This window comes from Triturus cristatus, chromosome 3_1 (assembly GCF_964204655.1).
Source record: "Triturus cristatus chromosome 3_1, aTriCri1.1, whole genome shotgun sequence".
Lineage (NCBI taxonomy): Eukaryota > Metazoa > Chordata > Amphibia > Caudata > Salamandridae > Triturus > Triturus cristatus.
This window is the reverse complement of record NC_140583.1, coordinates 250862401-251006579: the sequence shown is the minus strand read 5'-3', so window position 1 is coordinate 251006579 and position 144179 is coordinate 250862401. Positions and strand designations below refer to the sequence as shown.

Genomic DNA, 144179 nt, shown 5'->3' with positions numbered 1-144179 from the left:
TATCGACACGCGAACGTTACAAAAAGTGATGTTTCCATGGTGGTAGGGTTTTGTAAATATGTGCCTAAAATCCTTAGTATTTCAAGTATTTGTTTTGTGTGCACACGTGTTTATTTTTTTCGAATTACTGTTTTAACGTTTGAAATTTAAATCATACAAATTGCTTGGGGGTCCCCAAGTTCCAGTGTTGACTCAGTGGAGTCAAAAGTTTGGGAACCACTGGTCTAGCGGTTGTTGCAGCACATCTATTCTACATCAGAATAACAACCGTTCAATAAATGCTTATTGAAAATGCCAAGCCTGTTTTATTTGGTGTATCTCTCTGAGACAAACTAAGTAAGCACGAGTGACTGAGTGACTGAGCGAAAGGTAGTATATTGTTTTCACGGTCCTGCAGGATCAGGGTTGTCATATTCGATGGTTGCCAAGAACTATTCCCTCCTTGGTAAGAGGAGAGTATAGTGGCACTGTGAGCTAGTTGGTACAAAAAGGCCAACATACCCAATGGGGGTGATCAGAGTTCGACTGACATCAATCCTACAGTGTATGTTGTCTAAACCCGCAGATCCTGTATACTTTTTATAGGAACTACATGGCATAGTGTTTTGTGAATAGGGATTTCTGAGAATAGCACGACTGAACTACTCAGATTCTACTGTTAAATAAGTACCCAACCAACGTTGGGCGCCATAATATAGCCCATCCCAAATGTAATGCTCTAGATCTCACAACATTGACACCAATATATAAAATGACTTATTAGCACGTCATTAAATAACAACACATATCCAAAGAAAAAAATGATATAGGGTCAGATGTACGACCAAGGAATTTGCGACTCGCAAATTGCGTCGCAATAGTGACTCGCAATTTGCGACTCACAAATTGGTATGTACAACAGTGTCTGCGACACTGATTGCGATTCCCAATGGGGTCTCAAATTGCATGCCTCATGCATATTCATGAGTCATTCGCAATTTGCGACCCCATTGGGAACGGCAGGCCCTCCCAGGTTTTTTATTGCAGCCCGTTTTCCTTAAAGGAAAAAAGGAAGCATTAAAAAAAAAAAAGAAAAATGTAACGTTTTCGTTTCATTTATTAAGGGCAGGCAGTTGTCCCTGGAACCACTGCCTGCCCTTAAAAAATATTTTTAGAGCCAGTCACAAAGGAGAAGGGGTCCCCTTCTGTGAAGGGGGTAAACTGCTACTGTTTTGCGACTGCAATTGCGGTTGCACAACAATCATACATGGCATTTGGGGTCGCTATTAGGAAGGGAATGCCCCTTCCTAATAGCGAGTCTCAAATCATATTTAGCGATAGGTTTTTGCATGCGCAAACGGGGTGCAAACCCGTTTCCGCATGCAAAAACGGGTCGTACACCTGGCCCATAGTATCCAGAGAGATGTCATCCATAGTGTGATTGTTAAGGTGAAATGTAATGTAACCGGTGATATTATCGATGTCATTTCACATCAGGAGTGTGATTATTACCATTTCATTTTGGGTGTGAATTATGGTTTGCATGGTATGCACGCAGGTTTGGTTTACAATAACTCTGCTATTTCAGTAGGATTTTTTTTTAAATATTATGTTACCAATTTTGCAAGTATCAATCCCTACAGAGCCTTTGCCCAGAATTCGCTACATATGCTCTATTGATCATCCAGACATACCCCAAAATCTGTGTTTGACACTCTGCCTTGTTCATTCTGTAAGGCTGCGAGAGGTGACCTTTTAAAGTATGCCAATGGCATGGCGATTCTGCTACTTTTAAAAATCTCTCTCTGCCTATCAACACATTTTCCAAGAGCTGATGGACTTCCATATCTACGCATAGACAGCCAAATACATTCTAATGCAATGCCCTTGCTCCGAAACCCACCTTCGCAGTAATAGGCCGGTGCCCCAATACTGAAATATGGGGCCCCTACCTTGCAGCATGGCAAATGGATTCTTTGCCCCTTGCTTCTCAAACACACTCACCAGCTTGCGGTTCGTGGCCTTACCATATATCCTCCATTGTTTACTACCCATAAAATACGGCTACTGAGACAATAATCTCTCACTTTACAGCCTTGAACACAAATACTGTATTCAGATAAGCAGTGAACACAAGGGCAAGTACAAATACAGACTGCGTTAAAGGGAGCATCCAGTGCAGAGAAAAAACAGTTCTTGTTACCAAGGCCTGCATCTCTAACAAACAAAACAGTAAACCTTCCAGAATGTTCCTTTTTTTGATGACGTTTGAGATTTTCTGTGACGTCATTCACGGATGGTCCCTTTAAATAGGTTATAACGTAACGTGCTTTTGCATGGAAACTGCAGACACTAATGAGAGACTGGGCATAAAGTGTGAGATAGGCCTTGATTTCTGTACATGTTGGCTTACCTGGCCTGTAGATAATGCTACGGTTCTGGGTGGTGTTACACATGTGGGCAGGGGCCTGTTAAACTTACCTACTTTTCAACGACTACGGCATCCCTAGAATCACCTAGGCCTCTAATGTAGAAAAGGGCAACAGGTGACTGTCCTTAGTGCTGTGCTGTCCTCAGCGTCCCTTCAGGGTCAGTGTTAGAGGCTGCATTCTAGGATTTCCATGCCCACCGCCACCAGAGACTCCACAAAGATTCAGGGACTTTCCCACCACTGGGCATGCTGCTCCAGACACTATCTACTCAAGAGGCTGGGATGCAGCAAGGTCTTGCATTGCTAACATAGGGCTGCAGCTTAAAATGGGCAGAAAGCTGCATAGCTATGGAGGCCTTCAGTGGCGGCTCCTCCGCTAAGGGGGAGGAGCGTCGCCCCACTGCTTTTCAGCAGTGGAAGGAAAAATAAAATGCTAATAACTGAAAGTTATCATTTTATTTTTTCCTATCACAGGCACTGCATCTTTGCCAGGCAGGGTGGAGCTGCTCTGCCGACCGAGCAGGGGATGAGAGTAGTGGTTTGCACTCCCTAAAGTGCGCAGGAATGTTTGGTTGGCCCTCTGGGGCCGGACAAACAGTCATGTGCACTTTGCATGTTCTCCACCCAGACTGCATTACAGCCTGGGTGAAGAACATGCCCAGACTCCCTATCCCCATTTGAGCGCCGTGGTTTGGCGCTCAGACCAATCACAACGCTGCAATGCAGCGTTGTGATTGGCTGAGGGGAGCTTCAGCCTGGGTGCTTCCAGTGCTTTGTTCCGGTCAGCAGAGTAGAGACGTGCCGAGGGAGGACACGGTGAGGAGATAAGTTGAATTTTTAAATTTACAACTCGTCCCTGTCCGCCTATCCTCCCTGCCCTGCCCGCCTCCGCGTCCTACCACCACCAATCAGTGCCAGACGCCACTGGAGGCATTGGTACAAAGTAGGACGAATCCTGAACTAAACTATAGAGCTGTACAGGGAAAGTGTTGAAAAACTGTTGACATATACGTCAAGTATGTTTAGATCTAGTTCCAGCACTTCCTAGTGTCCTCAGAGTTCAATTCTTTAATATGGTTGCTTGTTGTAAAACTGCATGACTCTGTTTACCAAAGGTCTGGTCCAGAATCGGCAGATAAGCTCAGACAACAGCTGACTTGTTAAGCATCTATTAGAAACGTGAATGCCCTGCAGCCCATAAGCCATGCAGGCCCTCCCGTGGATCACTTACCCGCAGACTGGAAGCACAGCCTGTGATACAAAGCTTCCATAAAGTAAATTAGTGGTTACAAAAGGCCCTTCCAAACCTCTTAAGCTCTAACACGCCCCAAAAATGAAATGAAAATGTAAGATGACAATAAGTCTATTGACCCTAAACATGGGCAAACAGATAAGTTATACACAGGATATAAAAACATAAGATCCTTAAAAACTGTTTAAATTATTTAAAAAGTTAATGGTAGGCCTATACCTTTGTATTTAAAAATGCAGGGTCTTGTCAATGTTTTATTCTTAAAACAAAACTCTTGCGTTTACAATTTCAAATTCAATATTCTTTATTCTCGGTCATTTAGACCATCAAAGATATAAATACATGACATTTTTTTTAAAATTTAGAGTTTACAATGTTTTAAACAAATTTTGTTACACAGTAACTTTCAAACATTGCATGATTCAAACATTAAAAGTCATAAAAAAGATAAACCAATGTCTTATAACTTTATACAATGCCCCCCTCTTTTAAAATGCGAGATCGAACATGCCACATAGCCATTAAATACTTTACTACAGCAAAAACAATCGGAGGTGACAAATCAGTTTTGAGGATTCTAAACGCGGGCAGATATTTCCTGAAGCCCATATTTTTGAGAATAGGTAGGAGCCAATACCTCCTCGCTCTTTGGTAGGCTTTACAGAAAAGGACCACATGTAGGTCACTCGCATGAGAATGTGTGCAGGCTGGACACTGCTCTACTATTGGGGGCTGGGACCAAGAGCTAGTGAAGGCCCTCAAAGGTAGAGAGCCATATCTCCACTGTAGATATAATTTTCTTGCCAGCACAGGACCCATGCCATCTAATACACTTTCCATTTGATAGGAGTCTTTCAGTTGTATGAATGTGTGAGTCAATGATCCCACCCGTGTATTACCTATATCAGTAGTCAACTTCAACTGATAATAGAATTGAGAAAGTGCCTTACGAGAGGTCCTCCTACTTGAATTAGCAGGATCGGTCCATAGTTCCGGGAGACCTAAGCTTTCGCATATGCTCCTTATGTATTTTAGCCAGGGGATGTTACTGGTATTTGGTAAAGCCAAGAACTCTCGGAGCTCACTTCTATAATCACCAAGATCCTGGCTGCTCCATATTCGTCGCCAAAAGGCTAGGGGCTTTAAACCTAACTCCTCAGCAATTGGCCTTAGACCTAGATCCAATCTGAGGGGAAGCAGTGGGGTACTCGAGGGGAGGGCCACTAGCTGCCTAAGGAATCTATTTTCTGTGGTTGTTAAAGTTTTTACAGAAACATGGCCCCAAAGTTCCGCCCCATATACAACTGAGCCCCGTGCTTGGGATTTGTAGATCTGTATCATAGGGCCCAGTGGGCGATAAATAGATTTGCCAGCCATTCTTAGAATACCCCCCGCCTTCTGTGATAGTTTCAAATTTGCCTTGATCGTATGTGTCCCCCATGTCATTTTCTCATTCAGGGTTACCCCTAAATATTCGAATGTGGTAACCCTCTCCAGTCGCACCGTACCTAACAAAGGGTTGGGACGTGTGGAGGGGGTTGGGTTCAAGATCATAAATTTAGTCTTGGAGGAATTGATTTCAAGACCTCTCTCAATACAAAACTCCAGGAACCCGTCCACTATCCGTTGAATTCCCTTGGGGGATTTGGAGAGCAGCAGGGTGTCATCTGCAAACATTATGGCAGGCACCCTGCTGCCATTCAATTTAGGAGCGTCAATGTCTTCTAGCCTGGACAGGTGGGCAATTACCCCGTTGACAAAGAGGCAGAACAGGGTGGGTGCAAGCACACATCCCTGCCTCACCCCCCTGTCAACGGGGAATCTTTCAGTTAAGCCCCCCATCCGGCCGCACCTGACCTGCGCAAAATTATCCTGATGCAATTTAATCAGAATAGCCAGGATGTCTGGCGGGACTCCCAAGTCGCCCAGGACACTCCAAAGTTTAGATCTAGGCACCAGGTCGAAGGCAGCCCGCAAATCCACGAATACCGTGTACAGGCTGCCCCCCTCCACAAGTGCCGTCCTCCAATAAATAAGATTAAGGCGAAAAATTTGGTCCATAGTGGATACCCCCCTTCTGAACCCGGCCTGGTAGGGGCTCATAGTGGCGGTCTCCTCTATCCAGTTCTGTAAACGGTCTAGAATGAGCCTTCCAAAGAGTTTTTGCGACACATCTATCAGGCTGATGGGCCTGTAGTTGGATGGGAGCAGGGGCGAGCCTTTCTTGAAAGTCGGAACCACCTCTGCACCCAGCCAAGTACAGGGCACCTCCATACCCTTTAGAATCGCGTTGAATAGCACCAGGAAATAAGGGGCCCATATATCTGGCTCCTGTTTAAAAAGATCACCAGGGAGACCATCCAAGCCGGGTGCCTTTCCGGTTGACAAACCTGTTATGGCAGCCCGGACCTCCCTTATGGTGAATAGATCCCCTTCCATGCAATTATAGACTGGCGGGGTGACAATACAGCCCCCACGGCCTGGAGCCTCTGTGTACAGAGACTGAAAGTGCTCCTGCCAGGTCTTGGAAGAAATATTTGGCTCTATTGCCGAGACAAGTTCCCCAGAACCTGAACTGACAATTCGCCAAAACTTCCTTGAGTCCATGGAGGCTAGGGAACTAACAAGTTCTTCCCATTTATTCTGGTCCCAGTCAAACTTAGCATTAGCAATCAGCTTCTTATATTCGCGTCTCCTGATTTGGATCTCCGACCTGCTTTTGCGGTTCTTAATACTCAACAAGAGATCCCTCCTTGCACTGCGGCACACCGCATTATACCAAGTGCACTGGTTCCTTCCACCCCCCCTCCTTGGACCATTATTAAATAGATCTACAGATAGAGTCGTTACGATTTCTTCATGATGCAGCCAAATTTGTTTGTTATTAGCCCCTGTGCTGGGTTTATCACTTAAAAACGCCATATTCTCCAAAGTGGGAATAAGGTTGTTATAAAACCGGGGGAGCATGGCTGTACTTGCTGCTATTTTTTCCCACTTAATTCTTCTCCTATTACTTTCAAGAACTAGGTCAGGGTTTGTCTTAGACAATTCTGCTTCCCCGCAGACCCAACCAGGGAGGAGAAAGCCCAATTCCAGGGCATTATGGTCGCTATCTTCTTTGTCGATGACCCTAAAATCAGCGACATACGACCAGGAACATAGTTGCACTAGAATATAGTCTAGTCTTGATTCCCTGCCTTTCTGATTAAATGTGGGTTTGCTCGGGATATCAGATTTGACTCGCCCGTTACAAGCCCTAACCCCATATCTCAAAGTTAGGGCAGTAATCTGCACTGCCAATGGGCTCCAAGCTTTTGGCGGGATGGATACTATCGATGGTACTCGCCATCTTGCCTCTTCCTCTAGGCAGGCCCCATCTAAAAGACCTGGTAGGGGTTCATAATGTGAATTCAAGTCCCCACCCACTACAAAAGGGAACCCTTTGGGGAGTTCGGCCAGAAGATCCGCTAGTTTGTCGATGGTAGGGGACTCCTGTGAGATGGTGACCGGCCTCGAGTAGACATTTACCACCGCCAATCTACAACAATGGGACCATTCCAGTAGTACCACAAGTATGTCTTCTGATGCCACTGAGAAACGCGTGGCCTTGCATCCCAAATGCGCTGCGACCCAGGTTTCAAGTCCACCCGATGGACGCCCCCTTCCCCCCCATTTCGCAGGGATGGAGAATACTGCAAAGCCCTGCCTCGCATGTTCCTCTCTCTCCCAGGTTTCCTGAAACATGCATAAGTCCTTAGAGTCAATATATTCAATCCAATCCTGGCAATCGGACTTATTTCCCAAACCCGCCACATTCCATGACAACATTTTTAGTGAGAGGGGCCTATCACTCAGAATGGTGGTGTGGGTGCAAACGTTCCCATTATCACTGGTCATGGTCTCTATATGTGTTAGGGGGATGTTTATTTCTTCCCCCACATTATGACATACTTTACCAATGGAATTGCTCGAAGCCCCATGATGTTCTAGGGGATTGGGCGGCTTTATTTCTTGGCTGGTTTCATCCACAGTCTCCCATGCTACAGAGTTAGCCTTCCCGCTTATGTATATAGGCAGTCAATCTACCATGTCTAATTGGCTGTATCTGTTCTGAGTTGGAAGATAAAATTGCTGAGGGGGTCTCCGGAGATGGTAATTTTGCTCGCCTATGCCCCAATTGCCACCTCTCCCATGGCAAATTTCCCATCCCTCGTCAGCCATATTGGAAGTATAGTGGGCTAACTCCTGTCTTCGAGAGTTGGGTAATACTCTCCATCCTCTTGACAACCCCCCACCCGGTCTCTCCAAATATGAGTGATGTATATTAATTTCAGGGTTCCCTAGGTATTGGCTTCTGGGGTGGTAAGTGACTCCCCTTTTTTTAGAATCTCCCCACCCGACCGGTCTTTGTATCTGAGCCCCCCAGGTCTCATCCTCTCTATCATATACTAGAGGAGGGTAAAAAAAGGAGAGGGGTAGAGATTGAATAGTGGTCCCCTCTTCCTCAATGGTCCATCCACATATATGCAGGACGGTCCTGTGGTCTTTAAAATTGACTATGACGCAGTCACCGTTTATAGATTTAGTTAGACTACCCAACCACGGGACCCTTCGTACCATGAGAACTGGGCTCAGTATGCCTTCCGGGAGCGGTCTGTATGTACATAGCCAATTTATCACCTTATTCTTAAGGGAGGCAGTGGATTCTTTAGAGGTAGCGTTCAATTCTGGTACCCCTACCAAGACACCAGTATATGGGGCTGCCTCTGGGGGGAGGTGTATTGGTCCAGGATTTAGCCTCTTACTCGCACCCTCCATCGTTGGTTTCACATTATTCAATGTATTGATAGGGACAGAATCGCTTTCCCCAGTTTGAACTGCCCTAATTGGAGGGGAAGGTGGATGATTAAGCTGATCTACATACTTTTTTGGAGCATCTGTCATCGAATGAGTGTTAGTACTTGTAGGCAAGATGGATGTTGCCTGCTGCACTATATGTGTGGCACTTTTAGCCCGATTTATAAGTTGGGAGGGTCCCCTTTTTGTTGCCCTATCGGGAACCTTTATTCCATCGTTATTAGCTATTTTCAAACTGTCGACTAGTTGGACTGTCGATTTTTCTATGACCACTAGCCTAGCTTCCATATTCATTAGCCTTTCTTCCAGTGGGCTTAAAAGGTTTCTTATGAGGACACCTATATCCGCAAGGGTAACATCCTCCTCAGTGTGTTCAAGTAAATTTAATTCAGGTTGGTTGCTTGTCTCCCTTAATGAATTAGAACACATAACCTCAGCTCTGTCTATTTGCGGTTTTTCCCTAGTATTTGAGCAGGAACTTTTTAATATCGGGTTCATGGAGGGTTCTGAAGTATTTGGCTTTTGCACACCCTTGGGCTTATGCCCTCTGCTCTTTTTCGGGATAGCTCCTTCTCTAATCCCCTTTTGCTTGTTCGCTTTGGGACCTGTGAAGTTGACATTATCAGGGTCTGACGTGGGATTTATAATAGATATGGGGTGGGGTTGAGCGGGCGGAAGAGTTAGCATGCTAAAATCTACAGAATCACTGGGATCCTTCCTACTTAACTGAGAAATACAATTTGATATATTCAACGACCCAGAGAGATCATTCATACCATCCACCCCTGTGTCCAGCACAATGAGTTCTGGGCTTACCACAGGAGATTTTGCCTGAGCCAAAGGGCCCATAGACGATCTCCGCACCCAGTCCAGCTCTTGGGATATTCGCCTCTCAAGGAGCGTAATGTCCTCGATTAACAGTGACCCGGCTTTTACGAAATAATTATCCAATGTTCCCTTTGATGTGGTCGCAACAGCCGTGGCACTTTTACTCCTTGTTTCTCTTGCCGACATCTCTGCAGGGAAGGACCGGTAGTAGCCCTCTAAGTCCGGCAGAATTCCAGAAGGGGTCGAGGGGGGGGTGGCCCAGGCCCGGCCTCTCCCGTCCTCTAACGGCCTCAAACGGCCCGCCCTTTGCCCGGGCTTAGCCCCGGGCTGCGCCCCGCACGCGTCCCGCTAACGCGTGAGTGATCAAGGGATTATATGGTAAAAAGGGGGGAGGAGTTGAAGGAGGGGCCGGGAAGAGTGACCAGGTGCGCTGGTTGATTCTGTCAGCTACGCACCCTGGACCTCGCAGTCCCAGCAAACAGACAGCCTCCCGATGTTAGCGTCCTCAATAGTATGTCCCAGGGCTTCAAAATGCAGGAAGAGTTGGCGAAAGCAAATCGGCAATGTGCACGCCTGCGAGCGGCTCCCGCGAAGCGGGGGCCGCGAGGCGTTTTATAGGCGGAGAAGCTGGAGGAGGGGCCGGGAAGAGTGACCAGGTGCGCTGGTTGATTCTGTCAGCTACGCACCCTGGACCTCGCAGTCCCAGCAAACAGACAGCCTCCCGATGTTAGCGTCCTCAATAGTATGTCCCAGGGCTTCAAAATGCAGGAAGAGTTGGCGAAAGCAAATCGGCAATGTGCACGCCTGCGAGCGGCGCCCGCGAAGCGGGGGCCGCCATGGGTTTTATAGGCGGAGAAGCTGGAGGAGGGGCCGGGAAGAGTGACCAGGTGCGCTGGTTGATTCTGTCAGCTACGCACCCTGGACCTCGCAGTCCCAGCAAACAGACAGCCTCCCGATGTTAGCGTCCTCAATAGTATGTCCCAGGGCTTCAAAATGCAGGAAGAGTTGGCGAAAGCAAATCGGCAATGTCCACGCCTGCGAGCGGCACCCGCGAAGCGGGGGGCGCCATGCGTTTTATAGGCGGAGAAGCTGGAGGAGGGGCCGGGAAGAGTGACCAGGTGCGCTGGTTGATTCTATCAGCTACGCACACTGGACCTCGCAGTCCCAGCAAACAGACAGCCTCCCGATGTTAGCGTCCTCAATAGTATGTCCCAGGGCTTCAAAATGCAGGAAGAGTTGGCGAAAGCAAATCGGCAATGTCCACGCCTGCGAGCGGCTCCCGCGAAGCGGGGGCCGCGAGGCGTTTTATAGGCGGAGAAGCTGGAGGAGGGGCCGGGAAGAGTGACCAGGTGCGCTGGTTGATTCTGTCAGCTACGCACCCTGGACCTCGCAGTCCCAGCAAACAGACAGCCTCCCGATGTTAGCGTCCTCAATAGTATGTCCCAGGGCTTCAAAATGCAGGAAGAGTTGGCGAAAGCAAATCGGCAATGTCCACGAGGACAATTTATATTGTCAGTACATGTTGGTTCAACTCCAGTCTTAAATCTACACCATATTGCCTACGTTTCCTCAAGATAGTTTACAACCTATTTAAAGAGGTGAAAAACATGTTTTTTTGACTCTGGACCCTGGTCGATTTAGCAAGGTGTTTGGTGAAAAACATATTTTCCAAGATAAGCATGGCATTGGCAGTGTTTGGCAACTCTGTCGATAACCAGGATGCTTCGATAGTCATGAACTGCTTAGCATTCTAGGATACAAACACATTCTGACCCAGACATTCACAATGTGCTTTCCTCTTAGGTTAATTGTCATGAAGGCATGCCTTGGCAAATTCCTAGAACTGTACATGGGCAAATGATTTGGGTTCCCAGTGGGATCTGTGATCTGCTACGTCACAGAAGACTGTACATAGATAGCCTAAAGGAGAAATCCTTTAAAAATCTGTCACTGTGTGTGTTCTGAAAGCTGAAGCACTGTGCTATGCAGAAGAAGACCCACTAACAACAGGATCTTGGACAAGAGAAATCTAAGTGCTCTCTCCCAACATGTCCAATAGCATAGGGCTTTCTCCACAAAACATGATGCTGATTCAAGCACTCGTAGTAGGTAGGAATGATGGGGGGCCTCTGGCCTATCTTTCAAATACACAGACCCAACTTAGAGTAGTGAAATGCTGTATGGGGAAAGTGTTTGCAACACATTATACTCATAAATAGTGCAACTGCAATTAGAAAAATAATTCACCCCTCGAAAACATGTATCTGATGGATCAGGTGCATTGTATCCCAAAATAGAGAAGTTATGAGCAGAAGTAGCCTCCCCAGATTGAGGTTGTGGGTTCGCAGGGACCACATAATATTAGACATTTCAAAATGTACATTTGCTGGGATCTGAGATGGTGTTAAACCGCAATTTTATGAGGCAATGTGTCCTTGTGTTAAGGCACCTCCTAATGGATTAAAATATAGAAAATACAGTCAGTTAAGTAAATGGGCCCAATAACTAAGTTCTAGATCAATGGAATAGTTAAGGAGTTTTATTACAAAATTTTAAAATAAGGCGATACAGAGTCAACACAATTAAGGCTCATAATGACTAGAGCAATACAGAGAAATGCTAAATCAGAAATTATTCTAAGTCCCAAGTGGGCAGCAACTCAGGAGAGTAATGGACTGCATCCATGGTAGGACAGGAAAGTCTCAAGCTCACCACCAGAACTGAGGATGTTTATAAATTATTTTCCCTATGAAATTAACATAGCTGCATAAATCATGTGACGTCATATTGCTTTAGCATCTAAGCATTATTCCACTACATGAATAATTATTCTGCTCAATGTATGCTAGCTTCATCCAGAGATGCTAGAACTAACTAGATACTCACCATGAGCATGTTACTTGAATGACTAGGGCACAATGATCTAGCAGTAGGACCTTGAAGAAATGGTTGCAGGTTCGCGACTGAGCTGGGAAATGTTCATCGCAGGCAATATGAACAAAGACATTGGAAATAAACAATAATAGTTTACTTGACTACAGGCTACAGAAACAACAGGCAGTAAGATGCTCTGGCGAGAAGTCGAGAGAGACAAGGATGATTTCAACTTTTGACAAAATGGCGTTTAGGCCCAAATTGAGGCATAGTTAACAAGACCGCTCTTTTCAAGTAATTTCCCCACCCTTCTCTTACTCACAGAGACCCTTCGAACACAGGGTCCCGCTGTGCTCTTTGTTTGAGTCCCACTTTATTTAATACTAATGTCAAGCTATTGGCAGAGGTTGTGAAGCCCTTTGGTGTCTCCCTATTCTCATATTGGGATGATACACAACTCATTGTTACTCTCTGCTGATGCAACCGATGACATAGCCAACTTCCACGAATACATGCTTTCAGTGGCCAGTGGGATGGAAACTAGCTGCTTAAAGCTAAAAGCCAATAAAACTGAGATCCTTCTGCTTGGGAAGCATACCCAGACCTGTGGAGACCACTAGTGGCCCGAAGGCCTCGGGCCTTCCCCTAAACCCAAATCATCCATAAAAAATGTGGCCTTCTGGATGAATGATTCCCTTTTTTGGGAGACACAAGTAAGAACACGTGCGGACACTGGCTTAGGCCTTTTTTAGACGACTCAAACCTATAATTTGTTTCTTCCAAACTCAAATTCGCAGCTGATTGTTCAATCCCTAATCCTGTCGCACCTGCACTATTGCAACACTCTGTTTCTAGGATCCAAGAAATCAGTTTCAAAGAGGCTACAGTCGGTGCAAAACTCCACTGGCAGATCACTGTTCTCCTTCTCTAAATTTTGTTCCGTCTCTGGGCACCCTCAAAAACCTTATCTGCTGCCCATTGACAAACACATACAGTTCAAAACTCTAAGCACAGCACACACGATCATGAATGCATTAGGAGCCTCTATTCTTTCTGTACTGATGTAACCTTACTTACCTACAAGAGTCCTTCGCTTGGCTGGTTTAAATCTCATGGTTACTCCACGGTTCAAGAGCGAGAGATTTAGATGTTACTCCTTCTGGGCCTTGGCTACAATCCTTTAGAATAGCCTGCCCTCTCATCTAAGGAACACACAGGATCATCGTAGCTTCAGGAAACAGCTAATTTACAATCTAGTTCTCCTTTAAGGTTCCTATGATGCATCTTATCCTCTCTGTGTAATTCTGTCATGAGATAACCTAAACTAATGGTGCAGCGCTGGGAAGCCCCATTGTTGGGGCAGCCAGGCACTTTATAAATCCTGTTAACGTAGCATATAAAACCATTCACCAACCTTCCTAAAGCTCTTCCCTATCTCACTAACCCAAGAACCTGTTGCTTCCTATAAGCCATGCTTGGACTTCACAAGCGATGTTGTTATGTTACTGTTAGATGTGGCATATTGTGGCGTGTTTCCCCTGAGTTTTTGCTTTCTGACTGCCCGGTTTTGACTCTGTTTTTGCTGGCGTAGTGTTTCTGAGCACTGCTGATCAGTAGTAAAGTGCAAGTGCTCCTGTGGTAAATTGTGTTATGGATTGGTGTTTCCATGATTGGATATTTTATTTGCTTGTTAGTCTCTGGTAAAGTGCACTGAGTGTGCCAGGGCCTGTGAATCAAATGCTACTAGTGGGCCTGCAACCCTGATTGTGCCACCCATGTGAGTAGCCCTGAAAAGGTAACTCAGATCCGCCATTGTGGAGTCTGCGGGCAGTTTGTAACTGCCATGTCAACTTGGCCAGTGCACACACTTGCCAGTCCCTCACCTTCCCTTTTCTTACTTGTCATCCACCCCTAAGGTAGGCCCAAGGTACCCCTGTTGGCCGGGTGCAATGTATGTGAAAGGTAGGACATGTCCTGGTGTGTGTGGCATGTCCTGATAGTGAATTATGGCAAATTTCGTTTTTCGCTATTGCAAGGCTACCTGGTCCCCCTAGGACAGAATGGGGAGTTTGTTTATAACATCTTATAAACATAACTGGCCCGGGGAATTCAGTAGGAAAATAAAGTTTTGTATGCCTGAACTCAGAATCTAAAGATGCATCATTTAGTGAAGGTGATTTTTACATTCTGTGTTTGAAAATATCACTTTTAGAAAGTAGGTATTTTCTTGCTCAGTCATCCCGTGTGCCTCTGCTGTTATGTGGATTGCCTGCCTGGGTTTTGGATGACAGAAGGCTGGGGAGCAGGAGTGGCTCCAGATAGTCTAGATGGGCCAGGAAAGGGCTGAATAGACCTGGGCTGCAATTGGGGAAGGGGGAGGAGATTTCCTTGCACCTCAAAGGGCCTGGTCTGCCTCTGACCATGCCGTCTCCACCTACTGCCAGGAAGTCACACCAGAGAAGGCAGAACTGGTTCTAGCTGGGCACAGACACTGCCTAAGAGATCGAAGGATTTGGGGATATAAATATTGGGACCCAGACCCCTGAATTTTAGAACTATTTTGACCAAGAAGACTGCCGAGAAGAAGTGCCCGAGAAGCTGTGAGGAGGAACTACCACTTTGCTGTGCTGGCCACAGTGGCTCCTTCTGTCTTGGTCAGTGAAAGGACTGGACTGAACTTTCTGCAATCTACTTTGTGAGTTTCTCCAAGGGTTTGAGGTAGAACTTTCCCCCTGTTCAAGAAGTCCCAGGAACAGCAAAGACTTTAAGCTCTTCTGCCCTCAGCACTGGGAACTGTGTGTTTTGTGCTGCAACAGAAGAAAAGTCTACGATGCCGCTGCCGACTCCATGTCCTGAAGGCACCGCAGAGGGCACCGCCACAACACTGCACCGTGACCCTGGTCTCACCGATGACGCCTGCTGACGCCGCCACCGAGCCGCTGCTCGCACCGCGACCTGTGAGCCCCGCACTCCGCTCCGCCTCGCTTCACGACAACACCTTGGTTTGCCCGACGCTGCCGCTCCATGCCAAAATCAACGCCGCTGCTTGCACCGTGGTTCCAGGGCACCGCTCATAAAGTCACACGACGCACCACTCTCATCCCACACCACAGCCTTGGCCTACCGACTCCGACGCCATATACTCCAGTTCGTCAGCTGACGATAGCGCTTCAGCAACGACGACCCCGCTGCTTGCACTGGACCTCCCGGCACCGCGACGAGCACCGCATTCACTTTGAACCGCGACCCTGGTCTCACCGACGACGCCATCTGACGCCGCCACCAAGCCGCTGCTCACACCGTGACCTGAGGGCACTGGACACCGCAGCGCTGCACTTCGCACCGCAGCACCCGACGCCTGCTGACACCAGCACTCCTGACTTCAACAGAGAGGAGTTCGAACTGCAATGCGTGTGACTTCAAGGGCTCTGACGACTCCTGCACCGACCTCCGGAACCGACGCCTGCAAATGCTGTGCTTTCGGAAGCTCAACGAGAGGTCGCTGACGCCCTGCATTTCTAAAAGGTACTGTTTACGGGTCCTCCCGACACCGTAGCTGGCCTGCGACACCGCGGTCAGCCAGAACTGTTTGGATTTGTTTGCTCACAACGCCGTGATAGCCCCGGACGGAGCTATTGACATCAAGGAACTGTTTTTCAAGCATATTTTGATTACTGAAGATTCTTAAGTACTGTATTGTGGATTTCTATCGTTTTTTGGTCTTGTCTTAAGTATATAAAAATATTGGATATTTTTCTAAACTGGTGTGTTGTCCTTTTGTAGTGCTTACACTGTATTACTGTTGTTTAGGTGCAAATGCTTTACACACTACTCTAAGATAAGCCTGACTGCTCGTGCCAAGCTACAAAGGGGGTGAGCAGGGGTTATTTTAGGAGTGTAACTCCCTTATCCTGACTACAGTGGTGGTTTCTGCCTGGCTTTGGCACATGCCCTAGCCAACCAAAAATACCCATTTTTAACAGTTACTCACATTTGCATTAATAACCATATTGTTATCAGGTATGAAGGTGTAGCACTCTTTGAGCTTCAGTGCCTTGCAAACACTGCCTTCCTTCATGAGAAGGATATCTAGTGCATAATCACCCCATGCATAGAAGTTAACTCAAAATTAATCTGGGTTATGGTGCAAGTGGTATTAGAAGCAAGCTGGTCCACAATTGTAGACCGTTATCTAATCTTCACATCATTCATAGCCCCTAATACTGTCTGTCCAAAACCTTGTTTCATTTTCATAAAACCAACAGCACCCTGATTTGATAAACTCTAGGAAAGACTAAAATAAGATAACATGAACCTACCCAATTATAGGGCAGGTTGAAATAAAGAGGTTTAGCCACCACATAATAAATCCCTCTCAGATTTTTATCTGGTTCTTCACCAATCAGAAAATCTCCACTTATACTATAACTTCCTTCAATTTCACTCTCACCCACATATTCAATTGACCTAACAACTGTATGTTCATGACACACCATACACAATTCACTCTTTCGTTCATGCTCCATTTTCAGTCTTGGGTGCAAATTTGCTTTTCAGCCTTAATTTGCTCTCTTATCTTCTTGTCAGCTTTCCAATCTCTCACAATTTAACTCTTCCCCCCATTGTATACTCTAACAAACTTACGCTCTACAATATTTAAACTGCACTTATACTCCCGATTAGTTTGATACATTTTCTGCTTAATTTGTGCATCTGTATTGAGAAAAGTACCATACTTTAAACCATTTTGCCATACTCAGAAATCAGCAGATCTTCTAGAAGGACGTTGAAACTTGACAAATAAGTAAACACAAATTCATGTTTATTAAGAATACTAATTAACATATTGCAAGAAAGACCATCAGACATCAGAATTTGTAAGTAGGTAGTGCCTTCACCTGCAGAAGAGGGGAGAAAATAAAACTCAAAACAATCCTTGGCCCCCTTAATTACCACATGTTCACTCAACATTGTATTATAGATATTATGAAATCCACTAACTAAGTTTTCCCTATGGATAAGATGGGTCGGGTGGTGGGAACATGGGACATCCCTTTCCAAGGACTTGTGTGCTTAGGGGTTGCTCTTTTCATGCACTCCCCTGGATGGAATCCGCAAATAATCTGCACACTGTCCACTGTGAGCAGTAAGGTAGAGCAAAGCAGGAGAGGGGTGGGGATGGGGAAAAGCGATCAGCATATCAAAACAAATCATTGTATGTTTGTTTACACCAAATGCCAATAAAACTATATACAAACAAACCTAAGCTTTCCCCTATGTGTCAGTGTATTAGGTTTAGCATCATAATGTTCTGTAGTTTATTCAACCTCTGTGGAGTCATATATCACTGGAGAAAGGAGGCACAATATCAAGAAAACTAAGGATATTAGTGTCATTATCAACATGATTAGACCAGTAATTTTGCAGCATTTGCTAAATGCCATTTTCTATTGAGATCTATCTTCTTTGAAAATAATAATCAAAAATCAAAATCAAAATGTTATTTTTTCCAGTCATCTAGTTCAGTTTTTTCATTTCATATTCTATCACAAAAAATGTCTTCTTTGGATTTTTATCAGAATTATTTCCTACTTTAAACTAATCAATAACAGCTTTTTATGAACTTTCAAGGTGGCCCTTCTTCTAGTTCACTCTCAAAGATGAGTTGGCAATAGTTTATTGGACTGTAGGTCTCGGGATCTGGCTCTTCTTCTTTCTCAGCTACAGATGCTAGATACACCCATTCCAGAGAAGCGCAGCTTCTGTATGGGATTCTTTTTCTTGCTGGTCTCCTAGCTGCTGGCAATTCATTTTCACTATTCTCTAATTCGATTTCAACCACCACAGGTTCTTCATTGATTGGCTTAAGTCTTTCATTATGCCAGTGCTGCCTTTACAGGTTCTCTATAGGGTCTTTGTGGTTTTGACTCTTGCATCTTAACTTGAGACTACTGCTGAAACTTCTCCAATCACTGATGGTCCTGAACTTTGGTTAGCATCAGCGACTCAATGCACTGTCAACTGTTTCCTTCCTCTGTCGATTCTTGTGACTCAAATCTTCAACTGGAGCTTTCCCTAGTCGGATCAGAGACTACTTCTTCTTGCTGCCACAATTAACGTTGACTTTTGTTGACTCTGATCCTTGGCTTGAAACTGGCCCCTACTACTGGTACCTTTTTCTAGGATCCTCAGTCTCTAACTTCATTGCCTTCACCAATGTTGTCAGTTTTATTTTTAAATCTTCCACCCCCCTCTGGATTTACGCTGCATACTTGAGCTTGACCCTGCGAATCAGTGGTTGTTGTTATCACTTCATCATCCATCACCTTCATTCTTCTTGTGTGAGCAACGTAGATCCACTGTGGAACTCCAGCACATATCACAGCAGTGTTAGGCACAAGTATAACTTAAAACAGGCCACGGCAGCACTCCTACATGCAGTTTTTGTGAACAAGTTTTTTGATGACTGCCCATTCACCAGGATGCATTGGATTTCTTTGCTCCGTCCGAGACAAGAGGCAGGCACCATATTCCTGGGCACACGCTGACATGACACTCTACAGAACGCCGAAGCTCACATATGCTGAGACCTCTTCAGGATGTAGTCAGTCGCACACCCTCTATCCTTTATGCATATGTTACAAACTATGATGGATCATGTAATGTCTGATGTGACACTCTGTTTATGCACAAAAACCAAAATAAATACGTTTTATAAGAAAGAATTTCATTGTTTTTGCTCGGTGCTGTTGCAAAATTCACCTGAAGAAAAACAGATTTCACCATATCAGCCTGACCTTTGCAGTAATCTAGAACGATGTCATCATTTATTGAAACAAGTGTAGCTAAAGGAGCATAAGCCAGTCTCATTGCTCTGCCCATTAACACCTCATTAGGACAATAGGAAGGGCAACAGGCCACTTCACTGTGGTAGATGCACATACTTTGGCCAGCTTATTTTTGATGGTCCCATTCATCTTCTCAACTATTCCAGAAGATTGGGGACAATAGCAACAATGGAACCTTTGGTCAATTTGAAGAGCTGTACAATTCATTGCAAAATCTTGCTTTTGAAATAAAAGCCACTATCTATCTCAATTGTGGTTGGCAGGCTAAATCACAGAATCAATTTCTTTAACAAGAGTTTGACTGGGGTCAAGCTGTCTGATCTCCTAGTGGAATAGGCCTCAACACATTTAGAAAATAAGCAGACGATTACAAGAATTCATTTAAGGCCATTGTAGACTGCCATTTCAATAAAATCTGCTCTAAGTCTCGTAAATCGGTCCTCTGATTTGCCAATATGGTTCATAAGGACACTAGTCCTCTTGTCTTGATTCTTTCTCTGACAAATTAAACAACTGTGGGTCAAATCTTCTGCAACACTTCTGAATTTAGAGTTTGACCAGTATTTGTTATATGTACGGATCATAGCATCTTTCCCTGCGCGTGACTGGTTATGAAAATACCTAGCCATGCAATTCAACACTGTGTCAGGCAGCACAATTGTATACTTAGTAATGTCCTGATAGATCTTTATGTAACCTAATATTTCCCTTTTTTTTCTGGCCATCTGGGACTTCTTCCTGGAAGTCCCTCAATTCACTTAAAGATGTCTGAATTGGATTCAATAGGAAACAACTCACATCTTCTGCATTTACCAGAGAATTTTCTTTTGATTCATTTTGTTCTCCTCCTTGAATCCCAGTTTCAGTCTCAAGTGAACAGTATCTGGCCAGCTGGCCTGCATATTTATTTACAAGCATGGCCATATCTTTTCTGGCCTTATGGGCAGCACACTCGACTACAGCAATCTATTTTGCCTGTTGTATTGCGTGCAATGAATCAAGTATGTAGGAACTATTCTTGATTGGAGTTCCAGGAGATGTAATAAAGCCCCTTTGTGACCATAGTTGTCCAAAGCAATGTACCAGTTGTGATGAAGTTACATTCAACAGGTATGATGCTTCAAGAATTACATGAATGAAACATACTGCATAGATAGCCTTCAGTGCTCCAGAGTGCTCTCTTAAATAGGAACTATCAACAAACAAAATCAGATCAGCCATTTCAATGGGAATTTCTTTAATGTCTGGTCTTTGGTATGTAACTCAGTTACACTGATGCAGTTGTGTTCCGGCTCCTGCTTTTGTCTTCATTATTGTTTGGAACTGGAAGCATTGTTGCAGGATTAAAGCAATTATATCCTCTAATTGAAATAATCTCAGCTGCCAGTTTGACTTGTTCATATCTGGTCAGACGACTATTTGTCATGTGTAGAGTGTGAGTATCGATCAGCAAAATCACAACAGAATGTAGAACAAACATATTCAATGTATGTCCCATCACAGTAACCTCATGTTGCTCATTGTTAGCGCAAACAGCTACATCTACATTCTAACAAGCAGAAAGACTTACAAGCTACTGAATCCAACAAAGTTGATAGACTCCTTCATGTCTCTGTGTAAGTACAAAAAGAGCAAGCCCGCCTCTCTCATGTTAATAAAGAAAGAACTTTAAGCTATAGTCCGGCATTCCAAGAGTAGGCGCAACACACAAATTTCCCCTCAATGTCTGGAAAGCCTCTAAACATTCCTCCTCAAATGGTACTGTATCTTTGATATCACTATGGGCCAGCTTTACCAAAGGCTTTGCAATCAAGGAAAAGTTTGGGATCCACTGACGACAGTATCCAACAATTCATCGAAACATCCTCACCTCCTTTAGGTGGATGACTCATTTACAGAATTACAAAAATGCATTCTTTCAAGACTTTCCTTGCTTCGTTTTCAACATGATGGCCAAGATAAATCACTTCAATTTTACGATACAGGATTTGGGGAAGAGGGAATCTTGCGACCATTGGCAGCCAAATGATTCAACAGTGCAATTGTGTCAAGTTTACAATCTTCCTTTGTCTTCAATGCTACTAATAGGCCATCTATATACTATGTCAAGACTGAGTTACAGGGTAACTGCAAATTTTCCAAATCTTTCTTTAGCATCTCATTGAAAATTCAAAGACTTTTAATATACCCATGTGGGATTTGACACCAAATGAGAACTGTATTTTGGAATTGGAATGTGAATAAATATTGGTGATCTTCATGCAGGGGACCAGAGAAGAACACTTGTCAGTGCCTTAATAGCATTCTCCATCTGTGGGAATCTGGAAACAAATTATTCCTGGATTCAGTACCACTGGACAATATGGGATCACTCTTTTATTTATTTTTTGTAAATCCTACACAATTCTCTATTTACCACTTGGTTTTTTAATTCCCATTATGAGAGAGTTACAAGGACTACCAAGCCCTTCCAGAATAATTCCCTGTTCAATCATTTTTTCAGTGACTACCTCCATTCCTCCTTCTGACTTTCTAGAAAATGCGTACGGTTTAATTATAGGCAAAACTGCATTTGGTTTCACATTTATCCTGACAGGACTTGCACCTTTAATTAACCCTTTACCAGATAAATCCCATGCCTCTTCTTTGACAGTATCTTACATCCAGAGACAAACCCGCTCTAGTTAGAGCTCGGAACAGTTGAACTTTTGATTCATGTCATTTAATTCTAAAGACTGAATATTCCTCTTGGGATTCAATTCTGACACCATACAATGTACAATAAATCACATACTTCACCTTCCTGGGAGGTGTTGGTTTGAAACCTCTACAGAACAAACTGTGGAGGAGGTAACGCCCGTATCTATCAAGAAAGAAATGGAGTGGCCTTTGTCTTCACCATCAATGTATGGTCACTCGGGTCTACCTTCAGGACTGCTCAAAGTAACAATCCTCTTCCCCCCTCAGGTACCACCATTGAGAATTATTCTCTGGATAAAACTGAGGAAAATCATTACTAAGAATGAATGGATTTTGTTGGTATCCTGGATTGCATTTTCATATTTTGCTGCAATACTGGGGCTATAGGCATCATTGTGAAAAATTGTCCTTGAGTTTGCATATTCTGCACAGGAGCTGGTTGGGCAGGGGCTAATGCTTGTGTCTGTGCCTGATTACTAGTTCCGTGCATTGGGGGAACAAAATAATTATGGATTCGATCTGGAGTTTGACAGCATTCCCATTTCCAGTGCCCGATTTTATCACAGAAATAACATTAGCATACCAATATTTGCATTAATTCCAGAATTGTACACAAATCCTTTTCAACAACCTTGTATCTGCAACATCTTATTTCCCATCTTCACACCTTGCATTGAAGATATCACCTTCATTCCTACATTGTCAGGCAGCACAAAGCCCATATAGAAACCCATTGACTGATTCTTGTAATTTCTCTGAAACTGCGTTGTTTGTGCAACCATCAGATTGTCCTTGATCTTTTTCTGCTTTGCATCAAATCAATCACTACTGCACTTGGCCTGCTTTAGGATTTCATTTATACCCTTTGTCCTCCAGCACCTCACATTTTGTGGAATATGTGAACTGAGTTCAGGATGCAAGCTCGTAACAAGAGCACTCACACACCACTTGCACCATCTTTCTGGCGATCTATTGATCACTGCATTTCTTAAAAATCTGCATGAGCCTGTCATAATAGGCGTAACTGACTCTTTGTAGGCCCAAGTGTAGACCTCAGAATCTTTGACCATACATTTTCTTGGTGGCATTTTCTTTTTTAAATGTTCTATCACTTCTCTGTATTTGTCAGCAACCACTAAGGAATGAGCATTATTAGGCACAACCCTAACTTATTCCTCAATTGGCCAAGAAACAGCAACCTTACACTCAGACGACAGGGCACTGGGAATAACAGTCTCAAACGGTGCACTTAATCAGTCCAAAGCATTTTGAAATCGTTGTCAACCTATGAACCTCTATCAACCACTTCTCTGGTTACTCTCGCAATTTTGCAACATTTATTGTAAAGGTGTAAAGATTAACTCTCATTTAATACACATGCACGTAGTTCCCTTCATGTACTTCTCTCAAGCACATTCTGAAACTGCCCGTATTTCTGAATCATTAGTTGACCACGTTGCTTTCTTTCCTGCCTCTGATACTCTTTTTATTAGTACCATTCTTCCACCTTTCTCTGTATTTCTTTATATCCCTCCAGTCCAGTGTCTTGTAAACTAGATCCTTAATATGAGCTCTTAAAGTTAATAACCTTAATTCTTTCATTTCATCATTAGTCATTTCCATTTTGTAATTTCTCCTCACATTTTTTATTTTACTGATGTCAACCTTACATTTATCAGCATATTCACTGAGTTTATTATATGCCTCATTTGCACATCTTGCTGTTTCTTTAACCATGTATCTCATTTCATCCACATTATATGACAATAATCTGTTCATGTCAATCATTCCTTGTAAAATATACACAAATTCAGTTATTAAAAGCCCAACATTAATATATTTTTTTTAGGGAATTCTTCAATGACAGCCGTAGTATCTGGCCTGTCAATTTGAATAAGGAGAAACAATTGTAGTATCTCTACTAGTGTGATCGTGCTTACAAATGTTGATGCACTCACAATTATAAACACAATTGATCCTGGTGCTTTTCACAGGAAGGGGCCTCAAATCCTCCATGCCCTTGTTGAACCATACAGACCTGGCAGAGCCTTAAGGTCTGCAACTTCTACTTTTGTAACAGCACCCAGAATCCGTATATTCCAGATGGGCTGGCCACTCCTTTAAATTTCTGGCACCCACACTCTGGAACTCCCTGCCACTCATACTGCGCAAGTCAGGTTCCGAAATTACTTTCAGGAAAGTTCTTAAGACATGAATTTTCTCTAACTTTCCCCCATTCAGCTCATAGCTGGGCTGACTATGTTGACCTGCTAGTTTTCATCAGCACTGGGAAGCCTCCTGATAGCCATGTGCTAAACCAATCAACTAGATTAGATTATACAAAATGACTATGTCACATAGCACACCCGTGCCATCTCCCGCTGCACCCGTATCAGGTACTATAGGACCGTACTACTGTCTCTGCATTCCATCCGTATATGGAGGAGGCCTGGATTTCAAAAGACCATTTAAAAAGTTATCCTCCTCATCTGAATCTTGTTCTTGGCTTTGTTTGCCTCTGTCTCCCTCATCTGTTTTCTTTTTATCTGTCGCTTCTTTGACTATAGCAGGGAAAGAAAACTCTCAAGCCCCCGTCATATCCTCCCTCCAACCTCTCTCTCGTCGAACCCACTTGCCTTCCAACCATTGTTTAAATTAACCTTTCACCTGCCTCTTCATTTTCTTTTTCCCCTTTTCCGCAGCCATCTGATCTGATTGGTTTAATGCTTCAAATTGTGTATGTCTGGCTAGCGGCTTTCTAAAATTCATGATGTGTCTCAAGAAATCTAGCTTTTTAATATTAAAGGTACCCTCAAAGGGAAACTGCAAGTCCTTTTCAGAAAAGGTATATGCATGCCATTCAAAAATCCAGGTACACGTATAAAACCCAATGTCCATCATCAACTCATAATTAAATAACAGGGCTTCCAATGGATTGCTAAATTACTTCCAAACAGACGCTCATCCACTTATACTCACATCAACTCACACGGGGGAGTCTAGTGGCAGACCCAAGGCCAAAACATAAAAAATAGAAAATATATCTATTTTTTATTGTTGAAAACATATCAAAGCCAATTACTCACTAAAAGCAAGATAAAAAGAATTGCACATAAAAATTACGTGAATTTCAAGTTCATATATAGATTAGACAAACTTTATAGACAATTCATCAAGATAACAGATAATAAAAACAAGGAAAATACACAAAATAAAGACAGCACAATTTGTCATGGAGAGTACACAAAAAAAGACAGTACAATTTATCATAAAAAACCACGCATCCGTGTTAAAGACACTTAAAGACTGGAACCCGATATCCTGTGCCTGATTTAATATCAAGCGTCTTGGGTACACAATCTGTGTAGTGGCTGGAACTACAGATATTAAATCAGGCACAGGACAAAGGGAAAGTCCACTAACACTTAAGACTGGACTAAAAAGAGAATTTTTTAGGCAAAAGGAAGTGCTCCTTAACGTGCGACCATCCTCTGCTACCAAAATTTGTGGGTACAGAGGGTCCCACAATTTTTGACACCCCAGAATTTACCTCAATCATAATGCCTGCAATTTGTTCGATCGGAGATAATGTTAACCTCAGTTGTATTAGACAATGTGTCCCTGCATTAAGGCACCTCCCAATGTATCATAATATCAAAACTACAGTCAATTAATTAAATTGGCTCTCTCTATAACCGAGCTGTAAATCAATTAAATAGTAAAAGGGTTTTATTACAAAATTTAAAAATAAAGCAATACCAAGTCAATGCAATAAAGGGTCTCAATAAATAGGGCTATACTGAGAAATTCTAAATCAAAAATTAGTCTAAGTCTCAAGTGGGCAGCATCCCCAATAGAACAGGAAAGTCTCTGGCTCGCCCCCAAAATCAAGGGATTTTATACATTATTTGCACATATAAAATTAAAAGAACTTCCGAATCACAGTGGTGTGGGCAAATGTATAATTTAATCAGACTTATAAAACATATTGCCTTAGTACCTAAGCAGTATTCTACTACATGAATAATTATTCCGTCCCCTATAAACTAATGTCATCCGAATATGCTAGAACAAACTAGATACATAAATATTAGCACATTATTTGAATGAATAGGGCACAGTGATCTAGCGCAAGTACTTTGAAGAAATAGTTGCAGTTTTGTGACTGAGTCAAGGAAAGTTAATCAAAGGCAGCATGAACAATGGCAGTGGAAATAAACAAATAATAATTTGCTTGACTACGTTCTGCAGAAACGGTAGACAGTGAGAAGTGGAGAAGGAAGACAAGAGTGACATGGATGGCTTCCATTTTGGTCAAAATGGCATTTAGGTACAAATTGAGGCCTAGTTAATAAGGACTAGAAAAACACACTTTTACACATCATAGAGAATTTCTTTCAAACACAACAGTACTATATCAGAGTGTGCATATATAATCAAGTGTGAAAATACATTTTGTGTTGTGATTTGTAAACAACCAGGCTCCCCTGACCAATCACAACAGCGTTGTGATTAGTCTGAGCATCCTGGTTCGATGCTCAGCCAGGGAATGGGGGCCTGGGTACAGGGGAAGTGCGCATGACTGTTTTGAGCGGCTCGAGAGGGCCGACCAAACAGTCTTTGCTCACTTAGGAGTGGGCAAACCACTCTTCCACCACCCCCCCCGCAAAGCAGCAGGAAGCATAAAATGATAATAACTCAAAGTTATTATCATTTTATGTTTCTACTAAATACTGCTTGAAAGCAGTGGACCGACGCTCCTCCGCCAGGAGACGCCACTGCTTGAAAGTACCCCACCCCTGTTCTAACCACAACTCAGACCACTGCTGACCATTAATCAAGCATTTGCCTTCCGAAGTGTAAACAGTAGTCATTGAACCTAACTTATTTTTCAAAGCTGTAACAAGCAACCTGTAAAACAGTTCTACAATGCAAGTGCATGCACGTGTACATAGAAGGTTTCGTCCGCAAGTGATCTGAATAGGAGCAAGGAGCAAAAGGTCTATTTGCTCTCTTCAGTAGATGAAAAACAGAAGAACCACAGAGCTAGACATAGGCACAGACTGATGTCTGAGTCTTTAGTGGTATCCTTTATAGTTTACACTTGTACTGTCATTGGTGGACTGGCCCAGCAGATCCAAGTGCATGCACTGTATCCCTGTTGCAGACTTTGTTTATATCACCAGCAAAATGTGAAGATGAGTAGATGAGGGAGGGCTGAAAATGAATACTGGTAGCATGCTGGCACTGTTGCTTGCATTGAAGTGGGGTTTTACATTATCAGGGTAGATTGAATTGTAGCATGACATTGGTGCTGGAAATGCTAGGGCAATTTTTTAGGCATAACAAGGACACTATACAAATCAGGGCACTAGGAAATGCTCGTATTGCAGCCTTGCTTTATACACCAAGGAAGGTGACTTCTGGTTTGATGATGTTGCTTTATGCTCATTCCAGTATTGCTTGATGTACGTACTTTGTTGGAACAGTATGATATACATATGTAGAAATATGGACTTTCATGTGTGAATGCTGCTTCATGTACTGGGCAGTATGGATTCTAGCTTGACAGTGATGCTTTACCTTTCTCCAGAGTGTGGTTTCTTGCATGGTGGTGGTATTTTTCATACTGAAGCAACGTAGAAACTCTGGCAATATTTTCATTTAAAAATGTGGCTGCATGGACATAGAAATCATGGTAGTACCTGTAAACTAGTAACGATTCTATGTGGGCCCGAGCTTTGCAGAAAAATGCCTATCAGCCCATGCACCATAAATAGCAGAGTGATTAGCATGTTATGGGCTCAGTGAGTGTTGCACTACTGAATACCGACACCAACAATATTGTACAAGAATGACGACGACAGAATATCGAGGAACAATATGTCGAAAGGTAAGTGCATACAGGGAAGGTTAGATTTTCTATTCTTAACAACACATCTACAGAACGTTAAGAAATATGTACCGCATAGGCACATATATATATGTGGAGTTAGGTATAGAAAATCTAGACTTGATACCTTTCTACATTTATATTTTCGATATTCTGTCCTTGAAATCGTAGTTTCGAAATTCAGTAGACACATCCACTGTGAGAAGTCTCCTTTAACACTGAGGCTAATCAGCACAAACCTTCTTGAGCATGAGTTAAACAGTACAGGCTGGCATTGAGAGCAATACTCTGGCATATTTGAATAGTGATATTCCTTACATCATGCCACAGAACTTAAAACTGATGGCATTCCTCTTGGCATAAGATTCTGTATGAGCATTTACTGAGTGATGAGCACTCTATTGCAAAAACATTGCTTGTTCCATGGCACAAACATTTGCCTGCTGTAAATCCAGATCTTTTGAATCTGGCACACAATTTCTTTAGATGCATCTGCATGATTTTCTCCTTTGCATAAATATTGCTATTCTAGGGCACTGCGCTAGACTTGAAACAATGCAATATTTTATCATTTCTCCTTTTGAAATGTCTATAACATCAATGTCTTTCTAGCCAATATATATTTGAAAAAAATGTGATTCAATTTGTACTGGGCCTATATTTTCTAAAAATGTTTTTGTAGGAGAGACGGTGGACAAGCTCACTGATGGCACGTTGATACGCGGTCACAGTTATCATTTGACAGACCTTTGCAGTTGACTGAGAGGCAAAGGGAGTTAGAATTCAACAATTTAAATGTACACGTAGCCTATCTGACCACACAATATGGCCCAAAAAATCGGTGTCTAAGTGAAGTGGGTTTATTACAAATTAGTAATCAATTCAAATCAATGCACATTAAGCATAATTTAGATACAGAATTTAAAAAGGAAGCATTAGTTAACTAAGTAAATTGAATTCAACATCATCAGATATGCTAAAAAAGCAGCCCCGTAAGTAAGTATACATGGTGAAAAACGATGTTTATGTTCCTTAAAGAAACTCAAACTCTCCTTTCGCAGCATGTATAAATCTCAAATAATCTAACCAGGGCTCTAAATTTAGATTGAGGATGGTTCAGAATGAAAAATCTCAGATAAATTTAAGAAGGAAGGTGTCAGCATAGTGAAGATTTCAGTAGAATTCTTGTAAAAGGGAACAAGTGTTTGGCAAATAGCTTTACACTCTCAAAAAAGGGCAAGCAGAGAGGTTTGTAACTCTCAAATCTAAAAGGGTCTCTCACTTTTAACAGTGTATACATTAATTAAGGCATACAGATACATCCTCATCATTCGATCCTCACACCCCCTTTTCAGGAATCAATGGTGTTAAACCTCATGTTGCACAGTGGCAACATCTCCAGATTTTTTCATCCCACGAAACCTGGACATTCACATGACCTTCGGTAGTACACTGTTACCGATATGCGATGAATAGGAAGCTCCTACAGCTTATTAGCTCCACATGTCTCAGCCAAGATTTTTTTCTCAGGCCTCACTATCTCTAATACACATCACTCTTTGTTCTAGCTACTGAAGCCTTGAAATCGCATCTGAAGAGGAGATAACACGCAAGGCAAACATGCATTTCAAATTCAGGCCTAGTTAAATCAGCTTAGCAAAAATAATAAAATGTGTACTTTGAATACATGATTATACAACTTCAAAATAAATGCAACAATCTAAATGCGAACATGGACAAATGAGCTTATACTTACATATGCAGTACATTTTCAATAAATGCAACATAACTCAAGACATAGGTGTAAATATGTATGAGAACTACATTTCGTTCATGGCTAAGTTAAACATTAGTGTGCACACAGTTATGAATCTCTAGTTTCTACAGTGAATGCATTTCAGTAATACATTAGAATAATACACTTCTCATTAATAAAGCTAAGACACAGAGTATGTGGTGCTAAGTGCACATATATATATTGCGCTATTGTGAAGGGTAAAGATGGAGCTTACATTGCGCTGCTCCACCACCTCTGCACACTGCACACTACCACTGCACACTCCCCCTCCGATGTCCCACATCCACAGACACAACCGGTCTCCGCCGATTACCTCACTGACAACCCCCGTGACATCCCCATGGCCAACGTCGTCACCAATCCTATAAACTCGTTCCCCCCGTTATCACTACACGCTCCTCCTCGTCCGTCGCACACCCACATACACAACCTGCCTCCACCGCTAATCTCATTGACATTCCACGGAACTCTGACTTCTTACCTAGACTTTCTCTCCCTCCTCACTTGGACAGTAGACCCTCTACTCCTCCTCTGAACTCCTTGAATGGGAGCATTACTAATCCGGCTCCCCGCGTCCAACCTCTCCCCTCTCCTAACCCCACTGATTCCGTCCAATCCCCGACCCCTGTTCACTCTCCCTCCAAAGACCCAACTCATTCTCGGCCCCTGCCTAAAACCTTTAACTTTTTCAGCTCAATAGCACAGCAACTGAACAGAATGGAGCTGAAAATTAACTCCCTTGCTGCTGATTTCCTATACTTACAACAATATCTTCTCAACAGGACCACCTCTCCCCGGGTAGATTTCTTCCCACCCCACTCAATACCGCTCCCTTGGCCCCACAGTGCACCCCTCGTCCCTCCAGTCCATCAGCGAGTCAGGCACTTCGACCCAACCGGGATCGCCAACCCTTTTCGATACCGAAACCTGATGAGATCAACGACTCTTACCTCGCTTTGAGCCAGAAGTCAGTCCCTTTCCCCATCCCTGTTATTATCTGCACTAACAGAATCCCTAAAAATGTCCACTCGCCTAGACCTCCTGCTCAATACTCCTCTATCCACCTTACTCCCCCAATCATCGAGGCTCCCCGTCCTCTCTCTTGCATGCTCCTCAACTTCAGATCAGCAGTACAACATGCCACAGACATTGCTGAAGCTCTACTCGCTGAAGAAATTGACATCGCTTTTCTCACTGATTCCTGGCTCAATGTCCACTCCACCCCCATTCTTGACATTCTCACCCCTTCAGGGTACACCATCATCAGACAAGACAGACCGATCAAAATGGGGGGAGGACTAGCCATCATCCACAAGGCAGGAATACAGATTACCAAACTTAAACCTGCAGAATACCTATCGTTTGAATACCTGGGTGTCGAACTCACTGCCAAGGCCACCTCACCCATCAAATTCCACACCATCTACCATCCTCCTGGAGAGCGTAACCTTTTCCCTGAAGAACTAACAGACCTAATATTGCGGTTCTCCATGACAGACACTAAAGACGTGTTCCTGGGTGACCTCAATATCCACTGGAACGACCCAAAAGACTCCACTGCCCAGAACCTATCCAACCTACTTGAAATATATAACCTCAAACAACTCTGCAATAAACCAACTCACATCAAAGGTGCAACACTGGATGCGATCATTACCAACAATGATCTGGTCTCTCTGAGAGCGATTTCTCCCATTGACTGGTCCAACCACCACCTCATTCTGTTCAAGATTGATGCACTTGTCTTCCACCAACCTATTCGTGATGACAAACCCAAACACTGGACCAGAAATATCAAAGCAATCCCTTTATCCGAACTTGAATCCAGGATTCATGCCCATCTTCAACTCCAACCCTCATCATCGACGGCCGATGACCTCACTACACACTTTAACTCAAAAATGACAGAGTTTCTAGACCAAGTAGCTCCTCTCAAACTCAAACAATTGAGGCGAACCAAATCTAAACCCTGGTTTAACGTGGATCTGAATGAGGAAAGGCGTCAACTCAGACAAAAGGAAAGGTCTTGGAGACTAAACCCCTCGACTTTACACCTAGCGCAACTTAGATCTGCTCGGCAAGCATACAAAAACACATCTTGAGTGAAAAGGCGTCTTTCTTCCGCAGCCAACTCGATCTGGCGAAAAACAGAACGAGAGAACTCTTCAACATTGTCAAAAGCCAAACTAACTGCACTCCCTCTCAGGAAATCAAAGCCACCAATGAGCGTTGTGAAGAAATTGCCACCTTCTTCACTAATAAAGTCTAGAAAATTGATCAATCCTTCATCCAAACCTCTAACACTTCTTCCCTCTTAACCTGCCGCCCCACTATAACCACCCCTGATCATTCAGAAAGAGTTCTTACCAAGGACAATCAGGTCTTCCTCCAGCTAAAAAACAATGCGCATTGGTCCGACTTTGAGCTAATGTCGGAAAGTGAGGTTTTGAGTATAATTTCTAACCTAAAACCTTCCTCCCACATTATGGACCCCATCCCATCCACAATCATAAAAGAACTTAACCACACCATTTCCCCTTTCTGGACAAAAATCATCAATGCCTCTCTCACCTCAGGCTGTGTCCCAGACTCCCTTCAACTTGGACAAATCAAAAACCAGGGGCCGACCCTAATGATCTCAACAACCTCAGACCTATCTCCAACCTCCCATTCCTTTCAAAACCATTGGAGAAATGCGTTCTCCACCAACTCAACAAACACATTGATGAGTTCAACCTCCTCAACACCTTTCAATCAGGATTCAGGAAAGGCTGTAGCACGGAAACAGCTATGCTCAACGTCTCTGACGATATTCACAAGGCTTTAGATGAAGGTGATGCCTGCCTACTCATCCTTATTGACCTATCTGCGGCATTCGACACAGTAAATCATCCAGCGCTTCTGGAGACCTTGTCGAAGCGCTCCGGCATCAATGGAACAGTACTAAAATGGTTCACCTCCTTCCTTCAACACCGCTCGCAACAAATTAAAATCAACTCCTGTCTCTCTAAGCCAACAAAAGTCACACTTGGGGTCCCACAAGGCTCGATCCTCTCCCCGGCCCTCTTCAATCTTTTCATGGAGCCCCTCACAATCATCTTGAAAAAAGCTGAAGTGAATTACCACCTTTACACTGATGACACCCAAATCTATTTCAAAATCAGGTCTCCCAGCGACATCCAACACCTCAATGCCACTCTAACCGAGATCCAAACTTGGTTCAACGCTAACCACTTAAAGCTCAACCCAGATAAAACAGAACTAATTCTATTCTCTCCAAAAAGCAACGATTGTCCAATCCAAGAGTGGCTAAAGAATCTGGTCGCCCTAAACTGCCCCATCGTCCTATCTGACTCAGTTAAGTCTCTAGGCATCACACTTGACAAAAACTTATCTTTGGAGGCCCACATCAAAAACTCTGCAAAAAGTGCTCTTTTCTCTCTAAAACACCTCAAGAAATTGAAACCTTTTCTTCCCCATGATGACCTCAAGACTGTAGTCCAATCCCTAGTTCTCTCTAAAATCGACTACGGGAACGCCATCTTAACAGGGACTCCAAAAGCTCACCTAGCCCCTCTAAGGGCAGTGTTGAACATGGCCGCTCAACTCGTATCTGGAGTAAAAAGATTTGATCACATCACTCCAGCTCTCAACTCCCTCAACTGGCTTCCCATGGAAGAAAGGTGTATTTACAAACTGGCCTGCATCACACACAAAACCCTTCACGCTCCGGCCCCTAACTACCTGAACAACAAACTGGTAAGAGCAGGTCAATTCAGAACGCTGAGAAGCTCTAACTCACTCCTTCTTATTCCTCTGAAACTGAAAAAGAAAACCACATAATACCGATCGTTCTCTGGCAAAGCTCCCAGGATGTGGAACGCTCTCCCTAGAGTCCTCAGAAGCAACCCCTCCTTCTCCTGTTTCAAAAGGGACCTGAAAATCCATCTCCTTCACAAATACTTTCCTGACCAACGTCAACTAACCCAGACTTCAATATCCGAGTTTACTCCTCTATCTTGACATTCAAGGATAGATGGTGACCGGACTGTGTTAACCACCTTATCTTCCATGCAGTATTATTTCTATCCCTCATTTTGCTTCCTTACTGCCTGCCTGCTATGTAATGCAATTTCCGTCTGTTTTTCTTTACAGTATGTATGTAAAGCGCTCTGATACCTACAGGTCAAGCTAGTGCTATATAAAGCTTTTAAAATAAATAAATAAATAAACCTCAAACCAATTAATGAGAACAGGCTTGTTCGCTACACTCGGGCACGGTCCAATGAGGGATGGTTTAGTTATCTTTTTTACCAGCACTTGCTTTGTTACCCGATCAGCCTAATTAATGTTCAACCTATATATCGCTGCCAGTAGGACCGTATCATATGTGATAATATCATATAATACTGGCTTTTGAGCTAAAGGCTACAAGAGACTTGCAGTTTTGCATCTCTCATATAGGTAGATCTTACAAGTCTCAGGATGAGAGGTGATGCTGGATGGAGGTGCCAGATGTCATAGCCACCTTCTTCTGTTGCCTATTGAATTTCCTTGGTTGGTCTCCTTGACTGTTGCTCATAACATACCATATGTATAAAGCGCATGTTCATCAAAGGGTATCTTCGGGCTAAATAACAGACATTTATTGTTGGCCAAATCAATGACACACATTTTATTAACCTCAGAAGGATGAAAGGCAGAGTGGACCCGCAGTGATTTAAACCTGTGATCATGAGGACGAACACATGCCCCTTCGGTTGATTCCCTTTATTGATGCTTTTGTTATCTGCGGATGTTCATCAGTGGATGCTCCCTTGTTCTACAGCTAGCAAGAAATTTTCTTAAAGCGTCCTTGCTCTCTTGAAACACTACAGAGCAGAAATTAAAATATATTCCTGTCCTAGTATCTTCCATTCTTAGTCCAGGTTATCCTCCTATCAAGCTCTTATCTCAGTGCTGCTACTGACTCGCTACTCCGTGTCCTTGATCACTGTGCAGAGCTCTCAAGTTTCCCAGGTCCACGCGTGAGTAGCTTTTTCAGCTCAAATTTTGCTTTGCATTCTATCATTTGTAGTCGTTTGCCGTTGGCAAACCTGGACCACATTTTCCAGATTATAAAGAATTTAATAAAAAAAACCTTGATCTACTCACAGAAGGACCAATGACACTTTAGGGCTCTGCGGAATAGGTGTCAGTATTTGTAAGCAAGGTTTTATACAGAAAACATGGAAATGTTAGGCGTACTTGTAGGCGATAATCTTCTCTTTAATAAGCCGCTTCTTGTTTCTACATTCATTAAAGCCAAACTAGGAATCGAAGCAGCAAGAGACACGCTGCAGAAACCATTCCTGTTGAAAGTTAGCGGCACACACACGATTTATGTGAAATACGTCACCCAAAACATGGCGAAAATCAAGATACCGGAAGCAAAGTGTTTTGGAGCCAATCAGAAGAGCCCATGTCATGTGGTAATAATAGCGATTGCTGATTGGTCAAATCGTTTCTTCAACAAATGTGATTAACTCCAAATTCTCTCATGTTGTCCGGAAGAGTCCATGACAGCTGATAGGGGAGGAGCAGTGGTGGTCCGATTGGGAAAACAGGGAGAAGCATGGAGTCGGGGCAGAACCTCGGGGAACCTAGAGGAAAAGACCACAAGACCCCGAGAGCTGAGGTGAGACCTTTGCGATCGATCAGCCGCAAGAAGGTGATGCCCACCTTTGATGGGAGGAGAGCAAAGGCAAGAGAGTAGAACAGGTGTAACTGAGGAGGAGAGTGAGGTGAGGGGGTAAACGAGACAGCAGAGGGGCCGTGAGCAACAGGAGTAGGAGAAGGTCAACATGGGCAAGGTTGGTTGGAGCCAGATAGAATACAGCAGCAGGATAGTGAGAAGAGGACTGGGTAAGCCGAGTCGAAACAACACGGGGCAGGGGAGGGCGAGGAAGCACAGAACTTGTTATGGTAGAAGATGGGGTACTACTAGCATATGTCGACTCACTAGCCTTTAGCGGCTGTCCCATGTGTTTTGCTTCTATTAAACCACTTGGCAAACAAAATACCCCATAGACTCGTGTGTACTCACCCTCCTTTCAAGCCCATTAGCCCCCCTGCCCCAAGGAAACATTAATTCCCCACTCACCTTAATGAGATCACCCTTAAATTGAGGGTGGCGGTGGAAGGGGGTTACAACGAGGGCTGATCCATCAGAAGAGGCGTGAATAGTACAAGTCATTTTATGCATTTTTTGTTTAACAAACTCTGCACCCTGAGATATTTGTAATAATAGTAAAGCCTTCCTTGTACTTAATACTAAGAAGACAGCTCCATTTGCTGGAGAGAACTCTATTTGAATCATCTTAATATAGCTCTGTGGGTTAAAGTGTATGTGCTGCATAGCATGTACGGTAGATCATGGATTTGTATTTTATGAAGGACAACTCACTTTATTAAAGTTTCTGTTACAAATATATTCTTGTTACCTCCAGATTTCAGTTATTACTTTGCTGACAATCCAGTAGTAATTGATGTAAGCCTGATTGGTTCATTGTGAAAAATTATTTCAGATTCCGTAATTCTGATCCTTTTATTATGAAAAGTTACTTCAAAGGCAGAAGGCCTGACTTATTTATTGTTAAATGCAGATGTGGAAGCTAATAATCCTTTAAGGGAAGAGTTTTATTTTGCCGTTTCAAAGGCTGCGATAGGTATTTTGTTACTTGAGTTCTCACAGCTAACCATTATAGGCAAGGATTCTGGCATTGACTAGCCCCTCTGAAAAGCCCTAAAGGTGGAAGATGTTCACTATAATAATTATTACTTAATTCTTTTATGAAGGCCTGACAGGCTTAGTTGTCTGCCAGGATCTTGTAATAAAAAATATTTTACAAAATACATGCATATTTATACATACATGCTCACTTACGTAGTGGGGCTTTGGGTCAGCCTTCTTCTGCAATTGGTCTGTATGATTATAATTTACACTCAGCTCCTATCCATGAAAGCACACAGGATGGGTCTATGTATCAATCCACATCATCTGTTGGATATCTTGCCCTTTAATGGTATTTCTCTGATCCCATGCACATCCACCAGTGTTTGGATAAACTGCTGCTTGCTTTTACTGCATCACAGTTTATTTTTAATCACTTGTGCTTAGTGTGTCACCTTTATTTTTTATTTTTATCTCCAATAACTTTTATGTTTCTCATAGCAGCACTTCTGTTTCTTACCCGTACTAAGATCTCAGTGCCCACTTGTAGGAAGGTGGAATCTGACTGCATGGTTGCCCCCACGTTTTTCCTGGTGTTTTGCTGGTTTTCGACTTAGCCTGGGGTCCTGAATAGCAGGATCCCAGCCAGACTATCTGCTTTCTCCCTTAAATTGGTTACCAGTACTTTAGGTACACTCCAGATTAGATTCTGGGGTACCCTTATAAGTCCCTAGTATATGGTATACTATGTACGCAGTGAATAGGTACCCCAGAGGCCTACCAGGGACTGCAGCATGTATTATGCCATCACTGGGAAGCCTTCCAAAATGACATCATAGGTCTGCTACTGCAGGCTGGGTAAGGTGGTGTATGCACTCCTTACTGAGATATAGGTTCCCTATATCTCTCCATATCGCTGCACATCTAAACCTATCAGTCACCCCTATGGCAGGCCTTAACAATCCTGAAGGCAGGGTGCTGGGTTTTATGTGAGAGGGTGCCCATGCATGAGCAGAGCCCCTCTGCAGCTTTCGGAACCTTTATTCCGGGGTTGTTGGTGATGCGGCCAAACCATATACTCTTAAGTGCATTATAACCTCACGGTAAATGCTAACTTTGGGATGGCTGCATGGAAACATGTCGTGTTTGGTGTCAAACACTTTGGAATCATACCCCCACACCAGTAACTGGTGTGGGAGGTAGCTAGATGACTGAAGAATCTCCCTTGGAGTAAAGGAGTTACTCCCCTGCAAGGCAGGCACCAAAGACGCATCTGACCGGTTTGCATCTCTGAAGCTCCTGAGGACTCTGAAGAACTTTGCAACACAGGAGGTGGGTTTCCGTGGTCTTAGAGGTCAATCAGTGCCCACAGCAAGTCTGAGGCCCGTATCCCTCGTGGCGACCGTGCAACCCGAACTCCTGGACACCGCGTCACTTTGCAGAAGCATCAGCTTTCCAGCGACTCCTGCAGCTGAGCTTTGGGTTACTTGTAGCCCTGACTCCAAGCAGCAAGTCCACCGAAGATTGCCCGCCTACTCCACGAGTGTTCTGTGAGCTGGCCCTTTGTGTTTTCTCTCGAGGTCCCTTCACAATCTCTGGTCCGTCGACTGGTGGGTCCCTGTGAAGGCAACTTCACTTCTGATTGTTCTTCCCTGGTTGCTCCAGACGTGCCCTGACTCTCTCCATTGCTTGGGCAGTCCCCAGGACCTTGCTGGTCCGCACCGAAGCATCTTTTCTCTTCCTGCGTGGGTTGCTCTTGCCTAGGCTTTTTGTGTTCAATCCGAGCAGCGACACCGCAGCACTCGACATCCTTCGTGGGACAGCTTGAATCCAGCTCTTGGTCGTCCTCGACACCTCCTGGTCCTCGTGGCTGCAGAGTCAAGCTTCACCTCTTCTCACCTGAAGCACCCAACATCGGTGGGCATTAGTCTATCGTGCCCCTGGTCACTGGCAAGTGACCCAGACTCTGTCCCCTCTGCTTTCAGGTTCTTCTGATCTTTGATCCAGGCTTGGATCACACCGGACACTTTTCTTCTTCTGAAGCACTTTGCAGCAGATCGCCATTGAAATCAACAACGTTTCACAACACCATTTGACACCTATGCACCCGGCTTGCCTGGGTGAGGTAACTCGAGTACTCCGGTGCTCGCGTGGATGTTGGTCCTAGCACCCCCTAAGTCTAAAAGGGTTTGCTCGGAGTCCTCTCCTATGTGTCCTTAACTTCTAAAATTCCAACCGCGACTTTCCCATAGAATAGTACGGGGCTCGCACCTGTGTTCTCACACTGCACGCATCCCCCGTGGGTCTCCTGTGTCACTGCCTTGGGTGGTTCCTTGGGGTCCCAGCGATTCTACGTGCTCTAGGCACTGTCTAGTCAAGTAGTGGTTCTTATACCACTTTCTTACTACATGGTTTGGTCAGCCCCTAGGGCCCATTGTATATTGTGCTATTTACTATCGTTTTAGAACTGTATTATTGTGCATCTTGGACACTAATCTCATAAAGAGATTAGTAGTGAGTGTTTAGAAATAAATACATATATTTAATATATACCTTGTGTGGTTCTCCTTTCATTTAGTGATTCAAGAGGTTATAATCTGGTAAACCAAGCTGCTTTACACTCCTTCAAGACTTAGCTTGAAGGCTGCTCTCCATAGCTACCACTAGGATAGCTTTCATTAAAGGCTGTCTTTAAACCTATCATCAATACGGGTTGTTTGGACTGGTACAAGGTGCCCACTATAACTAGTGGACAGCATATGCCAGGCCAACTTCTCACACCTCTTGCACTGTGTCAAGACTAATTGGGTCTATTTGCTGAGCCTTTTTAGGACCTGCTAGACAGAAAAACCTCAATTTTGAGTGAGCGGTCCAACATATTCTCATTGGCAGTCTAGATTATGGCTGCAGAGCGTTCACGCAGCAGACACTCCAAAGACCATGCCATCTGTGCCCATCCATGCCTGCATTAGGATCAGTTTCAGGGTTTCTGCTGGTTCTTCTTGTCAGGCAATTGGGGAATTCGTCCGATTTGTAACTCCCTGTTGAGTACCCCACCCAGAACTTTCAGAGACCTTTGCACTGTATCCTTTCTGAACACAGCCCGAGTCTTAAGTGGAATAGTTCAAACTCGCCCAAAATCACCCTGAGAAATCCATTGAACCTCTATTAATGTGCGTTCTCTAACCAAACATTATTTGGAAATAAATGATTTTAAATAAAGAGTCGGATCTTGACTGCCTGTTTATCACGGAAACCTAGCTTCAAGGAGACTACCCTGAAAATCTATAATGCCATCTCCGAAGGCATCTTTAAAGCTATCCTTGTGGTTACCACGTTTAAAATTCTATCTATAGTAGGAGCAGACATTTTAGCTATCAATATATCTACCTCCCCAGTCAGCATTCAAATGCATAATTATATATACGTGTTTCCCGGGCCTGCCACTGAATTGCTTCCCTTCTTTTTATTTATTTATTTATTTATTTATTTAAGCAGTCCCCTCTCAACTCGGAGGCCATGAATTAAGAAATGTTTCATACAGGATACACTCCTCAGGCAGGACATACGCGGGATGTAATTTTAAGTCTCCTGCCATGCATTTCACTTAAAAAGGCCATCCCTTTTAACTTGGACAGATCCTCGGTGGTTTGCCTTTGATGTTCAAATAGGCAAAAGCACAAACCATGTAGCCCAGAAACATACCAGAACATATAGAACATGCAAAGATTTGAATTCCATTGCCTGGGCCTCTGTTTTGGAAGGCTTCTGTCCTGAATTATGTAATAGTGTCCCCATCATTCATTCAAAGGAAATAGATTAATGGATCTTGAAATCATCTGAAACTGTGGCCCTGGGTATGACACACAAACCTAAGAGAGCACATCCCTAAGAACCATGGTTCAAAGCAAATTGGAAAGCAATGGAACATGACTGCAAAGTATATGAAAGGAAATGGAGGAAACTATTTGACAAGAGAAATCTCTCCATAGGAGTAAAATACAAGCCTATTACTGTGCAGGTGAGATAACGAAAGCCGACTAAACCCAAAAGAGAATCCTAAGCTCTAAAAACCCAACTATACATGCTTTTAACCTATGCAAAAATGCAGCAAATCCAGCCATGCAGCCCCTCACAGAAGCTGTGCGATAGAATATCTGTTTTTTTCCACAATAAGATTGCCAAACTTGTGGAAAATTTGCCCTGATAGATAAGTAACCTGCAAGAAAACTTTGGTCTGTTTACCCTGGAAGATATAGCTCCTATTATCTACCATGACCTCTTCCTCCCGGACTGGTGTTGGGCATGTTAGGCAGCTCAAGAAGGTCTCTGAGACAGTTATTCTGTCCTTAACAACCTTGTGCAATTACTCATTAAGTTCAGGAATTGCACCCCGAAAATAGAATCGGCCACAATGAAACCGTTGTTGAAAAAAAACATCCTTGGATCCTGTTGTTCTGTCTAATTATCAGCTCATCACATTGTTACCTTCTATATGCTAAATTGACCGAAACCTTAGTGAACAGAAAAGTGACTGATTTTGTTGAATCCAGTCAGTTGCTAAACAATGTAAAATCAGGTTTTCGGAAAGACCTGAATACAGAGATTGTTATGGCTAAAGTAGCAGATAACAGACAGCAAGGTGGAGTGGGTGGTCTGATATTATTAGACCTATCAGTGGCCTTTGATACTGTCTCAAGTGCCAGCCTGCTGAAGCGGTTATCAAAAGCTGGCATGCAGGGAAAGTACTAGAATGGTTTGCATCTTTCTTACAAGATCATACACAAATAGTGAGGCTAGCAGAGTACTGTTCCTCCCCATAGTTAATCACTTTGGGAGTGCCACAAGCCTCGGTTTTAAGCCCCAGTCTTTTTTATCTTTATGTGGTACCTATGCTCTATTGATTGAATCATTCGATCACCCTTTTTTTCAACTAATTGTTAAGACTTGATGACAATATAAGTAAGACCGCTCTCAACCTCAGAAATTGCCTGCAAGAAGTAACCAGTTGGATGGCAGTTAACTCCCAATCTCTTAAAGGGGGAAAAGACACAAGTCATCGTCTTGGGACTAGATACATCATCACCATCAGAGTGGTAAACGGAAAATCTCAAGAGTATTGCATCTCTCCTCAAACCTTGCTTGGAATCCAAGGATAATTATTGACCAGAGTAACATTTGTCAGAAAATGTAAAGACCATTTGAACGACAGGATCCCAATTGCTATATATATTTTTTCACCCGGTATGTTCCTTCCCAAGAACTGAGATCCAAATGTAGACACTTAGTCATGATCTCTAAATACAGGAAAGTCTGATAAGGTGGCAGCTTGTTGGATTTTACTACAACAAAGATATGGAACTCATTGCCATTGGCCATTTGTGCCACATCAAAACGTCTTATTTTGCACCGCTGTTATTCCACTGTCTTTCTAATTAGCGTCTACTGCACTCTTTCACAAATACAGTCTGTGAGCGTGATACCCGATTGCCTCACATTCACTGAGTAGCACTGGAACTCTTCCATTGAAGTAGTTGTTTGCACCTTTTATAAGTGGCTTCAATCAGTCCCCTGAAAAAGAGTGCACTTCACTGCCAGGGTTGGTGACCAGTCGTTTAGTTTTCCATTTTCTCCTTTTATATGCCCCCTTTAATTTCTTACCTTATCCTTTTATTTTTTTATTTTTAGAGCATACTACAGTTTCCCAGACAGTGCTAATGTATCTGCCCCTTTCTAGCTCCTCATTACCTTTGCAGTTCTCTGAATCCTGCACGGTCACGCCTCTAAACTAGGCGACCATCATTTAATGGTATTGTCCATTGTATCATTGTTTCACCATTCCATGATCGCCTACATGTACCTTGTTAATGTGACGCCCATGCTGGAACTTTAAAACAATGCTTCACTATGTACAATACCTTTACAAAATGGCCACCTGCTGCTCTGTTTAATTTGATTTGCTATATTTTTATGTGGCACATTTTTGTTCATCCTTTTTTTTGTTCTTAGAATTTATTTGGCATATGTTGAGGCGTTTGTAAGTGGGTGAATGCAAGAATAATTCAATGAGTGGGGGATGAGTACAAAGATTAGTGAATGTGCATGTATAATGACTTATTGAGTGCCTAAAAACATCAGTAGCAGTAGACACACTTATTTATAAGCCAGGCCTGCGCTTTTTTTCACTGTCTCTCATTAATGTACCTTTTCACAGAGGCCCCTTTCCCTGATTTCCCCTCTCAGCTCTTTATGGCTCTGTTTGTCTTTGGCATTGCAGGGTGATCCCTAATCAGCGGCCATAGTAATTTAGTCAGTTTGTGTGCATTTGCATGTGAAGGTATTCTGAAGATGATCCTGAACTACGCTGTTGCTAGTGATGCAGACGAACCACTGGCTGTTTTTTTCCCACCAAACATAAATCCTTTAGTAACCCATTTACGTCTCAAAAACAAGTAGAAAGTAGCCTACGCTCCATGAAGGTGAGTTCTTGCTACCTCCAAACGGTGGAGAAATATTTTCTCAAACCAATTGATTAAGTTAGCCGAACCCTTGCATATGCCTTTGTCAAGAAAATTATGCAGCTCTGTTTTCTAAACATTCTGGTGCTTGCAGTTATGTTTTCCCATTATAAATAAATGGCTATAGACATTGAATGCGTACTTAAAAAGGCATGCATGTTTATATTTAGCCGGTAAAAGGCATAGCTTAAAAGCACAGTGACAATTGGAGCAGGGCAGCAGTTTGAATGTGGGTTATTGGTAGGGGTAGGTATGCACCTACCACTAGTAATAAGGCCACCAACGCGGTATAGGGTCCAGTAAAGGTCTCCGTAAATTTGCCTTATGCTCAACCCTTTGTAGCTGACAATGAGGAGTCCGGCCTAATGTAGAAGACAGGAGTGTAAAGCATTTTAAAACCCCAATACATCAAATAAGTGAGACACAAAACACAAAATCCCACACCTGTTTATAAAAATGAGAAATATTTTTATTAACAAATAGACACAAAAAATGTAAGGAACCTAAGATATGAATTTTTAAAAATTAACCACTTTATAGTGCTTAAAAATATATAGCGCCACTCTGGGACATCTGTACGCGCTTGACCAGGACAAAGTCAATGTTGAGACCGCCCGCAATGGAGCCCATGTCGGATACACTAAGCGGGAGGGCCCCTGTCAAAATTGTACCATCACACTTAGAAACGTTTCTGGAGCTTTTTCTTCCGACCTCGCTCGATCCTCCACAGCAGTCCGGATTCGGTGCGGGTTCACGGGCTTGACTTTCTGCTACGCCCCAGTCAAATCCTGGAAGTCTGGAACTCCGGAGCTTTCAGCGGGCGTACCTGAAGATAGTCTATTTGACTCTTGACGTCGGGTCGGTCACCTTATGGAGCTTTTTCACAAAAGTTCTCCCAACTTTAGGAGGTGCTTCCTGACAGTATCCTTGTAGGTTCCAAGTGTCCAAAACACCAATCCAAACATCTGGAATCTCCCAGATGGTGTCTGGGATGTCTGGACTACAATTCTCACAATGCACCTGGCCAAATCCTTAAAGTCCATTGGACACACTCCAGGGTGGGGAGTGTTGGTGGAGTTGATGCAGGTGGTCTTTGTTAACCTGTATCTTGCCAGGAATGCACTCCTTAATCCTTCTTGAAGCAAGGCACAGTCCCCAGGTTGTAGTACCAGATTGTGCAGCAGGCACAGTCATTCAGAGGGCAGGCCTTTGGATGCAAATCCAGATTCCAGCAGGGTAGTTCTTCTTCTTTTTGTAGTTTCAGGCAGCAGATCAGAGAGACTATGCAGCTCTCACATATTTATTCAGTGTTCTAGGGCAACAAGCCGGGGGCACCTCTGTTTAGTGAGATGCTGGGTGCCACCCAAAAGCATGAAAACCTTCTCCAAAGTATGACTTCTTCTTGTCCCTCAAAGCACTGCACTTCCAAAATCCAACATGGATTATTTCTCTCCATAGGAGTAAGAGCTGGCTAAACCAACCCACAGTGTAACTCATTTCCATTAACTCTCCTCCCCCTGACCTCTGCAAATTCCTGTTCTAAGCCTGTCATCTGGCTGGGGAACTGGATGTGGGGGTAGGTATGCCTGTCATTCCTTACTGATCTGTTCTCTCTTTGAGCTCAGTTTGAGTTACCCAGCCCCCTCTTTATAACCTGTCCTCCACAGCTTCAGCGCTCTCTCCATCAGATAACCTCTGCTCGAGCTAGGCCACTTATCACCTAATCGAGGCAGCCTGGCTAACCCTGTTAAGGCTGACCAATCAACAGAGACCACTAGGAGGCTGGAGTTTGGCTTACAGAAGAGAAAGTTCTATAACTTCTCTTCCGTACGAGTTATGATAAATTCAACAGTGGTAAGTTGCTGGATTAATCCGTACCAATCTTTTACGTCTTTGAATAATATTTTTCTCCTTTCCTAGCAATAGTTCTACCTAAATAACAGATTGCAATGAAAGCCTATGGAGCTAAGTTTCTACAATGTGGAGAGCCTGAAATGGGCAGTTTATCCCTCACAAGGGCATATAAACATATTTTATAAGGTCCCTGCATATAGTTACATTGCCCCCCAATCCAAGACACCTAGTGGAGACTTTGGGGATGCCTAATATGTAACAATAGTGTAGGTTATTATATTGAAGTGCCCATACCACCAAAGTTGAATTTGTATACAGTTTACTTTTAAAGACAGTCTGCAAAGCAAGGCTGCTTTAACATGATAGCAGGCACTCAACAGTGCACACATGCAAGTGCAGAAAATCTGTTGACAGTCTGCAAGGCAGGACTGCCTTTAAAAGGACAGTAGGCACACAAATGCACACACATGCAAGTGTAGGAATATTGCCGTGCCTCCAAAACTTCCATGCCCTAGTATGTACTATATAGATGTAGATTGCACCCCCTGGCCCTATTATCTACTAGGGACTTATATGGTCTGTAATTGCCAATTGTAAGTGTACCCAGTTACATGTACCTTTTTAAAGATAGCACTGTCCCCGGGCCTAGTTAGCAGATCCCAGGGTACAGTTGGAGACGGTTACCACAGGTATCATTCAGCAACAAAATGGGGGTGAACAGGGAAAAAGAAAGACTTTCTTACAGCAGCCATGTCTTAGCCTAGATGATTGTTATGGTTATCAAGGTGCGGGGGGGAGGGGGTAATAGTTCTGTAATTATTCTGACTAGTATAATACACATTTTGCTAGACTGAACGGATTGCTGCTAATGAAAGAAATTGACCGCTCTTTCAAAAGTATTGTGAAGGTCACTTCGCTATTAAACAAGTGCAACTACCTACAAACTGAACATACAATTAGGCCCCCAAGCACAGACTAAAATGTCTTACCTACTATCCATTTGAACTGAACAATAAGGCTATTTTGAGCATATAAATCATCTTAGCCTTGGAAAAAGCCCCAGGCCTGCGTGCCTTTGAGGGGCAAAACACGTGTTGGCTGACCCAAGTTCTCTGCTGCCCCACGTTTAAATAGACTTTCATTTGTTTTCAACTGCATTAAAATGAATTTATGTAGCGATTAGTACGTAATCTCTGACCACTGTTTTTACTCCAGGAATATCCATCCACATCTTGATGATGATGATTATTAAGAATTGCTTACTTTACCTCACTTAAATAGATGCTTGTTATGGTTCTTCTCTTTAGAAGACTATGCAAACCACCAGTTAGTGTAAATGTCATCTGCAATTAGTCATTATTTGAAGCAAACCTGACGCTTGTCTTATGCACAATGCCGATAAAGTGCGCACTCACAAAAAATGTGAACAAGGTTTTTTGCCAGTCAGGAAAGTAGCCAAGGTGCTGGAATTCATTCCCACTGCTTTGTAAATTTTTGAATGTAAAAAACAAGTTTTTTGGGAGCCAGTAGAGGATTGATTAGTTGTAGAATATTGACATTTGTTTTTTAAATGAAGATATTTTCTTCTCAGTTATTTTGGCCCATGTATTAATACAATATAGTCAGAAATCCTGATAGGGAAACTTTCCTTTGGGCTAACCTGCACAAACCCTCCTTTGAATGTTATGTTATTTATTTGTGCTGGGAGTTGATACCGTTTCCAGGGGGTGCCCTGAAGCCTTCCTGCAACCTCCCCCCCCCCCCCCCCCCCCCCCACTCCCCTCGCGCACGAGGCCCCAGAATTGCCACATTATTCATGTAGTTGAAGTGCATGGCACTAAGGACCCGGTCAAATGAGGATGGTGGCTATTCTGGAGCTGAGGCTTTGTTAAGTTCGGAGTTGGGCTTTTACAACATTTAATTGAATTAGACGACACCCTGTCTCTTTCCCGGCTGACGGTGCCACCTTTTTCTAAGCATTCCTCAGTGTGATAGAGGTGGGTGAACCTCTGGAAGCTCTAGTCTGAAGCCAGGCTCGGACTCAGCTTGTGGTCCTGTTGGAGCCTCGAGCTTTCAGTTGTCTTCTGCCTGCTACCTTCCCACTGCCCATGATTTTATGTTAGGGCCAGAGCTGCAGACTATGGAACTGGGGAACCATCTTCGAGTCTCTGCATCTGCTCAACATTCTGTGGTTCTGGACAAATCATTTACTCTCCCCTTTCCTATAAAAATCAATTTGACCTTATGTAACTGGTGGTTGCGTAAAGCGCTTCCAATGCCATCGGGTCCAGTTCGCGCTTTATGAAAACTGCACAAAGAGGTTAAAAAAATAAATAAGTAGTAACATTAAAAAAAGGAAATACAAATCAATGTACAACATATGCAGGTATGGACTGGCCTGTAAAGAAGCATGCCGGTGGATCTGAATGACTGACTGGGGCAAAGTCTGTCAAGTGCCAGGAGACAATTAGAAGATGCACTCCTTTTATTACACAAAGCGCCAATAAGGCCGTCAAGTCCGATGTCCTATAGAATGGAAAGCTGTCTCAATCTAATATCCCATAGAGTCCAGTAGATGGCAAAACCTTCCCCTAATGCTAAGGAGAGCATAGTGCACAACATGATCATGCTTCTTACTTGGATACATTTGCTTAACAGTAGTGGATATGTGTGGGGTACTACGATACAATGACTCTGCATTACTGTGAGCCTGAGTGGGCGATTGCGATTGACTCTACATCATAGCATTTGTAAATTAAAGAGTAAATAAGTGAGCTAACAGACCGGTTGGCTTTAATATTTGGCACTTGTAGTGGCTGATTTGTACAAAGTGAAACCAGAAAGCCTAGATAAATCGCAGGTTCCCTGCTTAAAAGGTGATCTTAGGCAAATATTTCATTTCAGCAAAACCCCAGTTTCTTCATTATCCTAAATAAAAGCATTTTCAAATGTGTGAGTTCAGAATACCAGTTGTTCAAAAACCTACGGTGTTTACTTTAATAGATTATAATGTTGCTCTTCAACAATCTAGACCACGTACAGGGTTTACATGACAATTATCTTGCCTTGTAGTTCACTCATGGTTTATGTTTAAAAACTATCACTTTTAATAAATATTTCTTGGTGTAGTGCTAAAATATGACAATTTGATGTCAAAGGAATACGGATGTTGGAAGAGACTTTACATAGCAAACATTTTTAGGGCTCGGCTCGTGCGGGGGTCTAAGAACCGAGCCAGACCCTTGGCTCGCTCTCCCTGTTAATTTGTTATCTCGCCCACCTCTACAGTGTGACCACTAATGTAAAGGGATGATGCAGAAGCTTATTCAGGTGGCAGTTTTGAATACAGTTCTCTGCTTGGCTTAGAACATCTGGGACTACTAAGTGCAGGGAACTCGGGCAAGAATTGATTAGTAAAAGGGCAACATTTGTGTGTTTGCAAGAGAGGGATTGTCCCTGATCTGACAGCCAGAGTAGCGTAATCAAATTTCCTTGAGAGGAAACGTGTACCTACGGTACACATGCTTTATGGTTCAAGCACATGAATATGACGCTGGGAAATTCAGAGAGCAAAAACATGGACTACTCACCTAGTCTTAAAGTCATCTCTGAATTTAACTTTCACAACATTAGCAGTTGAATACTTAACTCACTGTAGTTGACAGCATCTTCCTTGGCATAAGAAAGCAATTTCTGTATCCCACTTACATTATGTAAGAATCATTCACTAGGGAAATCTGTTGCATAATGAAAGAATTTGGATAAGCAATGAGACAGTACTTTTGAAGTTGTAAAAACTAGATGTTGGTTAGACTGAGCTGATTGTTCAGTGATGGCTTGGCAAGTACCAAGATGTATCAAGTCGCAAAGTCTGTGATCCACCTGCTTACACTCACTGCATGCACCCAGTGAGTTTGGGCAGAAATTAGAGTAGCAAAGATTGGAATTCGAGTCAGTCACCAATATCAGTCACAAATATCTGCTTTTCCTAAGATGCATTTAAATATATATGAATAAAATTAGTATTAGTTTCTCTTTTTGTGTCAGAAATGGATCTATGTAAGTAGGAAAGTTGTAATTTTATAAAGAGGTTCCCCCATCACAAATCATCTGCATACATTTTATTGGCTGCAGATTGCTCAAAGATGATGCTTTAAGCCCTGCGCCTGTGTCATAAGGCGATTTTATAAGATGGGTCCAGGAAATACATGTCTTCCATGTTTGCCTAGTAGCTACCACCCCATAGTTTAATATCTAAATATGCTTGCTGGTTAATGACCTCAAAATGCAAGAAAAGCAGGATGAAAGGCTGCTCGGTGGCAGTCATCACCTGAAATGTCATTCCTTTATCTCAAAGGGCACAATCCAATTTCAGTATTTTCAAGAAACAACTTAAGGCCTTCCTGTTTGTCGGCTCATGTTAATTGGTTTGTTTCCAAGTTTCAAAGCAGCTTTTCTCTCTGAGGTCACTAGATCTACTCACCTCGCTGGCGACTGTATACTTCTTGCTGAACTAGCTGTGTGTGGCAAGATGTTTCAACGTTTACAAGGCCAAAACTGCTAATCTAGGAGATTACATTTTATTCACAAATATTGTTTTTTTTCCAAGAAACCCAATAATTTGGTATCTAATTCTTCACTGATTTAATCAGTTAAGTGGTTCATGCAATTTAGTGGACATAGGCAGTTCCAAATTGGGCCACATCCCTTTAGTGCAGCTATGGCAACTAAATCTGTTTTGATGGTTGGGCTCTTACAGGGAATACTAAGACCATAATATAATGAGAGCACAGAATTTTATTTTTTACCCTTAGTTCATATTTCACAGTGGGTATACTGGCATCTATTTTTTTCACAATTCTACTATAAAATTAGCAGTCTTACACATATTTAACAATACAAACGTTGAAATTAAGTTCAATTACTCCTTTTTAAAAATGCAGTCGAAACATGATTTTCTACATCTTCTCGCTGCCTGGTCTTGCAATTCACAATGTGATCCTTTATCCAAAATGGCAACATGACTTTGAGGGATATTTAGAACACCTGCTCATTTGACACCTACTCCTAGCCAACACACTAGTGACAAAAGATGTTACTGGTATTCCATTAAGTGGCTCATTGCACTCTATTTTTGTTCACTGACGACACTGCACTGGTTTTAGCATGATGCTTCTTTTGGTCAGTGCCTGGCATCTCCTCAGCCCCCACTCCCTGAGATCAATTTGGAACCCTCCCACTCCAAACGGGGGGGGCCACCCCCAGTTTGAAGACCTCTGCTCTAGAATAATTTTAGTTACCTCGTGCGGTTGGAGCACCCTGCCCTCCCAAGTAGATCCCAGTGATCTTTTCACCTCACCTCTGGGTGCAAGGTCCAGGTATTGTCACTGATCTCAGGGGCTGTGTGAATCCCAAAAACTGTTAGGCTGTTAGATCCTTGGTTGGGAAACTGTGGTTGGCACGCATAGTCTGGGCATGTTTCTAGCAGGATACCACTTGTGCAGTCTCAACCACCTGGGTAGTTAGCCCAGTAGTAGTGACCTGCCTAATGTTACCCAACTGTTTCACAAGTGTCTGGTTGTTGGGGTTCCCGATGACTTTGAGCCCTGTCATGGGATACAGTCCCGACCTCAGGGAAGCTGTCCACTGGTGGCTAATTAACCCTTGGTTCCCAGGAGTCCTACCCCTGTTCTGTGGAAACCCCTACAGTATACAGTCCTAGAGCAGAAAATCTACTTCTTCTGTTGCTACATTTAAACGTTGAGATCTCATTGAGAAATTGGTATTTGCAATTTAAAACAAGATCACTTCAAACCTGTCATCACAATAGATGGCAATGTCCAGTTTTAACACAGTAGTTAATACAGCTTCCAATCGGTGCTTAATTTGAGATCATGGTTTCTGTTGCTCGTCACCGGCATTTAACGGTCAACTCTGGCACTTGTGATAGTCTACCACATGGTGGAGCTGTTTGTCTAATTTTGAGACCAGCACAACCACAGTTGTTAATTAATTCAACATACATAAATTACTAACCCCTGCCGCCCAAGCCATTCTTGAAGCTTTGGGGGATTGGAATAGTTTAAATTGCCAAACTTGTAGGTGTATGACGGTTAGTAGTTGTGTTGCTACTGTCACTGGGAGCGCTGGTCAGTGCTAGAGTGGTGCAAGCTGCAATGGCCTCTGATGAGGCCCCTGCAACTTATTTATTTACAAACTAAGCACTGCTTCGCACATCAGCAGATGTGCTAAATTGAGATGTGTGGAGATTAAGTGATGTGCCAGGGAACACATTTTTTCCCAATAGTCTCTTCTGTTTGAGACCAAAGTGAGAGATATCTGTTTTTGCAACAATTCTATTGTTTAAGAGGCTTTACACAGATACACCTCTAGATCTAATTTGATAAGTAAGGTTGTGTGCTTTATTTTATGGCCTACTTGGCAGTTCTTCTGTAGGACTCTGTCAGTATAACTCAGTGTAACAGTGGCTTTACTGAGGGAGAGAAGTGCCCCTTTGATAAAAACACAGCACATGTGGCCAGCATACCTGCCCACGTATGCTTACTTAAAGCCCAGGAGCATTGACCTCGGGCCCAAAGCCTGACACTGCAAACAGCCTTTCTGATGTGGAAACCTCCTGTCAACTCATGCTGAGCTGGCCTGTCTGGTCTCTCCTCAATTGACCGCAGAGCAGCCCTTTTGTGTGTACTAGTGCAAACGCACACAACTTCTGTTGACCTAAACCCCCATTCAATGCAGGTTTGGCAGTCCTAATCTCCACATAGCTATTTCTCAAATAACGCAAATGAATATTTGCAGTGGCGAGGATAGTAGACGGGGAATCCTGTAAATCTGTGGGACTAGTTGTTTGAAGCATTTAGCTTATATGATTTCCAAGTAATGCAAAAGTATGTGGGTATTAGCAACACGCTTCAAGTTTTTTAAAACTTTCCACGTCTGTATTTCTTTTGATATATTATGCCACGTTTAATATGTGTGTGCATAACCCACACAACATAATTGTCCTAGTAAACCAGCCCTCTATCCTGAAATGTGAATGGTGTTTACAGTGTTTGGCTCTTTTATAATAGGTGTTCTTAGTATGCCTTTGTTCATTTAATTTGTGATGGCAGTTTCCTGTCAGAAGGCTACCCTAATGTGGTGGCTCATTGCTGTACTCTTCTCATCTCTGGGAGCCGTCATCAGGGCTGAAGAGACTACTCTTGCATCTGTTTCCCCCAGTAACAGGACTACAAATAACAGGGTTACCAATGAATGGTATAATAGTTTCAACATAGCCTCAGTAGTACCCTAGCAGAAGGAGGCGGAGCCATTCATAATTATTATAGATCTAATATACGCCCTAACTAGTCTGTAAAGACGTTTAATCGATTCAAACTCAGTGTTTGTAGAAAAAAGTGTTAGTGTGGTGGCTGTCTTTATTGTCCTTGGTATCGGAGAACAAAAGTTACATATTCACAATATTGGGAAAACTAAAACCAGTGATAGTTAACATTTTTAATTTAAAAATCTATTTGTTAAGTTTCATACATAAGTGGTCATCAATAATAGGCAAACGGCAATAAAAACAAAAAATGATTGGATCAAGATTGACAAGCATCTTGGAAGTAAACTCGCGTAAGCTAAGAATATTTTGGCAATCTGTTCTATCATTCAGTGCAAAGCAAAAGGAAAGCATCTTATCCATTATGACCATTACTGTAACTCTTTCCTCCAGGAAAGATGGAGGAAGGGAGAGAGGATGTGAAGCTGTCTGGCAGGACTGGGTAACTGATCGACGGGATCCGAGTGACCAGAAGTGATTGCACTCACACATCTATGATTGTCATACTTCATCATTTGGCTAGCACTGTAATGCCCCTTGGGCAGTTGATCGGATATCTTCTGATTTTTGCCGTAATGATAAGTGCAAGTGAGGATGTAAGTGTAGGGTGGTGTTTTAAGTGATTTAAAATAGTCTAAGGGGTACCAGGAGCTACTTTAATAAGGTGGTCCCCTTGACAGGAGTAAAAACGGAGGAGCTGTCACAGGAGCCAATGTACCTAGACTGCTTTAAGATAAGTGAAATAGGGTCAACATGTTTCATGCCTTAACCCCCAACAGGATGTAATCATTTCTTCAGGAACCAGGTTGTTGATGCCAACCATACACCTGATTGGGAGCGAAGTTAATGTTAACCCTGTTCAAATTAGTGACAGGGATGGAATGCCTACATTATCCATGAGCAACACATTAGGGCTGGCGCCACATCCTGGTTCTGTTTCCCATAAAGATAGTATTCCTGCCATCTTGCACACTAATTGTAGCAATAAAAATGCATTCCCCGGGTCAAATCTTCTTAGCGAACAAAGGGTAAGACAGGGTGTTGCCCTAGGAAATACAGCTAACTCAATCCCAGTCTTAGGAGGAAGTAGTTCAATCCCCAAATGTGCGAGTGTTCCCGTAAATGACATAAGCACAAGTGGGGATCGGCTCAACCGCCCTAGTAATGCGTGCATGAGACCAAACACTGATGTGTTAAGTCTACCCCCTGCTTCCTGTCCTTATGTCCTAGTTTTGGCTGGGGTCCCCGAACTAGTTGGAGACCAAAGGGAATCTTGGGCAGATCTTCGCAATAAGTCCGTAGATTGGCTTTGCAAACACAAGAGGTTCCTTTCTTCCAATATGAGTGATATTCTCATGGCTAGAAGAGTAGGATGGGTAGGTCATTCCGAAAAGAACATAGACGGCGACTGCGTTGTTCTTAATTTTCGCAGACCCCACATGGTTCGCCAATTATTGAGTATTTCTGAGCAACCCCTGATGCTAAATACCCATATTAGTGCGCTCCCCCCTGGGCTATTTTTACAAGCCATCTCTGGAACCCCTCAGGAATGCCCATATTATGCCTTTTCTAAATAATCAGTTTAATGCATTTTCTGACTTAGATGCACAGGACTGACAACCACCATTGACGGCCCCCCAGTTGCCTCCGGAATATCATCTGGGGGATTTTCCTGCAACCATAGCAACTATCGATAACCATAATGATGCTTCATCCCCCACCAGAGGTAACAGTGGAGTAGATTTGAACATTCTTCGTTGGAATGTAGCAGGGCTACAGTCCAAACTTAACGATCAGGACTGGCTGCGCATAGTCAAAAACCAAGATCTAGTAATGTTCCAGGAGACTTGGGCCACACACGATCTGCATATTGAGGGGTTTCACTGCTTTAATGCAGCGGCATCTCGTCATAAGTTGGGCCGACCCTCTGGGGGCCTTTTCATTGGGCTTAACGTAGCAGCCGGTGGAAGTTTTAAGTTACTCCCAACTAATAGTTGTAAATTTCAAGTTGTATTGTACAAGAGAAGAGTTTATTTTTATTTGGTAAACTTTTATAATAATGTTTTCATTTCCATTCCAAATAAGAACTTCATTGAGCTCTTTGATTTTTATCTCTAATTTATACTATCAGCAGGGTTCGGGCAATATTATTGGGATTATTTTGGGAGGTGATTTTAACGCAAAACTTAAAGACACGCACTTGGGCGCAGAGCCATACAATTCAGTTGCCTCTTCTCGTAGGGGTGCAGAACTGACAGTGCTCTTGAGGTCTCATAATCTGGTCAATGTTATGGACCAGTTGGGCACACCACATGCGACCATTAACCACCACCCGACATTTAGAGGCAGGGGCCACCGCTCCACTATAGATTTTGTTTTTATTTCTCCTTCACTTCTGGACTATTTAGTCACTGCGGAAGTTGTTGCCACTGTTCAAGGGGATCACAACCCTATTAAAATAGCACTGAGACTGGCCACACGACCGATGTTTCCACCTGAATGCGGGGCAAGAGACTTAACGTTATTGACAGGCAATTTAAGATTAGTATGGAGGGGCATTGATAACGGGGATCTGTTCAAATCATTAGCTAAGGACAACCTGCCTCTTATTAATTCTTGTCTGTCATTCCAAATCCCGCACCCAGAGGTAGTCCAGAACTTTTCCAAACTTTGTCTGGCTATTAAAACGTACTTGTCGAAGCCTGCATTTATAAGAAGGCAGGGCCCTAGATGGTTCGATAATGAATGTTCGTTAGCTAATAGGAACCTGCGTAAGGCATTGTCAGTCAAACCCAGGTGCGCATCGGATGTGAAATTAGCCAGGCAGAAGTACAATAGGGCAGTTACCGAGCGGAAGGGAGTACTCCTTGGGGACCGTTGGGAAACCTTTTCGCAAGCCGCAACTGATAAAGATGGTAAATTATGTTGGTCCGCTGTAAGGGATTTTCGATCTATGGGCCAGTTACTAACCCCTATTAGCTGTACCATACCAATCCTGGGAAACTCACTTTTCAAATATTTATGCTTCCCCCTCACTGCCCATTGATCAGTATGAATATGGCCTTCCCGTCAGCATTCAGATAACACTTGTTGAAGTAGAGGAAGCCATCCATCAGAGTATTGGGTATGAGGCCCCAGGCCCCGATGGGCTACCAATAGATTTCATTAAATGGAAGCCGGATTTCTGGGCACCGCTTCTCTTGAATGTTTTTAACAATCAAACATACTCCCCGTTACCTGACACCTGGGCCAAAAGTATTATTATCCCAGTATTCAAAAAGGGGGATCGGTCGCAGCCCAGCAACTATAGGCCGATATCATTGATTGATAATACTCTTAAAATACTGGGCAGAGTTTTATACAATAAGATATTGGAATGGACAGAGGAATGCAGTATCTTAGAGCCCTGCCAGCTAGGTTTCCGTAGCAAGGTTGGTACCAACGAACAATGTCTCAATCTCAGCCTTGTAATCTGGAAATATACCATCGCCCGGAAGTCTCCAGTCTACTTGGCCTTCATGGGTTTGTCCTCCGCTTTCGACCTTGTTAATAGGTCGAAGCTGTGGGCTATCCTGTTGGCCTATGTCCTGGATGAGCCTCTGGCCCATTTCTTGGCTTATCTCCACAAAGATCTCCAGGCACAAGTAAGGCTTGGGAGAGGTGGAGAGGTTTCAGGACCCATCAAGATTGGAAGGGGGTCAGGCAGGGTTGTGTCTTGGCCCCCCTTCTTTTCATTATTTATATTAATGGACTGAACAAAACACTTATATCCATGTCCCAAGATATCCCTATGATTAATGGGAAACCTCTCCCCGTGCTGCTATATGCAGACGATGCGGTACTTATATGCCACACTCCAAACTCCCTACGTATCTTGGTACAGTCCTTTGTTAAATATATGGATAGCCTGGATCTAAGAGTTAATTTTAACAAATCATTTTTAATGTCCTGCGGCCCCCGGAAACGCCAGCTTAGCTCCATCACTGTAGGCAATCAAAAACTGATAAGCACTTGTCAATTTTCCTATCTTGGGGTGGTCTTTGCTGCGAACGGCTCCTGGACTGAGCATCTTATCTATTCTAGGAGCAAGTTCTCAAAGACCATCAACTCGATTTTTAGTCTTCCCCGTCCAAAGAATTCAGGTGCTATTTTAGCTATCTTAAACTTTTTAAAATCCCAATGTGTCCTAGTGGCTACATATGGAGCTGAGATCTGGGGTACCGCAAATAGTTCCTGCATCCAGCAGGAAGAAAATAGATTTTGCAGGAAACTGCTGGGTATCCCAATCTCCACTTTGCAATACATTTGCCACAAGGAACTGAATTTAAATTACATAATTGATTTTATACGTGGTCACCCAGCCCTGTTCTGGTTATCGATCTGGAAGAATGAAGCAGTGACTTTAACCAGAGATACTATTACTGACTGCTTGAAGTGTGAGAAGGGGATGGATATCCCCTGGCTTTCTGGAGTCCATCAGCGCCTAAGTAGCATTAATAAAGGCTGTACCTTTTTAAACCCTAGCGGAACTGAAACCCTGCATAAAAAAATAACTCAGAAGTGCCCTCTATCTGTTATATAATAAAAGTCTTGCGCTGGAATCCAAGAAATCATTTGTTTCCAGCTATATGTCCTATCAGCGGTGCTGCCTCCCCCTATCAAATTATTTAATGCTACCTATGAGTCACTGGGAAAGGAGCCTCTTATTCCGCCTTAGGGCAGGGACTGTTAATTTTGCATTGTGTTTCCCTTTTGGCTACCACCCGAAACTTGATCTGATACCCTGTCCATGTGATGGGGTGAGTGGCCAATCTATTATTCACTTCCTGTTTTTCTGCAAATACTATATAAAGTATAGCAAGGGGCTCCTTTACCCTTTTATTAGCAGGAGCAGGCCCATTAGTCTGGACTCTGCCTTTTTGAGTATGTTCGCCCTGACTGATGAAGAGCTTGTTTTTCGTATTAGTACATCTCTGAGGGTTGCTACTCGGGCACGTAAGTCAGTGTTTAACCCTTGAGCCTTTGAAGTATGAATGGATAAATTTACCAATGTTGTTAATGAATTATCGTTTTTATCTCGGAGCGTGCAACACTGTGCCCTACAAATTGTCAATTTTTATCTGTTATTATTGAAATTCTTCCCCTGCTATTTATATTTTTATTATGTACTTTTATGGATACAATGTTGATCCGAATAAAGTTTAATGAACTGAACTGAATGCGCCCAATCAAAATGTGTCAACCGTCCCTGCTAGGGTACAAGGACAATGAAGTTCCAACCTGTAAAGGAGAAGAAAAAAGAGATCACTATTCAGGGGTGTCCCTACTGGCTTGATAGGTGGGCACTCTCTAGGTTCATATAGTATACCTTCATATTAAAAACCTGCCAAGGGCGCATTGTCGCCCCACAGTGACATGTGTACAGTAGAACATACCCAAAACAGGAAAGTGACCACACATGATGGGCACAATATAATATGACATTAAATACAACACCAAACAAATTGCTAAGGTGTGATAGCGTATCTTAATAGTAATGAACAGGGATCTTACCCTATTAGAGTCGTAACAATTCCCCTTGGGTATGGCAGAGGACTGCGCTTTGCTGCGGAGACAGACTAATTAAAAATGCCCAAACCAGTTAGTTTGAGGACACAATTAAGGGTAACATCCATGGAATCGGATTCAGAGTACTCACGTGGCCACCGCAGTGAAGTACTAGAGACCTACCCTCCTCTGTCAGCCTGGAGGTAGAGAATGAGGCTGGGGGTTGTGGGTATTTAAAGGTATTGGAAAGTGGTTCCCAGTGTGTACCCGATATTGGTCACTGGTATTTAGGTCCGAAAATTACTAGAAAGGCCCTCATAACTAATGTAATGCAGCCGCCATGATAGTGTGTCCCATCACCTTGGAGATCAGTTGCGTCCTAGCAATGGATCGGATCGTGAATGCTGGGTGTGCTTGTGGGACAGAGCTCGCTGAGGCGCAGGGCCTTCAATGTGTTGTGGCTGTTGCATGGTGTGTGCGCTGGGCAGGGCCCAGGGATACTGGCTACACCTGGGTGTGAGATGTGAAGACTGCCCGGTGGAAATGGAAGGGCGCAATCTTGAAGTGTGGGGGGGGGGGGCACTTAAGGAAACTAAAAAGGTGGTAATGATGTGTAAAAAAGAAAAACGCACACTTAGCCATGGGAGTAACCCATCTGCCATTTTATATTGGGTCAAAACCCAACCCATAGTTCTAGTGGATAGGTAGAACTGCATCAGTGAGGCAAACTGCTGGGGCGACTGAGGGTAAGCATCCTATTGTGCTGCGGCTGCATGACGTAACCTAAAGCGCACAAATGGATCAAGTGCTTCACATTTGCAGAGTGATAGAAATTGTTTGATTGTGAGAAAACTACCATTTTGGAACAGATGGCCCAGTTTAGTGAGGTTTAGCCCCCTTGGAGTATTCTCTACTGGTTTGTCTGCAGTGGGGGACAGATCCGGGTTATCGATAATAGGCATTTCAGGTGAGTAAATAGTGGGAAGACTAGTAGGTTTAGCTAATGCTCACAATGCCCCGGGTGTCTATCGAACTGTTTCAATATATTTGCTTGGCTGGCCTCAATTGTTTAGTAGCCAGCACGGTCTTTAATGTTCTTGCATGAAGTTGGTCCCTTTCGATTGGGAGATGTGAGGCAGAATATGTGCGGGTTGACCCACTAGATCGCATAATGTGCCTGTGCCTTTAAAAATATTTCATATCTCTGCTGGTTGGAGACAGAGTTTCTTTCACAAACTTGTTTCTTGTTTCATGTGCTGTTTTTCTTGATGATTCTATTTACAAACGTTGACTAGGAGGGCAGACTGAGGTATAATTTATCATGCCCTATTCATTCTCTAGGAACTTTCTGGAGCCACAGCCAACCAAACACATCATGTAATGTGCTTTGACCAGAAGAAATTCTATATTTCACCAGCCTGACCTTCCTATATCAACGATACAACAATACTAATTTGTATCATTCATGCTTCTAGTTGTAGCCAATATCTAAGAACAACATCAGTGCTACTCTAGCGCTCATAGCTGAGGAAGTGGCCAATTCATTTCCTAATGGAGCATTTGATTACACCGCAACTGAATGAATTATTACAACAGCACATCCTGGAAGCAGTAAATATGTTTGCCTTCCCTTTGTATAAATTATGTAATTCAAAATCCTACTTGCTTCGTTTTTTGTGAGAGCCGTAATCTGTTCTTTCTGCTTCTGTTTGGTTTAATTAATTCAGTCCCAGAATAAGTGATATTCGGTATGCTGTTCCATCCATTGCGCTCAAGCACTTGGGGAGTTTGCCTCTTGCAACTAGTATGTGCTTTATGTTGAAAGATTTTATTTCTTACTTGATTACATTGCTTTACAAACATATATATTATTTATTTACATGCCTGCAACATTAGATACAATATTTGTGTTCCGATTTGTGAACTTGCAAGCAGATTGTAAAGCCTGTGTGCTGGAAATATTTAAAAGACTTATTACATTTTCTTGTTCCAGGACTAAATGTTAAATTCTTGTGGAGATTTATACACACTTAGAATTATGTTCATAATTGTCTGCTATTTGTTCCTGTCTGCAAATTGGTTGTACCCACTCATTGTGTCATTTTTAGGTCTCGCCTGTCCCAGCGCATGTGCTGGTCTGGCGAGACATTTAGTAGGTGGGTTTCGAAAGTGCTACCCACATTTTTGTGCTGGCTACAAGCGTCAGTGCACGATGGCGTGCACAGCTGCTCCCCGCATTCTCCCCTCCCTTCTCGCCCAGCCATCTGCCTTTCCTGCACCAGCCTTCAGCCCCATACCCCTCCCTCCGCTGCTGCGCGCGCATCCCTAGCATGCGTCATCGCGATGTCTTTCGCTTTTAGAGTGATCGCGATGAGGGATTGATAGCTCCTTCACACTGAGGCCCACTGTGTCAACCGAAGGCTAACTCTCCGCTCTCCTCTGGAAAAGCACTCTTCCCCCTAACCCTCGAGTTTGCATCAGAGACCTTCAATGTCCGCACCTTACAGAAGTCTCAACTCGGGTTATACTACCTGTTTTTGACCATTCACTATGTATCGAGCCCTGACCCCTCCCTCTTGGAAGATCTCTTCTGACGTGAGGGACCACCTAATGGATTATAGCCAGCCTCACCCTGTTCTCCGTATCTGAAACATTCCTTCATTTGCCCCCCCCTCCCCATTAACCATGTAACCAGACCCGTCGCTGCCTCTTCCTTAGCTGCATAAATTAGTGACCACCGCTCCCCCAGCGTGCTTTTGTCTACGTCTAACCTTAATCAGAATCCTAAATCGGTCCGCTCCCTTATCTATTCTTATATTTAACTCAATATATACATGCATTCGATATTTTTAAATGTGTTCCTTTACAAGTAACATATTCAACACTATCAGCTGTGTTCGTATTATAAAAACCAACAAGCATTCTCTATACTTTGCTTCTTTTCAAAGATTTCCTTTTACGTTCAGGTGTTCTCTCCAGATAACTGTTATAAGCCACACCCAGTGGCTTTGCAACGCCAGATATCTATATGCCTCTGAGAGTGTCTGGCAATTCTCAGCAAGTCACATGCCACCCAAACTGCAAAGTCTCACACCAGTCTCAGAAACCATATCCCGCTCATACTCAGAATGCACTACTTCTCCCAGAGGTCCCTGTAAGTTGTCATAAACGAGAGACAAGGCAAGCACTGGAACAAATTGCCGCCCGTACACCAACCCAACCCCCCTCACTCGCCTTCAGCTCTCCCCAGACAGTGCCCGACCCCCACCATGTCTGCCAAGCGCCCTTAGAAATTGCCACCAATCCAGCCGGCCTCCTACAGATGAAAGGCTGAGATAAATGGAAGTCAAATCACTGGTGTGTGTGTGCTTCACTCTTAACACATCAGCCCAAGCTCTGCATCCCCTGGCTCCAATCCAGCAGCTGCAGTAAAATGAAGTGCCACGAACTGCACAAGGAGCACATCTGCCGGCCAGACCCCGGACACAGAGCACACAGGCCCGCCGTCAGCCACCCCCTTTTTTGCTCAGCTGACTGCCTCCCTCCCTGTCGCTCTCCTCCTCTGCTGGTCTCTTTCCTCGGCCCTCACCACTGGCTGCCATGTCTGCCCCCACTCCACCCCAGTGGGTGCCTGCTGCTCATTCCATCTTTTTTTTTTTTTTTCTTTCTTTTTTTTTTTTTTTGCATCTTTTATATAGCGCGAACACGACCCAAAGGTATTGGAGCGCTGTACATGAGCACCGTATTTACATTACATTGGTCTCTGCCCTGTATTCCAGCCAACCCGTGGAGAGCCCAATGATTCCAACATGGCCTGAGGAGGACCCCCAGGCAATGCACCTTTACAGATGTTCACTTGCGCCATTACCGAGGTGCTGCATTTCATCATATTCTTCGCGCCCTAGTAAATAAGAGCCAATACTCTAATGCGAGATTAGCCCCCGCCTCCAAAGAAACAACAACATTCTCGCCCAGTGTTGCTGACTGCAAAGTACATGAATGTCCTTAACTAACATGATGTATTTCGAAGTCGCTCGTAGAATTTTGACTCACTTCATGTTACGTCATTACTTCAAAGCGTTTTTTGCTACGTTGATGCAGCAAAGTGATTCATATTACGACACTGCCTCAACGTATTTCATTAAGTTACACTCTTGCAACGCACTTCACATCATTCAATCGCTACTAAGTGCTTAATGGTACTCTGCAGCAATGTGCTTTTTCTTAACCCTCTGTAGCACAGCACTTTGTTACTCAATTTAAAAGGGGTCAAGTCTGTGGGTATTGTAGAGTGTTGGCTGTTAAGGCTCAAGTAAACACAGGTAATAATGATCATCTTCCCACAGTCGAATCACACTTTGAACTCAGCACTCCATGTACAAGTTATATCTCGTTTGTGTAGCATGCAGGATAAGTTGGTCACGGTGAGAAGGTGAAGGTGATGGCATCTTCTCACCCTTAATATGTAAGTGTGCACAGTGGCCCAGCTGCACTGACATGCATCAGGCAAGTGTCTTGACAGTTAGTCTAGTTTCAATGTACCCCTCACAGATGTCAACAAACTCATTACTTCTTTCATTTTCTGTGGTCAAATCCAGTGGCGACCGGCATCAACGGGGGCAAGCAAATGGGAAGTCTGCAAGCTCTTACAAGCACAACAGACCTCTCTGCTCCAGCCTCAATCCCAGGAAACCCGATGCCTTTACGCCCAATTTGCAATGTAAATGACGATGCCTTTTATTTATGTTTTGGATTTTGAAACCTAAATAAAAGGCAATGTCATTTACTATGCCAATAGTTTAAACTTCCGTAAATGCTAGGTTTGGCTTTAGAGCGCAGCAGTTTAAAAAAAAAAAAAGAAAATGTTTTTTACCTTTTGTCACCAGTTCCTGAAAATATAAATAGAGTGGTCTTTGGCTCCACCCATTGGACTATGTGTGTCTTATGCTATTGGCTGTTAATTGTGTCTACCATCTAGTATGTGCTTCCATTGAAATAAATAAGGGACTATTTTATATCTGAAAAGTATGTTCAGTCATCAGTTTTGTCACATTCAAGTCTTTCTCCTGTATGCATTCTGTACAGAAAACCATCCATTCTGTTACTTTCTCTCAAGCCTTGGCAAACTCAGTAGGAGTGTCCATGTCCATGTTTGCAGGCGTTAGCTGGTACTAGCCAGATCCTTTGGGTTTGTCTATACTTCTTTTCAATGAGTTTGAAAATATATTTTGTCCCGATTACCTAAAGTGGTAACATCAATTATGGGGTGTTGAGCCAGTATAATTTTGAGGTGCTTCAGATCCTCAACATGGCTTTACCTAGCTGTTTCTTGCCTGTTTCACATTTCTACTAGGATAACCTGCATTTTTCTTGCAAATAACATCGGGTGCATTAAGGAATCGCCCTTTAGAGAAATTTAGAGAGGTTGTTCATTGCCTTTTAGATTCCTCCACGGGTAACAACACTTCACCCTTCTTGTGCCCTACATGGGTTGAATAACATAGGATGAATATGGTGCCCTGCGTATGCTGCACTGAGCATGAAAAGCTGGATTTTGACAATTAAATTTCGACCTATTGATATACCCCTGAGAGAAATTAAATACGTCGGACCAGGATGTCTTTCATGCCCATGCCCCTTCAGAGTGTTGCAAGAACGGTTTTATGGTTCACTATGTTGAAGGCTGCTGGCCAGTTTAGGAGTAGGGGTGTATGTTGCCTGTAATCCTTGGCTTGTCTGCAACAACCTACATGTGCCTATTTCTGTGTTGGGAGGGAAAGCCAGATTTATAAAACGGAGGCAACCAGTGCTGGTCTGTATGCTTCCGAAGTTGGTAGCTACTCCTTTCAGAATTTTCCCGAAGACTGGAGTACCATAGTTTTAATTGGAGAGTTTGTAGCAGAGGAGCAGACCTTTCCTGGGACGGGTAGGATGTGTTTCATCCTGGGATATCATAGGTTGGAGTAGGAGAGGCTGGGCATGAATATGAGAATGTTGGGAGTCATGAACATGATAATGCAGAGGTGCTCTGTAGTTGTAGTGCTTAGGGAGTTGAAGATGATTGCGACTAGTGATTTAATGCGTGCCCTTGAGGGAATGGGTAACTTGTGGAACATTTCAGTTCTCTGCTTTTTTGCTTTTATTTTTAAATAACAGCATTTTAATTCATCATAAGTGGTTTAAAAACAAAAATATTTTATCTTATTACATTGTCCCACATTTCTGCACGAGTGGCAAGTGACAAGAGTGTTAATAAAGTGCTCAACTACCTTTCAGAGCGTTTTACTTTTTATGCTGGTCTCAAGCATACTTTTTCAGTGGTTGTTTGTCTCTACAGCCATTCAGTGTTTTAGGTCTGTGATATCTCTTTTTTTAAGTTTGTGGAAGGGCCTTTTTTTGGTATTGTCCTCTTCGTTTTATCAAAGTGCTGTAAGCTTAGGGTTGAGATTTTCCTTATAGATGATGGAGCATGTATGTCTCTTAGAGGGACTGAGGGTGCTGAGGAGTGTGCTCGTGTCTCTGGTTGTATCAGGGAATCTGCTATTAATGTATTACTGCTTGTTAACGCTTAGCCGCCTACGTGGAATTTGAGCATGGGTTCTTGAAACTTATAGGTGGAAATAAAGATAGTGCATCCTGTATTATGCTTCCGGAATGGGCTTTCCAGGTCTGATGGCGGATGATGGCAGCTTTACATACCCAATGTGTTATGTCCCCAGAACTCAAACCATGTATTGTGCCTCCACTTTTCGAATCGCTCCCAAGACTTTGTCTCGAGCCGTGCAAACCACCAAACTTCAGTACCATTAGTCTAATGGTTTCTGCACATACACAAGATCTAGGCTCGTAGTAACATGACATACATACCTATGTTTTTTCCCCATTTGCCACTAAGGCTTCTCGTGCTCCTGCATTCCTCAGCTACTCTGAGCAGAACTCCATTTGTCCCTGTGCCAGGAAAAGCATTGCTTGAACAGTACCAGGCCTTGTGTGTTTGATGTTGATTGAATCCTCTCTTGTTATGGTTGTGATAGTAAGACACTTCAAACACAACTTGTCTGCTCTCCTCCCATGAAGCGCTGTGTTTTAGATGGATCTAAGTCACACTATCTTTCAGAGGGATGGGTTCTCTGACAACACACATGCTAGTAGCTCAGACTTTACTTTTGCTACCCGGTCGTCTTATGCTCCTAGACGGGCCCAAGACCTAGTGAGAAAATCAAGAGTAAGTTTCATCTTCCAAGTGGCACCTTCCAGGGAATGCCCACCCTGGCCTCCCTCGAGTTGTATCCCTTAAAGGCTGTAGAATCTTTGTTCCAGTCTAACTTCTCCTCTAAAGAACCGTCTAACACAAACTTGCTTTGTGCGTGCCCATCCATCTTGCCGTCATACTCCTTCAGTGCACACTGGTAGGCCGGACCTTTTTCCCACAGCTCATTAAGCCATTTCCCTTCACGGGATGAAATATACAGTTATCTAGAGCTGTATGGAACTGTATCTCTTGAAGGAGCCAATAAGAGCATGTGTGCAGGCCATTTCCGCTCTGAATAATATCAATGAGTTGGATTTCCTTGTTCAGTGCCAAGGCCATCCGATCTATAGGGTGAGGCCACATGTATCCTTCTATCCCTTACATGGCCCACTCACCTGGTGCCATTTCCTCACTCGGACACCGATCACCATAGTGATTATTTATACACAGACTTTGACTGAGGCGCATGGCTGTCTATCTATCCTTTTTCTTAAACTGAGTGCACACAATGTCAACCAATAACATGGGGGATAACCTGGGGCTCGGATTTGATGATGACATCGTGGCGGAAATCCTGAGAACCCCCTCACTGCTGGATAGTGAGGGGAACATGGCCAGCACATCATCACAAGGTGACTGGAACTCCCTGGCATCGCTTAAAAAACTACAAGTCAAGATTGCCATGCATGGCACAATCATGACTGAATACTTGAGGGCAAATGCTGCACCCAATGGTCTAATTGTTCGCACGGCACCTAGAATCTTCTTGGAGGATCTCATTTTCCGCAGAGAATGGAGCCAGATCGCATGGAAATGCACCCGCGACTGGCTCATTCTGATTATTGGTACCGCTAGACGTCTCTCCGAAGCATTGATTATCAAGATTAACATCGCGGAGAATGGACTGAAAACTGGGATCAGTATTTCAGCCTATAAAACCCGTCTAGCGGAAATTAACGCAGAGATGACTGACCACCGAGACTATTTATTACAACAAAAAGTGTCAAAATTACAAAAAGACATTAAAAGATTCGACAGGGAGAAGATATACCCATACACTAAAGAGGAATACAGACCATCAGATAGTGATGCTGGCTCAGATGAGGGCTCTACAACATCTACGAACTCAGGACGTTCGATGTATAGCAATTCTAGCAATAGCAGTTGGGGGAGGAACGCCAACAAACCGGGCCTACTCCCTCCACCCCCGATTCCACAGATGTACGGCTATGCACACCAACCTTTCCCACAACAAGGCCCGATGTGGTACCCTGCCTTTCCGGGACAACACCCGGGTTACCAACAACCATTCTTCCCCAATGCACCTCCTCCTTTTCAGAACAGAGGCAGGGGGCGAGGCAGAGGCAGAAGAAGAGGGCAAAAACAAGTCCAGTGGCAAGATCAGGAGACACAACAGAGAACAACGAGGAGCTCAACACTCCCAAGACCCTGATAGTGAACCTCACAGACAGACTCCTGAACACAGACGAAAGGACAGTCCTGGAACTGGGTTTAGGGTTTGTACCCACCCCCAAGGAGGATAACTTCCGCATGAATGAGGAACTACAACAACTCTTCCGCAAGATTCGCATCAAATCCTTCTTCAACAACAACCCCACCCCTGACCGCCAGGACACCGGACTGAGACCACCCTCTAAGTTCACTCCATCAGCGGGTATGGTTCCGAGTGAAGTACTGACGTTTGAGAAAGCAGTTCTGAAGGAGGCAAACAAACTAAGAAGCCGGCATGCCTTTGACAATTTACCCAAGAAACTCCGCGAGGCAGTATACTCACTCACCGAAGATGAAGCCATCATTATCAAACCGGCGGATAAGGGAGGAGCTACTGTCATCCTGTCAGTAGAGGATTACGAAAGAGAATGCGTCAAACAACTCGGGAGATCCGAATACTACAAAAAGTTGGATACTGATCCCACCGAGAGACTTCTATCACGGATACGTATCATGATCAACGAAGCTACAAATGAGGGATGGATCACTGCCCACGAGGCGGCATTCCTCATTAACGAGAACCCCAGGATGCCGTACTTCTACCTACTACCCAAAATACACAAGGGTGTTTTTCCACCACCAGGACGACCAATCGTCTCTGGGATAGGCTCGCTATTGGAACCTCTGAGCAAATTCAGTGACTTTTTTCTCCGACCTATGGTACAAGCAACTCCGGCATACCTAAAAGACACCAGGGACGTCTTGAACCTGATACAAGAGATCAACGAGAACAACACCGAGCCCATTGACCTCCTCTTAACTCTAGACGTAGAGGCATTATATACAAATATTCCACAAGATGCAACAATCGAAGTAGTGGAACAACTCCTACTCGAAACAGACTTACCCACCAACACCCCTGCGAGCTTCATCACGGAACTGATCATGCTGGCCCTGAAGAACAACTTCTTTATGTATAAGACCACCATTTACCATCAGATACAAGGGACCAGCATGGGGAGCACATTTGCGCCGAGCTTAGCAGGGCTCTACATGGCGCATTTTGAGGCTACTAACATCTTCACTGAGAATAACCCCTACAGAGAGAACATGATCACGTGGAAACGATACATCGATGATGTGCTCATCCTATGGAAGGGGGGTACGGAGACCTGCCAAGAATTCTACACATGGATTAACAACTTGAACCCTCACCTACGTTTTACCAAAACGGAGAGTGTTAAGGAGATCCCTTTCCTGGATCTTCTTATTACCCTTGAGAGGGGTAAACTCAACACTACCATCTACAAAAAAATGACTGATTGCAACAGCCTGCTTGATTTTCACAGTCATCACCCCAAAGCACTGAGGGAAAATCTGCCCTTTGGACAGTTCCTACGGATCCGCAGGAATTGCAGTGACACCCAGGAATATGACATTCAAGCTAACTCCCTCACATCAAACCTGAAAGAAAGACACTACCCTAACAGGGTCATACAACGTGCATACAAACGAGCCAAGAATAACAACCGCCAGGCACTCCTAGAAGAAAAGACCAAGGAAGCCGACAATACCATCACCTGTGTCACTACCTTCACGCCTCTATCAAACCAAATCAAGAACATCGTGAACCATAACTGGAGAATTCTGAACACAGGTAATCTCATGCTGGAGCGCCCCAGATTTGCGTTCAGGAGGACCACCAACCTACGGGACCAACTGATCAACACGAGACCACGCGTGAAGACCATACGGCAGGAACCCACCCTATGGTCCCTCCCTGCTGTCAAAGGCCACTACCCATGCGGCAACTGTAGTGCTTGTCCCTTCACCAAACATACTACACACCTGGAGCTGGAAAAAATCAGGTGGGACCAACGGAGCCACACGAATTGCAATACAAAAAACTGTGTGTACCTCATCACCTGCCCCTGTACACTGCGCTACGTAGGGATGACCACTAGACAGGTGAAACTAAGGATAAGCGAACATAGAAGCACGATCCGACGGGGGAGAACAGCAACCAGACTTACGAACCATTACATGGAAAAAGGACATACATGTGATGACATCAAGTGGACAATATTGGAAAACAACCAACATTGGAATAACAACACCCTTCTACGTAGAGAACAACGCTGGGTACATCGCCTCCGGACCAATGAAGTGGGCCTGAACGACGATATACCATGGACTGAACTATAACCTTATATAAGGGATCAACAGTGAAACCAGTAGTACACACCCATGATTACCGGACTACGAGGTCCCACCGCACAACATCTATGTCCTATGGTCCCCCCTACCCTCGCGAGACCTCTCCTCTTTGAGCATCATTCTGAAGTTAGAGGGTTGAGAGTAGGTTTCCTGGGCCACTTGTCACAGAATAATAAACATAAATAACCCCCCTCTGACCCCCACCTTCCTCCATCCCCCCCCTAGACTCACGCATTCAATCATACCTCTGTCTCGAGTCCACTATTGACTTTACGTCGATGGCACCAAGAGGCGCTTTTAATTACACGAGTCATTCACATTATGACCGCTCGTGTATTACACCAGATGGGTCTTTTTGTAGCGTTTTTAGATAATTCACGAGCACTGTTTAGCTAATTTTATATAAACACTCAGTGCGTTACAGACACGTAACCATGGCAACAATAAGACGTGAACCAGCACCACGCTCTCTAGATACACGCATGCGCCTAGTTCAGCTGTCTACCCTCTGCGCATGCGCGGCCAACAGACACTACGGAGAACACAGCTGCTCCTCGTTTGAAGACCGGATACAGAGCCCGCCCTAATTAAGTCAACACGGGCAGTACTTAAGAAACGCGGAGTTGTCTTCTTCTCCATTCCAGGTAGGAGGACGACTGGGGTAGGTGGTATAGAGGCCACGCCGGAGCAAAACTGTGAGTAATAACGCTCTGATGAGCACTTAGGAAACTGGCTATTTATTTAATACGGTGCATAAGACAGCTCAGACCACTTGGGAATTTATAGGAGTTGGTTTGACTAGCAGTTGCCTGTCATTTATTCCTTTATTCACAGCACTAGAAGGTGTGTACGCTCGTCCCCTAACCTATGGAGCATTATTCTCCGTGCCTTTAGGTGAGTGCTTGGAATATATCTTAGTAACAATCGTGATCTAAGACCTATAGAATATATGCCAATTCAGTCTGTGGACGTTTGGTTCAACCTCTTCCACGGTGAGTGCCTGCACATATGGGTGACTCCGGTCGGCGACGGACTGCCTTTTCCCAGGCCCTCCCCCTGTTTTCCTGGCCTAGGCACCTGTTAGCTTACCGTTGAGCCCCCATTACGCCACCACCCGTGGGTGGAGGTGATATCCCTTCTGTATATAATCTGTATATACTGTGATGATGCACTCTTTTGTGAATATCTCTAAAAGGTGAACAATCTTTAATTAGTAGGATGTTCTCCTTTCTCTCTGTTTCTACTTTCTCCTAGGCTGTCTATCCTGGTGCGACCTGACTCTCACACAGAGAGCAGTGCAACTTCGGAGTGTTCGCCCGGATAGCAAACTGAGGGTAGTATCCCTTAGAGCACTTGCACTTTCACTTTTTTTGGTCCTGAAGAAGCGCCAGGGATCCTTTGTTTAGGGCCATTGGGGCGCGAAACATGTCGACCGCTTGACCACACACATTGTTACCTATTGATACATTAATTTCAAAAAGGTAACAACCGACCTACGGGTCTTTTATTATGTCAAGGGTGCTCTTCACATTAAACTTTACCCTAGTAACCCTTAGACATTTTTAGGATACCACTTCACGGTTACACTCCACCACCACATAGTTCTTTTTTTGTTAGGACCCAAACCACACACCCGCATGCACCAAACGGCGTTTTCTCAAAAAGATCTCCGCTAAAGCGACCCTTCGGGGGACCCGTAGGGCATTGCAGCGCCGGCCCGACGAGGAGCAAACGCCCAATGATGAAGCATGACATCCTTCGGGGTGTGTGAGGGCAACATGAGAAACTAAGGAATGCCCTCCCCTATCCTTAGGTAGTTGGGCCTAATACTAGCCTAGACTTTTTCGTTTCATTTCTCCCTTTGTCTCTTCAGGAACAGTGTCTCCATTGGAATACTACTGTCTATCTACTGTGGCAAAGTTACTCAAATCTCTAAGTGAGCACCCCAAGCATCTAACTAGACCAAAAAGAGTGGGAGCGCACTTCACACCCAAGCACTCAGTGCGCCCCAAAATCATGGTAAATGCATTGTATGATAATACTTACTTCAGTAAATACTCACACAGAAGGGGGCCCCTGAATGTGATAGCTGGCAGAGGGAGCAGGGGAAACACTGCAATTAATAATACAACAAACCGACACTCTCAGCCCAAAAAACATATTTAAATTGGTGCTAATAAGTCACCATTGTATACAAACATTGTCCCAACAGCCATAGGATCCTCCATGTCACGATACATACAATTTGATAGAAAAATATTCTATATTTATTTTCATTTTTGAACTAACCAGATACAAAAAGATGAACATCACAAAAGTCAATAGGTATCATGAAAACAAACTCCTCAGATTGTCATATATAACACAGTGCAAGTTCTACTCCATGGGGGGAGACACGGGGGTTCCAACGCCGAAGCGCGTTTCGGTGTCAAACCCAGATCTGGGTCACACCATCAGGACGACAACAGGACGGTGCGGGACTCATGAATAATAATATCTGAGGGTCAAGGCCTGGACAGAATAGCCAATGGCAAAGGAGGTTTGGAGAGCACAGGGATAACAAATGTCCCAACTCTGGCTTATAAGGATAGAAATTATTCCGAAAATCGGAATGCCACAAAGAAAGGCAGTAGTCCAGCGTATAGATGGTCTTGGGCTCCAAGGATGCTGTCAGCAAGAACATAAACAAGGAGTCCTCAAGGTGCACGTGATCATGTCAGGAAAACGGGGCCGTTTAAGATACAAAGGTCATGCAAGGCATCTTAAGCGCTGCTCCAAACTTCACCTCGCCAGTTGAAAGGGCAGAGTTGGGACATTTGTTATCCCAGTGCTCTCCAAACCTCCTTTGCCATTGGTTATTCTGTCCAGGCCTTGACCCTCCGATATTATTATTCATGAGTCCCGCACCGTCCTGTTGTCGTCCTGATGAAGGTGTGACCCACATCCGGGTTTGATACCGAAACGCACTTCGGCGTTGGAACACCCGTGACTCCCCTACCTCCATCTACCCAACATGGAGAAGAACTTGCACTTTGTTATATATGACAATCTGAGGAGTTTGTTTTCCCTAATACTCATCATTTGTGTTATGTGAAAATTGGTTTATATATTGAGGGAAGAACCTTGTTCGTATCTATATACACGTATTGTGATCCAATGAACTATGATTTGATGGTCTGTCTGAGTTTGCCTGAGTATGTGGTTGTTTGATAGGATGTGTGTGAGATTCATGATGCCGATTGACTTTTGTGATATTTATCTTTTTGTATCTGGTTAATTGAAAAATGAAAATAAATATAGAGTATTTTTCTATCAAATTGTATGCATCATGACATGGAGGGTCCTATGGCTGTTGGGACAATGTTTGTATACTAGGGTGACTTATTAGCACCAATTTAAATAAGTATTTTGGGCAGAGAGTGTCTGTTTGTCTTATTATTAAATACTTACTTCAGTGACAGTCTTTAGTTTTTCACCCTTAGGGCGGCATTTCCACCAACCCCTAAATGACTTGTTGCTCTCTACTGGTTAATCATTGGTGAGGGAGAGGATACGCTGGGTGTCGTCTGCGTAGGAGACTATTTTGAGACTGTGGTTCCTGACGATGGTTTCGAGGGGGGCCATGTAGACATTGAAGAGGTTGGAGCTGAGGGAGGAGCCCTAGAGCACCCTACAGTTGGTCTCTCTTGGTTCTCAGGGTGTAGGGAAGGAGTCTGACCCTTTGAGATCTGCTGGTGAGGAATATGCATATCCAGTTGAGGGCCTTGCCGCGGATGCCGGCGGCGTGGAGTCTGGTGGATAGGGTGCAGTGGGAGACTGTCGAAGGCAGCTGAGAGGTCCAGGAGGATGAGGGTTTCTGTTTTACCCTGGTTGAGGAGGGAGTGGTTGTCGTCAGTGGCGGCGAGTAGAGCGGGCTCGGCGCTGTGGAGTGCGGATTGGGCGATGTCCAGGATGTTGTTCGCTTCGATGGAGTTTGCTAGCTAGGTGTTGATGGCCTTTTCGATTACCTTGGCTGAGAATGGAAGCAGGGAGGTGGGCCTGAAGTTTTTGAGGTCTGTCCGGTCTGTGGAGGTTTTCTTCAAGAGAGGGTTGACTTTGGCATGTTTCCAGTCATCGGGAAAGCTGGCGGTCTCGAAGGAGCAGTTGATAGACGTAGTTCAGGTGCGATGGCTGAGGCTGCTCTGTGGAAGATGTGGTGTTGGCAGGGGTCTGAGAGTGCTCTGGAGTGGGTGCTTTTTATGGTCTTCAAGGTGTCTTCAGTCATGAGTGGGGTCCATTTGAGCAGGGTCTATTCGGTGGCGTCGCGTGGCGGGGGAGCTAGTGGGTGCAGAGGTCTTGGTTGTAGATCCTCTTAATCTTATGGTGAAAGAAGGTGCTGAGTCTGTTGCAGAGGTCTTGGGAGCATGGGACGTCTGTTTCGCTGCAGGGTTTGGCGAATTCCTTGATGATGAAGAGTTCTTTGGTATAGTGAGCATTGGTGAGGATTCCTTCTTGGAGGGATTTCGACCTTGTGAATTTGATGAGATGGTGGTGTGCAGTGGTAGCTGCTTTGTAGGTGGCGCGTGTTTGTGGGGTTTCATTGTTCCGTCATGTCTTCGAGTCGTCTGCAAGAGCATCTGGATTCTTGGAGTGCAGGGGTGAAAAAGCTTGCTTTCTTGATGTCTTCCTGTGGGTTTCTTGAGGGAGGGCGAGTGTGTCAGCGCAGTTCTTGATCCAGTGGTGGAGTTGCATTCTGCAGTGTTTGCGTCTGGTGTAGTCCGTGATGGGGTGCTGGTGAGGGCGGAGGTGAGCTGGTCTTCGGTGACTTTGTTCCAGCTTCTGCGGGAGAGGCGGTGGGCGTGCTTGTGTTCGTTTTTTTAAATTTATTTATTTATTTATTTTTATAAAAGAAGTGGATGCAGTGGTGATCTGTCTAGAGGAGTTCCGTGGTGTGGCTGTAGGAGAGGCTGTTTCCTTCGGTGAAGACTGGGTTGAGTGTGCCCCGCTCCGTGCGTGAAAGTAGTGATTAGTTGCTTCAGTCCTATGTTGGTGAGGTTCTCTAGGAGGGAGGTGATGTTTGAGTCATGGTGGTTGTCCAGGTGGAAGTTTAGGTCTCTGAGTAGGATGTAGTCTGTGGAGGCGACGGTGTGGGCTGGGTTGAGGTCAGTGATAGCATCGGTAAAGGGAGTGCGGAGGCCTGGCGGCCTGTAGATGAGGGTTCTGTGGAGAGTTGTTTTAGGGCTGATCTGGAAGTGGAGGTGCTCCATGAGGGTCGTAGCATCGTCCGGTACAGGATCTTGTATCCGTCGGGTACGTTGGTGGTGATGTCCGGTGCAGGGTTGGTGTTGGTCCAAGTTTCTGTGAAGAAGGCGACGTCGGGTGTGTAGGTGTTGAGGAGGTCCAGGATTTCTATGGCATGCTTGTGTAGGGAACGTACTTGGAGGAGGATGCAGTTGTGTGGTTTGTGAGCGGTGAAGTCCAGTAGGCTGGGGGATGCTGCTGGTGTACGAAGGTGGGTGAAGGTGCGGCGACAGTGAAGACAGAAGAGTGGGCCTTGGGTGTTCGGTGTCAAGAGCTGGCAGTTGTTGCTGCATCCGAGGTTGAGAGCGTGGAGGGTGCTGGAGTCGTAGCAGAGGCGGGTCAGAGGACCAGGGTCCCTGTCGCTGGTCATGGTCGGGTCGCGGACTGGCGCAGATGTGCTTGCTTTTCGTGCAACTTTGGTGCGCAAGTGGTGCACCGCGCAGCAGCTGCCATTAGGTAGGGTTCGGGGGAGCGCGGGTTAGCTGGGAGGCGGGGGGGGGGGGACACTGGTGGGGGAGAGGCCAAAGAGGCAGCAGCGGCTGGGGAAAAAATGCGCCAAAAGTAGGAAAACGCGGTAAAAAGATAAAGACAGAGAAATGAATGCACAGAGGAAAAGAGGCAGGAGAGAAAAAAAAGAAAATAGAGGGCATGTAAAAAAGAGGCAAGAGAGGTTGAACCAGAACAGCAGAAAAGTGGTGTTCTCTTCCACTGGATCACCAGGGATGAGGCGCAGGCAGGAGCCTGCGGGTAGAGAAGCGCCTCGTACACCCTTCAACAGAGAGCTCAGGTCTCAGGGGGGCAGTGTGGGGGAGAGCAGTCACACTGACCAGGTCAGTGGTCGTGCTCAGTGGTGAAGGAATTAAACCCGAAACGCGGGTCTAGAGTTACACAGCACCGGCTGCACTAACCAGGGTGAAAAATTAAAGATTACTACTGAAGTGTTATCATGCACTGCATTCGCTGTGGTGTATTGGCCCAAATTGAATGCTGAAATGTGAGGCAGTGTGCTCCCACCCTCCTTCCGTCTAACGACACCATTTACAAATATATAACATCCTGCACATACGCTAGTCACAGAGGTGTATCATGGCTTCTAACCATCCACATTTAGAATGAGTAATGCTTTCAATGACTGTCCTGGAAACGAACGGTGGGAACTAAAACTGATAACGAATCGGCCAGCCAAGGTTTGCCACAATGCGGGGATGTGGAATTTATTAAAATATCTACTTGTCCATGGGGCTAGTTGCTTCATAAATCTACTTGTCCTGTAACAAAATCCACTTGTCTCCTTTGTGCCATGTAGTGCGGCGACAAATTATGAAAGCAATCTCATTATATTAGAGCTCTGCTATAGGCTCTCTGATTATGCCAGGGCTCATACCATAGTAGTGTTGAACTACTTGCAATCCCCTTATGTTGCCACATTTCCGCAGATCTACATACTGGGGCTAAATGTAGTGGTAGTGGTAAGCAGTAGTTCCAGGTTTAGAATGCCCTTTTGAGTCTGTGCAAACCTACTAACTTGTATGTTTTAATGGTTTTCAACAACCCTTCTCTAATCTTTTCCCATCCTGAGAAATGTTGGAAATTTACTCCTGACAATTGCAGACGTAAACCTTCTTCCAGAGTTGAGGAAAAAAGTGGTTGGAGGGAAAGTGAACTTGAAAACACTCACATTTTCGTATGCGCAAATCTACACATGCAAAGTTGCTCATTCTAAAATGCAATTCACAAATATTTTCTAGGAGTGCTATTTCTTGTCCTACTTCTGTGAATTCATGAAAGCCGTATATCTGTACTTCTTGCAAGGACATATACCATGGGTGCACTTTTAAGACTGTCTTTAATAATTGGCCCCATAATTGGGTCTGGCGTTGAAAATGACCTTCTGCGTTTATTAAAATTCTCGCTCTCTCTCGCCTCACTGTGAGTGCCAGCATTCTGCTCTTTCACAAGAAGCATATCAGCACACTAAGTAGTTTTGTTCAGTGACAGTGTGTGCTTTTTGAGACCAAAAACAATTTTTGCTTTTGACAATGTTTGTTATAATGGTGAGGGCCCGGCACCTCCCACACCAATAAGGGTTTTACTGAAACCATGCCAAAACAAGTCACACATTGACAAAACTAAAAAGCTGACCACCAATTTCAGACCTACTGGCTTTGCCAATGCTTGTTTATTGTTGTTTCCCATCATCTTATTGAAACTGGTTACACTGATTTTCCAATTTCAATATTTTTCGGAAATACTAGCATGCATCAACACATGTTTCTATATGATGCTGCAAAGAAATAGTACCTGAAATTTTACAGTAGTTATCAACATTTTATTTTGAAAGCAAAGACTCGTCAATCTTGCTTTCAAGCTTCTCCAAATATTTGCATCAAATCAGAGAGCATTCTGGGAGCATTATACATAGCCTCATATTGCTAAACTTTGAAAAAGTGTGCACACATTTTTATACTGGAACCACTGTTCGTAGTGCAGCCAGAACTTACCACATTTACTTACTTAGTGCTCACCCTAATAATAAAGGCTTTCAATTAATGAAACATAAATACATGTTTGAACACCATTAACATATAGACAGAAATATTACCTTAACTGAAGACAGTGCCCTTTCCTGATCCATAATGTGGTTCTGCAAACTGGAAGCCAAAGGGTCTGTGCTGCAGGGGGTTGGGCCTACTCATCCCAAAGACAAAATACACATGAAAACTTGTTGCCCTTGACCCCCAAACAATATGTCCTGCCCGTCGTGCTACAGGAATTCCACATCCATGCACAAATGGCAGTTATTCAGACCTGGAGCAATCACTAGAGTTCACAGAAACTACATGGCCTCTCTTCCAATACCCAGTGGGACATCCATTTCTGTATCCAGTAACACCTCCGACTCCCAGTTAATCTCTTGGGTTGCTTGAACCATTGCCCTAGCTAAAATACTAGCAAATGCTTCACAGTTCTCTACTATCTCAAGCACTGCCCAGTTCTGACTCTGTCACAACAGACCGAAAAAAAAGCATGGTCCACTTACAGTAGTATTCCAATAGTTTGTATTTTAGTCCTGCACAAAGCAAGAGGTTTTCTCTTGCCGTGACTCAAACTGATGCAAAAACAACAGTTGATGGACAGAATGCAGAACAATGTCATACATTCACCCCAGTACAGAGATCTGGGCCTAAATCCATCGTTTTTTTGCTCACCATGCCGTTCCAGTTTGAACCCAGCCATATGCAAATCAGTCTTGACCCTGTGCCTCATGGGTACAGTCCAGCCCGAATTGCCAAGCCAGGTCCTCCCTGGACTGGAAACAAGTATCCTAGGACCGGTTTCGGGGTGACTTGAACTGAAGCCTGGCTCAAGGGCATCGTCTCGGGGCACAATAGATTATAGTGTACAAAAGGGGCTGCTCAGTTGTTACTGTGCTTGCCTGGATCCCATTGCTTTCTAGACCTCGTGTGAAGCTACTTTGGCATACTGTGGATTGAAAATGCCACAACTCTTTTGAGGACATCCTTCCCAGCCAGATAGATGGCAAAGCCTTGACATTAGTCATCTTGCTGGAGATAACCTACACATATTCCATCTGCTATGCTCATAAATCTTGATCCTTCTACTCTCCCTAGAGTGATCGAAGCTCTCTTCCCATGGTTTACCGCTTTCCTCCAATGCCCAAACCCCCGCCACCTCCACACTATTTTCTGTTGTGGTCAGAAGATACTCAGTCTATGCAGAATTCGGACTGTCCCCATGAATACAACAACCAGTGTCGGATGGAGCTAATACAGCAGAGGATGGCTGGGCAGTATGCGCTTTGCTCCTTAAGGAATGATGTTGGACAAATGTGTTATTGGAGTCCGAGGAGGGCATAAACTAAGCATTGAGGCCCCAAATAGTTGCTGCTGCTTTTGGTTGGAATGCAGACCTGGTACTGTCTCTTTCATCATCTTGGCTTTTAAGGCTGTTAGATGAAGTTTTGTTCACTCCCATGAACTCATACAGGGCAGCATCTCCAAAGGTGTCTGGCGCTTCAGATGTCATTTCTTGATATTCTTGCCTGGTCCCTTATCTGTTTATTACCAGAAGTTGACGGCAGATTCTGGTGGTGCTGATGGGTCCTCATTGGGTATTTTCTCGGGGCTAGGGGGTCACCTCCTCTGCTTTGGTGTTTGTAACTCTGCTAGACAGAGAGTCCAGACTGGCAGTTACCTCCACTGATTATCTGCCACACTTGGCGATGTCGCACTGTCACATACATTTACAAATGGGAGCATACATCCAAATTGATATTCTAAATATTTCCTTTCACTTGTGTGATCCATTCATTGCTTTCACCAGATGACTCGCTGTATGTCAAGGGATTCTATAAAGCATGAATGAATGAATGAAATTAGATTTCTATAGCGCGTAGCTACCCTGAGGCCTCCTAGCGCGTATGGACCGGACAAAAAAGAAAGACATGTCATGTTAATGCGTAGTACTGAAAAGATGGGTTTTGAGAAGTTTACGGAAGGTCAGTATGTTTGTTTCACCTCGAAGAGTAGGGGAAAGAGAATTCCAGAGATTTGAAGCATTCAGGGAGAACGAGCGTCCACCCCATCTTGATCTGCGTACTTTCCTTGGGGTGGCAAGAAAAGCGGAACTAGAACGAAGACTCCTGGGAGGTTGGTATGGGGTGACCAGAGACTGGATGATGGCTGGGCCTGATTTCCGGATGGCTCTATGAGCCAGGCACATGGCCTTGAATTGTATCCTAGCCCGAATTGGGAGCCAGTGAAGATTCCTCAATGCCGGTTTTGCTGATTGTCTCTGAGGAATCTGGAGAAGTTGGCGGGCCGCACACTTCTGGATCACTTGTAATTTCTGGAGTGTGGACTGAGGGGCGCCCAGATACAGCGCATTCCCATAATCCAGGCAGGATAGTATGAGGGTTTGCGCCATAATCCTCCTCGCCTGGAAAGGGAGCAGGGGAAGGATCTTTCTTCGCATTCTCATTAGGCCAAAACATGTAGCAGATAACTTAGTGTCTTGATGATTGAAACAGAGGGAGCATGGACTGTGGTATGTCGGTGGGAAAGCTCTGGAATGAGTGTTTTGTGATTTGTGTAGATGGAAGTTTCATTTGTGGATTGTTATGTTGGATGGTATTGCTTAGTGCAATGTAAAGTCTAAACTTAATTGGTCTTGACCAGCACAGGGGCTGGTACTCCCATAACCTTATCCAGTGTGTTTTCTTTTGTGTGTCTATAATGTGACATCTAATGTAAGCTAGTCCGGCAGTGACATCAGTGAAACTGTCTTTTATGAGTTTAGTGGTGGGATCCGCTGCTAGATGGAAGTCTTTCATAATTGATTATGTTAATTGAGGTGGGTGATTTTGACAGTAGGTGTGATCTTAGAAAATTCCAATATTGTCAGTTGTAACTAAGTGGTAAATAGGTTAAATGTGATGGTGTGAGGACTTAATTAGTTTGCAGGCACTTGAACGGTGTAGTGGATGCTGATGTTGTGTTTTTACGTTGAAGGGTGGATTTGTGTACAGGGCTGTTTTTCTGAATGTGTGGCTGGTTTGTAGCTGTAACGGATGAGCTATTTAAGGATTAGGCTTAAGGTGGGAGACTGTCTTGTTTATGATGTGAGAAATAGTGGTTGGGTTTTTGTGGGCTAAGTCTGAGTTGATTAGGTAAGAGGGAGGAATTGTGATAAAGGGTTAGAAGGATGAGGTAAGAATATCTTTGGGTGTGTATGTTGATGTGCGATTCTGTTGGGATGAGAATGTCTGTCTTTTAGTTTGGGGGGGGGGGGAGATTGAGAGCAGTGGTGACATAGGAGGCAAATGGTGAACTCTGCCATGGTTGAAGTTGACGCACACATTTCTTGACTTTTTATGTAAAGGCTGGATTGTCGACCAAGGCTAGTTTATGAATCCAGAAAATATTTTTTGTACCACATGAGACAAAACCCCGTTTTTTGCACCTTCATGCCAGTGGTCATTTGTCTCCTGTAGTGTTAAAGCTTTATCCGTATGGTTAGTGATCTTTGCCTAGGTCGCAGTTTCATCTCCCTGGTGAAAATGGATGGATGCCCTCGACAAACATCTGAACCTTATGCGTGGGCTATCTTTAGTAATCCGAGCTAATTACCTATGCATGCCGCATGAGACTGCTCCCAGAAAATGGACCCATTTGGAGTTGTTGCCTTGTTTTTGCTGCCTTCCCTCCCTTCCGAGTTCTCTTAGGATTCAAAGTTCAACGGACCAGAACTTTTCTTCTTGCTAGGGTCCAAGATATCTTGATGCGACCGTAATCTAGGGTTTCTGGTTTTGCGTCCAAGTTTAATGTTGGGTCAACAACCTTTTTCAAATGAAAGTCTGCTGTCTCTTCCCTGAACGTTCATAAGAATAAATGTGGTTGGAGTGTCTCCTAATGAATTTTATGAGTGAGGTTTATAGGCTCAACATAAGAGAGCTTTATCTGTTGTGAGGGTGGCCTTTTGTTAATGGCACAATATAGGCGGTTCATTGCATCTGCATTTTTCTTGCATCTGCGTTTTTCTATCAGTAGGGTTTTTCACTCCATGAAATATGTTTTTTGTGTCTGCCAGAAAAAAAATGTTTACCATGGAACTCTTGAAAAGGACGGTAAAGCGACAGCTAAGGACAATGTGAGCAGCAGGTGTCTGGAATGGTATTTGGTGCTTGTCACTTACTCTAAGCATATTTTCTGCAGTTGGTAAGAAAGCAGTAGTATCTATTGCAGTTCACCTCTTAGTAGGCATTGCTGTTTGATCACAGCTGAGCAGCCTGCTCCTTTCCTTGCCTGCTGCCTCTCGTGATTTATACTTGGTCTACAGTTCTCTTTGCTCTTACGCGAAATGACGTGTCCTCTCTGAAACTCAGTTGCCATCGTTTGAATGGTAAATTGTTTGTTGCAATCCATAAAAAAGACATGATATAGTATGCCTTCTGTGTTGCGTGCATCGCTAAAAATTCAAGGTTTTTCAAATAAAATTACAGCGATTCCCTCCCACAAGCACAACCTCCTTATTCCACAAAAGCCTTTTCAGTGTAAGACCAGGGCCATACCTATTTGTCTGCTTGTTTATTTAGTGTACACCGAACTGAACCCACTGTATGCTTTTTGGTTGATTTAAAGTGAGAATGTTGTACTTGTGTAATGTGTTTGTTGCTTATGTTCTCCAAAACACTATCCGCTTTACTCCCCGCCGAACAGTGGTCATCAAACCTGGTCCGATTAGAGAGTTCAGACTCTCACCGTAGATCTCAAGGCCTCTCTGCTGAGAGATCCAGTGAACGGATGTGTAGTTAGTAGAACAAGAAGAAGGGATTTATACTCTGAGGACCTTTACTAACCTGTTCTGCATTACTTGGAGTTGATTCAGAAGTGCATCAGAATCTCAAAACACTGAGGGCAGAGTGTGTATACCTTACATGTGGCACTGAATGTGCTTACCCAAACCTTTGAATAAATGTAGGATTTTTTTTGTATTCAGACTAACTGAGGCAAGTCAGAGCATACTACTCTTCCTCCTTAGGCACCATTCTCTCCAGTCATGTCCTCTCCTCCTGTTCTCTCCACGGTCATGTACCGGACAGTACTGTGTAGCAGACTCTAAGAGAATGAAGCACTACACTGTCTTGACTCCTGCCCCCTTTAGCCCTTCCTCCAGTTTCATACAGTTAGCAGAGCACCTGGGTTCATGACCCAATCACTGGTGACACCGACACATTTTACAACCGACACAGCTTTGCAAAAGACCAATAGATTAGAGAACAGCACAAATATTGCAAAACCTTACTAGTGCAGAGTTGCGTTGTATAGTGCATGTCAATGTTATCCTTTCTGTGAAAGTAGGGGTTGTGGGTACCAAGGGAATGTTTGTGCATGTACAGGCGTGACCTTTTTTTTTCTTTTTTTTTTCTCTTTTTCTTCGCTTAAACAGGCTGCCGGCGATGATGAGAATGCGGGACGCGCATTTGACCCTGTAGAGAAGAGGGGACCCTACATCATGACCAAAGCACCTTCCATTCATGTCAAGCTGCGTAAGTGATATCATGGGCAGCCCACAAATTCTTTTGAACTTTCCTCACTTCCCATTCTACTCATGCCCCATCCACCTTGCGCCCCAACTGGATCTTCTCTGTTCTCTTCTCCATTCTGTATCTTGCCCGCCTTCCTCTTCTACATGCCATTCTTTTTTTACAATTCTGTGTTTGCTCTACTTCTGCCATTTAGCAGAATGAAAGATCGTTGTAGCCCAGAATGTGACACACTGCCACCCACGTGTTCGTATCTGCCAATATCTTACCCATAAGGACGTAGCTGTCTTTAGTGCAGTAGATGCAGGGGGCTCTTTGCATCCCAAACATAGGTGTGTTTTACCCACCTAGACAGAAACAGTCTTATTTCCTTGCTTGCTTGGGGATCCATGCCATCCTTCCCGCGTCGCATCGCCTGCTCTCTCTGTTCCCACTGTTACTGTCTACTTTCCTCTGTAGGAACCAATTGAGATTCTGAGAAGGTGGAGACTTCACATTTTGGAGTGTTCAGGGACTCCCTCTCTGCACATATGAGCATCTTTATTTCAGTGACAACCCTGATTATCCTGAAACCAGTGGCTTCTTTTTTTTAATGTCATGGGACACTCTGTTGCTCTCATTTGTCATCATAAAGGGACCCCATGACTCATTTTGCATGGTCTGTGCTAACTACAAATATAGACCATTCATTTGGCTGCAATTACCATGGAAATATATAAAAGTATTAACTGAAGAAGAAATACATCTCGATTGAAGCAATAATCTCGACCAGGCATCCCTGCTCTAAGAGGAAATGACAAGGAACATCTAGGTCACCAGTATAAGTGCACCTGTGGGAAAGTTTGGATTTTTAAGGCTTTCTTAAAAGCAACGTTATTAGAGATGGATCTGATCGGAATAATGTTCCACGCTTTTTCTGCATAGAAGCAAAAAGATCTACCTCAGATCTAGAATGTTTGATTCAGAAAAGCACCAGAAAGTTAGATGACAAGTCTTGCAGTGGTGATGAAATATACCACCTGAAATTAGATCTAGTAAAGTCTGTACTTGTTACAAGGCCTTAAGCAGGACTGGAGAAAGATTTAAAAATAAAAAAAAAATGTAAATTTATTTTTGAATGCAAAGCCAGTGTAAGGTTGCGAGATGACCAGAAATGTGCACGACTAGGTTAAGACGAGCAGCTGAGTTTTGAATATTTGAAAGCGTTTCAGCATATAGTTCCGTAGGCCAAAATAGGCTGTTGCCATAAACCCAATTTAGACGAGATAAGTGCCTTGCTTCTTACTGGAAATAGGAATATAAAGTAAGATTTTGCGCAAGGTTCTAAGTGGCAGAAACTTGATGCAGATCGCATTGTAATCTGAGCCTGCTTGTTATAAGAAATTATTTATTTTATAGTTTTATATAGCGCGAACAATACTTATTTGGCTGGATAATTTTACATTTAAATCATTGTCATTGAGAATTGTAATGTAGTTTGTTGCTTCTTCCTGAGTACCTCGCCAAATGATTAACAGATCATCTATATATCTGGTCCACAAGGCCACCTTCTCAAACCATTGTTCATTGGGCTCGGCCCAGGCCACGTGCTTCTCCCACCAGCTCACGAAAAGATTTGCATAGCTGGGGGCGAAGCACGTACCCATGGCGGTCCCCTGTGTTTGAAGCTTCAAACGTCCTGAAAATAATTTCGTTTTATTATTGAAACAAATTGCAGTATCATGCCATTATGTTCTTGATATTTAAGTGGTCTACTTCTCAAAAAGAATTCTAATGTCTGTAATTCATGATGATGTTTTATATATTTCATTTACTCTCATTCACATGGCCTGGTTTTAAGCTTGTGTAATTAATTAGTAGTTGCATTATTGGTCATATATAATTTATTTCTTCATGCTGTCATTCAGTCTGTTTCTAAGTATAGTATGAGAATTAAGTATTGGATTAGATCACGAATCTCCTTATTCCTCAGTTGTCAACTGGGCCAGTAGAGAACACCCGGTTCATCTACAGATGGATTGTCAATGTAAATCCATCTGATCCTGTGCTTCACACTCAGCAAGCAGATGTAAGATACTTTGTAGTAACCAAGGTTTCTCCCTTTCTTTCCTTCTCAGCAGTCGATGCTGTTAAACTGGTTCAGACACTGGCAGGTGTGCCCCATCATGTCTTTCTGGTAATGCCTATTGAAACCATAGTGATAGGACTGGGTGTGGTCCTGCCTCGGTTTGTGTGGAACTTTGACTGTCTTTAGGGAAGCGCAGAAAGCATTGTTCTGATGCTAGTTTATTTTTCCTTGTAGCATGTGTACTCTTTTTAAGGTAAAGCTCTCTATGCCTAAGGACAGTCATTATTTCTCACTACACTCTACACAGCTCTAGGTGTTATATCTTAGATTTGAAAACCAGTTTTATTTCCAACATTGTATTGATTTTAGAAGAATGAGGGTCTGAGTGTCCTCAATTAAAAAGCAAAAAATACTCGGAACCACTGGTAATTACTCTGGGGGCATTCCATTTTATCATTTTACGGTGGTCTGTGCCAGTCGTACAGATTGGGAGAAACCTTCAAGGTTCAAACCAATAATATTCAGGTGAGACGCACATTTCAGAAGTTGATTTATTACTTCCATGGCACACTCAGACTGTGCGTGAGCTCTCTAACCCAAGGATGCTGCCACCAGGCAAAGCAAAGCTCTGACTGCATACATAGCATGATTTACTAATTTCATAGCAGGAGCTCACGATACCTGCAGTAGCATGGCATTCTTCAGCTTGGCATTCTTTCTGTGCTTAGCATGGTATTTGGTGGAAGACGTTATCTGTCTTTGACTTACATGGTGTGCTATGACTATGACTATGGCAGTGCTGAAGCAGGGTATAGTGTGGCAGGGTGATGGTGTTCTGCATCTAAAGTACCACAGTGTAGCACGGTGTACTTAGGCAGCAATAGTGCTCTATGCACCTACCATTGTGTACTATGTGATGCCCACATTTACCAACCAGCAAGTTGTCCACTAGGGCACTTATTCTCTGCAACTAACAAGTTGTATGCATACCAGTGTAGTAGGCCTGAACCAAGCATGCCATATTCCTGCAGAAATGTACTTTCCACTTTGTGGATAATGGGGATAAGGAAGTACACGAGACCGTGTAAGTGGAGGTAATCCATGGCAGCAGTTGTATATCTTGTTTCTCGGTTCATCAGAATATGAAGCAGGTGCCGCTAGTCATGAATTCTTCTTTCAGGATCGGTTGTAATTGAGCCACTGTTCCAGGAAGTGGACCTTTTGTACTCTGGAGTAGCGCTCTCTCCATTGGAAATGTATTTAACGCAGGTTTCTAAAACGCACAATTCATTTATCAAACAATTTTCTGGTTGAAATGTGTCCAAAAACTAAGTAAGAAATGAAGACCATCTAGACTTGATGCATGTGGTGTTACTAGTTTCAGGGCTTGGACATTGTGGTCTTGTATCCTAGTTAGGCTTTGCTTGTTCAGTATAGTTGCTCAGTTAGGATCCCATAATTCCACAGAGAATGAACAAAAAAGATTAAGAGTGCTATTCTTCCTTGGCACACTCCAGTTTACTCTGCTGGGCTATTGCTCCCATTTCGGAGTTGTCCAATATTGTGATTCGCTGAGGCTGGGTTTGTACCGTACCACATTTGAAGTATGTTGAGTGGGATACTTTTACATTGAAACAAATTATTTTTCTTTACTGAACTGGATGTATGTATTTCCATTTATAGAGCGCACTGTAACCCTAGGGGCATCCTGGCGCTAAAGACACAGAGAAGAAACTTAACAAGAACTAACAGAGGGCAGAAGGCCCATGAAATTATGCTCTGGGAAAGAGCCAGGTCTAAATCTGCTTACGAAACAGTGTCAGTTCCTGAACCTGTCTTAACTCTGAAGGAAGACTATTCCACAAACTGGCAGCTGCAACGCTGAACGCTCGTCTCCCAAAGGAAGATCTCTTCATCTTTGGAATCCTGGCCAGCCTGGCTGCCGAGGAGCGCAAGCTGCGCGTGGGGACATACCAGCTAAATAGACGTTGCAGTGGTCCAGGGCCCAATCCATGAAGCGCTTTAAAAACTATGCACAAAGAATTAAACAAAATTCTTTGTTGCACAGGGAGCCAATGTAGCTCTGTTAATGCCATGGTACTTGATGCTTTGCGCGGTCTCATTAGGGCAAGCTTAGCAGCTGCCGTCTGGATACGCTGAAGACGCCGAATCAAGAAGCCAGGGGACTCCAGCAACAGGGTATTACAGTAGTCCAGACGAGTAAGAATAGTATATCAGACCACTGTGCCTCTGACTTTGGAGGGAAGAAGTGGTAAAACTTTACGTAGGCCTCTAATGATCATGTGGCAGTTCGAGGCCACTTTATTAACATGCGACTCCAAACTCAGCTTCTCATTGAAGCTGACCCCCAGGTTACGCACGGTCTTCACAGGGACCAGAGGGGTGTCCAGGGGAAGAGGCCAAAAGTTAGAAGGCAAAACCTGTGGCACTTTACCCACTGCACAGTGCAAAATCTCAGTTTTAGCACTATTGAATTGCAGAGCATTAATTTTCAGCCAAGATGCCATTTCTGTCATACATTTGTGGAAAATAGTTAAGGAGTCCGCATGATCCCCCCCCTCCAGGGAAACAATCAGTTGTGTGTCATCGGCGTAATTGACCGCCCTGATGTTGTTAGTTTTAGTAATTTCAACCAGTGGTCGCATATATACATTAAACAGGACCGGACTGATTGAAGATCCCTGAGGGACACCATGTTTATTAGGCAGGAAACCTGATTGATGCGGAGGCAGAAATACTGCCTGCTGTCTATCCGATAGATAGGAGCGAAGCCACTTCAGGGCCAGATTTGTAACTCCCACCTCCTCAAGTCTTTGCAAAAGAATGTCATGGTTGACCGTATCGAATGCGGCGGATAGGTCTAGCAATATCAATGTTGCAGAGTGACCCTTATCCGCACGCATCCGGAGATCGTCTAAAACGGTAACCAGTGCGGCTTCGGTCCCATGCCCGGGGCGGAAACCGAACTGATTTTCCTCCAGCTTGTAGTTGCCCTCCAGGAAACCAGAGAGCTCCTGACTGACCAGGCGCTCTACTATCTTAACCGGGAAAGGCAACAGGGAGATAGGTCAATAATTCCCATAACAAGAGGGGTCCAGCGAAGGTTTCTTCAGGAGGGGTGAGACCAACGCTTCCTTCCAGCAAGACGGAACCACTCCACTACTGAGTGATTGAATAGCAATCTGGTAGAGATGCGGAAAAGTCTCAGGACCCAGTTCCTTCCAAAATTTCTGAGGATCCATTGGAGAACCGGAACACACTTTCTTGGCCAACTAAATGAACTCCTCCTCGGAGGGGCAAGTCCAATGATCAAGAAGAGGCCATACCAAAGACAGTTTTTCCCCAAGGTCCGTCCGACCGGATGGGTTAACTATCAATGATTCCACCACTGCCCTAGTGCTTAACAAGGAATCAGATTGCAGCCCCTCAATAATTCCCTTGATTTTATTATGAAAGAAGGCTGCCAGCCCATCACATAACTCCTGTGAAGGAGTACTCTTGTTACCAATGCACTCTGGGTTGGTAATATCTCTCAAAATGTTAAAAACACATTTCACACTATTAGGTGCCTTTAGTATAAGGTCCGCAAAATACGACGCCTTAGTGGCTGCTATAGCTCTTTTGTATCTAGCTAAAAGATCCCTCCAGATAATTTTATCATTATCTGAGTAATGACTGCGCCACTGCCTCTCTGCGTGTTTACACTGGATCTCAAAGTTCCTTAATTCCTCCGAAAACCATGGTGCAGATGGAGACCCCCGTTTCCTGAGCCGTTTCAGAGGAGCAAACAGATTGATGGTGTTTACCAAATGCCTACACAGCGCCCCATAGTTTTCATCAACCGACTTTCCCGGGTCAAAGGAGGGGACCGCACCAAAAAGTGGCGCTAATTGGGCTTTTCTCCTAAGGGCCTTCCAATCCCTAGCCAGGACACTCCTTTCCTCCCTGGTAGATGGCCTACTTCTTAGGACCGGCAGCATTCGAAATTTGACCAAATGATGGTCAGACCAATCCACTGGAAGAATACTGTCCATGGCCACCGCATTATCCCCAGCAAATACCAGATCAAGCACATGGCCAGCAATATGGGTAGCCTCCAACACCAGTTGCGGCAAATTTAGGTTGGCACATGATGCATTACCTATCCTCTACTTAACTGTATGTATTGCTTGTGGGCCCATTTCTATAATATGATAGCACTGTACTATTTATAAAGCTTTGCTTGTATTTTAATTGCTGTATGTATTGTCAGTTACTGAATTTATTGTACACATTTTTTCTAAAACCAAATACCATTTTGCATACATCTACTCTACTAGTGGAATCATTTATATGACCCGTGGTTCTGTTGACTATCCTATTGATATTGTTATCCTTGCCTTTTTTGCTTTTATTAAATATTTTTTTATTTATTTCAATTAAACCAATACAAAGGAACAAAACGTTACATTCACGACAACCTCCCCACCCCCAATCCTCCCCATGGTTGGACCCAAGGTACCCGCCAGCAGAGGATGTATATCTTTGGCTACAATTCATTCCCACCCCCCTACCCCCCCCCCCCCCCCCCCCGGGCCTTGTCCAAAGACCCAAGTCTATGTTGAAAGTCCATGATGGTTGTATTGATTCCCCTCCCCACTTGTGTAGAAGGGATGGCTGCCTTATCCCCCTCCCTTAACCCCCAGTCATGCCCCATCCTCCCCATATCTTATCACATTTTCTCTGTATCCTCTCCCTTTTATAGGCTTCCCTTTCCATTATTCTACAGAACTCCTTTCCTAGTTTCCAGTTTTGATGTGTAAGGAGAATCTCAGAGCCCCATTTATGTGCAATGTCCCACTTAGCCACAATCCAACCCAAGTTTACTAACAATTTCTGGTATTGGGAATTGTCTGATGGGTCCCACACACCCAGAGGTGCCAAGCTGGGTTGTAGTACCAATGGTAACCCGATTGCTTCCTCTGTGTTCCCAACTGCTTCCCAGAAGGTTGGTTTGAATAAGGGGGACAGCTCCATAGTGTGTGTAGAAAAGTACCTTCCAGTCCTCAACCTCGAAGGCAATCCACATCACCGGTTCTACCAATCAATCTTGTAGAGCTGGCTACGCTTGTCGTATGTTCTATACAGGACTTTAAGTTGGATCAGTCTGAAACTCTATTTATTGCTACCACCACAGGGAACTCTAATGCTTCCTGCCAATAATCCTCATTCAGCTCCCCCATGTCCTGGGTGTTTCTCATCACTGTGCCATATGTCAGTGAGATCAATTTATTTTCTACCTGCCCATCCAGGAGTCTGTTTTCTAATGAGGGAGAGACTTGAACCGCTTTCAATAATGAAATGGGTCGATACAAATTGCATCTATCTGGGGGTTTACATGCCTTTGGGATCAGAGCAGCTGTCATGGCTGCATGTCATCTGGGAGCCCCCTTCCTGGAACGCTTGTACATATGCCATGTGTATGGGAGTGGAGTTAGCCTAGTCTTAATGCTTGTGAAAAACTGTTTCTTTTGATTTCATAAAATTATTTTTGACTGGAAACAAAGTTTTAAAATATATCCAGATTACCAGTGCCTATAAACTCTTATGTCTAAAACTAGTTTCTCATCCTGAGAATAAGGGCTAGCCCAGCTAAAGTCCCTCACACTAGGCAACAGTAGAGACCGTTCCTTGCACCTGGGCCCTTTATCTTCACAGCAAAAGTAAATCCTACCTTATTGAAATTAATTTGGCAGGCTACTAAGAGTCCGATTGAATGCCAATTTTGGCCTCCAACCTCTTCAGTACATTTATTACAGCTCAAATTTCATGTTGGGTTGGAAAGTCGTCAGTGTGCAAACATGAGTGCTTTGCAATCCAAGATTAGAGCATTGGGGCCCTTCGTTATCTCTACTTATACATTCAATTTAATCCAGCCAGGCTAAGGAGTGTCCTTCTGCAGTTAGCTATTTTACAGGGTGGAAACTTTGAAGATTGTGGTGTTTTAGTAACAAGTCATTCAGCCACACTTCTGCACCTGCTCAAGCACTATATATATATATATATATATATATATATATATATATATATATAATATATATATATATAATAACCAAGGTGCCCTGAAGCAACGGGAGGTCACTCGACAGCGCTTCAGTTCAGTTCAACAACTAAAATATGTGAAAACTGAATATTGACTGTCACGAACGACATAAGAATCAATCAGAATGTAATAATGTTTACAAGATTTGCAACTTGGTCGTTTGATATGGGATACATAAGTGTAAGCATCAAATATATCGAATGAAATTTGTTTTCAACTATGAATGTTATTGTGTTATAAGAAAGATTGAATACCTTTGAGATCAAGTCTGTTTTCACTTTTGTTTGTGCACGCTGCGACGTGCTCGGAACCAATTCTGATATGTACTTCCTGGTTCAGGAGCGAGGTCATATGACCAAGGCTGCTTGTCAGCCGAAACGCGTCGTCTGGTGTGAATAAACTTTACACCTTCCTGCAGACTACGGAGTGGCTCGTCTTTCTTCCTAGGATATTGGGGAGAACTTCAATGCAAAATATATATATATATATATATATATATATATATATATATATATATATATATATATATATATTTATATTATAACCAAGGTGCCCTGAAGCAACGGGAGGTCACTCGACAGCGCTTCAGTGAAATGCAGCCTGCTTTCCTGCGTCACCTTGTCATTCTCTTGCCGACGCGTTTCGAGGTACATAACCTCTTCTTCTTGGGCAGCAAACTCAGCATTTGAAACTCGCATTGTTCCATTTCCGGCTTTATTTATTTGTTTATTTAGTATGTTGGCCCCCCAGTGGGCGTTTGTTCAGTGCAACAGTGAATTGCCTCATGGGACTTAGAGTCCCCAATGCGATGAAAACTATTCTCTTAAGTAAGTTCAAATGTTGGTTTGAATTAAAACCTGTATAATCCTTAGTAGGTAGTGATGCATTGAAGCAGGCTTGAATTGGCATATTAAGCAGACCCTCCAGGATTTCGCGATTTCGCGGCTTGCCGCGAAATCGGCACTTTTGTAAAAATGCCGCGATTTTTACAAAAGTGCCCGCGAAAATCGGCACTTTTGTAAAAATGCCGCAATTTTTACAAAAGTGACCTGATCCCGTAGTTGATGATGTTTTGCCCCCACAGGCAGAGGCGCAACTAAAGCCAAATTTTGGGGGGTGGGGGGCTAAGAAAAAAATTCGAGGGGGGGCTGAATCTTTAAGCAATAGGCAGAGTGGAGCTCTAGCCATGTAAACAACAACGATGGCAGCGAGGTAGGATGCTCCCCTCGCACCTCTGCTTTGGCCTGCAGTGTTTGCAGCGTGATCCACTTGCTGCAAAGCTCAGGGCTCAGCACCTTTGCCCTCTGGAGGACTGAGAACCACAGAGACTTGCGTTCCACACAGTGCCCCGAGAGGAGTGGTTTTCGGTGCAGGCTGGGATTGAAGACAGGCCCAAAAGATAACAAAGAAGAGACCTGGCAGACACCGGGAACATGCATAGTGCTCTCACCACATCGTCTTTACTCCAGCATGAATGCCTGATTCACAGCAAAAACTCCAAAGCAGCACACACAGAAGAGTCCCATCAGGGCCTAATAGACCTTGGGCAGTTAGTGTCGGAGTGGACTGTGAGCCAGAATGGCAGCGGAGGTAGGAAGTCTCCGTTACGATTGGGGATAAACCAAAATTAAATACTGGCTGAATGAAATGGAGACAGAAAGCCTCATATTGATCATAAAGCGAGCTCACTTTACCTATTGATCACAAAGAGCCCCCTCCTTACGATATAAATTAACAAGCTTTGGCAACGCGGCCGCGAAAGTGACGCGGGCGCGAAAGTGAAAGTGATCGCGATTGCGATTACGATCGCGTGCTACGGAGGAAAGATGAATGATTATGAGTAAAATAAAGTGCCGCAAAATGCCGCTAAATTTCCATATTTGTGCCGCTAAATTTCCATATTTGTGCCGCTAAATTTGCGAATCCATGCCGCTATATCCTGGGGGGTCTGATTAAGCGCTGTGCCGATCATTTCTGAAAAGTTCCAAAGCTGCAGCCTCACCAGTTGGTTTCACGATCCTCTTCCAACTGGCAATGGTGCTCCTCCCCACGGCCGGGCCGCCGTATACGAATTTTATAACCAAGGTGCCCTGAAGCAACGGGAGGTCACTCGACAGCGCTTCAGTGAAATGCAGCCTGCTTTCCTGCGTCACCTTGTCATTCTCTTGCCGACGCGTTTCGAGGTACATAACCTCTTCTTCTTGGGCAGCAAACTCAGCATATATATCCTCTTCATTCTTATCTTGTTATCTTAATTAATTTTCCAAACTAGGCATTGGATCCAGAAACATTTTATAGGCTAGAAAATACTATTTTTACAGTTCTACAACAGTGCCTTTGTTAAAGATATCTGTTTTTTTATTTTCATCTTTGAATGAAAACTTGTGTAGGCCATTGTAAAATTACATCTTTGCCTAAAGCGTAAAAGGCAGCAATGAAGAAACCCTTTTTATTTTCCTCCCTTGTAAAAGACAAAAGAATAGAGGCTGAATGGGCGTACAGCTTCACATATATTTAGGGTTGAGCCTGCGAGTGCATACGCTTCGCTTACAAGATACTATTGTAAACAAAAAAGAGCTTGGAGCCCGCCCATTGCTTACAATTTGTCGGTTTCACGTCACTCTTCTTTAAAATCTCTTTAATTGGCCACAGCAGGCCATACGTCCGTTCCGATCTTTGCATTGCGGCATAGATCAAGTGCAGATTGATTCAAGTAAATCTGTGCTCATCCACTGCTCCTGACGTGATTGAGGTAGTATTTGTTCTCCCCTCCTACTACGCCTGCCTGCTGCTCCCTCTATAGCTCTTGACATTTTTGCAAGCTTTTGCTGCCTCTGCTTCTGTTTTACTTACTGTGCATACTTCTTATCTCTACTTTTATCCTCCTGCATCACCTTCTCCATGATGTTGGCCCCCATCCTCCCACCCCTCTCTGCCGTTCATAATTGGTGTGCCTGTTTGCATGTCCTCTCTCTGTTTCTCATGTGTCTCATGTTTCTATGTTTGTTTCCTTTTCTGTCTCTGCTTCTGTTTCACTTAGTTCTGCATGCAGTGTCTGTCTTTTTCACTGTGCCTGTCTCGGCCTCTGTCTTTTTTTTTTTTTTTTTTAGGTCGCAGCCTACCAGACAGCGCTACTGTCTGGTTTGCTGAAGGCATCTTGGGGGACATTCAAAAAGTTGACCTAGGAATGCATTCTGCCTGTTGCTTGCCATTGGCTTTGCGGTTTGTAACCCACGTTTTCTTGCTTTCCATTTGCTGGCTTTATTTGTTTTATGCTGTCTAGCTTGATTTCGTACCTTTCCTTCCCTTTCCCATACCTTATTTACGGTATCCTTCAGAGTGCTCCCTTTCTGTAAACCGACCTGTAAATCTTGTTCTTATCTTGTCATATTTGCTGTGCCATCAAAGACCGAAGTCAAATGCCAGGAACTGTCTTCAAGTGTGCTGGTTTACTTTTCTTTTTCTGACTTCAAAGTGAGAGGATTTATGTGGCAATCTTGCTGGATACTGGGGGTAGGAAAGCGTTTTTTTCAAGTACACAACAACATTTAAACAAACTGTGTAAGTGTTTCAGAATTGGGAGCATAAGTGAAGCACATTTTGTTATGTCTGTGTATTGGAAACTAATACTTTAATGTGATCAAAACAAATCATTACACAGGTGATGCAATTTCCACACATTTTCGTTTGTGCACTGTATAGTTTTATTAGTAGAACTGTATGTCTGTGCAAATGTAATGGTCATTTCAATTGAAATTGTGTTGTCTGTAATGGCAGTGTGCTACCACACAATGAATACTCCTCTCCACTCTGCACCACTCCACACCACTGCACTTGATGCCTCTCTACTCTACCCTGTACCACTCTACTCTACACCACTGCGCTCTTTGCCACTCCACTCTACGTCACTCCAGTCTAGGCCACACCACTGCGCTCTGCACAACTTCACTGTACGCCAGTCTACTCTAGGCCACTTGGCATTACTGCACTCTACACCACTGCACTCTATGACAATACGCTCTATGCCAATGCACTTTACTCCATAACACTCATCTCTATGCCCCTGCACACTACGCCAATTCACTGTTTGGCAATCTAATCCACTCTGCACTCTACACCACTTTACGCTACGCCGTTACAGTCTATGCCACTCTACGCATCTGCGCTCTACCCTGCACCACTCCATTCTACGCCACTTCACTCTGAAACAATCTACCCTTAGCCACTCCACGCCACTCTATTCTTAACCACAGCACTCTATGCCAATACACTCCACACAACTGTATTCTTCATTTCACAGTAGATCAAGGACCTACTGTGTATCCCTCTCATTCACCTGACCCGCAGTGGGGGAAAGGCCTTCTTTTACCTCGCGCCCTTTTACTGATACAAGCTTCTGCTTTACGTTCGCACCTGCACAAATTATGGCAAATTCAGAAAGCTACTTAAAGCTCATCTTTTATGAATCCTTTCCCCTCCCTTCTGTACTTGTTTCCACAACATGTCAAGTATCGATAACATAACATTTCAGTCTACGCCACTGCATTCTACTCTGCACCACTGCTCTCTTCGCCACTCTACTACACTAACCTCTGCAACACTGCTCTCCGCCTCTCCACTCCACTGTACACTACTATACTCTACTGTGCACCACTCTATGCATTGCACTCTATGCCACTCAAATCTACTCTGCACTCTATGCCACTCGATTCCATTCTATGCCACTTCCCTCTGCATCACTCAACTCTACACCACTCCACACCACGTCACTGCACTCTTCACCACTGCAGTCTTCTATGCACCACACTAATGTATGCCATTGAATTGTACGCTCTGCACTCCACACCACTATACTCTGTAACACTCTGTGCCAATGCAATCTGCATCAGTCCACTCTACGCCACTCCAGAGCAGGCCACTCTACGTGATTCTACACTATGCTCCTCCAATACACAACATTCTCTGCTGCTCCAATACACAACACTCTGCCACTCTATTCTACAACACTCTACTCCACACTTCGTCATTCCATGTCACTCTCCTCTGCACCTCTAACTTTAAACCACGCTGAACAGCAGCCACGCTGGTGTACAGCATGGCTAAAAACACATTGGCAAAGCCAATAGCTGTTGCATAGGTGAGACCTATAGGCTTTGCCAATGTTTGTTCTACTTTGCCCTTCTCTCTCTCTTCCACTGCCTCTCTGTGCCCTAGTCTCTGCATCTGTATGGCTGTGGTTCAGCCAGCCACGACAAAAACAAACAGCAGAAAATGTTTCCGAGCAGTTTACAGCATTGACATCGCACAAACCAACACACACTGGAGTTAGTGCCATGAAAAAACAAGAAGAATGTCCTTTCCTCAATACCAGGGGCCATTTATCCTTCTTGTTTAATGTAGTTTGCTCGCCCCTGTGCTTTCCCTCCTGCCCACACCAAAACCCTGCTCCATTGCTTTCATCCACTCCTTATGTCTATTTTTGCAATTTTATATCGCTGGAACATGACCCGAGTGCTTTTACATGTGCACCAGTTGCAATACACAAGGTCTCGTTCATTTGTTTTGGCATAGGGATAGTAATATACTGTCTTCATATGCACCTAACTCTGCACGTATGCCTATATGTAACCGGTGTTACCGTGGCATGGTAGGGAGTTCATTTGTACTTAACCATGTCTCTTATAGCACTAAACATTCAATCCATGCGAGGATTAGAATGTGCATTAATCGCAATAGAGCACATTCTTTCCCTTTTGCACAGAACTGCAAATGGCCACGAAGAGGCTCCAGGAGAAGCTTGACAGAAATATTATAGACCTTTTTGGAATTTTTAGAAGAAGGGGAGACGTGGTGTCCTCTCCATTGTAGTTTATATAGCAGGCGCAGAGATATGACATCATCATCAAGTTGGTCTTGGAGCAGGACTCAGTCCTACACTGTAAGCAAGATTTAATATCTGTGCTGTGGAGTGAAGGTTTTCCTATGGCAGTCCCAGGTTTACAGATCAGATCCGTGAGCGGTTAAGAACCTAATAAATTCTGATGGTTAAAGTGGCGGTATGTGCTGTGTTAAGGTGGTTAAAACAACACTCTAACATATCACTCAGAGCAGTAACTTCTCCAGCGATTTGAAAGAAAGTCTGTGTACTTGGAAAGCACTAGTTTGCCAGAAGTGCTAAAACAAAGACAAGCACCAAACCTTACAGGGGTGTGGCCGAAGCAGACCAGAGTTTCATGTTAGAAGGCCAAAAGCAACGTAGAGACATCCAAAATCATCAGTGCTCCAATCACCACAATTCACTTGTCACGATTACTAAAAGTGGTCCCAGTTACAGACACTATCAGTATCTAAATCCCCACTGTACCAGCAACACTACCACCAGTTCCAACCAGTACCAGCACCCCCACTAACCATCTGAGCCAGCTAGAATCCCCAATCACCGTAAAAGATAAGATAAAGTTCCCCACCCTCAGTCTGCTTTAAATCTAGGTAGCGGGCAACTGAGGTCATTGACGGATGTTTTACAAACCTAAGATTCATTCTAAAAGAGCAAAAATGAGATTTTACCAAGTTTTTTCAAACTCCAGTTAATTTCATTTTCAGAAAAAACTGTTACAACCCTAAGGTCAAAAATCTTTTGGACGTAGGTGAGCTAGGGGATTGAAGGTGCATTATCCTGTTTAAGACAGTCTATAAGAATCAATTCACTGAACAAATTGTGCGTTGAGAGCCAGATCTTTAGCCATAACTGTGGGGCAAACTGAAATAGATCCTTCACGAAGGCCAATCTGGCTTCTAATTGTGTAATAAAACTAGCCGTGCTCCTAGGCACCGCAAGTAGCCTGCATAGGAATTTAGTTTTGATCATTTGAAGGTTGCCCAACGAAGAACGGCCCAAGCACCGGCCCCATAAGTACCCTGGGAGATGCACATACTCTTACAAGTCTTTTGGAGAATTTTAAACTTGAATACATTTTCCCCTTAAATTTGCCTGCTCTCTGGGCAAGAGGTTACCCCAACTAAAATCAAAAGACATCAGGAACCTTAAATAATAAAAATTGGTTACTTTGGCAATGGGGATCCCCGCTTTATGATGAGAGCGGGTATTCTTAGGATCACATGTCATTATGCGTGACTTCTTATGCTTAATTTTCAGGCTGAGCTCCCCCATAAAATCATAAAAAATATCTGGGAACTGTATGTTGTACGGGCCGATTAAAACTGTGTTGTCCGTATATAATAAAACCGGGACGACGCGGTTCCATATCTGCCTTCTATATGCCTTGTGCTTTCCTTGAATCTTTTCTGCCTTGTGCAATCCATTCCATTCCCTTTATATAACCCCCACCTGCCTTCTGTGCACATTGTCTCTGCTGCTCATCTCCTATACTGCAGCGTCTGTTTAGTGCACTTCTGCAACATCTTCCAATTTTTCTGGTGCACACCCAAGTCCTCCCTCTGGCTACCACCATGTCTTTCCTGGGCATCTCCTACACCCTCTATTGCTACCACCAGAGCCTCCCACTGCTCCCAACGTATACCCCTCCCATTGCCCATCCTGTGCTTCCCGCCTAAGCTTCTGTACTCATGCCTCATTAGCCCAGTCTGTACCACTTTCTTCTTTCTTGACCATATTGCCTTCGACGCTTCTTCCTCACTAGCTTTTTCCGCCTGCATCAACCCTTCACTCCTCCCTGTAGCCCTTGCCACCACTGAATCACAGACTACTTTGCCATCCACTCCTCCATGCCCTTCATCCCCACTGTGCTTCAGCGTTGCTCTGAAGTATAGTCCCTGTGACCCTTTAGTCCCTCCCTGCGCTCCTACACCCGCCTGTTTCCTGTACCTCTGTGTATTTGATATTTCTTCTCCTTTGGCCTCCCGTTTTTGAAACTTACATGTCTCTTTGTACTGTTTAGTAGTCTCTTTGTCAGCAAATACTTCACTTGTGCTTCTAATGCAAGTTGTGTGTGCATATGTGCATATATGTAGATGTTTTGCAGACTTCGCCTTACAACATCCAACTGTCAGGAAACAGACTAACGCGGACCCATAAATTTAGTGCATAGGATTTATTAAATGCCCTGTACCACCGCCATGACGCGTTTTGGCATACAGAAGGCCTTGCTCACATAACACGCATGCGGAGTGCCTCCAAGTATTTAAAGTGCTAGTGCAGTAACTCGTGACCAAACACATGATACAATCATAGACATGGAAGAGTCAAGTTCAAATAATTCAATGATTGCGCACCAACCAACACAGTCTTATGGTAAAAAGATGCTGGATTATTGGGTATAAATACCTTAAAAACAAATTTAAAATATTTAAAAGAAAAGCCAATGCACTTTAAAAAAAGAGGTTTTTTTTCATATGAATACGGAACATTTTTTTATACCTGATTTGCTAAAACAATGAAGTGTGAAGAGGTACATGTTTAAAATAGGTAGCTGTTCAAGACAAAAGGTTAATATCATGCAAGTGCACATTGTCAACTATAATCCTATCAGATCATGATCAATTGGACCCCAATATATCAGTCTGAGATCGCATTCGTACCTCAACTTTTCAGTATTCTGTTACAGTTGTTATTATAAAGTGCTGGTGCTTTACAATTTAGCCCTAAGTGGGCATTAGATATCCCCCTCATTTGCTATGATAAAGTGCAAGTGCTCTAAAGTGTCACCCTGTTGAACCAGAGACGGTGCATAAAGTGCCAAGTGCTCAATATATGAAGAATACAAGTGAGTGAGGGTCTGAGCTGATTAAAAATATATCTTGATTATGCAAATGGGCAAGGTAAAAGCCAAGATTATAGACAAGTGTGGAAGTCCTCACTCGAGTTGAGACCAAGAGGCGCCTTTGTGTCCAACTCCAGGATGTACCTAGTTTCCAGTTGGCGTAAACGGGCCTCATGGTTGCCTCCCCTTCTGAGTGGTGGAATTGTATCCACGACATAATATCTGAGGTCTGTAGATGTTTGTGTACATGTGCACTGGTATGTAAACATAAACAAGATAAGCCTGTATTGATGTGGAACCCGTTCTGTGTGTTTTACAGAAGTTCGAGAAAACCTTTTTGGTACCTAAAAGACGCTTAATCTGGGTATTCTCCCTGCCTGCATTGAATTTTTGTGGCCCTGTGCCCGCATTCCTGCAGCAGAAAGGCCCTTGCTGGAGTGGGACTTGGTCCCTGAGCACTCACCGTGTTGAAAGGATGTACCTCCTCACCTGTGTGTTACTGACACTATACAAGTGCCCTTTGACTCCCGCAGCGCGAGTCATGCCCGAGCGAAGACCAGGCCTGTCTGTGCTGGTCCGTGGCCGAACGAGACTGGGCCAACCCTCTGACGTGGGGGATATACCTTGCAGATAAAGGTGAAGTAATACTCTTATAACCTCCATCCCAGAATGGGCAAGCGCAAGGCAGTTGGAAATTGTGTATCCTCACATAGATCCACACACAAACCTACAAGTATTCGCACTATGCTGGAGCAAGTGATCGGGTTGTATCAAATGAAATTGCCCTTCAATGTCCCTCCATGGTTCACCACCACGGATGGAGCCACAATTGACATAACAAATAACACATCATATATTGGCACATGCCGAACTCCATCGAAACACAACAACCCTAGCTGCCCCTCAGAACCAGCATTAATCGTAAACCGACAAGTGCCTGTGATCTATGGGCGAAATGTCATTCGGATCAGGCCGTAGCTAGTAGGGGTTTAGGCTAAACAACATGGGCGGAGTTAACATTAAGGAGATCTATAATAGATTTTCAGTGATCCTGGAAGCACAGTTAAGACCCATAAAAGAGCACCTTGATGCAATAGAAGCCCACATAGTGACTGCACTCAGCTCTCACACTACATCATACACTGGGACCAATCGTATTACGGACACAGCTGAACCTGCTCCCTGTAACAGGCTCCCAGTGCGTATGTCTTAAAGTTTAGCCCAGGAACAGGGATTTCGCTAGACTGTGGGTATTGTTTTGCCAGCCACACAGAATTTTGTGTCTAACGGCCCCCAGGGTCATTCCATCACGAGACATTTAGGGGCTGCTGGTAACAGTCATGTGCCAACAACTGGCAACCGGAACCAAACTGGTATGCCAAGCAAGGACAGTAGGCATATTGATAGTAAATAACCCTAGCGCCACAATTTTAAATCTACCTCCAGAGGCCTGCCCATAAGTCTTGATAATGGCAGGTGTGCCGCCTTTGAAACAAAATCAGGTGGAGACATGGGATGAGCTATGAACTAGGGTTATCCATTGGTGTGGTGTGCACAGGAATTGTAATGCTGCAGAAAGCCACAAAATCCTAATGATACGGAGGATATGCTGGATCGGCCCCTCTGGTAAAAGCATACCTGGGGACTGTATCGTGAATTTTTCAGGAGGCCACGCAGTGTGTGGAAACTCTTGGGTACGAGCGCAACGGGGAAAGCAGTTGAAACCAATAAGTCGTCTTTATCCTTGGGTTAATTTTTTAAACCACCCAAAAGAGTACAAATGCCATCCTTTGTGTGACCAATGGAATCGGTCTTACCAGGGCATCGCATGCAACACCAGGTACGCAGCTTTGACAGAGTATACTGAGGCTGATTGACAGGTAGCCCCTGGGTTTCTGATGAAGGGAGCTTTAAGCATAGTAGGATCCACTACTGCGATCTTAAGGGCACCAAATCTGGCTCAGGATGCCTCAGCTGTGCCCACAACCCAATCTGAGCTTGATTGAGTATGTTCAAACCCAAAGTTTCAGTGTCTTAAAAATGCCTTGCCTTCTGATTTTATATCAGCGCTTGAATGCCACGTGTTAGACTCCAATTGCTAAAAACTCCTCAAATACAAATACTCCGTTGGATTGTCGCTGGTCTCCGCTCTAAGGTAGTGCTCCCTGACTGGCAGCTGCTCATCAAGTCCTATATCATCCTGCTAATGCAAGAAACTTGGGAAGTCAACCCTATAGCTTTTGAAGGCTTTGTGTTTCAGCCTCGTCAGTTCCTTCAGGTCGAGTCTCTGGTAGTTTGTCTATTTGGATTAACTTACTACTTAGGCCACGCAGAGGAGCTGACAACTCCGGTTAGTGACTATCAAGCTGTCCTTTACAAGGGGGCCTTACTTTGCACCTTACAAACTTTCATAATAGTGATTTTTTTTAACGTGCCTAATCAACATTTGACAGGGCTGCTCGATTTATATATATATCTGCTATTGTGGAGTGTAAATCTTATCGGGGTCAACAAATGTACCTTGTGTTGGCAGGTGATTTTAATGCCAGATTACCTGGTTACAGACCCAGGAAGGAACTGGAAGCACTCATGAGGACAGACCTGAGAGGGAATGAGTTGGAGGTTTTACTCACTTCCTGTGATTTGTATGATGTGGTAGAGGGGACCGGGCCAGGAATGCAAGGGTTGCCCACACAGGAATAGTTTCTCTGTAATTGTTTATATTTTCCTTTCCCGAAACTTGGTAAATCGCCTACTATATGGCATTATTATTAGCACTAACTTCGGTGATCACACCCGATTGAGATAGCCCTGGAAGTGCCCCCTAGGGAAGCCCCAAAGCTGTGCCTAGTCTCAGTAATGTACTGCCAGCTACAGCCAATCTTAGATTGCATTGCACATTGTCCAAGCCCTCGAAATTCCCGGGAAAAGTGGTATCTGAGAACGAGGAGCTAGTGATGGGTACTTAATAAAGAATGATGACAATTGGGTAATAGTAGCTAGTTTTCCATCTTTTTGCTCTAGGATTAGACATTCCCTCTTAAAGCCAATCAAACCAGTGTTCTAGGCTCCCCGGTAGTTTGATCATGACTGCTCTCTGGCCAATCGCCTTCTGCGCTGTGTTTTTAACCCGCATCCTCGTGACCGAGCACTTGTGGCCACCCTGTGAAAGGATTAGAAGTTGTCACAGATAAGCAAAGAAATGTAATTATTACAAGCCAGTGGCTTAGATTAACAGACCCTGCCCAACTAAAGTCAGTAAGACCTTTTGGAAAGCCTCATCAAAATGAAATCCCTTGATCAGGTTGTCAAAGCCATCAGCTGCCATATAAAAGGTGAGGGAGGAACGTGTGGCACATTTTGCAAAGATCTATGCAGCTAGCAACTCGAACTGTGGACAGCTAGTTCATGGAGATTCACCCCTTTTTCATCTGTCTCCCTGCAGGAAGGCATGATTGCTAGTCAGGAGAGTATGGGGGTGGGGAGGGGATTAAAGCGCCAGGACTGGATGGTGTCCCAGTTGATTTGATCAAGTTCAATGTGACTCTTTGGGCCCCATTGCTGACAAAGGTTTATAAGAGCCGGAGTCACTCCATGGTTACAACCTCCTGGGTTACTTCAACTATAGTCCTAATTTTCATGAAAGGGAGCTGCTCTGAACCTAAATGTTACCGTCCCATCTCGTTGATTGACATTCCCACCAAACTTTTATTGAGAAATATACCATAGCAAAAAAGTCTGCCTTATGCCTTGCTTTCATGGATTTGTTGATGGCCTTCGACTACATTAACAGATCAAAGCTGTGGCAACTACTTATAGAATTGGGAATGGACCCAACACTTGTGCACTTTAGATGATCTTTGCATCGAGACACAAAAGCACGGGTTAGCGTTGCTATTATTGGAGAAGTGTCAGATGAATTTAGCACAGGACGAGGGGTGTGCCAAGAGTGCATGCTTGCTCCATTGCCATTTATCCTGTACATAAATAACCTTAGCTCTGAGCTCACCAAGTGCGCACCCAATGTACCAATGATCAATAGCGCCCCACCCCCCTTCATTCACTACTGTACACGGATGAGCCTGTGTTAATCGCTCGCACACACACCCAAAGCTTTGTGTTCCCTGGTTCATTCATTTGTGTGTTTCATTGACTAACTTTGCTAAATCCTTTACAAAGTCATGCGATCCAAAGTGCACATGATTTTCACTCATCACAGTGGGTGCAAACGCTTTACTGACTACCAGTACCTTCTCTTACCCGGGGTCACTTTTAGTTCTGACTACCAGTACCTTCTCTTACCCGGGGTCACTTTTAGTTCCACTAGATCAAGGGCTTCCCAAATCGCATCGAGTCGGGCAAAATTGTGAAGAGCCGTTGAATTGCTCCTCCGTTAACCATCTCTGCCGGGCAGAAGGGCGCTCACACCCTTGTTACAAATATATTCCACCCAATATATACCCACTGCAGCCTATGGGCCTCGGAAATTGGGGAATGACTGACCCAAAGACACTTCAAAGGGAAGAAAATAGTTTTTGCCGTCGAATCCTTACATTCCCCATATTGACTCGCCATTTTATCTGCCAAAAGGAGTTGTCCCTAACTTATTTAAGCGATTGAATTCACACTTGCCCCACCGCTTCTGTTGCTATCTATTATGAACACGGAAGAAGCCCCACTCACAAGGAGTATATTCTCTGATTGTCTGGCCTGTGACAGAGGCCTTTCCATCCCTTGGTTGACGTACGTGAAAAAGACCTTGGAAAGGATTGGCCGAATGAATATTTTCTAATGCGCTGCCATAGATGGGAAGCAAGCACCAGCTTTATTGATAGAACACTTAGAAGCTGAGAGGCTAAGATTGGAAGCCCGGAAACCAAATGTTGTGAGTTATTTGGACCTTAACCCTGGGGTCGTTTCTACCAGTTATTTGTGGAATATTAGTGGGAGCTGGGAGCGCTCCCTATTCTCTCGCTTTAGAGCTGGTACAATGAAATATTCTTCATGTTTTCACCTTGGGTACCAGCACAAACCGGACTCAGAATATGTGCTTTCAACAATCTGTCTAAACAAACAATGGTTCATTTTTTTCTTTCTATTATACATTGCATACCAAAAGGATTCCAGTACCTCTTATGAGGCATAGAAATGTTTGCAGATGTTTCCAGGCTTTCTGCTTTCCACAAGAATTGTCTCATAATGAAATTTGCTACTGTGTAAGTCAGTTTCTTCGGGCCGCAGTACGTTCTAGGAGCACTTTGATTAATCATGTGTTTTTTGACTTTTTAAATTATGTTTTTACTCCAGATTTTTTAAAGTTTTATGTGTAAGGTGGTCATGTGACTAATTTTATCCTCGTATGTATTTGTGCTCTTTTATGGTTGACTTTCAGCCAAATAAAGCTCATTCTAATTCTGTCAAAACTTTTGACTTTGTCTTGTTCTATTTGTTGCTGATGCATAGCTCTGAGATGGGCAATGCTATTGTGCCACTTTGTAGGTATCAGGAAGGTGCTCCTAAGAGCTTTTTACAGTCCTTTATTGAATGTATGCCTAGAAATGCAGAACATTTGAGAGTTTGACGACCGGCTTCAGCAGTGGAGCTAAGCAGCCATTCCCCTGCGCATTGTTGGACAGTCCAGAGATTCAGATCTGTGAAATAAGTCTTATGTAGAAAACATTCCTTCATCTGTTTAGGCTTAGGTTTGTTAGGTATGCCTATAGCAGTCTATTATATAATTTCATTTTGAGTAAAATCACAGAGGAACTTAATTTGGAGAAAGATCCACAACACTGTAATATTCCAGTGTCGGGGTGTTTACTAGAACTCTGAGGGTTCCTTTAAAGGCCCCTGGGTGGTTGGTGTTACAGTCAAGAATTCTGTTCATAAACAAAGGTAGGTTTCTGCTCTCGAGTTTCTCAGTACTAGGTGCAACTCTGACCCTTTCTTAAAAAACTGATTTAGTAATATATGAATAAGCCAATACATCTTCACAAAATACCTCAAGTATTCAGTTGTGAAGGATTGTACATGTAGTACCATGGCACGTTGCATCTGTCTCTGCCCACTATGGTGGTATTGCCTTTCCTTACAGGTTTTCTGCTATTAAAGTTCATTTAGATGCAGCCATTGTTCGGGGAGTTAGAGCACTTCCGCATTTGCAACGCGGTCTAGTGCTGGGAGGAAGTTTCAGCTGCTGCTCAGCAGAGCTGATTAGTTGGTGGGCGGAAGGGGGCAGTTTAACTGGGATGCTGGAGCGGATGCGCAGCGGACAGTTAGAGAGACACGCCAAGGCATTCGGGAGGTCCTCATCGTATGTATGTATGTATTGTGGCTTTTTGAATCTGCATCTGACCAATGTTTTACTAGAAACTGCTGCTAAAATTGCCTCGTACTACTGTATGAATTGGTTTTAAAAAAGACTTGAATTAGGCTCGGATTTCACTATCATCCTCTGTGAAAGTCAGTCGCTTTTTTTATGCACCAATACCGTTTTAATAAAAACGAGAACAAAGAGAAAGCAACCACTCACTTGTTCGGGGAGTTAGAGCACGTACGCATTTGCAACGCGGTCTAGTGCTGGGAGGAAATTTCAGCTGCTTCTCAGCAGAGCTGATTGGTTGGTGGGCGAAAGGGGGCAGCTTAACTGGGACGTTGGAGCGGACACGCAGCGGGCGCGCCGCAGACGCGCCGAAGGCGTGCCTAAGGCAAGCCCGTCTGCGCCCGGCCGCACCCGGCCGGGGCCAGGGGCCATAACCCCTTGCCCAACTAAACATTACTCAGCAAGGGAACTGCTGTCCCTTGCTACAGGCAACCACGGCTTGAACCACTCTGTCACCACCAAATTGAAAGCGGAAAACCTCTTGAGGCATACCGGGACAGACACTGTTTCGTTCCATGGGCCAACATCTCAATCTATGCCCACGCCAGGAAACCCCCCTGGCCTAAAAGTGGTGGTTTTGAATACAAGATCCCTTCAGAAACACCATTTAGAGATCTTTACGCTCCTCCAGGAGGGGGATATTGACATACTGTCATTGATAGAAACCTGGATGGGGGACGCATCGGCCCCCGACATCATCGCTGCACTTCCAGGGAATTTTGATGCCATTTGGCATAATAGGCAGGGTAACATAAGGGGGGGGCGGGGGGAGGAGTGGTGATTCTCTTCAATACCAGACTTACGGCCACCATGATAATAGCAGAAAGCATGGATAATACAGACATCCTGGGAGTTAAATCTACCTCCAAATCCTCTTGCCTCCTCCTGCTGACAGTTTACCGCCCCCCGGGTGCAATTCCTGGTTTCAGTGATCACTTTGCCGAGATCATGTCTGACCTCAGCACACGATACCAAAGACTCATGGTAGCTGGAGATTTTAATTTTCACTGGGAGAGGGAACCACGGGAGCCACAGGCAAAGCAAATTGACACGATAATGTTGAATCTGGGACTTCACCAATTGTTGAACTGCCCTACTCACATCAAAGGGCACACCCTAGATATAGTCTGGTCATCTAACCACCGGGATAGGCTACTAAATATTCAACCGTGTGCCTGGTCCGACCATTCACTAATTTCCTGCTGGGTCCCTCTGGATAGTTCCCCGACACAACCTCCACTTGAATGGAGGAGAGTACGGAGCTGGCATAAACTCCAGACGGACAATCTGGTGGACACACTACAGCGATTACCCGCACCCATTTCTGAGGAAGGCAACACCAACATTGACATAGATAGCCAATCCCTTAGCAACACTCTACAATTGGCTATTGACCAATTAGCACAGGAACGTAGGGAAAGAACGAAACTCAAACGCAAGGGGGCCCCTTGGTTCAATGAAGCAATGAGGGAAAGCAAACAGAGCCTTCGTAAAGCTGAGAGACAGTGGAGGAAAGCTTATGACCCCACTGACTTAACCATCTACAAAGCCTCGCTAACTCTCTATAAAAAATGTATTACCATTAGGAAAGCTGAGTACTATGAGGCACGGATAACAGATGCTCCTAATAAACAAAAGGAAACCTTCAAGATCCTAAATGAGCTCAGTAAAAAGGTCGACGTAAAATCGGCATTAACACCCCTTGATGTTAATACATTACAGACCTTCTTCCACCAGAAGGTAACAGACAATCTCCTGGAGATTGGGAAAACCCCCATCACACTGAGCTCTCAGGAGCTGGCCACACCCCTGCCCCTGTCAGGCCAGTCCCTCACAAATTTCCCTCCATTGGACCTAGAATCTCTGGTAGCCCTGATAAATAAAACTAAATCAGGCTCACCGACCGACCCGTGCCCACCAAGGATATTCCGGATGGCCTTTCCAGGCCTGGACCGTCAGATTCTCACTCTCCTGAATAACTCCTTGGCGACTGGTCAGGTACCCTCCAATTTGAAGGAGGCTAGATTTATCCCCCTACTAAAGAAGTTAGGAGCGGACAAAGCCGAGTTGAAGAACTATAGACCTATCTCCCAGCTCCCATTTCTGGCGAAGGTTGTGGAGCAACACGTTTTGAAGACGACCTCTGCTTTTCTGGAAGAACACAAGCTGCTCCAACCGCGCCAGGCTGGTTTCAGAGCCCACCATAGTACGGAGTTAGTCATGCTATCTGTACTTGATGATCTCAGGATGGAGGCCGATAACAAAGAGTTGAGCGCCCTGATACTTTTAGATCTCTCTGCGGCGTTCGACACGGTCAGCCACACAACATTACTGACTCGGCTGATGGACCTGGGCTTTCGGGGGCCTGCCTTCAATTGGCTAAAATCATTTTTATCAGGACGTTCGCAGAGGGTCCAACTTGGCGATCGGACAAGGGTAGCATCTCCTGCGGGGTCCCTCAGGGCTCCGCATTATCCCCGCTCCTCTTTAACATATACCTGCGGTCCTTGGTGGCTGCGTTAGCCAATATGGAATGCCGAGTCTTTAATTACGCAGACGATACTCAGCTTATTCTGAGTATCGATAACTCGGCCCGCGCCCAAGAGGCAGTCCAAAACATCCTTAGGTTTACCATAAACTGGATGTCTGCAAACTCCTTAAAAAGCAACCCGGATAAAACCGAAGTCCTTGCCATTCCAGTAAAAGACAACCCCTGGAGTGGCCTGTTTTGGCCCAAAGAACTAGGGGCCTCTCCTAGCCCATCACCAGTTGTAAAAAGTCTGGGAATTAAGATCGACTCCGAACTCTCCATGAGTTACCAAGTCAACTCGGTGGTGGGCACATGCACTGGTCTTCTAAGACAACTGAGGAAACTGGCTCCCCTGCTTTCAGTTTCATCCATGAAATCCATTGTATCGGCAACTACCCTCTCGCATCTCGACTATGGGAACGCGCTCTATATGGGACTTCCCCAGAAACTTATGAACAGACTACAGGTGGTACAGAATGACGCAGCCAGGTTGATCTTCAGGCTGCCCTGGAGAACCCATGCCTCCCCCCCCCCCCCTGCTGTGTAAGCTGCACTGGCTGCCTGTCAAACAACGATCAAAATTCAAAGGATTGTGTATTGCCCATAAAGCCCTTTATGGCCATGCTCCAGTATACATAAGGGAACGCTTAATTAAATATGTGCCAGGGCAGACGCTTCGTTCAGCAGAAGCCGCCCTGCTGGTTTGCCCTTGGGGTAATTTTGCTTCCAAAGGAGGACGAGCCGTTCCAGTCCTTCTGCCACAACTCTGGAACCAGCTGCCCGACACCCTCCGTAAATAATCTGGTTTGCTTCCCTTTCGGAAACAGCTAAAAGCACTTCTTTTTAGGGACACTTCCTAATACTTCCAACTACCATGGAGACCACCCTGGCCCGGACACTGCCTTTCTTCTGCCAAGCGCTAAGAGACCTGTCAGTGTACATTCGCTATACAAAAATAATATACAAATGCGAATTGTGCATTAGAAGGCCTCTTAAGTTTTTTTTTTTGTTGTGTTTCTTTGCCTCTGAAAGGTTTTGAGGGTTAAAAGTTATTAGGTCCAAGAATAACGATAAGCCGAATAATTGTTACCCTTATGTAAAAAATATCCTTTCCTCCATGGATTTAAAGCCTATTACGTTTTTCAAACAATGGTTACTTTTTTCGAATTCATCATAAATTTGATCCACCGTACTGGTCAAAGGAATACAAAGTTAATTAACTACACGCCATTATTTTGTTGCTGTCCTAAGGTCCTGTATGATTGCCTGGGCTTATTTAACTATGCACTTCTTCTTTTGTCTCCCAAAATCCTATTTGATTTCAAGGTGTATCTAGTTTCTCAGTTTGTTTCTCTCCAACTGAAGTAATTTCACCTCGCTGATATGGGAGATAAATCCTAGCCTTTGTCCATGTAGGTGTTGAAGTTCTCTGATTCTGACTGCAGAGGCTGCACAGGACACCCAATGACTAAATATGCTTTCTTGTGTTGTCCCCATTAGTTACCAAAAGGCCAACAAACTTGTTTGGAAATATCTGCGAGCAATACATCATCGATCTATCAACATTCGGAACTTGTTTTTCAAAATATAGAATAACGCTTTCATCACTTGATTCTGAAGACCTAGATTCATTTACAGCACTGATTACTTTGTCTTTTTTCATTTTCTTTTTCCTTTCCTGTGGATGTACACACTTTGGCAAAGTGTCCCTTTTTCTTACGATTTGCATACAATTTGCCAACTGCAGGACAGAAAGTTGCATTTCCTAAGTGATCGCTGCTCCCACATCTGTAACACTTTAAATTCTTAGATTTGACTTTGCTCTTTCTACTGTACTTGGTTCCACAACTCTGCTACTACTTCTTTAGTTGGTTGAGATACACACATTTGCTCCATGTATGATGCAGTGCTTTCAATGCCTGCAGCCAATTCTACAGCCTTGTTCAAAGTTGAATTAGGAGTGGCCAGTTGAACCTCCTGAACCTTTTTATATTTCGTATATTCCACTACTTCATCTCTGATCAATTCGCCTTCAAAGTCTCTATACTCGCATGTTGACGCTAAAGTTCTAAGAGCACCAACATAACGCTCCACAGACTACCCAGGTAATTAAGTTGTCTGTAGAACTTATGCCTTTCTGTAGTTACATTTTTATGGGGTTTAAGCCTCACATCTAACATTTTCAGTGTTGATACATACTCATCTTCCACATCCCATTCCCCAGTGAAACAGACTGGTGTGGTAGATGCTTTTTGTGTTGTAATTTTTTTAATTGAATAATCAAACCAGCATAAGAGCGATGTAGTCTTGTATAAACATAAATATTGGTTACATTCACATGATCATCCATCACCCTCCCGATGCAACATTGGGGGTGATCCCATAGCGTTGACATGTAGTTCCTACTAGTAACCATACAATGCAAGCATTATGCGGGATAGGGATGGAGGGGAGGGGGTAAAAAGGGAGCCTGGGGGGGATTAACATGCCTGCATACCTCCGCCAATTTCCTCCTCCCCTTCCGTGGTGCGTGCAACTACTGCTTCACGTGGTGCGTGCAACTACTGCTCCACGTGGTGCGTGCAACTACTGCTCCACGTGGTGCGTGCAACTACTGCCCCACGTGGTGCGTGCAACTACTACCCCACGTGGTAGATGCTTTAATATTTTCCTACCTTCTGGTACCAAACAATTTTTGATAACACAGATTTCTTTTTGCTTGTAAAATCATCTCCATTAATAGCATCAAAGTATGACTCCAACCCTTCCTTCCTTCCACTGGCCGGCAGTTGGCGAGTTGACTGGCGGGGCTCTCAGCGTGCAGTGCAGAGGAAGGGGGCTGGTGAAGTTTTCTGCTTCTGAGGCGTTCCTGCCAGTCAACACGTCGCCAGCGAAAGGACAATCAAATACCAAAATGTACGTTTCTTCTTTTTATTAGAGCTCCCTCACACATGACTCGCAGGGAAGCAGTTTCACGGCAACTGACCCCACTGTCAAATCACAACACTATAAATCCACTATGATGTATAACATTCCAAGCTAGGGGCATACATTCCAGATGAGAACCCAACACACGTCATAACTTTGATATGTGTGTGTGTATATATATATATATATATATCTCATCAGAAAAACATACCAGACTTGGAGAGCCACTCGCCTTGTGTCATGTTTATTTCCTGCCAGGCAGCCCCACTGACAACACTCGCAAGTTCAGAGATTTAATTCTGCCAGCATATCCTGATGCGTTTCGAGCGTCTGCGCGCCCTTGGTCACAGGTGTTGGCCGATGAGTGTAAGCAGCATTGCGCACCTCAAAGGCCCACTTTTGTAGTCCCGCCCACCTGGGCGTGTCGGCATAGTGCAAACTGGGATTTGGAGTCTTTTCACAAGGTAAGTCTTAAAGTAAATGCAGCCGCCATCACAACATCAAAATCGATACCCCAGTGGGTTTCTGTTCCTTGTCAGGGTCGCAGTAGGGCTGTTCTAACCCTGTGACAGGAAACACAAAAAGCTCCATTTAGCGTCTGTAATCACCACGCTGGACCCGCTCTTCAGCGGTGGGGCAACTCCGCGACCCCGGCAGGCCGCAATTAATTCATTGACAAGGAACAGAAACCCACTGGGGTATCGATTTTGATGTTGTGATGGCGGCTGCATTTACTTTAAGACTTACCTTGTGAAAAGACTCCAAATCCCAGTTTGCACTATGCCGACACGCCCAGGTGGGCGGGACTACAAAAGTGGGCATTTGAGGTGCGCAATGCTGCTTACACTCATCGGCCAACACCTGTGACCAAGGGCGCGCAGACGCTCGAAACGCGTCAGGATATGCTGGCAGAATGAAATCTCTGAACTTGCGAGTGTTGTCAGTGGGGCTGCCTGGCAGGAAATAAACATGACACAAGGCGAGTGGCTCTCCAAGTCTGGTGTGTTTTTCTGATGGAATTAATTGCGGCCTGCCGGGGTCGCGGAGTTGCCCCACCACTGAAGAGCGGGTCCAGCGTGGTGATTACAGACGCTAAATGGAGCTTTTTGTGTTTGCTGTCACTCGCGCGACCGCCACTCTATCACAAGGATGATGTCCTCAGTGATGTCAAGAGTGATGCCACTGACCATGTCATGAGTGATGTAATATGTGACGTCATGAGCAGAGGATTGTGGGCGCGCGAGTTATAGTTATCTGAAGTAACTATAACGGGGGAATTTCATTGTTTTTTTTACGAGTGAAATATCCACCTAACTATAACATGTGTGAAACCTATGGTTTTTTAAGTGAATTTGCAAGGTTTTTTAAATGCTAATTCCTAACTATAACGTGTGTGAAACCTATGGTTTTTTCAGTGAATATATATATATATATATATATATATATATATATATATATATATATATTTTATTAGCAAAAATAACTTTTCTGTAATTGGGCATTGTTTTATACATGGATAGATTATCCTTTAGGGTGAAAATTTACCAGGATCCCACACACATGTATGTTCAATGTTTATGAATGTATCAGATTGAACCTAAAAGGATTTCTGGATATATAAAGTAAGTAGATGCTCCATATTCATCAATTATATTGGTGCTTCTTGAACCAAATAAAGAGACCGAGATGGTGTTAAAAGTACATAAAGCCTTTCATAGTTATGGAATGCAAACTTGAATATTCAGTGGTATTAACCTTGTCTCAATATAAATATGCATTAACTATCTCTAACTACTTTTAATATAACCGTTTTAATTAAGTTGAAAGTTTTCAGACTACTGTACACTTTGTCATGTGGTGGTTGTGGTGGTGGTTGTGGTGGTGGTGGTGGTGGTGGTGGTGGTGGTGGGGGGGGTGGACTAGGCAAACTGAACTCCCTTAATACAGAAGGAAATCCTAAGGCCCCAGCAAAACACTGCCAGCAAAGACACATGCGGCATCAGTTTCAGTTCTCCAATCAAATGTTCTCTTACTTTGAATGTCCCTCCCATGCTGCACCGTATCCCTTGCATTCTTCGTTGTGCAGGTGAAGCAGAATAGAAATTCAGTACTGCAAGCAATAATATCTTGCAAGCAGCAAAGCCTGTTTATGATAATTATCTCATTCGTCCTGCGTCGCCCGTGCCAATGTGGCGACTAAGCAATTCGATGCTTGAAACATGACGGAACAGGAATAAACCTGCACACTACAACCCAATCAGAAGCGATTGTGAAATTGAGTAGTTTTGTTAACAAGTCTGCAGTGCTCCTTGCATCCTCTTTCTCCCGACACCTAGCCGAGTTAGTTATACAAGTGGCTACTTGTAAGACCCACTTATCAGCCACGGGAGTGTACAAGCTTACCACTTGGGAATATTTTCCCTCTTCCAAGGCCATCTAGTGTCAGCCGGTTGGCCAGCTGCATTTGTTCCCTCGGTCAAGAAAGCCTGTAAGCAGGTAAGACCTGTTGTCACAGATGCATAAACCGTTTGTACCTACAAGTTTTAAGACATTGACCTGTTTTCATAATTACGATTAGAGGTGAACTGTAAGCCATGTGTGCCACTGGTCCATACATGGTTTGATACTCGAGACGAAGTCCTTCTGAGTCCTAAATTCAACATGCATATCAGATGGGCTCTTGGCTGTTCTTTGGACAGATTCGGGGATTTGCGTTCTTTAAATCTACTTTCCATAACATACGATGGCTTGGCACAGAAAAAGAATTCTCAAAAGCCGTTGTTGCCATATGATTCCAACTGATATATCTTACTACATTTTCTGTGTCTGCATATTCCACCATAACCAGAAAAGCATTGGTGGCCTTCTCCTGGCTTTAATTTGTTGTTGAGTGACTGAGCACCAGTGTTCCTTTATAAGCAAAACCATCACCACCGCCGTCTCCATCCATCATTGAGGTTGATAGGTGGTCGCTGTGTGTATTTTGGTTAAATGGGAGTGGTATCTGTAGGTGGCAAGTGAGTGGTGTGGCACTGTGGTTGGCAATCTGAGTGCGCGGGGGCAACATGCTATACATGGGATGGTTAAGCTAACCTGCTGTTTTATGTGTAAAAGACTAAGATGTTTTCTGATATAGGGAAGCCATTGGGCCATATGCAGATTGTTTCTAAGCTCCCTCTAATATCATCCTCTGTTGGTTTCAGAACGGCACCGAGAGTTGGCAAGAGCTGCACTGAAGAAAAAAGGCATGATGGGAGGAGCCACTCTCCACCAACCACAACAGCCGTCAAAAAGGTTCAATGAGGCATTTTTTTTTTTTTGGTCCAAATTTCCTGCTTTATTTCTTTTAATGCTTTGCTTCACCCACTTGTTATACAGTCCAACGAAATGGGTCGCGTCCACAGATCAATCCTCCTTCCTAGACTGTATAGAGGCCGAGTTTCCTCATTCAGTGGTAGAGACCTCTCGGGACGAAGGTCCTTGAATCGTGACTTCGCAGTTGAAGGCTCTGTATCCTGCCACTGACCCGGAAATCTAGACTTCTGGCAAACTCATGTCCTGGAAACTGACCTTGGACTTTATTCACATGAAGATCGTAGGCTGACCACCTGCTAAATGTCCATTAAGCTATCAAAAAGCTATTGGGGCTTTGTTTTTTTGGAAGTAATGCATTCCTGTTTGGACCAGGAATGTAGTTTTTGGTACCAGCCACTAACTCCAAGTGAATTAATTTCTTGGAGTTTAAGGAAATGGCTTCTTGTCGAAGCTAGTCTTATACTAGTTTCTGAGCCCCTCTGCGGACCCTGGTTGTGAAACTGTGGGCCTCCTAAATAGTTGACATTGAATTTGGCCAGTGTGCTACATAAAAATATCCAACATGATGCGACTGACTACTCTCCCCACCTCTTTACAAATTTGAAATAACATAGTTCTTAGAAGCATAAAAAAGGTGAAGCCTATGCAGTTGTCGGTGCGTTGCTATCGCCACCCACTTGCAGAAATTGGAGGTTTTTCCCCTAGGGTAGGTTTGTGCTGTACTGCTCCTTGTCATCTGAAATGTTTGTTCTCGATTTCCCCATGAATACCAGATATTCACTTTTGGATTTGGTGGACTCGTAATATTTGATTCTTACTCTTTCTAGGTCAGTGAAGTTCAATAAGGGGTACGCAGCCCTGAGCCAATCACTGGATGAAACCTTGGTCTCGCTTGATTCAGACAGGTGAGGTCTCCGTTTTCGATATATCTGGGCATTCCCATTGCATTGACTAAATCAGGGTTTCACTAGTCGCCAAAATGTGCTTTTATTGGGCTATACGTGAAAAAAATAAAAGGGAAGTATAAGACAGGGTGATGTTCTATTATGTCACGTTAAGCAGTATAGAAGAACCAGAAAAAGTTCAGAAACCCTTCTTCTAAAGCAACATTGAAGGATTCCAGATCCTCCGCGTGCCCTGCCGCTTTGCTGAACTTGCTCATATAAGCTCTAATACAAGGAAGGATGCAGTTTGTCACTTGGTCCTGTATTTGCTGGTGCGGTGCAGAGCTGCTTTGGGAATGTTGCAGTGTAGGCACTCGGTTTGGAAGCTCCGCTTGCCCTGTAGGCTTCCATGACTGCAGTTCCCGCACGCAGACCCTGCCCTTCCCAGTGATCTCGCCCCTGTTGCTCAGAGCAGACTTACCGCCCTCCTTTCCAGGGTGTTTGCTCAGATGTACCACCATGAGGCTCGCTGCAGGGTTCAGCGTGTCTGATGCTTTTTATATTTGTCTTGTATCCATGTTGTCCTTTTCGGTGGTGGTGTTGTTCTTCGTGTTATTGGGGCGCAGCCTGCCATTGATCTGGCATTGGAGCATCTTCAGTAGACTGGAGAGGACCTCACAGGCGGCTCTGCGGTGATCAACGCAGACTGAACTCTGGATAGGATGTTTTACAGATGTGCTATTAGTAGGACAAGGAATGTGCAGTGACTCCAAAACGATCACTTATCACCGCCGCCCCTAGAGATGAAGCATGGATTTTTGGAGAACGCTGTGAGCAAATTGCTCTGCCATGGTTAGTAGAGGCGGCAGATCTGTGCTTGTCGTTTTGAGTCTCTGCTGCACCACCTGGGGGTCCCTTTGCAAACTGACTTTATGAATACCATTGCTGGGAGTTAGCGCTACCCCTTGTGGTACCACTTTGATCTTTCTGGAGTATTGGCAATATTGGCCCAGCGGATATACTGCTTGCAACCATACCCATTCATTCAGTCCGAATGCCTCTTAGTGAATTGGTCATCCAGTGCTTGGAAGGTTGCCTTTCAGTTCCCTACCGTTGAATATGAATCTTTCCCGTTCCTTTGTGCCCCCGCTATGTCGGTCTGCACACCGCGGCACATGCACAGATCTGCTTCTCCACACTGGTTTTGGGTCATCGGAGGATTAAGAGGGCAGCAGAGTGTCCTGGATATATGTTGACTTTACTTGTTGTGCTTCCTCTTGCAGTGATGCAGAGCTGGAATCCAGGTGTTCCTCCGGTTACTCCTCCGCAGAAGTAAGTCAAGACGTTGCTATGGTTGTACGCCTCACCTGAGATTTGCTTTTGTGGTGGTGCTGTCAGTATATGCAAAACGTAAACATTGACTGAAAATTAGATTATCACCTTGATGTTCTTGAATTAAAATGAATTTAGGTTTGTTTCGCAAAAAAAAAGGTTTAGGTTAACTATCAAAAAGCCTGTGCAATCTTAGGAAAGTCATGTTACAACTTTGCTGGAAAATTGTAAGTGAAAGGATACTATTCTTGATGTGCACACTTTATCTCTTCCTTCCCTCTACTTCCTCTTCGATCATTCTCTTCTTTATATTAGTTTTTCAAATAATTGTGCGATCTTTCATAGTATAAAAAGACTTCTCATTTACTTTACTACATTATTGTCAATGTTATTTTAACCATTACCACTGTATGATACAATTTATCTAACTCGCTATTTACTCCTATTATTGCATGTTTTCACTATTTACTTCAACTTTTGTTTCTCTATAAAAAGACGCCCACTTTTTTCTGTTTCTTAAACATAATGTCACTTCAGCCAAAGCACACACACTGCCCTCCTTTGGCTGTGCATCTGGAGTGCACTTCAAATATTGTAGAGAAGGTCTGCAGTCTTCATCTGTGGTGTGTTTTCATGGCATGAGTGTCACATTCCTCACATTCGCAGTAGACACCCAGGGATTCCCCTCTGCCCTCCTGCACCCACGTCACCAGCCACTCTTCCTTGCCCACCTTTTGTCCTCCCTTCCATCCGGTCTCGATGCCCAGCCAGCCTCGAGGAGTGCTGCACAGCCGCCCTAGGTACAGTGCCCTCCTAGCTGGCAACAAGTGTGCTTTTCAGAGGCATTAGGTGTTATTTTAACAATTTTCTTTCCACCAGACTGGTCCTGCTTCTGTTGCTCCTCTGTTCCGCCCAATATGAGACTGATTTGTTCCCCCATCCGCCGATGTTTGTCTCTTTTGCTTTATGGAGCTGGTCGGGCCTATTTTTCCCGTTCCATGCACTGCATCCATTCACTTGCCATTATGCTGGAGGCGAAGGATCTCGGTTATTTCAACGGCATCAATATCACATGCACGGCATTCTGCTGCCACCGCGTGTCCTCTTTGTATATTGCAGGCATGCGAGTAGGACGCATTGGCACGCGATTTCTTTATGCCAGTTACTGTTTGCTTGGCCTTCTTGATGGCGGTTCCTTACCTGCTAGGGCCATGCTCACTTTGGCTGTCCATCTAGAGCGCGAGATGCCGGCAGGTCATGCCAACTCTAGTATCTCTTTGTTTATCTGGTAGGTTATATTTGTTTTTCGCTAGTGTTGGCCAACCATCGTAACCTTGCCCTGGGTCGCCTGATGGAGGGAATGATGGAAACTTTTTCACCCTCGTTACGTGCATCCTCAGTAACCTTCTTCGGAGTTGTGGAGATATTGTTTGAAATTTGAGCCAGAAAGGAGCTGGTAAGCAGCCCTGCTTTAGCCCCCAAATGCTGACATCCAGGACATTGCCACCGTGAGAAACACCTGTTCCCTCAGTTGGAAGCAGACGTGGGAGTACTGGTGGACCTGAAGAAAGACAATTGACTGAACATTTCCCCCAACCTTCTCCCCCTCTACCCTTTACATTGTATTCTTTAGGTAAAGAAAAAGGCAATTCGCAGAGCAATTGGGGACTTGGATTGGATCAAATTAACGTTTTCATTTAATTTTAGGTGTATCGCCCCCTTCGGTTGGTCCTAGAAACCATCACAGTTGGGATTATTCAGGTTAAGAAGTAGGAAAAAATAAGCAATAGCAATTGATAATTTCAACAGACCTGCATACGGTCAATAATATCTTCTACATGATGGGTATTGTAATTGAGGCACATGAAAATAAATTACATAACTTGTAAAGACACTCTAAAGAGGATACACAGAAAAATATTCAAAATCACAAACCAGATTTGATCACATACACAGTTTATTTATTTTTATTTATTTTATAGTTTTATAGAGCGCGAACCAGACCCGTGAGGGTATCTGAGCGCTTTACAGGATTAAGGGTGGTATACAAAGCGTAAGGAAGGGAGGGACCGATTGGGTGAAATAGGGGATACATTATACAAGAAAGGCACGCAGTCTAAAGTCCCGGCTACATGTGCAATAAAATTTAAAACAGGTAGATACATTATACAAGAAGGTACGCAGTCTCAACTCTTGGGGGGTGGGGGGGGATGCCCAGGAGTGCAGGAATTGGCATCATCATCAGTAGAAGCCGTGGATAATGCCGAGGTGGAGGGAGGAACATGTCGCTGAGGTGATTGTAATGTATTCATTAGACGAGGTATTTGCAAATTAAGAAGGTTTTGGTCTCCTTTTTAAAGCGTGCCAAGGACGGAAGTCTTCTGATGGCGGGTGGGAGAGAGTTCCAAATTCTTAGAGCGGCCCCGGAGAAGGCCCGATTGTAGGTCTTTTTTTCTTCCGGAAGCGTGCTGGTTGCAGCAACAGGTCTTTGGCAGATCGGGAGTTTCTGGCTCCACCGGATGTCACGAGTTTGTGGGCGAGAAATGTAGGGGAATTGGAGTAAAGAGCTTTTTGAGTAATGCAGGCCAGTTTAAATTGGATTCTGGCCTCTAGGGGAAGCCAGTACAGAACTTTGAGGTGGGGAGAGATGTGGTCGAATTTCTTTGAGCCAGTTAGGAGTCTGGCGGCGGTGTTGAGGCAGGCTTTCAATGGAGCTAGAGAGTTCTTAGGTAGCCCTGCGAGAGTAGAGCATCGATATTCTAGTCTAGACATGACTAGTGCCTGGATTGCCGTTTTAAGGTCGTAAACATCGAGGAAGGGTTTTAGGTTTCTTAGGTAACTCAGGTGGAATCTACCCGTTTTGGCCATCGAGTTTATATGGCCACGCGTGTTCAGGCTGCTGTCAAGGGTTATTCGAAGGGATTTCGCCGAGTCAACAATGGTAGGAGGGCAGTTTAGTGCTGTGATGGTCTTGTGCCATTCCTGGTTGTCTAGAATGACTTTGGGTGGGGAGATCAGAAGAAATTCAGTTTTATTTGCGTTGAGTTTAAGCTGGTTGGCGGTGAACCAAATTGACTGTCAGTTTCAGGGCCTCGTTCAGGGAGAAAATGTCCTCAGGGGAAGAGATTTTTATGTAGATCTGTGTATCGTCGGCGTACATAAGGTAGGAGATATTGGTGGCACGTAGCACCTCGGTGAGCGGTTCAAGGTAAAGATTGAAGTGGGTAGGGGAGAGGGTTGATCCTTGGGGGACTCCAACCGTAACCGGAGAGGGGCGGATAGATTACTGTTGATGAGGACTCTTGGTGAGCGGTTTTGGAGGAAGGATCTAAACCATTCAAGGACGGTGCCATCCAACCCCATCCTAAGTTTGAAGCGTTCAAGGAGAATTTCGTGGTTAACCGTATCAAAGGCTCAATACAATTCAATACAAAAACATTTTTACCAAGTAAAAGGTGCTTCATGGGTATAGGCTATGGCACAGTTCTCTGGTGAATAAAACTGTGCCGACAGTTGTGAGCATAAACGGGTGAAAGCACAAAAAACTGGTAATGTTTACCAGTGTCTGAGAGAGGACTACAACTCAAATGGGAGATACACTGACTCTCTTTACAAAAAGATTTGTAAACTGAGACAGTCAGGCTATAAGGTATGTCAACGTATTGACCCCATACACGTATTTAATTTGTGTCATCATCAGGATTTATATTGTAGCAACCCTATGGGACAAAGAGTACCAATGGGGATGTGGAAGAAATTAAACTGGTTTGAAAATAATTCTACAGAAGTTGTAAAATCGGAGGCTTCACTTCAGAGGAAGCTAGCTCATTCATAAAGGTCAATGAATGGACAAAAAGTACTGTTATACAGCCCTACAAATTTATTAGGACTGTGTTTTAGATCAACAAAACTTTATAATATAAGGACTGAGTCTTCTTATATCCTCAGTAAATGTTGGTTTGGCTATCTCACAGTACCACATCTAAACTCCTAAATCTCCGGAGTTATAGATGCTATTGGTAACCTCGAACATGACCACTCTTATTACCAAGGAATTCTTTGAAACCGATTTAACCCTTTCATTTGTCACGTTTGCATGCCCGAGGTTTCACAAATGAGAAGAAACAACAGTACATTTTCAAGTGTTCTAAAACTTGTAAATACACCATGAACTGTGATTGTTAGAAAGATGAGACACATCATTGTTATAAGTATTATTAGAATGGTGAAAAATAAACAATTCAACCATAAATTGTTCCTAATGTTACTGCTATCTAGCACTAATATCCCTCACTAGCGAGAGCATGGTTGGAGTACCCTTCTGTCAGACCCCATGGAATGATCTAACCTGACCCCTTGGTATAATGTCTCAGGAAGCTGGCATCAGTGCATCTACAAATGCACTAATTTCAATGTGCAAGCTTGCACGCATCTGCTTGCGCAGCTATCTTCCTTCTTAGGATGAATGTTGGGGCATGCAAAGCTGCATCTCTGTCTCAGCAGCTTCCATGGTAACTCCGGTGTGAAGTGCCTCTCACCGAATTCAAAACGGCCGCTGTATTAATAAAAAACACCAGCCGTATCTCATTCTGCTAGAGACGCAGAAAAACAGCTTTACTTAGTCTGAAGAAAAGAGTCTTCTCCTACGAGCACATAATGAAGCAAGGACATCATGTACTAGTATATGTGTCCCTGGAACTAACAGTGCAGACTACAGAAAACAATGTAACAAAAATAAATGTGTACGTGGCATTTTCTCGTGTTAATGAAAAACATGCTCAAACCACTATCTTAAAAAGATGCTGAGTTAAAAAGGAAAACTAAGATAGAGACGAAATGTAATCCCTGTAACAGTACCCAGACTCCTGGGCATATTGGGTAGCACCTGTTTGGCCGCACACTTGTTTGGTCCCTGTAGTGAGTAAAAAGACAGCTAAGATGACATTTTCTGAACAAAGTTACCTTTCTACGCTAATGACACTTGAAAGTCTGAATTTGATGTTTTTTTAACTTTATGGGAATGTGCAGCCAAACCATATATACCTTTATTTATTGGACCAAGGCTGCTTAGATGATAAATTGAGAATCCTTGAAAAAAGTAAAGACCATCTGAGCCACATTAGGCCTGCCTGCTTCAATAAAACTATTCTCTTAATAGTTTAGATGCTTTCATGGCTTTGCGAGATATGTTGCAGCCACACATTAGCCCCAGTATGGCGAGAAGGGCTACAACATGGTGTTTCCTAGACCACCAGCACTGATCCACCCCACACATAATCTATTTGATGATGCATAGTTTGCACAGCATTCCCTGGCTTAAGGCTGGCATGAGACTTCTTGAACGTGGAGGGAGATGATCTGCTCTCACCACCCTCTTTCCATAACCTGTTCTACCTGGGCATGTTTCGATAATATGTTTTCCCAGTAAGAAAAGATGGACACATTAGATGGAATACCAAAGAAAGAATGCGGTTTGGAGATTTATAATCCTCAAAAAGGGCCTCCTTTCTAGATCGCTGCTTAAAAGATTTTGCAGGATGGAGAAATGAAAGTCACTCAGTGTTCATATACTACAAATGCTATCAGTGGTTAGTCTACATCGACTTTCAGGATGCCTACTCATGCAGTCAGATTATAGATTTACCCTGCATACAAAGAAGATCTGCAAAACCTGTCCACTCAATAGCTCTTTATTTCCTTTGCAGTATATATAAAAAGCTACCATCATGGTGAATGCTCTTCACAAGATCTATAAATGGCTATAAGTATCAATAACTTTACTAGTAAATGGAGACCAATGCAAAGATATGTCTCAGATTGCAAGCGACCAGTAAATTCTTATGGCCCACTAATGGATGTTACAGGGGCTCATAGTAATTACAAGTTTTTGTTTTTCACACTGAGATTTTGCTCCTGAAAACAGATGAAATTTCCACTAGAAACACTTGGTGGAAACCTAAGGAATTGGCTGGAGAACACCAATTCATGCATTTTAATTCATAAAACTTGTAATCTCCACCACCAAACTTGCCCGGACCTCCAGTAACTGTAATTCCAGGGCAAGGTAATAACACTGATTAATCCAAGACATGTTGCAGAGTGACCAGTGCTTTCATATTTTAGAAGCCTCACTGACTCCCTCCTAGAAAACCTTCATAGATTCAAACAATAAAAGCAGTTGTGGTTAAGCTGAGCTCTTATGTTATCCATTCTCTCTCATTTGGATATGGCGACACCAAGAGATTTTTTTTTAGGGGCCAATGAAGGTTTTCATCTTTGAATAATTCTTTGTCACATAATTACTACAAACTTTCAGAAAACACTTCCATGGATGGAATTTTAAACATACCTTGTATCGCTCTTTTCTATAGTGCCCTGGTAAAGTCCGAATGAAACCCCTCATTAACAGCCCAAGTTTGAAGCAGTGTTTAATTAACTTGTAACTTGTGTGTCAATCCTTTCCAATCTACTGCATAAGAACTTGTTCCAAAAAGCATTCCTTGAAAGCTTGTGAGAAGTACAACCCCAGGCAGCTGCTTAGGTGCTGCAGTTGAGTTGGTTGCTGAACTACAAGGAGACTTCTTTTATGTCTTCACTTTTCTTACCATTTACTTTATCTGTGCAGCGATGGGCACAATCGTAATAAAGGTATTATTAGCATGAGGAAATTTTTTCACTGTGGATGGAGGTGTCCCTAGCCTTCTTAGATGGTGGTTTCCTGCATCCTTCTTTTTCTACCATGCGAGGTTAGATCATGTTTTTCCTGGGCACCCCACAGTGCATGCCGCATTGGGAGCTGCGATGGGGGAGGCCCAAGGCCCGCTCCCCTGCTTGCACCCATCACAAGAGACCGGATCACTCCAACCCTGCGGGCCAGTTTTGTTTTGCTACTGCAGGGTGGGAGCAATTCAAAGCATTTTCCTGCCTTTTTCGTGCAAGGGAATGTTTTGTTATCCCAGCGGGCGGTAGCAGCTTTGTGCTCCTGCCTGGTGGGGGAACTTTACATTTTTCCCTAAACACAACCGCAAGCAGGGAAATACAGTGTCCCAAGGGTTGGGGGACCGTGGGGAATGGGATCCCCAGGGCCATTGTATGGCTCAGGGAGGCTGGACCGTGCAGCCCCGTCCCCTTAATTTAAATTACCGACCCGGGCCTCTTGGAGGCTTGGAGAGGTGTGACACGTGCCCACCTTCCCCATAAAATACACAGTGTCTCTCCACCCCTCCCTCCCTTAGCCCATGCCCCCCAGGGGCATGGGAGGTTGAAAGCGGCACTTAAAAAAAAATTGTATCCCGAATTTGCGGCAATTTAAACAAATCTGTAATTAAAAAAACATTTTTGGCCTGGCGTCCCCCCACCACCTGGCGGGTGTCAGGGGATCCCTACACTACCACTGAGTCCTACGATGGCTGCCACCACTTCCTGGTTGAGGTGGTTAGATCTTTTGACTGTGTGGATCCTTTACAGCGTGATGTATACAATTTTTGTTGACCTTAATTTTTACAAAACTACTGAGCGGATCTACACCAGAATGCAAAAAGCACTCTTTCTGGAATCCATCAATAAATCGGTTCATTTGTAGAGTGCACTCCTTGTGAGGGTCTCAAGGCGGTGGAGGAGGTGGAGGAGGTGGTGGAGGAGGTGGAGGAGGTGGTGGTGGAGGAGGAGGAGGTGGTGGTGGAGGAGGAGGAGGTGGAGGTGGAGGAGGTGGAGGAGCTGCTACTGCTCATACAGCCATGTCTTGAGGAGTCTCCTTAAGGCCAGCAGGTCCTGGGTCTGTCATAGGCGGATGGGGAGGGTGTTCCAGGTTTTTGCAGTTTTTGGCAGTGGTGGGGGCCTTGGTGAGGGAGAGGATCAGCTAGGTGTCGTCGGTGTATGAGATGATGTTGAGGTCGTGCGATCAAACAATGTTGGCGAGCGGTGCCATGTAGACGTTGAAGAGTGTCGGGCTGAGGGACGATCCTTGGACTACGCCGCAGATGATCTTGCTGTCTTTAGAGCGGAATGGGGGAGGCGGACACTCCGGGTTCGGTGGGTGAGAAAGGAGGTGGTCCAGTCCAGTGCTTTGTCCCGGATCTCTGCGTTGTGGAGGCGTGTGCAAAGGGTGTGGTGGCAGACGGTGTTGAAGGCGGCCGGGATGTCCAGGAGGATGAGGGCTGCGGTTTCTCCGTTGTCCAGCATGGCCCTGATGTCATCTGTGGCGGCGATGAGGGCTGTTTCGGTGCTGTGGCTGCTGCAGAATCCAGATTGTGACGTGTCCAGGATGTTGTTCTTTTCGAGGAAGGATGTCAGCTGCCTGTTGACAATCTTCTCAATGACTTTCGCCGGGAACGGGAGGAGGGAGATGGCCGGAAGTTCTTGAGGTCTTTGGGTTCTGCCATGGGTTTCTTGAGTAGGGCGTTGATCCTGGCGTGCTTCCAGCTCCCTGGGAAGGTGGCGGTCTCGAAGGAGCTGTTGATGGTCTTGCGGAGATGGGGTGTGATGGTGGAGATTGCTTTTTTGAAGATGTGGTACGGGCAGGGGTCAGATGGTGAGCCGGAGTGGATTGTGTTCATGATTTTGATGGTGTCTTCGTTGTTGACATGGGTCCAGCAGTGCAGGGGGTCGATGTGGCTGGGGGGCGGTGAGTCTGAGGTGACTGTCGGGGGGGCCTGGTTGCTGAAGCTGTCATGGAGGTCTGCGATCTTGTGGTGGAAGAAGGTAGCTAGGGGGTTGCAGAGGTCTTGTGATGGCTGGATGTCGTTTGGGTTGGGGTTGGTGTTGGAGAGTTCCTTCACGATGTTGGGAAGTGCTCTTTGCTGTTGTGTGCATTGTTATCAATGGGCTCTTTGAAGGAGGTCGTTTTGGCGGTTCGGATGAGTTGGTGGTGTCTGCGGATGGCGCTCTTGTAGGCTGTGTTGCTGTCCGGTGTCTGTTCGTGGTGCCACTTCTTCTGGAGCCTTCGGCAGGCCTGCTTGGATGCCTGGAGGTCGGCGGCGAACTAGATGGCTTTTCTGTTGGTGCGTCTGTTCGAGGGTTTCTTGATTGGGCGAGAGTGTTGATCCATTGCCTGAGGTTGAGGGCAGCGGAGTCCGTGTCTGTAGTGTCCGTTGGTGGGTTTCGGCCGAGGGTGGTGGCTAGCTGGTCTTCGGTGACTTTGCTCCAGCTGCGGTGTGGGGCCCATTGTGTGGATCGGTGCATGGTAGGCTCTCTGATTTTACAGGGTAGGGGATGGTTCTACTGGATATACAGGGTAAAAAGTAGCGGAGATAGAGTGGTCAACCCCGCCTAGTCCCTCTTGTTATATTAAAGCCTGCCGTTAAATTGCCATTTTGTATAATGCTTGCCAAGGGTGCAATTTAAATCTCCTGTATCATCCCACAGAACATGCCCCCCTAGTTATAGCGCCCTAATAGTGTTTTCAGATATTGCCAGTTCACACTGTCTAAAGCTTTGGTGGCGTCCAGTGTAATGACATCAGGTGGTGCCTTATTTGCCAGAGCAAGATCTATAGCTCCTATTAATTGATTGGTCAATTTAGGCACGTATCGCCCTTTCATAAAACCCTTCTGATCCTCTAGTATAATCCCTCCCATCACCTTGCTCAATCTATTAGCCAAGAGGTTTGCAAAGAACTTATAATCGCAATTAAGGAGAGAAATGGGTCTATACGTCTCGCACAGGATCATTGTCTGGCTTAAAAATCAAAGTGATAGTGGCCTCCTCCCAAGACTTAGGTAGGGGGGGCTCCTTCTTCTAAAATCCTCACAAATAATTGAGTCAAAAACTGAGTGATGACATCCCCAAGGGCTATATTAAAGTTAATTGGGGGACCCATCTGAGCCTGCTGCCAGCTCTCTCTTGCCCTTATCTACTGCCCGCTGGACTCCCCCGACCCCCTTCCCCCCCCTGAATAATCACCTAATCTAATCTTTTTTTCCTCCTCTTCTGGGCGCTTAACTATAGGTAGCCCTTCCAGCCACTCCTTGACTGCTCCTCCGATGTACACAGGTCCTCTGTGTATATAGAGAGCCAGAAAAGTCTAAAAAGGCATCTTACACCTCCCGGCTCTTCACCAGGAGTTTCCCGTTGGCCCTAAATTTGACCTCCCTCACCTCACTCCTCCGTACGCCACCTGATGGATTTCCATACTGAAAGTTGGTTACCCAAAGAACTCTGCTTTGTTTAAGCTATGCGTCCGAAGGTTAGTCGACATCCAGTATGCTACAACCAATAGGCACTTGTGAGTCATTTCCTCGAGTCGCCCTGCTCATTTGAATTAATCTATGCTCCATAGTTAAGGAGAAGCCAAAGGTTCGAACAAAGATGGCCAGAGGGATGAGGTAAGCATTAAACAACGTAGTGCTGAGTGAGAAACCGTGAGGGATTTCACAGTTCAAGGGCACAGAATGTGATTGAAGAAATGGGGGTGGGGGGGAGAGAATGTTGCTGGCCAGTGTGAAAAGATCATGGCTAGCTTAGCATGTGTAATCTAATCACCAGAGATTGCAGGGCTCTGCTAAGGATACAGGGGTCTCAGTGCCCAAGGCTCCAGGGAGCTCTAAATGGATTATGGTGCTGGTGCTGCCTTGACACAATGGAAAATATAGTTCCCTGGCAACGTGAGGTCATCAAATTAACAATATAGTACAGGGAATGAGTTAAACAGACAAATAATAAAAAATTTGCAAGTTTTATTAAGAAAACATGTACATTGACATATTGTTAAAAATACATTGTCTAATGTCACCAAAAAGTCTATTTAGAATACAACGATGGCAGAAATAGAATCTTCTAATGACATCAATGAATCTATTGGCGTCTACGCTACATCCACATACGCCAAACCCAGGATCTGATATAATCGAGCTACACATTTTTAGCCGATCAGCTACATTTCCCGGTTGTCTACGCTACATACACGTTTGCCAAACCCAGGATCCAGCATAACTGAGATACATATTTTTACCCAATCCACAAAGTTACCAATATGTAGCCTGCCTTCGTAATTTGTTTTTATGAAAAGTCCGGCATATCTGCATCCGTTTCAATTACGAAGATTTTAAATTAACAAAAACAAATCTGAAAGAGAAGTCTCTTCCTTCAGTCCCCTATCAAATTTAAATCCTGCTTCGCACAAAACGAGATCCATTTACTGCATCCTTAAGTTCTTAATTAGAAGATCACATCCGTACATATAATAAGAGACAAGTGTATTGTGGCTACTCCTGACGAAGACACTCACGTGCCGAAACGCGCATCGAAGAATCTATTCCTGCCACCTTTGTATTTTAATAGATTCATTGATGTCATTAGAAGATTCTATTTCTGCCATCGTTGTATTCTAAATAGACTTTTTGGTGACATTAGACAATTGTATTTTTAACAGTATGTCAATGTATATGTTTTCTTAATTAAAATTTGTGAATTTTTTATTATTTGTCTGTTTAACTCATTCCCTGTACTATATTGTTAATTTGATGACCTCACGTTGCCTGGGAACTATATTTTCCATTGTATTTTTGCCCTGTCCCAGGAATTATATTATTCCACAGGGGGTCCTTGATACCCACATGCTGGTGCTGCCTTGATGCAGAATCCTATAGGTGTCTTGGATGGCTGCGGCAAAGACCATCTCTGTGCCACATGTGCGTGGCAAAAACAGGCACTTTATCGGATTTAAAGCTTTAGAACCTTTGAGGAAGTTCACCAATAATCTTTTTATTCAGGATCTTGGGCTAAAAATGCAAAATCAAGAGGGGATAGAAATAGCCTCTGCCAGTGGGGCTGACATTCGCTTCTTTTCAGAAGTGGAATCATAATAACTTGCTTAAATTCAAAAGCGATGGCGGCAGAGGTGAGCAATAGATCAAATGAATGTCAAATCATAGGAACTACAAACCTGGAGAACCTCTGGTACTGGACTGGAGTACAGGTATTCCCATTGTCCATGATTATACAAAAATAGTTTTCTATCAAGAAATATGTAACGGATGTTTTTTTTTTTTTAAACTTAGTATTCAGTTTTTATTTTACGTTTTATTGAGCTCTTCTTGGGGAATCTTCACTTTTATGCAGATCTTGTAGAGCAGAGGGATACTTGGCTATGATCTGTTTCGATAAGAACACCTATTCCGAGCTTCTATTTGAAGGTTCTTGTAGCTGTGCATTAGGATTGACCAGTACATTTCCCCCAGTTCTATATGTGTAAGCACAGTAAGAACTGAACTGCGCGCTTGCTTTTATCATGTATTCTCTTCTGAACCATCACGCTCCTCTAGTCTAGAATCGCTCTCTTGGAACACGTTATGTAGTGGCAATGTATTCTGTTAAGTCATCAGTGGATCCTGTATGTGCTAATCCTCCTTAAACATCTGTATCGGAGTTCTCAAGCTAGAGTAGCCCTGAGAACGGATAAGCTGGCTTCCAAATGTAATTTAATGCAAAATATGCATCTTGAGGTTTTCATACTATTGGCCCCGCCTTCAGAAAGGACCGATTCACACATCGGACTTTGGTGGATCATGGCGTCCAGTGAATTCTGGCTACCGTGGGACCTGTGAGTGTACTGCAGCTTCAAAGCTGACCTATACGGATGGATAGTTTACTGCATTAAACAGATACTAAATGGCAAAGAAAACGAAGTGTTGCTCCGGGGCAGCCAACTCTGCTTTCAAATGCAAAGGAGGAGGTGCAATCTAGACCTGTAGTTTTTCAGTAATTTGTGGCTGTACAACTTTCACATTGTATGTAGTCTCCAGCCCTGCTCCAGGTGTGTGTTCCTGCCATGATGGCATTTAAAAAACAAAAAAGGAGTCTGCTGAAAAGTTTGCATTGGAAGCTCGTGCTACCTCTGGCTGCGTTTCTCTTCTGGGTACTATTTCTTTCCATTGGTTTTTAATCTCCCCCTGTCGTAAAGGTATTCACATTTAACTTCCACTTTTGATGTGTTCAGACTTCAGTGGTGTGTGAAATTAGTCCAGAATTGACGAGCAGGGCACAAGTGATGCCATTGGCATACATAGAGGCCACTCCAGTGGTATTGATGGTGCCGGTTGCATATTATAAGTCGCCTCTCTTGATGTCCAGACTCATTTAGCTCTTCTATTGTGCTTTCCCTGGCTGTAGTAGACCACTAACTTAGTCTCATTATCTCCCATGCCAGCAGGTGAGCCAGGATCTGAACCGGCAGCTGCTTCAGGACGGGTACCACCTCGATGAAATTCCAGATGATGAGGACCTAGACCTCATCCCTCCGAAGCCAGCAGCAGCTCTTTCTTGCTCCTGCTGCTATGGGGAAAACAGCTCTTGCAGCGTCCAGTAGACAATCAGAGGTGTATCTGAAGACTTTGTACTCGTGGTCACCAGCATGAACAGATGCAATGCATATCTTGACGTGCACAGCCTAACCGTTCTCTTTCGCGGTGCCCAAGGTTTTGTGAAGGTGCCAGAAACCAAAGAGTAAAATCCTTGTTACAATGGAGACCAGGTTATGAAAACACCCCCTCCCTTTTTTGATTGGATAAGCCTTTGTTTTTAAAGCAGAATCGTTGGTGCTGATGAACTACCCAAAGCGGAGCAAAATTAGTTTTTCAAGCTGTGACACTAGGAGAATGGGTGCAATGTCAGAGTTGCTGCGTAGGATGTGGCTGAAGCCAGCAGGTGGGTGCGTCCCATTCAGGATCTTGTTTCTCTCAAGGCAGTAAAATCACTCCAACCTCAGAATTGTGAGACTGCACCCGAAGAAGCAGTGGGAAATCATTACCTGGATTGTTAACAAGAAGTGCCTTCTGACCAGTACGCCGTTGCTGTTCCCTTCAAAAGAGTGGTTGGTGTGTGATACGCCGCAACGTGGAGGAACATATGCAACTTGGAAAGATACTCCCTCTGCCTAAAATAGCCCTTTTTCGTTGACATTTATATCGTCTACCTGACTAACCTTCCATTTCATGAACTAGAGATGATTTTGAGAACTGTATGCTCAATGTTAAGGAAGATCCAGGAGTTTCTCTTGCAAATGTCTGCACAGAGGATTGAGTCAGAGACACTAAAGACATTCATAGAATTATTAATTCTGCTCTTTTTTGCACACCTGCACTCCATGCCTTGTGATGCTGAAATTGTGATCACTCAAACACTAAATCTTGGATGCTTGCATCAGTGTATCCCAACATTGCCTCCATGAGCATCCCATCCACCACTTCATCAGTCAACTTTGATGTTTGCATTACATTAATATGGTGACTAACCTTGGCCCTCACTTTTTAATGCCTAAGCTGCCTATTGGTAGCCTAAGCACTTGTACGCTATTTCCAAGGCCTCTTTGGGAGCTACACATGAAATCTGGAGTTTGCGTACGTGTGTGTTTTTACTTTAAAGCTCTGGTTATTTAAATCTAATGGTGCTGAGGAGTGGTTGTTAGTATAACATATTGGTTTACTTCTCATTGTTTAAGACTCAAAAGCATTACATCTCTACCGCCCTAGAGACCTCCACTCACTCATTGATCAAACGTTGAACTGGACCAAATTCTGTAGAGGGAGTTTTGTTTGAAAGCTAAATGATTGTTTCAACTTCCATTGGGAGAAGTCCGCTTTCCTGTCTGGTGTAAGGTTGCTGAATTTCCCTCAGTTTTACGTGGAGGAATTTGAAGTATTGTATATTACTATTTTGTCTAAGGCTGCACTCCTAAATTTCTATTACTCAGCAGTGATTTTACATTACTAACCCATATAACACGTAATCTGCTCTGCTGAAATTCAGAAGTGCTACTGGTTACAGGGCACAATTTTCCTGTTTGCGCCACGGTTCTCCTTTCAAGAGGTGCACCGTGGCGTATACTGGGAAAGTGGGCCCTATTATGGTGAATGCGCTGCCCTCAACAGTGACAAACTTGAACTGCCCCGGGGGAAGCACATTCAAGTGAAATACGGAGCGGCTGTTTACCAGCTGCTCTGTATTTCACTATGCAGGCGGCAATCTGCCTGTACTTTCAAGAGGGGAGAAAGATTCCCTAGTAGGCTTTTGCCGTGAGCGAATGCACCCGCCTGTAGGTGGTAGTCTGTGTGGGAGGGGGTCCATGGGTCCCACTTTACTTCCTCCTGAGGGCTGCCTTGTGGGGGTGCACTGACATTGCACCACCTTTTTGTGGTGCACTGTCAGTCTTGCTCTGCTGGAGGTCCTTTTGGACCTTCAGGCCTAAAACCAGCTAAGCTTGCATGTAGCTTCTGGCTGTCACTCAAGCTCTAACCTTTTGCACCAAGAATCTTTAAAAATCATTAGTCTGATATAAAACGAGACTGGGGAAAATTAACCCATCCAGTGGCTTGGCTGCACAATGTGAAACCACAGTGTCTTTCCCACAAATTCCTATTGAATATAATCACAAACTTGGTGCAAGTAGCAGACCGATCAGCTAAGATAGATGCTCTTTATTCAACAAACACTCGCATGTCTTGTCATTCTGGTAGTCAACATTTGTCAGAAACCTTCTACTTCCTCTTTGGGACACCTTAAAAAATGTATTGATTTTTGGCCTCTGGCAAGGATATTAGGCGGTCAGTGCTGTAGACAGCTTGCCGTAGATGTATGTTAAGCCAGTGATCTCACACCTCAGGACCTTTACTCTGAGTTTTTAACTAAATGAGGATGTACGTCTGTTGTTAATGGAGGTAAGGTTACTCTGTTAGACACATTGGTTGTACTGTTTTATTATACACATGATAGACCACATGAGCAATCTTAACATAAGGTCACTGCATAGCTTTGAGGTGCGTTACAACAAACAATTGATGGACGGAATGCTGACAATTCAGACATTCTCCCCCAGTCAAGAGATCTGGGTTAAATCCATCGTTCTTTTGCCCACTACACCACCCCAGTTTAGACATGGCCATATGCAAATCAGTCTTGACCCTGTGCCTCATGGGAACAGTCCAGCCCGAACTGCCAAGCCATGTCTTCCCTGGATCGGAATCAAGCATCCATTGTTGTTTTTGCAATTGTCACCCCGAGTGGGAAGGGTATGCTCAGACGTGAGTCCCGTGCTCTCCATGCCACTGGAATCAAGCTATCCTGGCTGACGAGGGCTGAAAACCCGAAACCGGTCCTAGTATGCTTGTTTCCAGTCCAGGGAGGACCTGGCCTGGCAGTTCGGACTGGACTGTTCCCATGGGGCACAGGGTCAAGACTGATTTGCATATGGCTGGGTTCAAACTGGAATGGCATGGTGAGTAAAAAACCGATGGATTTAGGCCCAGATCTCTGTACTGCGGTGAATGTATGACATTGTTCTGCATTCTGTCCATCAATTGTTGTTTTTGCAATTGTCACCCCGAGTGTGAAGGGTATGCTCAGACGTGAGTCCCGTGCTCTCCATGCCACTGGAATCAAGCTATCCAGGCTGACGAGGGCTGAAAGCCCGAAACCGGTCCTAGGATGCTTGTTTCCAGTCCAGGGAGGACCTGGCTTGGCAGTACGGACTGGACTGTTCCCATGGGGCACAGGGTCAAGACTGATTTGCATATGGCTGGGTTCAAACTGGAATGGCATGGTGAGCAAAAAAACGATGGATTTAGGCCCAGATCTCTGTACTGGGGTGAATGTATGGCATTGTTCTGCATTCTGTCCATCAATAATTGTTTTAGCTTTGAGGTGCAGCACAAAATGGAGTCCTGCCTTCTTAACTTGAAACGTAGAGTTTTTTGTATGCCAGAATTCGTTCAGAAAGGTTTGGCTTTTGTCTTCCAAGAGAGACCTTCTCTTTTCTTAACAAGTATGGCTACTAAACATACATTTGTTTTATTTTATTCTTACTTTATTTGACCCCAGATTTCCAGTGTCTGTTAACTCTGCCCAAAACGTAGTGCCGGATTTTCGGTGAGTTTGAATGTATGCAGCAGACCTGATTCTGTCTGTGTACATGGAACTAAGGCCCCCTTTAAAGGCCCCCATGTTAATTGGTGACATTATCCTATGCTTCTGCTTGGAATATTGAAACAAAACCAATGACTATTCTCTGTAGAAAGTCTGTATACCCATAATTTGTGGTTGCTCCTAGATTGTGTGGTGTGCTGTTAATGCTTCTGAAAAGCATGTATAAAAATAGATGGGCACAAAGGTGTGACAATGTCTTTGTACTTCGCAGTAGAGTGAATGTTTTTCCATAATGTTTACTCACCAAATGATTGATCATAGATGGTGCAAGTATAAGTGGAAGCCCTTCTGGAAGTATGAGGCCAAGTGAGTTGAGGAAAATTATTTTAAGCATACCAAGGCATTAAAGTCACTGTGTCCTCTCGCACACAGAGCGATTCTATAGGAAATCATGGTTTGGAACATGTTGGCAAACAACCACACATGATCAGGGTGCTGCTCTGGATATACCTGTTCAGCCCCCACAGTGCTTTTTGATAATAGGAATCTTGCACTGTTTAATGCATACCATTTCTGCATGTATCCCATATTGAGGAACAATGTTGCGCCCCAACATGGCATTCATGACCCATTGTTTACACTGTGTGAGCACATTCTTGGGTAAACAAATGCGCTTCAAAGTGTACTTGGTTCATACAAGGCCACGTAAATCTGTGCATCAAAAATGTGTATCCTGAGCTGTCTGGTAGATGTTAACTGCTGGATAAATTAACCTGTTCTCATCACTATTGCATTCTGCTGTGGAGCTGCATCTTCTGTGGCAACACCATACCATGACATAGCAGGGATATTAACAAATGCTGCGGTCAAAAGCAATGCATATTGTTACCTGCCTGGTCTTTTTCCTCTCACTAGCATTAACCCCTTGCATGCCCTTGACGGAACCACTCCGTCATGAGCCACGGGCGCCGTGTGCTCATGACTGTGTGGTTCCGTCATGCTGCGGCCGTTGGCGGCCGCTCCTCCCACGCGGCGCTAATTCCCCGCCTGTGCGGGCGATTAGCGCAGTGGGTGGAGTCATGACGGAACCACGCCGTCATGAGCACAGCTCGCCCGTGACTCTTGACGGCGTGGTTCCGTCATGAGCATAGCGGCGCCGTCAACCCCCCAAACCCCCCCAGTGCTGCGGCGGAATTTGCGCCGCAGCGAAGGGGTTAATCAAAGGAGATTAGAACATTGGAATGTTGGGAGCTCCATTGTAAACAATGGAGTGCTCCATGCTTCTATGGGCCGGTAAAGGCCCGCAGGGAAACATTCAAGTGTCTTGCAAAGGCCTCTTGAAGCTCGAGGGGATTTAAATCCCCTCGAGCTTCGAGAGGCCTTTGTTTAATTTGTTAAAACATTCTGCCCTCTAGTGGCAGAATGTTCTAATAGCCTTATAGCCCTCCGTAGCAGGGTTATACAAGCTTTTAAAGTCCCGCTACCTTGTTAAAGTCCCTCGAATGCGGTAGCTGGCTTTAATAGCCGGTATAGCCCGCTACGGCGGGCTATAAGGCTATAGTATTGTGAGAAGCACCCTGTAACTCCATGGTATTGCCACACAGAACTGATTAGTGGTGTCCTCTGACAGCGTCCTGGATCTGTGGCACTGAATGGTCAAGTGATCACAATGAATAGTCTAGACCAGCGATGTCCAGTATAGGTCCAGACACATGATGGTTTTTCATGATAGTACTACACCATAAATGTGGGTACAAAGTAATAATGCTACTTATTTACCCGTTACTCATCCTGGCAATGTAGATTGAATCTGGCCGATCTTGGCCGGCGATGGACACCCCTTGTATAGTATGTTACACCAGGATCCTTTGAAAAGAGCAGAGGATGGCTGCTTCAGAGTTTATATTGCACTCTGCGAAAAACAATCACAATATTTAAAGTTAGCCGTTTTGTATAGTCTTTGTTAAGCTGTTTGAATAATGACATATATATATGACAGTCTGAAGAGAGACTGGATAGTCTGTGGGTTTTTGTGTTTTTAAATAAAGAATGAAACTGACTCAAACAATGGATCTTTTGTTCTCTTCCCTCCAGGTACCAAACAGCCTGGCTGTGTGACATGATCAAAGTATATAATTGTTAGTCTTGGTAGCCAATTTAAAGACATGTAATGAAAAGGATCATTTCTGTTTTTTAAACTGCTTTGTGTGCTGAACTTGACTTTTCTTCCTCTTGACTGATTTGGAGATTGGTTTTATATGGGCTTATTGTATTTATCATTAAATAACCATCGCAAACTAGTTCTACACAAAAACGTTTGAAAAAGAAAAGTTGAAGCTAATGATGACATAGATCACTTCGTTCCAGATTGGAATTTTTTTATTTTTTTTGCATGCAACCTGATCACTGTGTAAGATGTGGGCTCTAGAACACATGCAACACGTTTGAGGGAAGATCCTTTGAAGCAAGGGCTATATCGAAGCATTTAATCGTTTATACTAACCCTCTGCAGATACAAGCAAGGTGGGAAGGACAAGGGACAGGGTAAACTTCAGTTGGCTACCCCTCTGATCTACATCAAGCTGACCGTATAGTGCCTGCACTACCTGAACACCTGCTTCCTGACCAACGAGATGGAGGACTTCCACCACACATCAAAGACCTAGTGAAGGTTGTCAGTCATACCTCTAACCACAAAACAGAGGACAGTAACTCTTGTTTTTCAGATGGTCCTTCCAGACTCAGTCTGATACAGTCCATGTGTATATCAATTCACTCCTTGATCAGTAATCATCCAGGGGACAAGCATATAATATATGTAGGCTTTCCTGTTTTCAATTTCTATTTTTGGTAAATTCTGGTGGGGTTTTTGAAACCGGCAATGCCAAAACAGCCGGTACACAATTTGCTAACTCTGACCACTGACATAACTTTTCATGCTAACCCTGGTGCACTTGAAGATTGCGAATCTCTGGGCAGGTTCTGCAACATATGTGTTGAACTGGGCCCATATGCCCTCAGAGTAATTGAAGCAGCAAAAATGAAACCGCACTTTTGAAACTTTGGAGAATATTCCGCTTTTTGGAAGGGATCTAGAACTTGTGAAGAGTACCAAATGAGGTTTCATTGACTTCACATGCCATGATTGGTGAAGGGGCATTTCTATACATCATTGCAAGCCATTTCTCATACATTGTAAAATAAAAGTTCCTGAATTGCTCCTCAACATTGCCTTGGTGACCAAGTGGCAAGCAATCTAACATGGAACATGTTGCAGTGCCAAAGTCACAAAAGGTGTTGCCTAGCCTGCTCTCAAGGAGATGTTTCACATCTACACCAATTATGCTGAACACTTGGTAGACAAGGGTGTTTTCAGACTCCAGTTTTATATTACGTCCACTACAGCAGTTGTTTTCCTGTAAAAATCTAAGAATACAGTAGAGTATACTTTTTTTTCACATCACTATCAATATGTGACCAAAGATCCTTTTATTTCTTGCCGGTGGTATCATCACTCAACAAAATTTCTGTAAATGGTTGCCACATGGATAATATGGCATTCACGGCCTCTAGGACTGAGAACCATCAGATAAGTGACACAGTTGGGATGATTCTTTCTTTGATGCCATGCAAAGCACAAAATGAGAAATGTTTGTGTTTTAGTTTTCGACCATAACAAAACAGTGCACCAGAATGGACTAAAAAGTCAATAGTATTCTTCATTAACTCTGATGATTGTAAAGATGCTTTCAGCTTACCATCTAACAAGTGGCAAGAATATCTTACAGGGAAGCACTTCAGCTCAGGCATCGATTTTGACAGGTCATCACACAACTTTTTCATATACGAGGCTGAATCACTGCAAATACAAACAATATCTCTCCAATCTTCGTCGAACTTGGAAAGAACCTTTTTGCAGCAGCATTCCAAGTGACACTGCGTTCCATGTTTTCCAAAAGTCTGGTGTCGTGTTTTCACCACTATCCCAGATGCTTGGTGATAGCACTCTTTTCATTAATACCTGTCACTACACCTTGAATTGAATGTTTAAAGCCTGGGGTGTTTGGCAATTCACCTACTATCAATACTGACTCACTAGAAAAGAGGCTGTTGTATCAAGGTTTTGTTTTTGTTACCCATTCTCTGTGGGTAATTGTGATGGCACGTATTGGGAAAGATTCTTATGAAACCAGCGATTTTACTTATCAGTGAAAGAATCAAACACAGCCAAAATATCAAATATTATTTTGATATTTCCTGATTCTCTACAGTTTATAAAATAATTAAACAAGCCCTAAAACATGCTTCTAAACCCTGCATCTTAAGACCATAGATCACAAAACCGAAAAACAATATTTTAGTGACATCCCTAAACAACAAAGCTCAAGCAGAATACTGTTAGCCCATTTTTTCTTGCTGCTACTTTGTAGACCAAAGTTACATTGTATTGATCCCTTCAGGAAGAACTTAAAATGACTTTCACTCTCCTTTTCCTTTCTTTGAATGGTAAATAGTTTGTGGTTTTGATGGTGTTTTTTCAGTGTTTATATGTTTACACTGCTGAGGGCTATTTCCCTTTTGGTGGGGTTTTATCAGTTATTATAGGTTTATACCTAAAACAGGACGGCCTAAATATATGGAAGGATCAATGGAATCTGTTTACACGTACTATGGTCATCCTGGTCTCTTCCCACATCTAACACCAAAATCCAGGTTAATGCAGGCATAGTACCCCAATAAATCCAGAGAAATAAGTCTGGTACAACAAAGCAAGCAGATAGTGAAAAGAAACAAATTGTTTTGGCATCCTGTTCCCTTCCTTTCAAGTGTGTCCCCAGTTTTGTATGTAAACCCCAGCAGACCTGTCGAGCAGGATGTGATAATGTAATGTCAAAAGGAGGCCCACTGTAATTGGAACCTTGATGGGCTCATCACGAATAATGGGTCAGTCCAGAATGCTAATGCTATCTAAGAAGAAGGAAGATTAAGAAAGATCAAGGGGTTGAAACAGCGAGGTGTTAAGAAATTTGTCAAATGAGGCGAGTGAGCGACACTCTCTCAAAGTTTGCGGCAGAGTGTTGCAGAACTTTGGTCCAAGAAAAGAGAACACTCTGCCTCCTTGGCGAGATTTTCTATTTCTGGGGGTGATAGCCAGCAGAAGATGGCTCGAACGCAGCGTGTGTGTACAGGGACACCCTTACTTTGCACACACCATTCAATAGGCAAACAGTGTAAGTCGCGTTGGGGACTGGCTGTAGAGATGAACTTGGGAGGGTGAAGTAGAAGACGTGTAGCAGTGTTTTGTAGAATCTGCAGGCACCTGAGTAGTGCTTTAGCCACCCCAGATAAAGAACATGCCCACAGACTGTGTGAAGATAACTAGGGCCTGGACTACGGTTCTCTGGGCAGAGATAAGAAGACAGTTGTCAATTTACTGAGCCATTTCAAGATGCCAAAGCACATGGCTCGAGCTTGTTGAGCTCATAGAAAGTTTGCTATCCAGCCAAACATCAAGATTCTTTACAGCTGGTACAAGGCTGGGGAGATTGCCCACCATCAGAACCTCCGTCTCCCCATTTAATTTCAGGGAGTTGACGTGACTAGACGTGACAATGATGAGACTAGGGAAAGACAAGTGCTGAGGGCATAAGCATTCGGATTGTGTTTCAAGAACAAAGATACCACAATTTGTTTATCATCTGCGTAAGAAAAAAGTGAAGCCACATTTTTCCAGTATCTCTGCTAATGGTTTACATAGAAGTTGAAGAGAAGTGGTCTCAAAGTGGATCCCTGAGGCTAAGGGGTGAGAGTTTGATCTGTGTGGATGTGTATGATCCTGAAAGGTATGATCATACAGGAAGGATTTTAGCCAGGAGAGGGCAGTGTCCCAAACTCCTATTACCTGTACTCTTTGTAGGAATGTGATGTGATTTACAGTGTCAATTGTTGCACTGAGGATTAGTGCAGCAGCCCCACCTTGATCTAACTGGTGCCTCAGGAATTGTGTAACACTGAGGAAGGCAGATTCAGTGCTGTGCCCTGCTCAAAACCCAGATTGTGAAGGGTGAGGAGGCTGTTAAGTTCCATGTGAATTGCTGGTTCAAGTGCTACTCAAAACACTTTGGCCAAAATGAGTAAAAGAGAGATGGGTGCGTAATTTGACCAGGTAAATGGATCCAGATTGGGGTTTTTCAATTGAGGAGGGTTTCGGAACAATGTCCTCCGACAGTGATGAGTTTAGAAGTTGGATAAGCTGCTTCAGAGCAGTGTGGGAGAGCTTACAAAGTACTGCCGGGGGCAGGGATCCAGTGGCGGGCCAGATTTAGTGGATGCAAGAAGCGCCATAAGAGAGGGCTCCGCTAAGGGCTGAAACATATGTAGCGTGCTGGCTACAATAAGGAGGGATACTTGATTGCTAGCCTCACCTGTGATAAGGAAAGCAGACTGGATGTCTGCCACTTTTTTTTTTTTTTAAGGAAAAAGTTAGCTATTTATCACACAGTAGTTGTGATAGCGGGAGTAACTGGTGTGGTGTTAGCGGGGTCAGAAAGAATTTTAACTGCTTGGAAGAGTATATATGGGAAGTTTTGGGCAGAGGCTATTTTAATCATACAGAACGCAGCTTTAGCAGCACAACACTTTTTTTTGTAGGTTTTTATTGCTGTTTATTTAGCATTGTTTGTCCTTATTGCTAAGTTTTACGCCACTCTCTCTCTAGCTGTTTGCATTACTTTTTGTTTTAGTACAGGTAGTCATTGTACCATGGGGCTGCGGTAAGGATTCAATGGTGCTTTTTTTTTTAGGGATGGGGATTAAAGTATCCAATGAGTACCTGAGCCAGGAGTCCATTATCAGTGTATCTAGTACTACTGAATTGCATAGCAGAAGAGGTGTGACTTCTAAGATTGCTTTCCAGGTGGGGACGTTCAATTTTGGCCAACTCTTGCTAGAGGAGACTGAGTGATTCTCTCAAGTCCGGGCCCTTTTGTCTAATGAGACTGTGAAAGGGATCGCCAAGTGTTTGGACCTAGGTTCCTGGTTGATACTATTGCAGCTGGGTGAATGTCTGGAATTATCTGGAGGCACCCACGGCGCCTGGTACATGAAGCTTAGTGTGGGGGATGGGAAATCCAGAAACAGTGCAATTTCTCTTCCCTGCAGCGGTCTAGTTAGGAACGACATGCTTCAGGTGTGGGGGGCCAGAGGGCATACTGGAGAGAAACAGAATAGGTAAGCATACCTGCTGCCTGAGAATCAGCACCCCTGCTGCCTGAGAATCAGCACCCCTGTTCCCATTCATACACAGACGGGTTTGCCTTTGGTGTGCCCGCTGCACGCGTCTGCACTTAAATAGGCAGGTCGGGAGAAGGTGCCCAGTGTCCGTGAACGCTAGAGCACTAACCGCTCACTTGAGGTGTCAAGCTCAAAATGGCTGTTGAATCTATCGAAAATTCCTCCCTTTATATCCCCTTTTTAGTACGATTCAGCAGTAATACAATTTTTCACAGTTATTCGGACAAGCACTTCTGCAAAAGTGTCAATTGTGACAGAGCAACTAGTAATGACATTTTTAAATGAACAGCGTAATTTTAAAAATAAGGCTCTGGGGAGGCCCAGTTACAGAAAAAAGCAGTTCCACCCATGCCACGGCTGTGTATAAACATGCATTTACCTGTAAGAGGGAAGGCCTCTTTGAAGACAATCCAGTTATTAGGCCCAACCCCACTAGTCAAGAGAAAAGCACCACCTCCGCACATGCAGGCCTTTTGTCTCTGCTGTGGGAGCAGTTTTCACACTTCTTCAAATGCTAATTACTGACAGAAGTGGGAGAGCAAATGCAAGTTTAGTTTCCAGAATTTCAGGCAGTGAAAATATAACGTCACTTTTCCTTAATATTTACTAACAAGCATTTGCAATGCAATGGTCTCGGCATTGTTAAAGTTAGAGCTATTGGCATTGTTCATGACATTATTTTTGTTTATGTTCTTAAAACATTTAAAGAAACGGCACTGTTATTTACAATGTCAATAGCTTAATCACTCTCAAATGTGAGACCTATTGCATTTGCACCCACACAGAGCCACACACAAAGCCACCCACACACACAGCCACCCACAGAGCCACTCACATAGAGCAACCCACACACAAATCGAGCCACCCACAGAGCCACCTACACACACACACACGCAGTAGCCCACTGACCTATTTACATTATGTGCACTTTGTGATCTGCATTAGTTTTTCTGCCTGAAATTCAAAACTATAGGCATTTTGTGCTATGCTTGTATTTTTTTCAAAGTGGATTCATTAAAAAGCCATATGGGAAGTAATGGGCTAACAGTTTGAAGCCCCTTCGACGTGATGCACTCCAAGCTGTTACTGGATTAAACAGCCTTTGTACACTACCAGTACAACAACATCTTGAGACAACACCACGGGTTAAGAGTTCTTTGGCACCAGTCCCAGCCCAGCCCCTTGTCTGGATGCTTAAGTCCTGGTAAACTGACTTCACCTCCCAGGCCGCCACATTTCACATGGACCATCCCAACTGAGAATGTGTTTTAAAAATAAGCTAAAAAGAAAATATTCTGAGGAAACCGATCTCATTCAAACATCATTACAAGGCATTCCTTATTCCCATTCTGATTTCATAGTAAAACAAACTTCACCACTTTAAGGAAAAGGGAAGATAAGCATTCAAGTCCATTGTATGTGTTTTTTAGAGAACTGTAGTTTTAAATACAAATAGAGTAATTCTTGAGATGTCACTATTAAAAATATGTACTTGAGCTAATGACAGCAACAAGAACGAACACGTTTTGCTGGGTCTTTTTTTTGTTTGACATTCCATTCATCAGCAAGCGCACCGAAGAAACACAGATCCGAGCACTACACAGGAGCTACTTCTCTTCAGCACTACTACCGCATTTCCGCACAGAAAAAGTACTACAAACTCCACGTGTGAACGCGAGTGAACGATGGTAAGTGCTGGGAGCGGCTCCTGCATACGTTTACAACACTGGGAAGAGGGAGCTGAAGGTGAAGAAGCAGTACTAGGAAGAGGAGAGAGAATGGAGCAGACACGAGACAAAAGATAAGAAAAGGGAAATGAGAGCGATGTAAAATGATTAAGCATAGAATAGGACACAAAAAAGAAAAGGGAGGCAAGAGCCAAACAGTAAAAGGAGCGCAGGACAATTTTCAGTACCTGGTGAGGCCTTGTCGAGAGACTGCAGCGTTGCAGGAAGGGAGCCTTTCGAAGGTGAGTGTTCCTCAGCGGTCCTGCAGGGGAGATCCTGCGGGGTGGAATATAGTGAGCGGCGGGGGTCTAGCCAAGCACACCACTCCCAGCCCGGCAGCGGCAGCTTAGAGGAGCAGTCCCTGGTATGCACTCAGGGTTGGAGGGTGAGTAACGCCACGCCCTCCCCTCACGGAGCGAGGCCGCTGTGTATCGGAAAGGAGGCAAGCGGCAGCAGAGGACGCCAGAGTTGTGTGGCCGGCCCCAGGAGCAGGGAGTTGGCGTGCTCTATTCCCGGTCAGGTGGCCACAGAGTATCGGGTAGGAAGTAGACTGGAGGATGCCACTGTGGTGTGGTTGGCCCCAGAAGCAGCGAGTCGGCGTCTGCAATTCCGGGGTCACGCGACAGGAAAAGGGTGAACCAGTCAAGAAACGCCCACCGTTCTGCTGGAGTGCTCGGCCGGGGCAGAAGAAGTTAGAGGATTTAAAGGCACAGCGCGTGTGCTGGCTTCTGAAGACAGAGCGCATCGAGTGACTGGGGGTCAGTCAACGGTCTCAGGAAAGAATACCAGCATCCATATTAAACTGCAATTTGGAGCCTACATTATTTCTTTCCTCGCCAGGGGGGGGGGGGGGGACTGCTGGCCCGTAAAAACGAGAGGACGAGCACACCACTGCCTTTCTCCGAGGCGAAGCAGAAATGCCTCGGAGAAAGGCAGCGGCGATTTCGGATTCGGGGGCGTGTTCTCCTCTTGCCATTGGCTTGGGGAGATAATTAGAAAAGTTGTTAAAAACACGCCCCCGAATCCGAAAAGGACGGGGCCTGTTCGGAGTGACGGACCTCTTCTCCAATGGCTGGCCAGCATTCAAGAGGCCAGCCAATGGAGAAGAGGGGAGAAGAGGGGCGGGTTCAAGCCCCTCTTCTCCAAGTCATTATGTCTCGCGAGCGAGACTGCGCAAGCGCAGCCTTTGCTAGCCGAGACCTAAAAACCAGACCACCACTGAATTGGATTTTTAATAAAACTATTAAATAGTTAATACATTTTCTAGCTAGTCCCATTCCTGAGATAAAGTATTAGGATTTTAATATGTACTCTGGTTTTCTATATGAGACAGCTAGGCCTGCTACAGTGAAAAATAGATAATAAGTGCTAGTCATGGTAAGGACATGTTAACATTACATTTCTACAGGTCCTATACCATGCCACCTGCCTTGTGGTCAATAAGGCCTACATAGGGGGGATTTATTAATATTTAAAAAGGAGGTTTGATCTGTCAAAGGGGATTATTTTGAAAAGTATAATTGCAGTGTTTAAACTGCCACATTCTGGCTACAGTGGTATGCCAGTGGCCGTGTTTTACACTATCACTGTAGTGGATGGCAGAACAGGTGCCCACTGCTGACATTTAACTTGCACACTGGGTACATTTTGTACCATATATTAGGAAATGATATGCAAGTTAAATATACTAGTTAAGATTATGCCCATTCAAAAATGATGAAAGGGAGGAGCACAGGACTTTACTACTGGTTAGCAGGGGAAATGTGCACAGAGTTCTAAAGTCCGCAAAAATACAAGGTCCAGCAAAAGATGAGAATCAGGGATGACCATGCAGAAGAGGCTAATTCCAACCAATTGGCTATTAGCAAACATCTCCTTTGGTCCCAAAATAAAAGTACTCATTGCCATAGTAGTCCCTGGAACGTAATGAAACTACTTTTTGTGTGGATGTGCTGCTCCTTGTAAAAGGGAAGAATGGCTTTATTCACAGTTAAGTTAGCCAGTGGCTGAAGGGGGCGGACCCACTGCCCCATGCTTTATGCTGTAGTGGGTGGAAGAAAGATGTGAATGATACAAAAACAGACCAAGGGATGAAGAGGGATGGCTAAAGGCCCGTACAAGTAAGTGTATTCTACATATAACTTTAGTAAGATCAAGAGATCATGCTAACACTAAACTACCAACACAATAAATGGCCCTTCAGAGCTGTCTCCACACCACAAACTATAAAAGTGTGTGTCTGTTTCACACTTCCTCATTCATCGGGCAGCCAAGCACAGTTCTGGTAACCAAAGTGCAGGTATAACATAACTGGTACTTA

The 144179-nt window shown here is 44.1% G+C and overlaps 1 protein-coding gene across 2 annotated transcripts; it reads left to right on the top strand.

Annotated features, from left to right (window-relative positions):
• The first annotated feature begins 34982 nt into the window (after nt 1–34982).
• On the top strand, nt 34983–130361 carry FAM219B (family with sequence similarity 219 member B). 2 transcript variants are annotated; one of them, XM_085643813.1, is made up of 6 exons: nt 34983–35137; nt 81606–81705; nt 113658–113748; nt 114597–114674; nt 115937–115985; nt 129130–130361. In XM_085643813.1, exons 1-6 carry the CDS (start codon nt 35075–35077, stop codon nt 129286–129288), a joined length of 540 nt encoding a protein of 179 aa, XP_085499939.1. In that variant the 5' UTR covers nt 34983–35074; the 3' UTR covers nt 129289–130361. The 2 variants fall into 2 exon arrangements, with proteins under 2 accessions (XP_085499939.1, XP_085499940.1); XM_085643814.1 differs by having other exon boundaries at nt 129133–129425.
• The last annotated feature ends 13818 nt before the right edge of the window (nt 130362–144179 follow it).

What these genes read in the sequence shown, in the direction of transcription:
- FAM219B (XM_085643813.1), top strand. Translation starts at nt 35,075, where the DNA reads ATGGAGTCGGGGCAGAACCTCGGGGAACCTAGAGGAAAAGACCACAAG. An exon ending in CCACAACAGCCGTCAAAAAG is followed by an intron (nt 113,749 to 114,596) that starts GTTCAATGAGGC and finishes TACTCTTTCTAG; the next exon opens with GTCAGTGAAGTTCAATAAGG. An exon ending in GTCTCGCTTGATTCAGACAG is followed by an intron (nt 114,675 to 115,936) that starts GTGAGGTCTCCG and finishes TTCCTCTTGCAG; the next exon opens with TGATGCAGAGCTGGAATCCA.